Source organism: Halichoeres trimaculatus, unplaced genomic scaffold (assembly GCF_033239565.1).
Source record: "Halichoeres trimaculatus isolate MK-OKI-2021-1 unplaced genomic scaffold, fHalTri1.1 fHalTri1_scaffold_15, whole genome shotgun sequence".
Lineage (NCBI taxonomy): Eukaryota > Metazoa > Chordata > Actinopteri > Labriformes > Labridae > Halichoeres > Halichoeres trimaculatus.
The window spans coordinates 35,079,588-35,210,529 of record NW_027437193.1 but is presented as its reverse complement, the minus strand read 5'-3'; the positions used below and the strand labels follow the sequence as shown (position 1 = coordinate 35,210,529).

Genomic DNA, 130,942 nt, shown 5'->3' with positions numbered 1-130,942 from the left:
CTTTTCTGCATGATCTGTCCATGCTTAATTGGACACGAATCTCCCTTGTTAATGATATTGAACTGGCTTGGAATTTTTTTCATGATGAATTCTTGAATCTAATCAACAAACATGCCCCCATTCGTAGGTTTAGGATAAAGGGGAGAAATAATCCCTGGTTCTCCACTGAAATTGGAAATCTCCTCAAAGAAAGAGATCATGCTTAGGCCAGAGCACGAAAAACAAAAGTGGAGGCTGATTTGATTTTTTTTCGTCAACTCCGCAACAAATGTACCTCCTTAATTAAAAAGGCTAAATCTGAGTTTTATTTATCTGAAACTACAAAAAATCTAAGTGATCCCAAGAAATTTTGGAATGTTGTGAGATCTGCTTCAGGTGCTATGTCCTCAAGTGAGATGCCAAACTTTTTGGTCAAAGATTCAGTGAGCTTGACCAATAAATGTGCCATGCTAAATTATTTTAATGGGCATTTTATCACTGCAGGGTATTTATTTGATTCTTTAACAAATGGTTTTAATTTTGCTTCTTTAAATATGGAACTTGAGGTTAATAACCGCCTCCCTACTGGATGTTCTTTTGATTTTAAACCTGTGTCTGTTTCTGAGGTTTGCAGTGCACTAAAAAAGTTGGATTCCAAAAAATCAGCTGGCCCTGATAGTTTGGATCCCTTTTTTCTAAAGCTAGCTGCTGATTTCATCGCCGAGCCCTTAGCCTGTATTTTTAATCTAAGCCTTAGGGTGAACTCACTTCCCAAAGTTTGGAAATCTGCCTTTGTCCTCCCATTGCTAAAAGGGGGCGACCCCTCTAATGTGAATAACTACAGACCTATTTTTAAGTTATGCATTCTGGCAAAAGTCTTTGAGAAACTGGTCTGTGATCAGCTGAAGGAATTTTTAGAATCAAACAACATTCTAAACCCTCTTCAGTCTGGTTTTAGGAAACAGCATAGCCCAGCTACTGCCGCCCTTAAAGTTCCTAATGACGTGTTTGAGGCCTTGGACTCAAAAAGGTTTTGTGTTGCACTGTTTCTTGACCTATCAAAGGCGTTTGACACTGTTGACCACAATCTACTTCTTAAAATTCTCTTTAAGATTGGAATTTCTAAACAAGCAGTCGCTTGGTTTGCTGACTATTTAATAAATAGGTTACAGTGTGTCCGGATGGCTGGAGTTAGTTCTCTCTTTCTTGGGGTCACAAAAGGCGTCCCACAAGGCTCAGTCTTAGGACCCATTCTGTTCACAATTTATATCAATGATTTGTGTGCAAACTTGCCAAATGCGTCACATCATCTTTATGCTGACAATTCTGTAATTTACTGCTGTTCACAGTCAGTTGCACAGGCATTTGAATTCTTGCAAACTGCTTTTGAAGTAGTGCAGATTCGTCTGAAAAACTTGAAAATGGTTTTAAATGCTGATAAATCTAAAATAATGCTTTTTTCAAAGGCATCTGTTCCCCTGGAGGAAATCCCCTAAATTAGAACTTTCCAAGGTAAAACCCTAGAGCTAGTTACCAGCTTTAAGTACCTCGGATTAACTATTGATAGGGACCTGTCTTTCAAAGTGCATATGGAAAATTTACTTTCTAAACTTAGGGCAAAACTTGGTTTCTTCTATAGTAACAGGTCGTGTTTTTCTCTCAGAGTTAGGAAGCTTTTGGTGTTGGCTTCTTTTTTGCCGGTTCTTGATTATGGTGATGTTGTATATATGTCTGCTTCAACCACCTGCCTTCAGTCCTTGACTCCTGTTTACCACTGTGCTCTGAGGTTTATCACAGGTTGTAGTCGCCTCACCCACCACTGTGAACTGTATGCTAAAGCTGGCATGCCCTCTTTGGATAAACGGCGATATACGCACTGGATGACTCTGGTTTATAAAGCTCGTCTTGGCCTGGGTCCATGCTATTTAAGCACTTTTCTTAGAAGAAATGAAAGCCATTATGCTTTACGGTCAAATGACATCTTGTATCTTTCTGTTCCACGTGTACGAACTGAAACAGGAAAAAAAGCTTTTCGTTACTCTGCTCCTTCTACTTGGAATGCCCTCCAATCTGAACTGAAACTGAGAGTGCGGTCACACTGGCCATCCAAAATGTACCGTGCCTGAGCACGATTCCCCCCCTGCAGCGCTGTTCCCCAGCTGTAGAGTACGGCCAGCGGTCACACTACCCCTACATGAACCAGACTTTAGCGGGTATCACACACGTGCACGGCCCGCCTACGTCATCGTGAAGCGTCTGTTTACATGAAGCGCGATCTCATCAGAGTCAGCACAATGAGACACAGAGAGCACTGCTACAACTTTAGAGACTTTTGGACTTATATTAAGTCGTTTTCGCCCGACACAGCCCTCTAACAACCCCGCTTTGTTTAAAATGATTGTCGAGAGATGCGCTCGCGGTGATTATACATAATGGATAGCACGCGCTGTCCGCGTGCTTGTGCTCGTGCATGAAGTAAACCGTGCCGAAGCCCACCTCTTCGAAGCGTGCCGAAGCACGGAAGGGAATGGTGCTCAAGCACGGTACAGTTGAGGTCACACTGGCCATTCCAAACGTGCTTTACAGATGAAGCGTGCTTAGGCACGGCATGATTGGCCAGTGTGACTGCGTCCTGACTGAACTTGCTTCATTGGAAGTTTTCCGCTCTACCCTGAGAAACCGACAACGTGAATTCACTCAACAGTGCCTGTGTTCTTAAATTGTTTCTTATGATAACTCCTGCATTTTATTGTTTGTATTCCAATCTCTGTTGCTGTACTCTGTTTTGTCTACTGTGACATGTGTTGCTGCCTCTCTTGGCCAGGTCGCCCTTGTAAAAGAGGTCTTGACCTCAGTGGGTCTTTTACCTGGTTAGATATATTCATGTCTCTTTCTGTTGCGCAGATAGTTTGTCGTAATCTTTTTATTTATTGGTTTGTGTGTGTGTTTAAACTGTTTAAACATACCCCGTATAGTTAAAGGATTCAACCGATCCAGTTGTTGCAGTCTAATGAAGTGAACTGTACTGGCTGATTGTTTTGTTTTAATTTTTTTCTGTTGTTGGACTTATTGGCCAGTTTTTGATGATGTGTTTCTCAGTCTTACTACAGCCACAAGTCATCTCTTCTAACCGAGCAGTTGCAAACAGCGGAAAGCAGCTGAAAGCAGCTGAGAGGAGCAGTGCGAGCCTCAGGTTACCCTTTGAGCCTTTAGCCCTGATTTATGCCTCTGTCTCTGGTAAGGTGACTGACCCAGACAACATTGTGTTAGTTTAAACATGTCTTTTTTTGATGATGATAATGATTAAACTCATCACTCAGATTTGACAGTGCAGCGGTCAAAATTAATCTTAAGAGGTATGTATGCCCTGCTCAAATCATGTGTTTCTTGATGTTCTATGCAATTTTATAAATAAATGAGTGCCCTTTATGCTTTCAGTGATGGGTTCTAACTGCAGGTGACAGAAGTACAACGGAGGTATTCTCCTGAAAACACTTGAACCTGTTTTTATCCAGGATTATGAGGCCACCTTTTCCAAGCTTGTGTGGTTTATCCTTTAGAACAGTCGCAGTTTTCGGCAGTCTCTTCATAGTCCTTATACTTATTACTACGGTATGTCTGTGGGCTAAAAGAGAAAGTATTTCTTTGTTATGAAAGCCGAGTCCGAAGTATAATTTCACTAATTCATCTAACTGACCAGACGGCATTTTGTAGAAGCAGTTCGCTGGTTGTTAGTCTCAAAAGGTCTTTATTCTCGACATTTCAACTTTGTTCTCGACATCCAATTTCGACTTTATTCTCGCTATTATATTCTGACTTTATTCTCGACATTTTGATTTTATTCTCGACATTCTATTTCTACTTAATTCTCGACATTCTATTTCTACTTAATTCTCGACATTATACCCCGACTTTATTCTCGACATATCGACTTTTTCTCAACATTTAAACTTTTTTCCTCGACATTTTGCCTTTTCTTTTTTCTCACGGGTGGCCCTAATACTCTTCCATAGTCTTATACTCCCACAGGAGTTGAAACTGGAGTGGACAACTGCGATCTTACTGTGAGACCCATGAGGATGTAAGGCCCACGAGGTGTGTAAGACCACATGTCACAGGCCTGCAAGGCTGTGTGAGGCCTGTGTGGGAGAAGTTGTTTAATTCTGCTCATATGAGAATGTCCTGACAAGTAAGAGGTAAATTTAAAGAGACTGGGACGGTGAAATTTTCATTTATGAATGAACAAGATCTCGCACTTCACATTGCTCCCTCAGTTTTTCACATTTTTCACTGTTGTAAAGAGTGTCTTGAGCTGACTGTGTCTTGAGCTGACTGCTGGGGTTGAGTATTTGAGCCAACTGCTGGAGCTGAATGAGTCTCTAGTTGAGTCACAGTGGTGTGACACTGGCTCAAGGAGAGAAAGTGGTGGGTGAAAGAGGTCTTTTGTCACTTGTGGAGAGGTTGTTTCATATATTTTGCTCATAAAAGAATATTATACCATGATAGAGGACACATTTGCTTTTCTCTTCTGCTCTTTTCAGTCAGTAGGCAGACAGGCTGAGAGCGGGTAAGTTACTGATCTAATAGCCTGTGTGAAGGCAAGGTAGCTTTCTATTATCATGTTTGCAGGCAAGTTAGCTTTCTTTTAGCCTATTTACAGGAAAATTAGCTTTCTATCAGGCTAGCTGCAGGTAAATTAGCCATTTACTAGGCTAGCTGCAGGTAAATTAGTCAGCTATTGGGCTAGCTGCAGGCAAGCTAGCCTTGAGAGCCTGTTTGAAGGCAATTTAGCTTTCTATTAGCCTGTTTGCAGACATTTTAAAGTATTCAGCCACAAGTGTTCTCCTCAAGTATTCAAGTTATCATTGTTTTATATCGAAAGAATATCAAATATACAATAGCAATGTATCTGGAACCTGAAGTTCCCACGGGTGGGGGCATCCCCAGCTCCCACGAGTGGGGGCACCCAAGTTTCCACAGATAGGGGCACCCAAAATTCCCATGGGTGGGGGCACCCCAAGTTCCCACAGGTGGGGGCACCCCAAGTTCCCACAGATGGGGTGGGGTGGGGGTGGGGTTCGCTAAGCTTCATCAAAATAAAGAATTTTTATTTTTCTTACAGAGGGTACTGATGATTAAATACACTGACACTAAATAAAATCCTGAGTTAACATTTAGCTGAACAAGTCTTCTTCCTATCTTTCAATAAAGCCTGCCACAGTTCTACTTCACCTCCTACAACATCAACAGCCCACCAACTTTCCATGCACCTGTGGCTAACCTCAAGTTTTACAGCCCTGGGAAGATAACTACATCTACAAAAAGACTAATCTGGAAGAAAAGACTGATTTTAGTTCTGGATGGATTCATTTACCTGCCGAAGTGCCAGCTTAATACATGCTTGATATGTGGCAAAACATTAGCAAACAACAAAAGTGTTGAGTTTGGCGATATTGTCAATCAAATTCAAGTAAAGTGTCAAAACTTCGACATTTTTACAAATGTATACATTTCAAATTTTTGCAATATTTTCAAATTTAAAAATTGTTTGGAATTTTTGGTAATTTTAAAATTGTTTCAACTCTTTGTAATTTTTCAAATTTCAAAATTGTTTAGAATTATTTGCAAATTCTTAGAATTGCCATTTTTCGATTGTTCTAAATATTTCAAATTTGAATTCCTTTCTATTTCTTTAATTATTTGCAATTTAGAAAAAATGCTGATAAATGGGACCCAGTAGGACTAACCTGATTAAATAAAGCTCTACTAAACAACAAATAAAACAACACAACCTGGAAAAAAACATACATTTGTCAAACACAGAACACTAACAGTAACTGTAACTGTCACAGTAACTGTCACAGTAACTGTCACAGTAACTGTCACAGTAACTGTAACTGTGTGCATGTGTCCAATTGCTGTGGGAGCTGAGATAGAGTTAGTGTAGGAAGTCCAGCTGCAGTGTGTAAAATTTGAACACAGACCCTTTAACTCAGTCTTCTAATCTTATTGCACTGATTGCACTGGGAGCTGAGCTGGTATCAACAAGCTGTGCTCTGACCATGGCCGTAACCAGCTATGAGGTCACCGAGATCCGGACCTCGGTAAAAATTTCCGAGAAAAAAAAAGTAAAACGAGCCCTAATCGGCGCATCAAACATTAAAACACAGGGGAGCTTTTATTTTGAAACCGCGGCATGCAGGAAGTTATCTGACGAAGCCTGTAATCGCAGTGACTTTGAACCAAGGGGCAACATCCTGTTCGTAGAAATGAAGCCTATGCGGAAGTGCTAAAAGTCGCTGTTCGTCGAGCAGCCGCTTGAGGCTGGCTGCAGAAAGACCGGAAGTCACATAGACCCCCAGCCAAAAAAACGGACTTTTGCGGCATTAAAAAGCACATTTACAGCCTGGTTCAAAAAACGGCTTGGGTCTTAAAAGTTGACATAACCATCGGCACACACTGTGAGGGGGGTGAATTTTTTTCTATTATTTTCCTTCTGATTATATCCACATTTATCCACTTTTACCATATTTGGATAGATGAGGGCGTGGTTGACTTGACTGACAAGTGAGCGCGTATTAGCTTTTTTGCTCGGAGGCTAGGTTATAGATAGTGTAGCTGACCTTGAACTGTTTTCATATTTTCTGCTTTTAACATTACTCAAGATCATTAAAGAACCCAAAAATGTCTTGCTGTGCCTTGGAATGTACTAACAGACCGTCCAAGAAGTCGGTGCTGCAGTTTTTCCGGTGAGCAATTCGTTTTCCATATTTTTTGTGTTACGTTATTAGCAGGTGTTAGCACGTATACCCGAGCCGAACCGGGCGGCTAGCAGCTCTACGCCTATGCCGCGGACTGCTCACGGCTCACGGCTTATTACTGGAGCTTGACAGCCGGCTAACCCTGTGGCTTGAGATCGCGTTCAATTGCCGACCTAGTCACACATGCAGGCAGTGCTAATGGAAACCTATGATAAAAAGCATACTGGCATGTGTTCGGATTTAAATATAGAATAATTAATTTTTCGAAGTTGTTAAAATGTGGAGCGCAAAGCTACCGAGTGAGATAATAAAAAGTCCACCACATGGTCATTAATCCGATATTGTGAACGTCGGATTTGTCTAATAGAAAATAACTTATCAACGGGGAAAAGGGACGGACTGATCGATCTGTATATTTTAATCCCTGAAAAGTATAATGCTATAATTCAATAACATTTATTATGAGAATCTGAGGATATATTGGTACGTGTTTTACAGTCGATGGGGCTACGTTATGGTTTAATTACACTTCAGTAGTCCTTGAAATATTTTGCGCAACATTTTTTAAAATTGGGGAGAGACCATAAGAGAGGCTTTTAAAAACAGACTAAACAGTATGTACAGATAGTGTGTGCTGTGCTCTTCGGCTATTATCTGTGCCTGTAGGTAAATCATACGATTCGTTATGGAATCGTTTTCTAGTTTTATGTGTACGCAGTAGCAACCCACTCAGTCATCCTTCTGCATTGATATATTGGGGAGCGTCTTTTTTCCTCCCTAACGATGTTTTCATAATTAGCTGGAGTTTGCCTCTGCCTCTGCCCCCTTTAAATGTCTCTGCAGTGTTGCATGCAGTGTTGCACACGATAGGCAGATTATTACACACTATTACCACATTTTAAATATTAATTATTTTATACAGTGTATAGCTACATTACGTTCGCCTGTTCTAGCTGTTTTGCATACCTTAGTCGGTAAAGATACACGATTATATGCGAGGCTCTTTACTGTCACAAAGCAGATTATCAAATGCAAGTCGAGGAAACGTTTCCCTTAGGTGCACTAAAATAGACTTAGATATTAAGATACATGGATAGAGAGACAGAGAGCAAAATAGACCGCATTGAACTCCCAGTGGGATACATTGTGAAAGCAGGACATCTTACTAAAATGAAGGGGACAATATCTATTCTCTGAGTACAGATTGACCCGCAGATGTGCGAAATATGAAAGCCGGTGCCCAGACTTTTTTTTTCATTATTTTTTGTTTTCCTTAGGGCTTGGAAAAATGTGCTTTCATTGTTTTTTTTTTCAAATATTTGTTCCTTTCGATAGTAACTGACATTTCTACGCCAGTGACGTTTATGTGCGTTTATGTGAGTATTGAGCATAAAACAGTATGAACTGAATATTTAAATGTTTTGTTAAATTCATGAATAATTATTTATTTCTATTATGCCATTCAACTATTTTAACATATATTCACACATTTTTTTAGCTTTGTGCAATTTACATTTCATAAAAATGAAATCCATGCCCTAAGAAGAATGGCATGATATAGACAGACTTCCACCATAGAAACCATTTCATTTTGAGGAAATTTAAATTGCTGCCGTCCGCAATGACTATTGTGCGCCAGTAGAAAGGTGCAACTGCATTACAAGATTCAGGTCTAACACTGCATGTTGGAATCTCATCTCTCAACTCTCATGTGGTTACAGTAAAATATACAACACTATTTTCATTGCAGGAGCAATATCTTAAAATAAAATGAAGTCATTGTAAAAGATTCAAAATACAAAATCCCAGCTGTAATTGTTGATAGACATGTGATTAAAGTCAGCTAACCTGTATTTTGATGCACTTGTCAGTTTTCCTCTAGGTGATCCAGACAGGCTGAACCAGTGGGTGTTCAACATGAGAAGAGCCAACTGGACTCCCAACCAGGCCTCTCGCTTGTGCAGTGAACACTTCGAGAGTTGTCACTTCATCACTGACTCCAGGGTACAGAGACCTTATTGGTGATAACTGATTATGTGATACCCAAAACTAAATTCTAACTTATACACACGACATTAAAACTATTACGAAGGCATGAATAAAGATAAGCATGTTTTATAGAGTATTGTCACTGTACAAATACTTATCAAACAAGTTGTTTTTGGGGATTTTTTTTGTCATAGAGCGGTCAGAAGCGTAATTGCTTCTATACATAACGTCTCTGACAGTTATTTCAGAAAAATCTTTTTTTCAAACGAGAGTGATGAATGAAGCATGGTTTATTGCTAGAACTAAGCCTCTAAGAGACTTAAATGCTCTGTTAATAGTTGCAGCATTTTCAGTGTAGATGATTTTAGTGACTGGACCTTTTTCGGCTTGTCAGGAAACTATTGAATTGTCATAAACTTGCCTGAATAATAGTTGACATCAGAACTCTATGTTTTTGTTGTTTTTAGGGGAGGACATGCCTGAAAGTCACCGCAGTGCCTACCATCTTCTTTTTTTCTGGGGGAAAAGAAAGAGAGCCTGGAGGAGACGCACAGGTAAGTACCAACGAGGTAAGTGAAAAACCTTTTTGTGTTTTGGGTAGCCATGAGGAGGTTGCAAATGATGAAAATGACGGGGATGATGTTAATGCAATCAATGAGATAATGGCAGACACACCCCAGCAGGCCATAGTTACTCAAAATGTCATTCATGATGATGTTGCACTGACAGTTGTTGCAGTGGATGATGCTGGTGGATATGACACTGAACTAGAACACAGTGTGGCACAGACAGACTTACAATTTGATCACACCTACAGTCAGCCCACACAGCTGCAGAGCTTTTCCCTAAGTGACCATCAGTATTCAGTTTCCGAGTCTCCAAGAGCTCTTAAGAGGAAGGCTTCTTCTCTAGAGGAAAAGCTATGTGCAGCTCGTAAAAAGCTCAAGATAGGACATCAGAAGACAAGAAGGTTGAAGGCAAAAGTTTCTTCTCTGAAAGATGTGGTAAAGGTGATTCAGAGGAAACTCCTTATTTCAACTGAATGTGCCTCCCTGCTTGCTGGTCTTGATGATGTTCCTCGAGAGGTCTTTCAGAGAATACTGAGGAAGAGAAGGTCAGTGTTTTCTGAAAACATGAAGCAATTTGCCACAACACTGCACTTTTACTCTCCAAGGGCATATGACTATGTTAGGGAGAAGTTTGTCTTGGCTTTGCCTCATCCCCAGACTATCAGAAACTGGTACAGTAGCATCTCTGCAGATCCTGGTTTCACCGTTGCTTCTTTCACAGCTTTAAAAAGTCATGTTGCTGAACAGAAAGAAGCAGGGAAACAGACGGTTTGCTCATTGATGATGGATGAAATGTACATTCACAAGCAGACTGAGTTTGGAGGGGACCAGATCCACGGCTATGTTGACATCGGAGCAGGTGAGATCGAGAATGTTGTGGCAACACAAGCATTGGTCCTCATGGTGGTTGCTATCAATGAGTCTTGGAAGATACCGATCGCTTACTTTCTCATCAACAGCATGACAGGAGAAGAAAGAGCAAACGTGATTAGAGAAAGCTTGATTCGGCTTCATGCTATCGGTGTTAGAGTTGTCTCCTTGACATGTGATGGACCCTCCCAGAACTTTGCGATGATGAAGGAACTTGGCGTCAGCTTAAACCTCACAGACATGAGATCTTTCTTTTTCCATCCTCAAGATCCAACTCAAAGAGTCCATGTCCTCTTGGACCCATGTCATATGCTCAAGCTTCTTCGAAACATCTTTTCATCAGTTCAAGTTCTGGTGAGAGAAGATGGCCAGCTTATAAAATGGCAGTACATCGAGGAGCTCCACAAGCTCCAGGAGAAGGAAGGCTTGCGTCTCGGAAACAAACTGAAAATGGCTCATATTCAGTGGCGTAATCAAAAAATGAAGGTCCATCTTGCAGCCCAGCTCTTCAGCCGCAGCGTTGCTGATGCACTTGAGTTTTGTGAGAAAGAGCTGAAGTATCCTCAGTTCTTTGGCTGTGCAGCCACAGTTCATTTCCTGCGCACAATTGATGGGGCCTTTGATGTTCTTAACAGCCGCAACCCATTTGGAAAAGGGTACAAAGCTCCCATCAAGCCATCCACCAGAGACTGCGTGAAGGCCATTTTAGAAGAAACTGAGTCACTTCTCCGTGGGCTCAAAATTAATGGAAAAGGCAACACTCTTGTACATATTCACTCAACACAGAAGAAAACACCCATCTATGGTTTCATTGCTTGTGCCAGAAGTGTGATGGCCATTTATGAAGATCTGGTAGAGCAGCCTGCTGCTCCTTGCCGCTACCTTCTGACCTACAAGCTCAGCCAGGACCACTTGGAGCTGTTCTTCTCTGCAATCAGAGCACGTGGGGGTTACAACAACAACCCCAATGTGAGGCAGTTTAGAGGGGCATACAAACGCCTCCTTGTAAGGCATCAGGTGAAGAGAGGCACAGGTAACTGTCTCCTTCGTGACAACACAGCTGTCCTTGAATCAACACCTGCAACTGTGAACATGGCACGCAGGCTGGATGTGCAGTCGGTTGAAATTCTTATGTCAGAGGAAGACAATCTGTCTGACCTTCCAGATGTTGACAGTCTGTCTGAGTACAAGGAAGCAGCCATTTCTTACATCACAGGCTTCATTGTCAAGAAGATGAAACAGACGATTACCTGCATGCCCTGCTCACAAGCACTGACCTCAGATGACTCAGTTCATAATTTCTTGGCTCTGAAGAACAGAGGTGGCCTTCAGAAACCATCCCCGGGCATCACTGCAGTTTGCAGAGCAACAGAGAGATGCTTTCAGCGTCTTCTCAATAAGAATCAGGGTAAGGCTCCACAGGGAAGAGGACTAACAGCAGCACTTGTCAGCCAGGTCCTGTCTTACTGTTCAGACAAGAATCTCTTCCCACAGCTGCACAGCCACATGTTTGACATGTGTGTTGAAGCTAACCACATCCATGTTCTTGTAAGGATGGCTTCTGCGTGGTACTGCAAAATTCGCTTAAATCATCTAGCAAAAAGACAGACTGAAAAAATTAAAGAAGGTACAGTGGTCCGCAGAAAGCTCACAAAATTAATACATTTCTTCGGGGATTGAAAAGGTGTTTGACCGTTTCTGTTTGTGTGTGTTTTTATCTATGTGTTTCTTCCAGTTTTGTGGATGTTGTTTCATTATTTATTGTGTGGTGTGTGTGTGTGTGTGTGTGTGTGTGTGTATGTGTGTGTGTGCATGTTTGTAACTATGTGCTTATTTTTGCTTTGTGGATGTCTACTTCTATATATTCTTGTCTGTAAAATTGTATGTGCCATATGTGTTTGTACATTGTGTGTGTACATATTTATATATTTATCTATATATATTTGTATATATGTGTATATATTTGTATGTGTCTATTCTTGCACAGTATGTTCTTATAAATGTTTCAGAATGTGGTCAACACACACCTTAAAAGTAGAACATGGAAAATGGTGAGCGTCCAGCCATACTCTTTTCAGATGACATTGATATGTTTTCTTGGAGCCTGCATGAACGGGGCCCAAGTTACTTCAATGTGTGCTCATGCAAATGCTTGTGTTTTGTTGTCTTTAGCCCAAAATATCCATTGGTCATTACTAACATCTTATGACAAAGTAAACTTGTAGCCTGCATGTACGGGGCACAAGTTTTTATGGAAGACACTTGTTCAGGGAGAACTACATCGGTTTCATATATTAGTTGGAGTCTGCATGAATGGGACCCAAATGTTAAAGGAATAGTTTAAATTCATTCAGAAAATGCTGGGATGCTACTCCAAAACAAACTAGTCAAGTGCGCCTGCCATTGCATTAAACATGAAAAAAAACTGGTTGATATCGCTTAGAGTCTGCATGAACGGGACCTAAGATGATGTTGATCTGTTTAGCATGCATATTTCATTTTATTGTTTGCAACCCCTCTGGTAAGTGTTCAAGTACAGAACCAGGTATAACCTGCTTGGTCTGTGCTTATGTGCAAAGTTTTTTATGAATCAGTTTCCCTGTTAAAGTACAGTTCTGAATATCTATAAGATTATAAGTCAGAGAAACAAAAAAAAATCCATTTAAAACAAAAAAATGTACAAAAATATTTTTTTCTGTTAATATCAGGTAAGTTTTCAGGACCTGGACAGCATGTGTGTACATAGTTTTGTGGATTTGTTTCCTTTTTGAGATAAGTTTAAAACATATTCAGAAAAAACACGCAAAAAAATGTTCTCATTAAGTGTAAAACATTGTTTTTTGTCACTCTAAGGTAAGTTTCCAGTACTTGGATAAATTTAATTTATGTTACTATTGCAATGTGTTCAAGGTCAGTTTTCTAACTTAGCCCGGGCAACATGTTCATTGTCTCATTTAATTGTTATTTTGTTATTATTTGATAAATGATGCTGTTTAATAGTTACTAGAGTTCCAAGTTATTTTTAAGGTTTTCATTATATAAAATTATATAAACAATTGTATCTGCTGTGTTTATGTAGTTGCCTTATATGTTTATAAGTTGATTTGTTCTTCTTTAAAGTTACTCTAGTTTATTCTTGTTGTTTACTATAGTCTAATTTTTGATTTTTCTGTCCTTTTTTGTCTGCGTGCATATTAGTTTCATATATGTTTGTCCCGTGCTATATGTTCCCACTCTTGGCCTGCACCTTGTCGTGGTGAGTGGGCTTTAAACCAAGACGGGCCACAGTAATTTCTTAAAAGCTTATGTAACCTTTCTTCTCCCTTTTAGGGGACCTCAGTGACAATGAAACACCCTGGCAAGTATAACTTCCTGCCTGGTTATGCCACAGTTTTCTCTACCCTTTGTCCCCTCCCTGCTGCTGTCGCTGGCTCACTGCATACCTGTGACTCATCGGCTCATCAAGCAGTGCTTATATACTCTGTCTGAGGAAGAGATCAGCACCAGTGAATTCCCGTACATCCTGCAGTACTATGGCAAAACTTTAAGTATTGTTGAGATTTTTGAAGTCAATTTCCGTCATTTTACCTGTGACTTACCCTGCATGTCTTTGTTTAACCTCCAGAGCTCCTGCCCTGCCTCCCTGCCTTATCCACACTGCTCTCTCTGTTACATCCTCTGTGCATCTGGATCTCTGGACTTTGGATCAACATACATCTTGTGCAATAAAACCTTTAAACTGCTCTCCTTGATCCAATTGAAAGTGTTTAAGAAGGTAGTATTAGTATTTCCTTTTTGCTTGTTAAACTAAACATACTTTTTGGATAAACTTAACTAAAGACTCTTTCAAACCCAATGGACCTCCTTCATTTTTCTTAAAATCATCTCATGCATTGCTGTCACTGTATGAGAAATGTATAGTTATTGTTGTAATGTGACAGTAAGAAGTGTTGTTTGTACCCAAGTCCAGCACCAAAAAAGGCCAAAAATGTCTTTGGATTAAAGAAACCTAAACAATTAAAATTTCAAAACAAGGTGACAGTAGGGAAAGTTTGTCAGGAAGGCAGAAGGATCAAAAACAGGAATCAGTCCAAAAAAGCAATTAGTCCCCAACAGGCCATGGCTGAGGACAGGCAGAGGATCAGAACAGGAAACCAAAACAGAATTAAATGCTGGAAAGTACTGTGGGGATGCTGAGTACATTCTGGTTTGAAAACAGGTCTGACAGCAGATGAGCTGCAACTGGGTGCTCAGGTGGGCTGCGTTCCCTAATGTACAGGTGAGCATGTACAAAACGGTGGGAGAGAGGTGAGTGGGAAAAATACTGCGGCCAAGTGGCAGAACTGTTAAAGTGTCCACAAAAACAAGTCAGGTTGATAGAATTGCCTACAGCTGTATCCAATATTTGATTTTTACTAAATTCCCGTTATCACAGCCAGACAGTGCCTGTGAGTGGGTGGAAGGACATTGTTATTGAAGCTAAAAACTATGTGCAGCAGGCAGGTATCTTATTCTTGATCTGAGACAGTTTATCCAGCACCTGACCCGCTGTTTTACTTGTGCTGTATGTGCACATATTTTTCTAATGCATTATTCCTTTTGAATCTTGACTTTAATCAGAATGTTGTAAAAAAAAGAAGGCCTGTCTTTAAACCTAACTTACTATTTGGGGGTAGTGGTCATTAATTATCCTGTATCAAAAAGTACTTTACTCCAAACAGAAATATAATGCTTTCCTATTAATGTTCTGTCACAGCAAAGCTTTGTGTTGATAAATCTCTTTCAATGAGTGAATGAGTTGATAGTTCATGCTTTTGAGGGTATCTAAAGCCCAAAACTTGCTGTTAGTAGTAAACACAATGTGATTCAAACATAACAATAATTTATTTAGTGGGGTAAAACATATTTTTAAACAGTTGTAACAAAACTATAAAGACAAATAAAAATATTAAAAAAAACACTTGAACACACTGGATTTGTAAAACAAAAAAAAAGTGTAACTTCTTTAGTTACAGTGTCTTAAGTCCAGTGTCAGCAGTCCATGTCGGGAACAGATGGGTGATGTTGTAAGCTATGCCCGTCATGGGCTGGAAGAGCTGCAGAGTCAGGGAAGCAGTCTTGGGAAAGAGGCACACGGACATGAAAATAATTTTGGAAAGATGAAAAAGGACAGAAAAAAAAACAGTGCCATGGCTTCTGATTCTTTTGAAAATTAACCTGAAACTCAACATTTGAAATGACAGTGATGGACTATCAAATAAAAAGATCCCAAAGACCAGCTCCAAAGGCAGAGACAGTTCACTGCGTTTGCAGGTGGTCTTTAAGACACTGTGCTAATGTATTTAAAAAAATATCATTTCCCCTAGGTGTGAAATGAACTCCATCCCTCAAAAATAGCCCAGGACTGTCATGTCTAATGTGAGGGTGCTCAATCAGCACACCATCTAAACTATTTATAAATGTAGCCATGACACTGTTTATAAACTTTCTGCTCTTTTCCATCTTTGCTGGAATTTTAACTTTCCACTGGCATCTCTGGGTGATGCCAGACAAAATTATTTTCATGTCCGGGTGCTGGACACGGAGCTGCTGGAGGTCATCCTTCATCCCATTCACCAACCTGACGCCACTGACCTCCCCCAGATCATTGCCCCCACAGTGTATCAGGAGGACATCTGGTGCTGTCCTCCCTCTCAAAGAGAGGGCAAAGAAAGGAAGGAGGCCTCTCCACCGCAGTCCACCCCAGCCAAACCAACAAATCTGTGTCCTTGGTATCCCAAGGCTGCTTCCAGTCGTCTCTGCAGCTCTCTGGGCACCACGACGGACATAGCTGTCCCCAATAATCCACACGGTGTCTATGGAAGGAAAAAAGAGGGGGCAATTAATGTCTAAGGTGATTTAAAAAATTTTTTTTTTTATAAAACCCATTGTTTAAAATATGTTATATTCATCTTTAAGGAGAATGTGGAAGAAAATTTGCAAACCAAATGGATGCATTTATATATATTTTTTTTTTTCTTTGGAAAGTTTATAACACAGATACTTACAGCGTTTCACAGGTGCCACAGGCACTACAGGCGCCACAGGTGCCGTAGGTGCCACTGGTGTTGCAGGGGCCAAAGGCAGAGGCGTGGCAGTAGCTAAAAGCTTTACAGCTTTGCCAAGTTGTTCATCCACCTCAGGGGCTGCTTTTGGGTGGCAGGTGGCCATAGCTTGTTCCTTAGGTGTATAAGGGAAAGTAAAAATATATATGTTAAGAGATTTTTTTAACTGTCATGTCCAAGTAAATGCCATACTTTTTGCTATATTTTGCTTTTTGCTACCACAGTTTTACACAGTCCTTGGACTCCTTTGTGAGAAAACCACAATTGCAAACTCTGACAATGTTCAAAGCCCGGCTGAAAACAGTTCTGTTCAGCATAGCATACAACAACTGAAAGTATTTTATCTGCACTCTCCTCTTCTAATTTAATTAATCATTTTTAATGTTTTATGATGTGTGATGTGATTTTATTTTGCCTATTGTGATTTTATTTTATGTAAGCTGTAAAGCACTTTGAATTGCCTTGTGTATGAATTGTGCTCTACAAATAAACTTGCCTTGCCTTGCCTTGCCTTGCCTTGCATTATATTTAAAGCGTTAGGTTCTTTCTTATTTAGTCTTATTACTTTCATCTTATTATTAACTTTAAAAAAAGAGCATCAAAAGCACTGCATCATTTCAAATACTTCTCTTACAAAACCTGTATCTTAAACTTTATGTAATTATCCTCCAGTGGCACCCAAATCAAACGCATATTAATGTGATTATGAAATTTTGAATTTCTTTCATATTAACCATTTGGTAAGTAATGTAGACACTAAAGCATATTTTAAAATAGTAATTTAGTAATTTTCCAAGCTAGGACTACGGTGCATGGCCAGTATAACATCTAGTAATTGTCATCAATTTTTTTTTTTACTATACTTGTACATTAAGAAATAACTTGCAGGTTTAAATATTAACCAGAGACTGTATAAAAGTGATATTGACATCAATGATAAAAGTGTCTTACAACTTTTTCTAAAGTTTTGGATCAACTTACCTCAAAAAGTGCGATTGAAGAGTGCGGAGGACCGGGAGGACGAAAGGGCTTGTTAATCAGTAGCCGGTTAGCTTACGTTAGCCCCGCGAAGTAGCATTTAGCGTAGCTTAGCCGTAGCACCGAGCCAAATGGGCGCGGCTTCATCGCCCAATCACAATTCAGCCCGCCCGCACTCCGCCCAGACTCCGCCTCTGAACCGGAGCCTGGCTCCACCGGAAGGCTGCATTTCCATGATGGCCGCAGCCATGGATTGGCTTCAAAATCGTGTCTCAGAACGCACGGGTGACGTCAGCGACGCTTCGTCCATTTTTTTTTACAGTCTATGCTTTGAACGCGCTTGACAGGAAGCAGAGAACGACACCGTGAGGTGAGTGACAGATTCTTTATTATTTTACGAACAAGCAGCCCGCTGTAAACGAAGCCAGACCTTCGGGTGTTTTTGACCAACACAATCTGACAGTGTCTTGTTAATCTTCATGCAGACAGGTTCGTTATTTTCGATCTGTGCATATACAGCAGTATATCACTCTTTAGAAAGAGGAGGAGGAGGCCGGGGGTTTGATCCGAGGTCCAAACCCGCAGAATATTTCAGCAGGATTTCATTCATTTAATTTTATCCCATGGTCTGTGTGAATACTGATTCAGACTGGGTTTAAACCTACTTTAAACGGGTAAAAGACGTTCCGGTTAAATTGCCTGGTGACAGTCCCCCCCATGCCAGTTTAAAGTGCTGGACTGGCATAACGTTTGGTAACCATGGCAACATACTCAAAGCATACAGTTCAAAAAGTTAAAGTTCACTGGTTAAAACACAGTTATTTTTTTTGTTGATACGTTGACAATACTGATTTAGTTTGCATTACCATTTTTTCTATCAAATGTGGAATTTTCTGTGCTGCTTTTGTGACAAGAACTGACTGTCTCAGTTTTTTTAAAACAGATTGTTTTATTTACAAAACGTGTCAAAAAGGTGAGAGAATCTGGTAAGAGTTTCTGGCTTTTGAACAACCAATAATGCTCTTAATAAAAGAATCAGTGGATGTCATTGACTGGTCTGTACCAATATAACACCAAATTTTACATTTGATTTTTTTTCTAATAAATGTATAGTTTATTTATATATTTACTTTCGTGGGTTAAATTTGCATCAATTACATTTACAGATTATATCACAGCAAAGTAATGTGGGCCTTTACAATTTTTTTAAGTATGTATATGTATCTATGCAGATAGATAGATAGATAGATAGATAGATAGATAGATAGATAGATAGATAGATAGATTATTATAAAAATATTTACCTATTGTACTAAGAATGAGCATTATAACTTATGTTTGTGTGTTCTATGTCATTTTAAAGGGCCAACGCAGAGAGGAGCACACAAGGAAGCACGGTTTACTGACTGAACGGAGAAGCAGAGGGAAGCACATTGTTGGCTGCCTGTCTGCCTGACTATTACTAAAACAAAGCCAAGACTTAGACTAAGCCGAATAAAACATTATTTTTCTAATACGTCCCTCTATGTGTTTTTTAATGTGTGTAGTGCAATCCACTTGGCAGTGTATCTGTTATTTTAGGTGACATTTTGGTGTGAATTGTGCAAAAACTGATAAAAAGGGATTTTTACCCCTCTCATCTCAATGTCTCAATGAGAATAGGTTTCTAAAGTCTTAACAACAGAAAATCTCTCTCTTCCTCATTTGCTCAAATGTCCATTACTGTTACGCTAACAACCCAAAGTAAACTTCCATCATTTCACAATGTATGATTGTATGCAGTCTAATATAAAGGAACTTTTAGCTACTACTGGTCAAAACTGATTTTATAACACGAGTTTGTGTGTGTGGGTGTGGGTGTGAGTTGGGAGTCAAGGTCTGGACCTCACCAATTTTGAAACCCTGGTTACGGCCCTGGCGCTGACTGAACGCTCATATCCAGTTTCAGGGTAAACTGAGTGAAATGTTCTGCTGCGGCATGTGGCTCAGACACAGAGAAGAAGCGGGTACAATGCTTTCTGGGAAGAGTCAGGATGTTATGAAAATCTAAGCTCATCTAAACATGACACTCTCCAACTTCAACACTTCACATCTGCTCCTCTCCACCAGAAAAACATGGTGTGTTTTTGTTTGTGTGGCTGGAAAATATGTGTGAGCAGGGCAGCAGTGTGTCCGGACAGGCCCTCAGATTGGCTTACACTGGTATTTTCATGCTGAGCTGATATCAAGATGATATTTAAACTTTCACAAAGGAGCTTTGTAAATTCCATCCATCCATTCAAATATCCATCCAAATATCCATCTATCCATCCGAATATCCATCCATCAAAATATCCAAATAACCATCCATCCATCCATCCATCCATCCATCCATCCATCCATCCATCCATCCATCTTTGGCTATTTAATGTATTTATGCTGCCCTAATACAGAACTTTCAGACTCTTTACAGAGACCCAGCTTTGAGACGGGATCAGAGCTCCTGAAGTCTTCCAGAGCTGCTCCTGGATGGAACTCTGCTCACAAGTGAAACAGGGTGTAATCTAGATGCTGCCCTGTTGTGGCAGCTCTCCCTTTCTTTTCTGTTTCTTGTGAGTTTTTTTTTCTCTTTTTCATCATCTTTGTATTCGGAGTAGGTCATTACTTTGCATGGCTCGTTTGTTGGTCATGGACACCAAACTGGTTTTGTCTTCAGTGATATTTTTACTATCTTTTCTCCTGTGTTTGTCTGGAGATCCTACATGTAACCATGGCTGCATTGTTTACATGTGAAACCAGCTGTTAACAGCCTGTAGCATGTCAATGCTAGCTGGTGTAAGGCCTGATTTTTCCCCACAAGGTGAGGACAATGTGCTGGTACTGAGGTGTGAGCTAAGTGACGACATCGACCTGTCCTTCCATCCATCGTTATTGGGAATGTAAGATCTATCTCCAATAAGATGGATGAGCTAGTCATGCTAACCCAGCAACAGAGGGAATACCAGAGGGCATCATGCTATTCACAGACATGGCTAACGAAGCTAACACCAGACACCAACACCACATTGGAAGAGCTTCACCTGCTGTGAGCAGACAGGATCCAGGAGACAGAGACTGAACAGACTGCTGAAGCTCAGTCCTGGACCCTGTGGAGGTGGAGGCTGGCTGACTGGACAATGATGGACAAGCTGTCAGCATCTCAGGATAACTGAGATGAAATTCTCAGTTACCATTCTTGCTGATTGGATCTCTGCTGTCACGTGAGTGTGTGGTATCATTTCCGGTTTTCGTTTACTCTGTGTACAGCACGGTCATGTCGTTAGCTCTCAACTATCTTGTTGTTTTCCCTGTAACAGACTTTCCCTCTTTTCAAACTTACCATCCTTTCGATCTGTAGTAGTTTTCACCAAGCACTCTGCCGAAATCAGTAAAAACTCGAAATCTGGCTGATTTTATTAGTTTACCCATTTGACAACTCAGAGTGGAGACCAGGCAGCAGAGCAGCAGTCCTACACGCTCCTCTGCGTTTCCCTTAGTGCAGGTTCCCTCAGTGCAGTTTCCCAGCCACTCCTTTTGTAATATAGAGACTGTGTCGGTTCCCTGACCGAGACCCTTTTTCTATAACAATAAAAATAACAACAACAACAACAACAATAATAATAATAATAATAATATTAATAATAACAAATATAAAGAAGTGAATTATGATAATCTCATAAAAATTAAAACTTCAGGTGCGGATGAACCATATGACGTTAAAGTCAAATGTGGTTTGTTAAATATTAGATCTTTATCATCTAAAGCTGTGCTAGTTAATGAACTTATATCCGATTATCATATTGATTTACTAGCTCTGACTGAAACCTGGCTGTGTGAGGGTGAATATGTTAGTTTAAACGAGTCCACTCCTCCCAGTCACCTTAATACTCATAACCCTCGAGACACAGGCCGTGGGGGGGCAGCTATCTTTAACTCTAGCTTTAATATTAGCACTAGACCTAAACTAGGCTTTAGCTCTTTTGAAAGTCTTTTTCTTAGTTTCTTGCATCCAGCTGTAAAAACTGCGCAACCGTTTTTTTTTTTTTTTATCGTCTACCGGCCTCCTGGTACGAACTCTCAATTTCTGTTTGATTTTTCAGAGTTTCTTTCCAACATCGTTCTTCTTTCAGGTAAAATCATCATTGTTGGTGACTTTAATATTCATGTGGACATCGTTGATGATAGTCTTTGTGTTGCCTTCATGTCGTTACTGGATTCTTTCGGTTTCACACAGTCTGCGAACCATCCCACTCATCGCTTTAACCACACCTTGGATCTTGTTCTTGCTTATGGAACCTGTCAATGTAGCAGTCTTACCACAGAATCCTCTTCTGTCGGATCATTTCTTCATTACTTTCGAATTCTTGCTGTCGGGTTTCTCACCTGTGAACAAAATAATCTTGTCCAGGAACTTGTCTGACAGAGCCATAGACATTTTCAAGGAAGCTGTTCCTGCTGCCTTGAATTCTTGCTCTACTTTTGCAGAGAGCTCTTGTGCTCCCTCTCAGCTTGATCAACTTGTTGCGGATACCACGGGTTCTCTTCAAGCCGTCCTCGACAATGACATAGTTCAGCTCCGTGGTACTATGCTCAAACTCGTGAGCTCAAACAAAAACCAAGGAAATTAGAAAGAATATGGCGTTTGACTAAAACAAGCAAATCCTGCTTGCGGTGGAAAAATAGTCTAAATGAATATAGGAAGGCTTTGGGACTTGCGCATTCAACTTACTACTCGACTCTTATAGAAGAGAATAAAAACAATCCTAGATTCCTTTTCAGCACTGTAGCCAGGCTGACAAACAGTCATAGCTCTACTGAGCCATGCGTTCCTCTATCGCTTAGCAGTGAGGGCTTTATGAGCTTTTTTAATGATAAGATATTAAAGATTAGAGATAAAATTAGTAACGTGTTACATGCAACCGTGGTAGAACCTTCGACCGTTGGCGAAATTGCGTAAACGTCGCTTCGAGCTAATATACTCTTGGACTGCTTCTCGCCTATGGACCTGTCAGAGCTGGATTCAACTGTCTCTTCAGCCAAACCATCAACTTGTCTTCTGGATCCCATCCCAGCTTGGCTGTTAAAGGAAGTCTTTCCCTTGGTCGGATCTTCTTTACTAAGGATGATTACTGCGTATTTACTGATGGGCTATGTGCCCCAACTTTTTAAAGTAGCTGTTGTTAAGCCTCTTCTTAAAAAGCTTACACTTGATTCAGGCTCTTTGGTCAACTACAGACCGATATCTAACCTCTCTTTCATTTCTGAGATCTTGGAGAAAGTTGTTGCGAATCAGCTCTGTGAGTTTCTTCATAGCAACAGTCTCTTTGAGGTCTTTCAGTCTGGGTTCAGAGCCCACCACAGCACTGAGACTGCGCTGCTGAAAGTAACCAACGATCTAATTTTGGCTTCGGACAGTGGTCTTCTTTCTGTGCTTGTCTTGCTTGATCTTAGTGCCGCTTTCCGAGTCTTCCCGGTATCTCAGGAACCGCTTTAGCCTGGCTTCGATCGTATCTTTCGGAACGACATCAGTTTGTTCATGTGAACGTCTCTTCTTCGCACACCAGGGTGCAATATGGAGTTCCTCAAGGTTCAGTGCTTGGACCGATTCTTTTCATCTTGTATATGCTTCCTCTCTGCACTATATTAAGGAAACTCTCCATAAACTTTCACTGCTATGCAGATGACACCCAGCTTTACTTGTCAATGAAGCCTGAAGAAACCAACCGCTTATCTAAACTTGAAGCATGCCTCAAAGACGTAAGGTCCTGGATGAGCAGAAACTTCTTACTGCTGAACTCAGAGAAGACTGAAGTCATTGTTCTTGGACCCAAACATCTCAGAGAAGCTTTCTTGAACAACATCGCCGCCTCTGACAACATCAGCTTGGCTTCCAGCACCACTGTCAGGAACCTGGGAGTTCTTTTTGGTCAGGACCTGTCCTTTAACTTTCACATCCAACAGGTCTCAAGGATGGCATTTTTTCATCTTTGTAATATCAAGAGAATTAGACACATCTTGTCTCGGAGCGATGCTGAGAAATTAGTCCATGCTTTTGTTTCTTCCAGGCTGGACTACTGTAACTCTCTTTTATCCGGCTGTCCTAATAAGTCTATTAGGACTCTTCAGCTGGTTCAGAACGCTGCCGCTTGGGTACTGACTTGGACTGGGAGGAGAGAGCACATCTCTCCAGTGTTAGTGTCTCTACACTGGTTATCTATAAAATCTAGGATAGAGTTTAAAATTCTTCTTCTGACTTACAAAGCGCTTAATGGCATCGGGCCATCGTATCTTAAAGACTTAATTGTTCCGTATAATCCGTCTAGGTCTTTGCATTCTCAACATGCAGGTCTGCTCGTTGTACTTAGGGTCTCTAAAAGTAGTATGGGAGGTCGAGCCTTTAGTTATCAGGCTCCTCCTCTTTGGAATAACTTACCGGTTGAGGTCCGGGGAGCAGACACGGTCTCAACCTTTAAAAATTGACTTAAAACTTTCCCCTTTTGATAAAGCTTACAGTTAGAGCTGGATCAGGTCTGAACCAGCTCTTAGTCATGCTGCTATAGGTTTAGACTGCTGGGGGGACCTGACACACAGTGCTCCTGTTTCCCTCTCTATCTGTCAGTCTAACTTCTAGTCTTAATGTCCTGTTATAGTTACCGACCATACACCTTTCTGGGAGCCTCTGAGTTTGTCTTGTAGGTTCCCGGGGATCGGTGAAGCGGACGGCTTGCTGCCGTGCTCCTGTCAGACTCCAGCTGCTACGGCTTTGGATTTTTCTCTCTCTCTCTCCCTTTCTCTCTCTCTCTCTGTGTGTGTGTGTGTGTGTGTGTGTGTGTGTGTGTGTGTGTGTGTGTGTGTGTGTGTGTGTGTGTGTGAATGTGTGCGCGTGCGCGCATGTGTGTATCCCTCTCTATCTGTCAATACTGAATTGAAACCTGTCAGCTGTTACCATCTGATCAGACACATTGTGGTACATGACGCTGAGCTGACGATTAGTGAGAAGATACGGTATCTGTGATTTGCTGCCCTCTAGTGGACACTGCTTGCAGAGCCCATAAAGTGCTGAGTTTTGCAGTTCCATTACTAAACAAGCATGGATCCTTTGAAGGACCCTTTACAGTACACTGGGGGTTTGGAACGCGTATTTTGGACCTGCTGTGTTTAGTATGGTGACATGCACATCTGATCTAAACGTAGTCAGTGATCGCAAGGATGCTCTCCCTCTTTCTCTGTAGCCTGCTTTTTTCACCGTTGCTAGGTAACAGTGTGGGGGGTTTGCTCACATGACAGCACAGATCTTCAGAAACTCTGTGTGTGTGTGTGTGTGTGTGTGTGTGTGTGTGTGTGTGTGTGTGTGTGTGTGTGTGTGTGTCATACCAGGGAAACAGCGCAGTCTTTGAGTGAAGCACACACTCTGACTCCGGACCCGTTCTCCTCTGTCTCTGTCCTCCTGAGCATGCTCAGTGAGGACATGCAGTTTTTCATTCCAGACCATGTTGACCTGAGGAACCAGTTCCATGAGCAGACACAGTACGGCAGTTAAACCCTTAGGGGGATCAGGGACAGTTTTCTCCTTTCAGCTCATTTGTTGCTCCATTTTAGTCCCAAAGTATGGTTCTTTAACTCCACATGGAATGTATTTTTTTATTTTATTTTTTATTTTTTCCAGAAAAATCTCAAAATTTAAATTTCTGTTTTTTTCAGGTGGCTGACACACTGAGGGCATATTTAAGAGCCTTTGAGGACATTAGAGGACAAAAGTGTCCTCTACCAAAGACTGCTAAAAAAACAGAACAGATTATTATTATTTTTTTTTTACTGTATTTGCTCAAATCTTTCAATCAGTTTTTTTCTAATCCTAACTAATCCTATCAAATATACCAGATATTTACCTATTTTATTATTTTTATTATTTCTTCCAGTGCTACAAGTAGCCTGTTGCTATGACACATCTGTAGGCTAAAATGACAACAAGCTAACTGTCAATTCATACAGTATTTAGTGTCCGTACATAGCACTACTCACAGTCTGGTGCTCTGAGACGTGTAACGTTAGTGAACCCTGGTTCTGTCCTGACAGTCACCCTTTAGCTCATGTTTTAACTTTTAGCCTGTGTTTTAGCCTTTAGCCTTGTTTAAGCCATTATCCTTTGTTTTAGCATTTAGCTTATGCTTACTCTCCTGTATATCTTTTTTTCTGCTCTTCTGTCCTTTGTGTGCGACAGCTGGGCTCCAGTGTCCACTATCACTACAAAATTAATCACAGAAAATAGATGAATCAATCCAGTCCTGCTCGACTTAATCGGAAATGTAAGAAGTAGACAAACACCAAACAAGTTATTTCCCAGATGATAAATGTTGGAGAGCTGGGGATATTTTAAAATTCCAGGATTTAATAGAATTGATTTTGATGCATTTTGTTTGTTTGTTTTGCAGCATCAGATTCTTAATTTACCACTCTCAGATAAACAAGACACATTACAACCACAATTTTTGAAAGCACAGTCATTATGTGCCTTATCTGCATTCTCTAATTCTGGGGTTTCATTTTGGAAAAAAAAAAGGAAAAACACAAAACACTCACATTTCCTCAACGTAAAAACCACAAATACTAATGAGAAATTAAGGAGTTCAGAAAATAAAAAATAATGAAATAATTGGAGTTTTTGATGAGGACTGAAGTTGATTGAAAGATCTGGGGGAAAAAAAGTAGAAAAAAATCTGTTTTGTTTTTATTGCAACGAGGACAGTTTGTCCTCTAATGTCCTTAAGGTGCCATAACTTAAAGCGACCCACGAGGGTTAAATAAAGCCATATTTAAGTGACTAAAGCCGTCTCCTATCAGTGGGGATGATCTTCATGCTCTCATGTGACTTATGGTTAGAGCACAGGACCACAGAGGTCCAGCCTGGCATCCAGACGTCATAAAATAACTGACATCCACCACACACACCACAAAGGTCAGGTGACCTGCTGCGCTCACTCCCCTTCCTCATCCTCCTCTTTGCGTTCAAACAGTCATTGATCTCTCCAGTGAAGTCTGTCACAGTTACACTTTGCAGCATCACATCTCTGTCATTAGAGGGAGGAGCACAGCAGGTCTGTGTCTCTGCAGATACAACCTGCTGTGTTAGAAACCTTCAGTCAACATTGACCGCCATGTTGTTTCTGGGCAGAGGAAAGAAGTGATCTCTTCACACTGTGCTGAGGGGGCAGTTCAGCAGCGACAACCCAAAGCTGGAGCGATGAATTACAGAATCATGGCTCACCTGTTTCCACTAACTGCTGTATTTGGAGCAGTGCTCTGAGTCACTGCTCACACCGGGATCATTCCTGCTCTGTGTGTACTGCTTTCACGGACTGATCAACCAGTGACTCTGTTTCACTGCATGGACTCCTGACATCCAGAGTGGGTTTAGTTTGGTGGCCCAGAGCAGGATGAAGAATTTCTGCATTCATGATCAGCTCACAATGCCCAGAATTTGAAGCGTTAAGATTTTAGAGCCGATCTGTCCCTAAACCATCCCATCACTCAGTGACTCTCAGACTTTGCATCATCAAGGGGGATCCTGAAGGTGGCTTCATTTGATTTGAGCATCATGTTGATGGGCTTTGATGCTGCGGGACTTGTCTCATAGCTGGAGAAACAACAGGCAGAAAGTTTCATTCCAGCCACATAACCCTCTAACGGCTGATCCACTGGAAATGATTTCTGTGATTAATTTTGTAGTGATGGTGGACACTGTAGGCTAACTGTCAGACAGAAAAAGGACAGAAGAGCAGAAGAAAGATAAACAGGAGAGAGATAGAGCACAAGCTAAAGACTAAAAGGGCTAAACTGTTTGTGCTAATGTTGACTCCAAGCCATAGTCAGCACTTATTCTGCAGTGGTCTGTTCAAACTTGAGAGACTATCAATAAAATGAAGAGTGAGGTTACGTTAGCTCTGCTTGGTAGATGACTGACAGGACATGACCAGGATTCACTAACATTACACGTTACAGACATATCGCAGAGCACCAGGCTGCCAGTGTTACATATGTACGGCTGCTAAACTACTGTACAAACTGACAAAGTTAGCTTGTTGAAACATAAGCGCATTTTATCCAGTAAAAAGTTGACTTTAAAGAGAAAAATACAGGCAATATAGGTAAAGCACTGATAGAAAATTTTTATTGATTCAACTTCAAATCACTCAAGACGTCTTGCTTGGTCTGACTGAGATAAGTTAATTTAACATGAAGTGTCAAATAATTTGAACCAGAAAAAAAAGGTCAAGAACTACAGAAGATGTTGGTTGAACTTAATTCATCAAGTTTTTACAGCAAAGTAATTTTGGTTGCGATGACGTTCCCTTCACACTCACAATTACAAAACACCATCACAACACAGCAATAACAACAACAACAACAATACATATATATAGAATAGAATAGAATAGAATAGAATAGAATAGAATAGAATAGAATAGAATAGAAAAGAAAATACTTTATCCCTGAAGGGAAATTCAGGAGTCACAGCAGCATTTAAGAAGTAAAAGTAAGAAAGTGTATAAAGTGCAGAAATGTCCACAAGAAAATAGATGACGACAGCCCGTTCACCACTCTCCAGCTCAGCCAGTCTCCACCTCCACAGGGTCCAGGACTGAGCCTCCCCAGCAGTCCGTTCAGTCTCTGTCTCCTGGATCCTGTCTGCCCACAGCAGGCGTAGCTCCTCCAATGTGGCGCCGGCGTCCTATGTCAGCTCCGTCAGCCACATCTGTGAACAGCACAATGCTACTCTCCCCTCCAGCAGCCCCTCTGCTGCTGGGTTAGCACTGATAGCTTGTCCATCTCACCGGAGATAGATCCCATGTTCCCAACAACGATGGATGGAGGGACAGGTCCACGTCGTCACCTCCCAGCTCACACCAGAGAACCAGCACGTCATCCTCACCTCCTTCTCCTCACCTTGAGGGAAATCATCAAGCCTTACACTAGTTAGCACTGACATGCTACAGGCTGCTAACAGCTAATTTCACATGTAAACAATGCAGCCATGGTTACATGTAGGATCTCCAGACAAACACAGGAGAAAAGTAGTAAAAATATCACTGAAACAACAAAAAGTTTGGTGTCCATGACCAACAATGAACCATACAAAGTAATGATCCACTCCAAATACAAAGATGACGTAAAAGAGACGGAAAAAATTACAAAAAACTGACAAAGAGAGAGCTGCTGCAACAGGGTGTGAGCTGGGAGGTGACAACGTGGACCTGTCCTTCCAACCATCGTTGTTGGGAACGTGGGATCTATCTCCGGTGGGATGGATGAGCTAGCCGTGCTAGCCCAGCAACAGAGGGGCTGCCGGAGGGCAGGGTGGCATCGTGCTGTTCATGGACGTGGCTGACGGAGCTGACATCGGACCTCGGTGCCACATTGCAGGAGCGTCGCCTGCTGTGAGCACACAGGATCCAGGAGACAGAGACTGAACGGACTGCTGGGGAGGCTCAGTCCTGGACCCTGTGGAGGTGGAGACTGGCTGGGCTGGAGAGTGGTGGACGGGCTGTTGTCATCTATTATCTTGTGGACCTTTTTGCACTTTTATATACTTTCTTATTTTTGTTTTCTTGAATGCTGCTGTGACTCCTGAATTTGCCCTCAGGGATAAATAAAGTATTTTCTATTTCTATTGCTATTTCTACTTGGGCCAAAAAAAAGAAAGAAAAAAACCTGATATATATATATATATATATATATATATATATATATATATATATATATATATATATACATATATATATATATATATATACACACACACACACACACACACACACACACACACACACACACACATTTTGTGACCTGTCTGGTTTAAATGGAGGTGTTGCTGCTTTGATGAAGCCTCATCTAAAGAATTTTCAAAATAATTTTGAAAATATTTGTTTATGTCTTTTTTTGTTGCATTAGTCAATAATTATGCACATTTACAGATATTTGACATGACATGAGTGATGACATGTTATAAAGGCCATTTGGCTCAAAAGGTGTATCTTGAACTTTTTACTTGTCCTTTGATGTGCCTCAGGCACAAAGAGTTTGGGAACCACTGTGTTAGACCACACCATAAACAATAAACAACCAATAAACAATGCTATGGAAACATTATGCACAGTACTCATTTATTTATTATCTACAGGGAATTTCATCTCCCCCAAACCTTGCCATCAGTGCCTGTAATTATTATCCGTGGTTTTATTTATCAAATTATCTGATTGATTTTACTAGAATGTTTCTATTCCTGCTGGATTTTATTTTCTCAACTGTCTTCATTGTGTAATGTGTGAGTGAGTGTTGCCAGTGTCTGACGCCCTCTGAAACTAATTCCATCGACAGTGTGGACATGATAATAGGGTATTACACCTTGAATGGTGTTTGTGAGTGTAGGGTTAGGGGGTAGTGTGTGTTCAGAGGTGGCTCTGAGTCATGGGTCTGATGAAATGTTACTTGTGGTGATATTTTTGATGAAACACTTTACTGTGGTGTTTACCACGTCATCTCTTCTTCTCATATTTGTTGCCTCCGTCCAGTACACAGCACTTCAGGATGTGGGGGTGTGTACCACCTCTGTTTTTGGATTCCTTTTAAATGCTCCTCAGCTGGATCACGGTAGGATCCAGTACTGGTCTGAGCACTTGCTGTCTCTAAATTACATGAAGGTTCGTCTCCTCTTGTGCCTGGAGACAGAGGCCTTCCCTCTCTAATAATAAGTGGAAACCTTCAACGTGCTCTGGCCAGCTGTCAAAGAAGAGACGCACTGGCCCTTTAATGACTGGACCGCTCCATTAATATTCACAGGGGAGACTGGCTGCTGAAGAAACGGGCTTACTGATATTTATTAGAAACACAGAGAGCCACAGGGCCGTCCACGGAACAGCAAATAGCAGGTCTCAGAGCGTGGAGGCCACCAGATGCTGTGAAATTTGTTAACAGAAGAATAGGTCCAGTGAGCTCTCCCGTTCAGCCTCATCTATGGCTCTCATTGCAGAGACTCAGCCGTTTGGAGTCACGTCAAGGTATTCAGAATGAATACACCAACAAGAGGATGCTAACGTGTAGGCCGTCAGAATAAAAGCCTGAGCACGCTTCACCTGAGACTACTGCTCCTGAATCACAGTTTAACAGAGCCTGGCTAAAAATTGCATTTATTTTTTAAAAACAGTTTCTACCTTTTGAAATATCTATCACACTCAATTTTAACTTTTTCATTTTGCAGTTTTTATTTAGTTTTATTTAAATGCAGGTTTCATACCTGCTTAAAAATTCAGACAAAATTAGTTGCTGTGTTATCAAAGTTTTTTAAACCCTTGCTTAAGTAGGGTTTAGTTTGTTTGATTTTAAATTGTATTTAGTTTTAAAGGATGAACTAATGTCTCAAAAAAGATTTACATTTTACTTTCTTTTTAGATATTATACCTGCGAAGGAACATTTCACCTTTTATGTCAGTGATAATGACCCTAAAATAAATGATGATAGATAGATAGATAGATAGATAGATAGATAGATAGATAGATAGATAGATAGATAGATAGATAGATACTATTTGAGTATAGCAGAGCTCAATATAGATAAATAATGGAGTTCAGATAATTTTCTTTAGACGTGTAATAATAAGTTATGTATGTTAAGCTATTCTAAGTAATTTACATTTTTATTTTCCATCCATCCGTGCTGGTAGTCCTTGTTTTGTCTTGGGACTTTGCCGTTTTTCGAGCCTTATTGTGAAAGCCCTGACCGGATGTCCCCGTATGGTTCCCGGTGCTCTCACCGTCGGTTGCTGGCTGGAAACAGGATGCTGTCAGGCCGAACAGACGCAGCGACCTAACGGAGAGATACCGCAGGAGCATCCTTTGTTTTCTGGAGCTGGAAATGCAGGTAAGGACGATCAGCTGGCTTGGCTGTGGGGCTCACCTGGTTACCCGCCTCACTCACGGGGACCGGAACCTCACTGACGCCCTGACGCCTCTCGGGGTCTGTTTTTCCTCACCTCCAGTCATGTCGGTAATCTGGCCATTGTTCGGCGTGCTGTCATACAGATTCTATCCGGGGATCTAACGCGGATATACTGACAGTTCGTGGTCGTTGAGCTGTGGAGGGAAATGTGGAGGTGACTGTGGACGTGGAAACAGCTGTGTGTGTTTCTGTGCGGCGTCACAGAGCTAAGTTAGCCTCCAGCTCTCTCTCACTCTCACACACACACATGCACACATGCACACACACACATACACACACACACGCACACACGCGCGCGCACACTCACACACACACACACACACACACACACAAACACACACACACACACAAACACAAACACACACATACACACTCAAGCGTGCACGCGGCTGTATCGATTGGGGTTCGGCATTGCGTTGCGCCACCACCAGCGCGCACGCAAGCACGCACAGGAGTGCGAACTGCGTATGTTCATGTTCAGATCCATGTGTAATCTGCGCTCACCAACTGTCTCTGATATCTACCTACCACAGACCTCAGCACCTGCTGGAAGGGGGTTTATGACCCCAGGGGCTGAAGGTGTCACCGCCTTAGGGGCGTGTTGACTTACCTGCCTCAGAGCCTAGGCAAGATCCCGTCTAGGCAGTGGTCTCCTCAGAAAGAGAGCAGAAACCATGGACTAAGACAGCATCAATCTAACAGCATCAAGAGAAAGAACACAGGGTTTCAAAACATGAAGCCATGGAGCTGTTACTGCATGGCCGTGTCAGTCTGACTGTACCCCTCATCCAGATCTCTCTGAAAGATAAGATCAGAATGAGAAATCTAAAGGGAGACCCTCTGGAGTCTTCCACCCTGAGCCCAGGTATTGTTTTATTTCTGGCACTGATACCAGTTTTGCTAATCATGTCTGATTCTTATTGATTCCTGATTCAGACTTCATGATTTTTTGCAGATTAAAAAAGTAATTCTGATAAAATACAGGAAGAAAAGTAAACCTTTCCCTGAAACTTTGCCCACTGAGACGTCAGACAACAGACAGAGCATTCCCTCTGTCTCACGCTGTTCTGAAATGAGAATCATAACCATGGGCTTTCTCTTTTGTCAGTATTGGAATCAAACAATATACAACACAGGCAAAGTCTATGAAGTTTGGAGGGTTTTGGAGTAAATAGCAACCATGCTAACTGGTGACTCTGAGCTGAAGGTGTCAGTGATTAATGGCCGAGAGTCACCAGTTAACACTTAACACTGAAACACCAGCAATGTCTGTGGGTGTGTGATTAAGGCCATGTCTACACGTAGCCAGGTATTTTCATAAACGAGTACCCCTTCCTCATTCGTTTTCAAAATTACTTTCGTCCACAGGCAGCTAGCAAATCCGCCAATAAGTGCCGCTCAAGGCGTGCCAAACCCATATTTGGCAGTGTTTTTCAAACCTGTGCCAGCCAATCAGAATGAGCCCCCGTCATTCAGCTGTGATGTTTCTGCTTACCAGCGTCCACATGAAACCATGAAACTGGAGTTTTCCAGAATCTTTACTTTGGCCAGAGTTTTAAGAAAACATTGTTTTTAGTGACGTAAAACTGCAGTTTAGTGTGGGCAACAGGTTTAAATGTATAAAAATATACGCTTATACCCAGCTGTGGACATGGCCAAAATGTGCCATCTTTATCCAACCTCAGTTTCCAGTATGGAAACCCCTGGCCAAACTATTAGTGGTGATTACTTGTATCTTCTTACCACACAAGAAACAGTGCAGAATGGATGTAATTATTTGATGTGAGTCTGGTTTCACAGAGATGGGTTGGTCAGATTATTATTTATTATTTATTTTTGAAGAGCTTTAATCTGAACATTTACTGGGCTTGAACAAACTAAACTAGTTTATGAACCCTTTCGACCATGGGCACCACTCTGAGTCCTGTATGTTACACACATACCTGTATATATGTTGCACATAGAATTTTAGTGCGTGAATTTCCATCTTTTCTCTTTTTAACCCTAATTTCTTTCTGCTCTTATTTATTTATTTATTTATTTTTTATTTTAAGCCGCTGTCAGCTTTCTGTTAATAAATTATTAGCAACAAGTCAGTCTCCTTTGAAAGCTATTTAGAGCACAGTTTATTTAATAAAATACTGATATTAGCCCCTGCATATGGATACTTGGATCACACAGGTCACAAGATGATTTTCATATGTACAAACATCACTTCACGTTAGATCTGGTGTTTCCTGTTTCACACTGAATAAATACAGCCGTCCACTGTGGTCCACCATGACCACCATGTTTTCTAAAGCAGCTGGGCAGGTTTGTTGTGATGAGTGCGTCCCTATCTTCTTTCTGAGCACTAACGTATAGCAGGGATGTGTTGCAGACACAGTCTGTTTGTGTTGGTCTGACTGAGCGGTCAGCAGAAGGATCAGCTCAGGGTGAAGGAGAGCTGCAAGTGTTTTAATCAGCTGGACTATTGAAACATCATTTCTTTTGTTTGTTTGTGAGCTGGTTAGTTTTCACCTGTTAGCAAGGCTGAAGCTAACTGAATCACACAAACTGGAAGGTCACTAGTGAGGGTTATGTGGATGAAGCTAAAGTCAGCAGAAACAGAGAAGCAGTTTATTTTTATCTCATGATCCAGAAAGACACTGCCTGACAGTTTTTTCAATGACAACATTTACATCTATGTATTTGCATTTTTTTGTATCTCCCAGGTTTCTCTATGTCCCTTTAAGGGCCCTATGATCTTAAAAATATGACCCTCCTAGATATATGCCTGATCGTAATCCACACTTTAAAATGAGATTATCAGCACCAATATAGGCTATTCCTAAATGCTACTTCTTAGCTTCCTGATCAGGTTATCCAGGACTGGATTGATGTACGGTATGTCTAAGTGACAACGCCACACCATGACAACACTATGCCAGCTGGCGGAGTTAAGTAGAGGGAAGAGAGATCTGTGTTTTTATCTGCCGAAAACTATTTCTGTGATTAATTTTTTAGTGATGGTGGACACTGGAGCCTAACTGTCAGACAGAAAAAGGACAGAAGAGCAGGGGAAAGATAAACAGGAGAGATATAGAGCACCAGCTAAAGGCTGGAACACAAGCTAAAGCTTAAACACAAGCCAAAGGCTAAAACACAGGCAAATGGCTAAAACACAGGCTTAGGGCCTTAACAAAGGCTAAAGGCTACAACATGTGCTAAAGTCTAAAACCTGGGACAGTAGGTAAAACACAGGCTAAAGGCTTAGATACAGGTTAAAGGCTGAAACATATGCTGAAGGCTAAAACATGAGCTTCGGGCTGAAACTCAAGCTAGAGGCAAATTCATATATTCGTCAAAACAAACAGGCTTTGGTAGGAGTCAAGTCCTTGGGACTTGGATGCTAGTGCTGATGGGAAACGGAGTCTTTATCCTGAAGAAATACTAGCTTTTTCCCGATAGTCCTCACAGCCCCTTTCAAATGTTGTGGCAGGTTTCTGTTCTATGACCCTCTGAGTGTGGCGGGATCAACATGCAGGGTGGCAGATTCCTGACTAAACCTGTTGCTGCGTATTCCTTCATGGTTGATACAAAGACTTTTTCTGAGGGAGTGAGAGATTCTCATCTAGATCACTGTTAACAACTCCTTTGTTGTGGTCCTCAGTCTCTTCTCTCAGTTGTCCTCAGACGAGCTTCCATTAGAGTCTCCAATCCTTCCGGTTCTCCATACACCCAGCCAGCTCCGAGGAGCTTCCAGCTCCTGCATCCTTCTTCATGACATCCACATATGTTAGCATGGAACGTCCTCGGGATCGATGCCCACGTGTTGGTTTCCACAGGACCAGCCAGCTGGCCAGGAGCTCTGGATGTCTGTGGCCGGGCAGCCTCATCCTCCTAGCTGCTACCTTCTCGCTTAGCTTTCACAGCCATACAGGAGGACAGACTCTACAGTGGCGTGGAATAGATTCAGCTTTATGTCTCAAGGGAGATTTGAGCACCATGCTCTTGACATATCATTCAGGGCCCTCCATGCTAGTGCCTTCCTGATCCTGTTCTATGGAGTTTACCCAGGAACCCAGGTATTTGAAGTCACTGACCTCTCGCAGAGCGTTGCCGTCTGATGTTTTCATAGGCAGATGGTCCACGTGGATGTTATAGGTCATTACCTCAGTCTTCTTTGCATTTAGTCTGAGGCCAACCTTAGGCACATTCCACCTCCACTCTGTTCAGGAGCTCCTGTGCCTGCTCGAGGCGGTTAGATATCAGACAGATGTCGTCTGCGTAGTCTAGATCTGCCAGGGCTACAGCAGGGCTTCTGCTGGACCTCCTAGGTGTAATTGTGAAGCCAAGCTCCTGCTCCCACCCGTTGATGGCTGTCCTGAGCGCGTAGTCCAGAGTTATGATAAAGAGGAAAGGGACAAGAGTGTCTCCCTGCTGTACCCCTGCAAGGATTTCGAACTCCTCGCTGATGCCATTTGGGGTTACCACCTTAGCTCTTGTTCCCTTGTACATGGACTCTATGGCCCGGAGTAGATTCGGTGGGACCCCATAGGCCTTGAGGATTTTCAGTATAATGCGTCTGTCTATTGAATCAAATGCCTTTTTGAAGTCAATGAACCATAGCACTGCTGTCAACTTGTTCTTCTCCACCTCCTCGATGATTCTCCTTGAGGTCAGAATCTGGCCTACGGTTGTCCTTCCCTTTCTGAAGCCATTTTGGTTGTCCCTCAGGTATGGGTCAGTGGCACCCCCGATCCGGTTTAGTATCGTTTAGTTGTCTGACTTAGACAGATCTCCAGATTTGGGAACTGGGATGATGTGAGAGAGGGACCATATGTCAGGCTTGATGTTGTCTATCAGAGCCTGGTTGCAGATCTCAAGCATGATATCGTCAAGATCGCAGTTCTTGGGTACTTCCGGGGGGATAATGTCCAGCCCAGGACTTTTTCCTTGCTTCAGGGTGGACATCACTGTTGCAAACTCTGTAGCTGTAAAGGGGCCATCGTCAATTTCAAGATTTGTGAGCACTGCAGGTATCTCTTCCTCATCTCTGTCCACTGTTGAGTGGGTGCCCAGGAGACCCCGGAAGTGGGTGAACCAGGAGGTCACTCTCTCTTCTGGGCTGCAGCCTGCCAACTGTCCCTCTCTCGCCATTTTGCACCCAGTCATTTCGTTTATGACCTTCCATGACTCCTTGTAGCTGTGTTCGCCATGTTCTGCCTCCACCCTCTTCACCTTCTCCAACATCTCCTCCCCCTTTGATCTTGTCGTAGGTGCTGAACAGCTGTTGTTTGGCACTGTACAGCGCCTCCTGACTCTCTGCGGTCCCCTCCCTCTCAAAGCTTCTGCGTGCCTCTGCCACCTGCGCCCATGCTCAGACAACCTCTGGGTGTTTGGATCTAGGGGAAGCTCTGAGACTCCACTTTGTCGGCACCCCTCTCCTGGTTGCCACTCGATAGTCGAGAGGAACTGCTCGTAGGCTGTTGGCTCTCCCTCCTCAGTCTGCAGATGTAGGCAGACTCTCACCTCGGCTGTGTAGTTGGCCTGGAGTTCAGGGCTTCCCACAAAGGCCTCCCAGTCATGTCGGGGCCTTAGTGCGCTCTTAGGGACCCTCAAACTCAGGCGCAGCCTTACAACAACCACACGAGGATTGGAGCCTACAGAGTCGAATGTACTGTAGGTCTCCACGTTCCAGATGGACTTCCTCCACTTCCTCCTAACCAGTACATAGTCAAGTTGACGCCGCATACCGGTGGCTCGGTTCTGGAACATCCATCTCTTGCCCACCCTCTTACAGAACAGGGTGTTGGCGGCCAGTAGGTTCTGTAAGGAGGGCTGCTAGCTGTTCTACGTTGCGGTTGGTGTTGTCATGGTACGTGTAGTGTCCTCCGGTCCAAGTCTCACATTGAAGTCCCTCAGGATTACGAGCAAGTTGTGAGCAGGCACATGGTGGATCACTGTTCTTTGGTCATTGTAGAACCTTTCCACCTCCTCAATAGGTGCCACGTTGGTGGGAGAGCACACATTCATAACCGTTGTCACTGGGTTTCCCGGCACTAAGGAACTTGATGCTCTGTGGATGCACCCTACGGAGGGCCTTTCATGCTCGGGGGCTCACCACGAGTCCCACGCCACCTGTTGCCGCCTGGGCATCATTACGCCATGCAGATAAGGTGATGAACGTGCAACCCCCACTCTATTCGCGAAAGTTAATTGGCTGGTCTGTGTGCACTCTCCTGTGCTCCTGGACTGCCAGGATCTCCACTTCCCTTTCCACAGTGTGCCAGTTCTTCTAACCTCGCATCTTTCCTCACTGTGTTTGCATTGTAGGTTGCCATAATAAATAGCCGACACTTCTCATTTTCATAATTAGTGTTTGTAACACCACGTCATATGATCTGCTATTCAATACTGTCTGTATGTGTTATGTTTCTGTGGATAATGTGATCTAAGGGGGGAAATGAATCAAGTGAACAACCCCAGTTCCATAACAGGTTAGAATGTAAGAATATGGAATATTATTAATCCCATAAATCTATATGTTATTTACAACAGAACACATACAATATGTCAGGTGTTTAAAGTCAGACATTTTAATCTTTCATGCAAAATATTAGCCCATTTTGAATTCGATGGCTGCAACACCGCTTTGAAAAGTTGATCAGTCCTGTGCTTTGTTCTGTTAAATTACTCATACATGTTACTCACCGGCTGATCATTAATCCTCTGCTTCTTCAGGATTCATTTTCCTGCTGTCTCTTTGAGATAGGGGTTGTAGTTTAGCTACCTTTGCCCTCGTTCTTTAAAAATCAACAGAGGAGTTTTCTCCAGCTTTTGTTGATCAAACCTTAGCAAGTTAGCTTTCATACCACACTGTTATGTGCCTTTGTGCAGGGAGGTGCCCAGACTTTCAGACTGGGGTGGCTCAATGAGGGCAGTGACCATAGACTGTTTAAAACATGGACGCAGTCTCGCAGACATCACCCATCTGTTTCTGAAAGGGAAAATGAAGCACATTAGCTGTAGCGGCCATATTGGTAGTGGCAAGGGCTTCGCCTGCAGCCATAGGTCACCTGTCGGTCACGTGACCCTCAGCTGTGCCTTATTGGGGAGCTTGCGATCTTAATATCCTCTGAACGGCCGAGTTAGAAAAAAATTCACCCCCCGTACAGTGGGTGCCGGTAGTAAAATTAGTGACTCGAACAGGAGATGTTTTTTGAACCAGGCTGTAGATAGGTTAATTTCTGCTTTGAAAATGGCGTTTTTTGGCTTGGTGTGTATGTGACTTCCACTCTGTGAAACACCTGAGCATGTTGCGCTACAGTCTGTATGTGACAACATGGTGAATGGCTTTTAGAGGGAGACTTCAGTGAACGTTTGACTGGAGTGGAGCTCACAGTCTGGGCGATCTCTGCATTACTTCACTGAAACAGATTCTTCATCATACCCTGACAGCCTGTTTTCTCCATCTCCTAGAATCTTGTAGATCTCTCATGGGATCTGCAGAGTTTTTGTTTCTGAGGCCTTTCGAGTTATGGAGTCAAGGAATTTGACATTAGGGCCGCAGTGCGAGCCTTGCTGACAGTGCACGGCCTCTGTCTGCAGTCCTGATGAGTAATGCTGGATAATTCTGTCTCTGCAAACAAACTCTGTGCTGGGTTTTCCTGGCTCAGACTGGAGCTTCAGCTTTAGGAGCAGGACTGTCCTGGAACACTGGAGAGGGATGTTACTCTGCCCATAAAGTGTAGATTTGGTTAAACTCATTGGGTAATAAAGCACAACTTCCTTAAAGGTTACTTTGGGGGTTCGTCTCATAAACATTCCTCCAACAGGAATCATTCCAGAGGTCTAAATGGACACAAGTGAAAATATGGTGTTAGCTATGATATGAAGCTAATTACAGAAATAAACCTTAAAATTTATAACAGCCACTGTCTAAATGAGGATTTCCTATAGTGGTCAGTGTTTCCCACAGGATTTTAGGAGACTGTGGTGGCAGAGTCGCTGACCCTCTGCGGTATTAATGTGTGTGTACGTTTTTAAGCGCGATGTATCGCCCTTACAGTAAGTGCAGTTTGGGACCATGGACATGAACGTACGCTGATAAATAAGAACTTACAAAGGCATATCAGAAATATTTTAAATTTGATTCCGAAACAAAACCAAAAACTCACTTACTCACAATATTTTGAAAAATTTACTGAACAACATTTCAACAACAGGTTATTTACACTATTTCCGTGATCTGTGATCCGTTATCAAGCTACTGAGACAGTAGCCTACCGTTATTCTCTCACCTGAGTTAACGAGGTGTGTGTTTGAAGCTGATGAGAGAAAAGAGAGCAAGAGGATGTGAGTAGGTGAAAGGGAAGCAAAGTGGAAACCCTTTATATTTTTTTAACATCTTAAAAACATATTTTTTTTGCGATAAAGGGTCAGATTACGATTCTTCTTCTCTCTGCTCCCTTATCTGGATGTAGGAGTGTTGTGTTTTCATTCTGTTTTTTTTTTCTACAGTGACTGCTGAAAAGTTTCTAAATAAATAAAGATTCCTAAATTTGCTGCGGCCCACTTCATCACAAAATGTAGCCTAAATCAATGCAAGATCATTTTCTGACTGATATTTCCTGATATTGCTGTGTATCTGACTTTGAGAGAAATTCAGCTTCTTCCATGCTCTCTCCGTATGTTGTGTTCACCATCTTACGCTGATGTCACTATAGAATCCTACAGCGCACATGGCTACTTAATATGCACGTACTGATTTGCATTGACCATATATGGTTATGTTGCGTGCTGAAGGCGGGAAACGAGGTGTGTTCAAGTCACCACATTTACGCTGTTCTCGGCGCGGTGTGGTTTATCGCAGGGAATAGCGCCCAGCTGTGTGTACGCAGAGTTTGATAGATCTGAAAAGAGTGTATATATTTTGGTCGTATGCACGAGGCAGACAGCGCAGTGAGCTACTGTGGCCACGGCTGCAGTTAGCATGAGCGCTAATGCCCAAAAAAGACGTTGCATGTACCTCAGAGTCAGACGCCCCGGTCCAGTGTCTCTGGAATCTGGTTTGTGTCAAACTAATCAAGTAAAGAGCGACGTGTATGAGCGTGACCAGTGCGCGCGCACTCTTGTTCTTGCTTGTTTACGTGCGGTAGGAAATTACAGCTGTGCAATGATCTGACCGAGTGACGGATGGTATTTTTTTCTCCATATGAGACTGTGGCGGGGCCAAATGAGACTGTGGCGGGCCGCCACAGTCTTATTAATTAATGGGAAACACTGGTGGTTCTGGTGTATGTGCTCCAGGTGAGGGCTTGAAACAAACACACTGCTTTCTGGATGTAGGATGGATCATACAGGACAGTGTCACTGTTTGTTTCTGCAAGTTTATGTTAAAATAAAAAAAACTTTGAGATTTTTTTTACCACATAAACACATAAAAGTACTGAAATTGGTACCATTGAGTACCGATTCCAATTGCCAGGTACAGGGCATCATTAGCGTACCCATCCATCCCTATACTGGTATAATCTACAGCTCACACTTATCGGAATCTGTGTGTATATGTGTGTGTGTGTGTGTGTGTGTGTGTGTGTGTGTGTGTGTGTGTGTGTGTGTGTGTGTGTGTGTGCGCGCGCGTGCCCTGTGGTGTAGTATCACTGTTAGTGCATTATGTGCTCATGTGTGTGTGTGTTTACAGTGGACATGAATAATGAAGCGTGTGTTGACGGAGCTCTGTCTGGGTGCAGCTTGTATTACTGCATTAAGTGGTGGTGACCTCATGTGGGCGGAAGCTCAGCTGGTTACATCCACACACGCACACTGGGGGCGCTCCAGTTGTTCCTCTGCTATTGCGTCGGGCTTGATCCAAACACACACCTTGGAAATGATGAACTCAAAAAACTTGACACATCATGATCACTGAAACAGTGACTGACCTCGTTTCCAAGCAGGAGGTGTCAGTACTGCAGAGGGTTCACAGGCATGAGCTGCCCATTAGCTGTTGTCATAACAGACCGAGTTTGTAGCAAGATTGACCTCTGGCTGAGCCACGCCCCCTCCACTCACCCGGACACAGTGAACATTTGGTAACAGGTGCTATGGCAGGTGTCACAGTAGGAGACATTTCTCAGGATGATGTTGATGATTGCTGGATACAGAAATATCACAGATCATCTTTCAGTCCCCAAAAGTCTCTAAAGTCCACGTTGGAGGGAGATATGAATTATTTTATTGTTGAGAAGGTTGATAAAAAGCTTCAGTTACAGACTAAATTTAACGATCCCAGAGCAAACCTGATAAACAGCATCTGGTTAGCATCAGCATCTCAGACAACAAGACAGAAGATCAGCATTGGTCAGGACAAAAATATAACCTCCTTTTTATCATCTTTACCAAGAGTGTGTCTCTGTTAGTTTGGAGCTACAGGATTTACACTGAATCATTCAGCACGTTTGACAACCTTTGTTATCTCGGCTAGAAGCTAGCGTTAGCTTAACTGGAGCCCTTTGGACAACAGCCAACAATGATGTATGATCACCAAAGAACAAAAACTAGAACAAGACAGGCCAATGAACTCCCAACAAACAAAGAGACATGATGGACAACACAGCTAGGAGCTAATGTTAGGCTAATTTTAGCTAACGTTAGAGAAAATCCCCAAGTGTCCGTCAGACTGCAGTGATGGTCAGATAGGATGTCAGCTGATCTTAGAGCAGATGGAGACATCCTTCTTCATTTGGTTCACACAGAGCTGATGTTGGTCTGCTGCTCAACTTTATCCAAAGAAGACACTTTGCTCTGTTCAGATGTGTCTTAGAAAAGGGTTAAAAATACATCCCATCACCCAGCCTTTCAGGAAACCTTTTGTCAGAGTTACATGTTCCTCATGAACACTGTTTGACCATTGTTGAACTAAAAATCTCAGAAAAACCACATAAAACTGAACCAAAACTGACTCTCTGCAATATAACTTAACAGACATCTGGGCAGAGGATGTGTATGGGAATGGCTATACGCACTGTGATTTGCTTCTGATGTCTGAAGGCCGGACTTAGCCGAAGATCAATTTATTCAGAATCCTAAAACCTTTAGCACCATGCTGCTGACGTTAAGGCAGAACTTCCCTTTGCTTCATGTTCTCTATTGCAGTCTGGGCTGGTGCAGTGTATTATTTCAGCTATCATTTAGAGCTGATACAAACTTTACCTCAGGGCGGTATGCAGTGTTTGGAGGTCCGTGCTATTGGAAGTGTTTATGTAATGGATTTCTGTTTGTAGTGCTGTGAGAAAGCGAATGAAACAATGGAAAGTACATTTGTACTTTCAGTGTGTGCGTGTTTTGAAAAGCAGTGTATTGGGGTACCTGCCCTCACATGGGCTGTAAATGAACTCTGCTTTGATCAACGTAAACATGATCAGGAAGTTAATCCTGATGTGAGTGGAAACGGGAGCTTCTGAATCATCCACACGCTGTGATTCCTTGTCAGGATCACTGCGATGTATAGGATCATCAGAGCGTGTGCGCAGCATTCATGCACTGAGGTAATAACATTATATAACCCTGTTTTGTTCACCAACATCTGTCTGACTGAGAGGCTGCTGAGGCTGCTGAGAATATGAGCTCTAAGCCTGTCAGAGCCTTCACAGTGTCAAGAGGAAGATTATCACATGTTATTTTGCTGGAGTGAACCATCAGAAAGGCACAATGAGTCATTAAGGCGCAGAGGTCCAACAATAGGAAGAGGTTTTTCTGTTGTAAAGATAGAAACAGAGGCAGAACAAGGTTTACTGCATAACACTAATACAGGAGATGCAATGAGGGGAATATGATCCTGTCAGTGTAATGCTTTCATTCCAGTGTCATTTTGAAGACTTTCAGTTTAATGATGAAACCTGAGCTTAAAATCCGCTTCAAAAGAAGTTCACAAGTTCAATTTTACTGTGAATAAAGCCTCCAATACTAGACTCTATTTAAAAAACAGATTGATGAAATACAACGAATAGAGTCCCAGATTACATTTCTTTTACATTGCTGCAGATTAGCATGTTTCTGTTAAAGGGGCTGTAAGGAGAGATCTTGAAAATGTCCCACTTCTATATGGTGCTAGACTCCTGACAAAACTTCACAAACAAAGAGGATGTGTTTTACAGTTAGTATCTGAAAATGAGTCTCCCTGTCTGATTATAATCCACACTTTAAAATGAGATTATCAGCACCAATATAGGCTATTCCTCAGAGCTACTTTTTAACTTCCTGATCAGGTTATCCAGGACTGGATTGATTTAAAGTATGTCTATGTGACAACACCGCACCATGACAACACCTCGCTGGCTGACAGAGTTTAGTGGAGGGAAGAGAGATCTGTGTTTTTCTCTGCTGAAAACGATTTCTGTGATTTATTTTGTAGTGATGATGGACACTGGAGCCTTACCGACAGACAGAAAAAGGACAGAAGAGCAGAAGAAAGACGAACAGAAAAGAGATAGAGCACCAGCTAAAGGCTAAAACATGAGCTAAAGGCTAAAACCCAGGTAAATGTGCTAATGTTGACCCCAAACCACAGTCAGCAGTTATTCTGCAGTGGTCTGTTCAAACTTGAGAGTCTATCATTAAATTGAAGAGCCAGGTTATGTTAGTTCTGATTGGTGAGGTTGGAGTTGGTAGATGAGTTTTGATAGGACAGACACTATACCTCAGGGTATAGTGTCTGATAAAAAGTTGCCTTGATCAAAGAAAAGTAGGGTTAAAAAGAAGACCTGATCTCCATTTATTTCTAAAACAAACACACGCCTTGTTCAAAGTCACGTCTTCACCACAGTGTATGAGAGACTCTGGGCCAAAAGATGGCGCTGCAGTCTATTTATAATGGATCCTTTTTACAGCATCTTTGATAAAAGAAAAACTATCCTCTTTCTGGCAGCCTCCAGAGAATGTTCCAGCTCAGATCACAGCCACTCTGGCTCTCTATACTCAGGGATGACCCTATCCCACCCCCAAGTATCAGATGGGGACTGGTTTTGGTATTTTTTAATGTATCGGTGATCGGCATTTCTCAAATGATCATTCACATTGAGATAGATCATTGAGCAAAACCTGCTGCTTAATGTTACCGTGTTAGAGCTGTGCACTCTGAGTGCTCCTAACCTCGTAAAGCTGGTTATGATGATGTGGAACAGACGCCACACTAAGCTTTACTACAGAACACACAACCAGACACATTACAGCAATAACATCTACTTTACTGCACCCTACGGTAACTCTCTGGGGACCTAGGGCTCAAAAAGGGGAAAACAAAGGCAGGACAGTCTATTGGCTTAGCATTAGCAGCTCTGTGCCTTAAATGTCAGCGGTGTGGAGCAGCTCTGAGATGAAGTAGGAGTGCAGGTTTATGCCATTTCTGTTATCCCTGGTATGTCCTGCTGGTCAGACACTTTATTTCCCATCATGCTTCACTGGAGCTGTACAGCACACTCTATGATAACATAGGAGGTGATTAAAACTTGATGTGATCAGTTTGACAACAGAAGTTTGTCTTGTGTCTCTGCTCAGCCTGGCAGCACACTTGATTCCTTTACTGTTCTGTATGGGTTTGTTCAGGTCTGTTTAAGTTGTAAACTGATTTGTAGTTAAAAAAACATTTCCATGATAGAGGAAAAACATGAGACAGTCATTGTTTGTCTAATATTTACTTTTGTGGCCTTGCACTATCTCATCAATGTAGCGTTCAGGGCAGCCTGGGATTTTAGCATGCTGTATTTCATGCACACATGTTCAGGGGCCTAATAAAGGAGAGCATGGAAAACAGATCAGATGACAATAACATCAAAACGAGCTGGACTAGGATAAATGGACTTAATGAGCTGAAGTCATACTTTAACTATTATTCTTTAATATTCATTATCATTAAAACACAAAACAAAGTGTGCAGCCTCACTTTCTGACCTCTTCGGCAAAGTTTATCCTGACAAACCCAAGAATCTGAACAGGACTTGGTATCAACCAGGATTGGACGCTAAAAAAAACTGGGGGGAAAACTGTTGATTGGGACTTCCCTGATTAAACTCTGGTTATTTGGTGCTCAATTCATCCTTAGACCACGCAAAAAAATATGGATATATCTGACTCAAACTAATGATTGGAAAACTGGACTTAAATGCATAATGAAAAAGGTTCAGTTATCATTCACAGACAGACACACAGGAACATGAGCGACAGAATCTCCATTGAGCAAAAATTCTTTATAATCGGCTACATTTTGGCCGATGTTGATTAATCGGTGACAGGCATAATGGGTCAGGCTCTAGTTTTTAAGCTTGGTCATTTAACAGCCTGGATTGACATAATCAACAGGCTAAAGTAAAAAGAGGCTGAACTCAAAACTCTTTCATCAATATCTCCTGTTTTAGTGCGTGTGTGTGTGTGTGTGTGTGTGTGAGTGTGAGTGTGTGTGTGTGTGTGTGTGTGTGTGTGTGTGTGTGTGTGTGAGTGTGAGTGTGTGTGTGTGTGTGTGTGTGTGTGTGTGAGTGTGTGTGTGTGTGTGTGTGTGTGTGTGTGTGTGTGTGTTTGTTTCTTTATTGGATTGAGGCCACCAGAGCCCTGGGTTCAGCAGGCCAACAGTCCATCCGTGGCTCTCCCAGCCTGGCCTGGATTAACCTTAGTGTGGGCTCTGATCTGGTTAGCAGTGCTTAGCAGATCCATTGATTTCAGAGCAGAAAACAAGGCAACAGTGCCAGGCCTCATGGCGACAAACGAGGCTGATTTATTAACTTCGGCACAGTTTATTAACTTGCTATGGTTATCCTCCATCCAAAGGCTGCTGATTTTTCATGAAAGGACCAATGGAATGCTGCAACACTACTGATACCAAGCAGCGTGTGCTGGAGATCAAAACATGCTTCACATCAGAGTCTCCAATCGCCAGAAAATTCTCCAGATTTGTCTCTTTTTTTGAAAAAAAAAAAAAAATTATTGCGAAATTTGCGACACTGCCCCTTTTTTTTTTTTTTTTTTTTTTTTTTAAGGTTGCTAGGCGCTGCCCAAGTAGCTGCCTGTTGCAGTAGCTCTCTCTTCTGTCTGTTTCTTGTATTTTTTTTCGTCTCTTTTTCGTCATCTTTGTATTTGGAGTGGATCATTACTTTGTATGGTTCATTGTCGGTCATGGACACCAAACTTTTTGTGGCTTCAGTGATATTTTTACTACTTTTCTCCTGTGTTTGTCTGGAGATCCTACATGTAACCATGGCTGCATTGTTTACATGCGAACTCAGCTGTTAGCAGCCTGTAGCATGCCAGTGCTAACTAGTGTAGGGCTTGATGATTTCCCTCAAGCTGAGGAGGAGGAGGTGAGGACGACGTGCCGGTTCTCGGGTGTGAGCTGGGAGATGACAACGTGGACCTGTCCTTCCATCCATCGTTGTTGGAAACGTGGGATCCAGCCCCGGGGGATGGACGAGCTAGCTGTGCTAACCCAGCGGCATCGTGCTGTTCACGAACGTGGCTGACGGAGCTGACATCGGACGCCGGCGCCACATCGGAGGAGCTTCGCCTGCTGTGAGCAGACAGGATCCAGGAGACAGAGACTGAACAGACTGCTGGGGAGGCTCAGTCCTGGACCCTGTGGAGGTGGAGACTGGCTGGGCTGGAGAGTAGTGGACGAGTGGTGGACGGGAAGTCGTCATCTATTTTCTTGTGGACCTTTTTGCACTTTCTATACTCTTTCTTACTTTTGTTTTCTTAAATGCTGCGGTGACTCCTGAATTTCCCCTCGGGGATAAATAAAGTATTTTCTATTCTATTCTATTCCATCTTCTTACTTTGTGTACATGACCTCAGCGCTTTGTGCCACACTAACGGTAGTCCAAGCCAAATACCGCGCTCTGAACTTTAAAAGGATTCCTCAGGTTTAATATCCCTTCATCATTTTTTTTATAGTGGCACTCAAATAGTCAAGGAATTTTTTCCGCCCTAGTTTTTTTTAGCGCTGCCTGTTTTATGATCCCTTTATGAACAAGGACTGAGGTTCCTTCAGAGGCGCCCTTCTCTTTAGACACACTGATACAGTTGTTAAGGTATGGTAAAAACATGTCCTGCCTACTCCGAAGGTTATAAAGGATTCACTTACATGGTCTCTTCCGTACCCTCTCATTTTTCTCTCTTTTACAGAAAACCAAAGCAGTGCCTTTGAATTCCAAGAGTTAGAAGTTCAATCATACTTGAGCGTTGTCCTGAACTCCTTTGTGTCAGGTCATTCCTAGGTGGTGGGTTTAAGAAATAGCCGGCAGAAAATAACAGGTGCGGCTTTGATCTGTTTTTCCAGTTATCAGGCACTGGTAGAAAAAACACACACACACACACACACACACACACACACACACACACACACACACACACACACACACACACACATCCCCAGCACAAGGTTAGACAGTGTGGTACACACATTGCACTTCTTGCCATTTCCTTTAAATGTGACGTTCTTTAACTTTTTCCAGGACGAACTGTGGGGCAGAAAAATCACAAAGCCTAATGGAAGGCAGAAAAATCATTTTTCCAAAGTGTCAGCTACAGGTGGAGGAGGTTTCTTCTCTCCCTGATAACAAAGCACAGCACCAGAGCAGAATTCAGCATGTTTAGAAGAAAAGATTTTGGTTTGACAGCTGTGATGAAAAAGACAAAGCACTGGCTGAGTCATTCTTTGAGTGAGATCACTGTGTTGGTGTTAACACAGACACGCAATCTGTAAATGCACAGGCACATTTCTGACAGGTTACAGTGTTAGGAGGTAATCTATTGTCCAAACCCTTGTGTTACAGTTACCATCAAGCCCATATGGTACCATTGCAAGAAGTCCCAACAACAGTCTAACAACAATCTGCACTGGACAACAAACCTGCCAATCAAACTGCTACTTACAGTGTTTTTGCACTTTCCGCACCAAACCAGAATATAACAGCTGTTTGTGCAGAAGGCGCTGAAATAACAGCTGAAAGTTACACAATGAAAAAGATCAGCTCAGCTTCTGCTCCACAGAGCAAGAAAAGGGAGGCGGCTCAAAAGAGAATAAAGTTTGGATACAATTTATTTGGGCCAGAAACAAGGGGTTGGACAGTTGTTATAGCTGCAGATGATTGTATGCCAAAACAGGGTAAGCTAGGCCAAGAGCTTTTTGAGATCTATGTTACAGGGTTCCTAAAGTATTCTCCCTTAGACCAGCAAGACAAAATGTGTCATACGGAAAAACACAGACTTTATTTAAAAAAGAACAATATTTAAGAATTCATGTACCACTGATGGAAAGATGTGCACTTGGAGTTTTGGACTCTGGTGGAGTTTTGTTTTTGGGAAGGAGTCTGGTGAATTAAAGGCTGTCCTTGACTAGTGTGGTGATTAGGCCTGGGCTAATCTGTCTGTAAGATTTGATCTGTGCTAAAGCCATTAGCTGAGGCAGGCCTCACCTTTGCTCATGTGCTTCTGCCCTTGACCAGGATTTCTGCAGCGCTTCATGCCGGCTGCTTTCCATCCTGGACTTCTCATGGCTTTTTTGAAACATCCACATTTGCAGCACTGCATGCTGGGATATGAAAGTTGTGCCCATGATGGGTTGTTAACAGTGTTCCAGCTCAAACGCTGTTGTGAGAAATGAAGGATCCACTGTTGCCATGATCAACAATGTGCACTGTGATTTTTTGCTTCCTCATTCGCCAGCTTGTCAAGTGCTTAGTTGCTCTGTGGAACTCCAGGAACTGCTCTAGTGGTAAGTCCACTTTCTTCAGTGTTGAATGGTCAACATGTTGTGCTCTGGATGTCTCTCAGCCCCTGGTTTTCATGTTTACTGATATTCTGTGATTCCGCTGGTTTGGAAATCAGACAGTGGTTAAGGTTGAATGTGCTGCAGCTCTGATGTGGTTTTTAGGGGATGTTATGCATCAGAAAGACCTGTAGTTTCATTTTTCTAGTCAAGTTATTTTTTACAAAGACAAACATCTGTTTGTACGCAGAAACCTTTGACTTTGGTTCAGTTGTCTCCACTCGCTTTAGATAATAATAATAATAGTAATAATAATAATAATAATAATAATAATAATAATAATAAGCACTTTTCAAAAACTCAAAGATGCTTTACATGAAAGGATGTTGTTATCAAATATGTTAGTTTAAGAGATGCTACAGCAGTGTGGTATAGGTGGGTTTTTAGTTGAGTCTTAAAGGTGGTGGGCTCAGCAGTGTCACAGATGTATTGTGGGACTGAGTTCGAAAGGGAGAGTTTGGTGACAGAGAAGGCTCTATCCCCCAGGTTTCTGTGCTTGGTCCCAGGGATGGGAAGGAGCAGAGGGTGGGGTAGGGGTGGAGCATGTCTGTAAGATAAGAGGAGACCTGGTTGTGGAGTGCTTTATGGGTCAGTAGGAGGATTCTGAATTGGATGCTGTAGGACAGGGCTATTCCATTAAAAATTTGATTGGTACAGATTTTTAGACCAAAGATATGAGCTGGGCCAGACATTTTCAGCAGCAAAGTGAAGTTGCTGTGGTCCTCTCCTGAGCTATGCAAGTCTGCTTTATTGACTTGACTGAAAGAGACATGCTAGTTTCACCTGAGTAGGACTGCTAATGATAACTTGTCAAATGCTCAATGACACAATGCATTGTGGGTTAGTTGCTAGGTTATAGTAGGTATTGCAGTCAATGCTCATTATAATGTTGTAATGTTTGTGAGAACTTGTCAGTTTTAGTAAATGATGTTTTTCTTATCTGACCCGAATCCCGGTCACTTCATAGCTGCTTTCGGGCCACTCAAGGGTTGCTTTTGGGCCGTCTGTGGCCCACTGGCCACTAATCGAATAGCGCTGCTATATGGGATAGGGAACCAGTGAAGGTTGTGGAGAAAGGGGGGTGATGCAGCCACGGGAACAGGTATGGGTGAGGGGGCGGGTGGTAGGGTTTGGAATGTACCTAAGTTTATTGAGAAGGTTGGTGGTTGTGCCATAAAGGATGATGTTACAGTAGTCAATGTGTGATGTGATGAAGGCGTGGATGAGGGTGTCAGCTGCAGGGAAGGAGGGGAAAAGGCGGCGATGTTCTTGAGATGGAGGAAAGATGTTTTTGGGACTGCTTTAATGTGATGGGAGAAGGTGAACTTTTGTCAAAGATGACTCCGAGGTTCAGGCAGTGGGAAGAGGGTGAAAAAGTGGAGCCGAGGAAGGAGAGACAAAAGTCTTTGTGCTGCTGAGGTGAGGGAATTTGTCAGATTTGGAACAGTTGAGTTTGAGAAAATCAGTTTGCGACCAGGAGATAGACTTCACAGAGAAGATTACAGGGCTACACATCAGGATACTCTCTGAATGATAGAAACGACTTACTGCAGAGCAGGTTCTACAGTCTGCAGCTACCAGCTACTGTAGCTTGTTAGGCTTGGAGTCTCAAACTTACATGACATGGGGGCCACTGATAGGGTTGTCACGATACTAAAATTTTCAACTCGATACCGATACTCAGGAAAATATTCGATACTATTTTCGATACCACAAGGATAAAAAAAGAGCCCAATATTTAAAAGATAAAGATAAAGACAAAATATACTTTATTGATCCCTGATGGGAAATTCATGATGACGCTGGCATATAGAAGATCAAGTGTTCTATTCACTCTGGTTGGGCAATTAACAAACTGTTTAAATCCAGTGAGATAAGAGGAGAGGCAAACATGATTAAAGTCTCCAGATATTATGAGAGCCTCAGGATGTTGAGTCTGTAGCCTGGCAACAGTTTCTTGGATAACATGGAACTTCAGCAGTTGCTTTGGGTGGAATGTACACAAGGATTGTTATTATATGACTGAATTCTCTGGGAAGGTAATATGGCCTCATACCAACTGCCAACAGTTCAATGTCCGGACAACACATCTTCACTTTGACTGTAGTATGATCAGGATTACACCATCTCTGACTGATGTATAAAACCAGTCCTCCACCTTTTGACTTGCCACTACACTCACAGAAATATTTAACCCTAACTTTTAAGATTTATGTAATTTTATTACATGACAAATTCCCATTCATTTATTTTAGGTAATTGTAAACCAAACTGATCTAATAAACGTTACATGATCAATACTCATTAGTGTAATAGAGTCTATTCATTTTAAATGCATAATCACTGGGTTTATGTATTCAGTATAAATAAAGTTTAATTAATCTAAATGAATAAAAATTAAAGTACATATTTAAAACACATAAAGTATATTGTTTGAGTTGCATAATAATCAGGTAACCTATTCAAGTTGAATAATATATATTTGTTTGAGTTACATGTTATCTATTATGATGCAATACATAAAATCTAATCAAAAGGCATCACATTTATGTAATTTTACATTCACTACAAATAATCTTAATGATGCAACAATCAGACTGCCTTGTTGGTTCAACAGATTTATTGATATTGAACTCTCAATATCAAACTGCAAAAAAAGCGTAATGCTCGTGGAATTTTCATTTGCAAAAAACAAATTTTCACCATGACAGTAGGCAATAACACAGGACCAATGATTCTGGCTCAACACAAATAATTCAGATCAGTGTAGCAAAGTGCAAAACTTTAAGTGCAATCCCTTGATACAACTGTTACAATACAATACAATTGTTTCCCTTTAATATTCCAAAAAACTTTACTTGGTAACAATGACAGGCATTTGACAGGCACTGAACCATCTTCTTAGAACAGATATCTTTGTAACACTTTGCACTAGTTTTCATCGAATCTGGAAACAATTTAACAAAAGTCAGGTCTTAGCCAAACCAGCAGCCAACACTGCCACATAACACACTTAAACTACTGATTAAACCAAACCTACCTCCACAGCAACACTCGAGTGTCACACCAACTTGTAGGAGCTGAGTAAATGCAATCTTACCAACCAAGTCACTTGAGCATCTCGAGTTTCAGTGCTTGTACTTTTGGTAAAAGCTTGGTTGAGTCCAAGTCCATCAGGATTTTCTGGTACACCTTGAATGTATGCTTGAGGTTTTTTGGATAGCTCAGGTTGAGTGCATAGATGAGTCCATAAAGCATCACGCATGCTTGGCTGACACTCTGCAGATTGTGTAGGACTTCTACCCTTCACAAGATGACTCCGACATCAGCAAAGCATCCATCTGTCTGTGGCAATGTCTGCGTCAGCCTTCTTGGATCCAATATCCTGAAATATAAAAAGAAAAGAATGATGGGCTGAGTGTCCCAAACCTTGACCACCAAAATCTATGCAGCTCATCCTTGAGGCCAACTGAGTGTTAATTTGAAGACATTTTCTTAAAACCAAATTTTAAACCTTTTAAAAATCCCATTCTTCATGCATGTGTTTAGTAACACATCTGTCTGTGAGACACACAAGTAAGAATAAGAAACACACAGAAAGAGGAAGAGGGCAGTAAGGACAACTGTGAAAGACCAGAAGGGAGAGAAAGGGGGACTGAGAGGAGGGCTGGGAGAGACAGACAAAGTGTGAGAGTGGGCGAGAGTGAAACAGAGGGAACGTCTGATCAATATTGTATAGCTTGGAGTACCAATCAACAAGCCCATGGATGCTGGTTTGGTGGAGTGGTTAGCTACTAGGCACGTCCCGTTTACATACTTCTGCTTGCCTGAGTTCAAATCCAGCCTGTGGCCAGTTAGCTCCCCCTTTCACAAGCCTATCTACTGTATCTCTTTTAAAATGCCCCAAAATATCATAAAATAAATAAACATGTCCAAGTACCTGCAATAACTTCAAGGAAGACAAGAAGGCTTCCTTCTGGATGATGTTCTCAGGGCGCTGGAGTTTGTAAGCAGACAGTCCACGAAATGCATCCTAGTGTCCACACACACACACACACACAAAAACAAACAGGAAAAGCCACCTGATCAGGATTAAGAATCAAAACTGGCCTAACATTACATTAAGAGCATTTCTAACTAAACATTTCTAAAACATATGTCAATTAACAACAGCAGCTTCCTGAGAACTATGAAGTGTCTGTTTCCTCACCTGGTCGTTTGGGGAGAATTTTCATCACATGCATAGTGGAGGCTTTTAGCCTAAGTTTGATATTATGGTTTAACAGTTTAATAGCCAGTCCCTTTTCAAATTTCATAATGCACAACAATACCCACATATCCACACTTATGCGAGATTAGACATAGGCCTGTTAAGCTATCATTGTTGCAAATTTCATTCATTTTTGCTTTTAACTTGCTTAATTTTGATGTTCAGCTTTATATTGGAAACCATTTTAGTATTGCATAAACTTTAAATTAATATGAACTATAATTTACCTGTACAACATTTTGGAGTTTACATCCAAGTACATTTTACTTACAAAATCTAGGTTGCCCCAACAAGGTGAGAACGCGAGAGAAAGAGAAGAATCACCAACACATTGGGTATCTGAAAATAAAAAGAATGAGTTTGAGGAAAACATCTTTAACGTTCAGTTCTACAATCTGAGGCTGTGATTAAATATTGTGTTCTGTAGAGCAATTACCCAGCAAACCCTAGCTACCCACTGTATCAAAGTGCAGATTCTAAAAACACCGCTTATTAAGGCTCTAGTTATCATTGTGTCTCTTCGTCCTGGCAGACTACCTGCGTTTGTTTATGTCTGGCACGCGGACTGATACACTAAGCGGTGAGCGCCTCGTAGCGAGCTGTGGCTCTGCAGCGGAGGCAGCGCCGTTTTACGACACGACGAAAACTAGAGTCTTATTTAAGGGTGTTTTGTGTGAAAGTAACACGCTGAAAATAATCTAAAAAAAAAGCGTGAATGCAGACCCATATCAGATTTTTTCGGTGGGAGTCCGTTTATTTGTGTTTATGGTCAAGTAAGATATGCACCGTCTGAGTGCATGCAGAGGAGAATCCATGCTTCCACGTTTACTTGCACATGAGAGTAGTAAGACACTTTGACCACAGACATTTGGAAACTCCCGTTTTTTGATTTGCAAACATCGTGTTACTAAAACAGATGGTGTACAACTTTGAAATTTGCACAATACCCCCTCTTAAGGCTGTATAACCAAGCTTGTTGATGGCGGGCAATAGCTAGCTTGCCATAATCCTAGCACACGACGCCGTCAGGATAAAACTGCTTACAGTGAATACGAACTACGTAAATTTGATCATCAGTGAGTTGATGTTGATGCAATATGACATAAAGTGCACTACTCAGACATTTTTGGGTGTAATTAGACATAGGATGACTCGGATTACTTACCAACACATGACACGAGGGCTCTATACACAAGTGCGTCCAGCGGTACTGCAGCAGGATATTATTTCCGGTTCCGGTTCACGTCTCATTACACGTATCAAAACCAATCACATACATTTTAAATAACATAATCTTGTTTGTTTTACTGCTAATATTATTTAAAACATATAAGTATGTTATAAATAATTATATTAAATACATTTTAGAATCAATTTAAATACATGGATTCTAATTAATTTTAATACATACATTTGAAAAATATGAGTATTTAAATAAAATCAACTAAATGTAAATGCATAAAATTGAACTCTGCCATGATTCATTTCTGTGAGTGTAGCTTTGGTGTCTCTGTCCAGACGTATCAGCGTGAAGCCAGGGATATCCACACAGGAACCAGAGATGTTTTGATTCAACCAGGTCTCAGTAAAGCACATGAGACGGCACTCACGGTATACATTCATTGTCTTCACCAGTATCTCTAGTTCATCCTTTTTGTTTGGCAGAGAGTTGACATTCCCTATGATGACTGATGGAAGAAAGGGCTTGTATCTCCATCTCCTGGCCTTTAACTTTGCACCAGCACGACATCCTCGGAAAGGCTTCTTTATCTCAGCAGGAATAGGGTGATATCCTCCAGATTTGCTCCATCGTAATAGAATAGAATAGAATAGAATAGAATAGAATAGAATAGAATAGAATAGAATAGAATAGAAAATACTTTATTTATCCCCGAGGGGAAATTCAGGAGTCACAGCAGCATTTAAGAAAACAAAAGTAAGAAAGAGTATAGAAAGTGCAAAAAAGTCCATAAGAAATTAGATGACGACATCCCGTCCACCACTTGTCCACCACTCTCCAGCCCAGCCAGTCTCCACCTCCACAGGGTCCAGGACTGAGCCTCCCCAGCAGTCTGTTCAGTCTCTGTCTCCTGGATCCTGTCTGCTCACAGCAGGCGAAGCTCCTCCAATGTGGCGCCGGCGTCCGATGTCAGCTCCGTTAGCCACGTCCGTGAACAGCATGATGCCGCTGGGTTAGCACAGCTAGCTCGTCCATCCCCCAGGGCTAGATCCCACGTTCCCGACAACAATGGATGGAAGGACAGGTCCACGTCGTCACCTCCCAGCTCACATCCGAGAACCAGCACGTCGTCCTCACCTCCTCCTCCTCAGCTCGAGGGAAATCATCAAGCCCTACACTAGTTAGCATTGACATGCTACAGGCTGCTAACAGCTAATTTTGCATGTAAACAATGCAGCCATAGTTACATGTAGGATCTCCAGACAAACACAGGAGAAGAGTAGTAAAAATATCGCCGAAGCCACAAAAAGTTTGGTGTCCGTGACCGACAATGAACCATACAAAGTGATGATCCACTCCAAATACAAAGATGACGAAAAAGAGACAAAAAAATTACAAGAAACGGACAAAGACGAGAGAGCTGCTGCAACAGGCAGCTGCTTGGGTAGCGCCTAGCAACGGAAGGATGCAAGAAGCTCCTCTCTTAAATAAACTCTCCTTCCAGCAGACATATCCATGAGTTGTTGTCAAAAAAGTCCAGTATTGAGCAAAAATAAGCAAAAGAAAAAATTAAAGATAAAAAATAAAGCTAAAAAAGCAGAGTAATAACAGAGAGCTGCCAAACTGTGCTGCTACCGCTAGAAGCGCATCATTTGAAGAAAAAAAAAAAAAAAAAAAGACACATTTTTATTAACTAAAAAAATGCAAATATAACCTCTGTTGCAACATGTAACAATTAACAGTACCACACACACAACAAACAGTTGGGTAAAAAGAAAGTTTTAGGCCTGAGCACACACTGAAGAGATTTTTACCACATTTTTGCCTGATTTATGCACTGTCCACCAAAAACAGCCCTGAGACCCACTTATGGGCCTCCAGCCACAGGTTGAGAACCACTGCACTAGTAGATTGTATTTGAAGCTTGATCCTTAAAAGATTGCTCACATCATGAACAATATGTGACCCAGGGAACCTCAGGATGAATTTATCATTTAGAAAACAGTGAGTGAGTGAAAACAGCAGCTCAGATGGACTAATGAACAATGCTGCATTTTGATTCATCAAAAGGTTGACTTGTCTTTTTTAAGTCTCTGTGCTCATTTAAAATGTGCTCATGAGCTATCAAGACACAGTTTGAAATATAAAATCACACATAGTGACTGACGATCTCCCTGTCTGCTGGGATGCGTGTCTATCTGCGCCTTTACACAGCCGGCACAAAGAGGAGCGCGCGTACACGGAAAGTGAAAGTTTAAGTTACACAACTATCCTATGATTATGTTTTATAGTGGTTATATGGTATTTCTTGAGGGTTTCTAGTGGGTATAGGGTGCATACCTGCGTGTCTTGTATATTACACAACACGACCTCTGCGTCCTCTGTGCTCCTGTGCCTCTGACTTGAGCGTGAGAAATCGGAGGTGTGGCATGAGTGCGGGTGAAACCATCCAAATGTATGAGTCTCACGGCGAATGCGTGACAGTTGGCAGCCCTGTTTATAATGATTAACGTTACGTCAGCCTTTAATTGCTCATTGCAGCTAATGGCTAACAATAACACGGCCAACACCACCTTGTAGCAGTGTTTGCGTACTGGCTTATTTGTGTCCTTCGGTTTTCCAAGATCGTTGGCCTCGAAGGCAAAATACCTCCAAACAACACTTTTACCTTTTTCATTTTCGACCAGAACTGCTTGATTTGGCCCGCCTGTAGCAGCACTAGCCATGCTGCTTTGTTATTGAGTGCGTCACGGGGAGGGGGAGGGAGCCTGCTCTTGTGTGTGTGTGTGAGGAGGCAGAGAGAGAGGGACGCAGCGTCAGCAGCTCGGCATCCCGGGGGGGATAGTATCGATACTTTTGAAAGTGAGTATCGTATCCGGATACAGCATTTTAGTATTGATACTTTTTTAAGTATCGATACTTTTGCCAACCCTAGCCACTGAGTATCCAGTCTGGTCTGGGGGCCCCTTCAGGGGTTCCACAGAAAAAAAAAAAAAAACATAACAGCTGTCCTTCTCAACATGGACTATTTCACAGACGTATCTGTCTTGTCTTGCTGAATGCTTGCTGCCAGACACCCGAGAGCATTTCTTCCCAGACTGCTGGGCCACATTTGCTCAGAGGGAGGTGGTAGTTTGAAACCCCCAGGCTGGCTTACATCTGGGCCTTTCTGTTTATTTACCAGAGTTCCTGGTGGAGAATGTTTTTTCACAGAGATATGTATTCCCTAAACAGCACACGGTGTTCTTGAAGTACCTGGACAGCTCTGGAAAGGATGGGGGTCATTCCCCCAGAAACTGTCCAAGCATTCACCTTTCTGAACCTGGCTTTGTGCTGCAAACTGCACTGCAGGCCAATGAGCTCCATTTGTAGCAGACTGAGGACAGCAATCATTTGGAAAGCAGCACTGTGTGTCCTGAAGTCCGCGTACTGATGGTCACATTCCTGCTGTGGCTCCTCACTGGCAGCGACACTTTTTTTCACAATGAATGCTTTGCCCTGTACCACAAGAGACCTGCACACTGGGAAGTTGAAGAGTTTCATCATGAAAGCTTTCACATTTAAAAAGCTGCAGTGACAGACTGGCCAGGGCTCTCCAACTTCAGGGTGAAGTGTGTTCAGCTCTCTGTAATGTCCTGGGTCCATCAGCCACTCAGGATCATCAAGCACAGGAAGGTCTAGCCCACCCTCCTCCATGAACAACTTAACTTCTGTTCTCAGCTCAAAAACCTCTTCAGGACACTTCTCTGCTGAGCCATGGTACATAGAGTAGCACGTCTCCATATTAGGTATCAATTTTTCTCCAAGGCCTAAACCTGATGAAACTGATGCATTTCACTACTTTAGACACTGCATCGTGAAAGATGATGCACCAGCTGCACAGTGTCTGCTGATGGATGATGCAGGGCAGAGTCTACCAGTCTGTTTCTGCTCCCAATCGCTGATGATGAGCAGTACATTGTTATTCTTACCAGCACCTTCCAGGAGAGGCCAGCCTGCACAGCTGTGTCCCACATCAGCTGGAGTACGGCCTTGGCTGTGGTGCGGCCTTGCATTGGTTTCACACTGAGCAGTTCTTCTGTACCTTGGAACTGGTCATTGATACCGCAGACATAAATTAAAAGTTGAGTTATGCCATTAATGTCAGTGCTCTCATCCAGAGCTACAGAGCATGCTCTCAAACGTAGCTGTTGTCAATGTCACCATGCAGCATGCAGTCTCTTAGAAACTGACTTTCAGTGCACAGCTTCCCCTCTTTGGTGATCATATGTTGCTTTAGGTGCTCTCTGGAATCCATTTTGTTGTGTTGAATGCTTTCCGGGTCACTCAGGTTTTAGACGGGAGCTAGCCCTTAGAAGAGTCCTGGTGGTTCTAAACTTCCTCCATTTACAGATGATGGAGGCCACTGTGCACGCCATGTGTGTCTTGAGTCTAGTTCATCATGCTATAGTGCAGCACTGTTCAAATGGCCAGTGTGACCACACCCTTAGACAAGTTTAGAGTGAGGGCCTGTTTAGTTTGATAGATGATTCTACAGGAGGGGAGCTTGATAACATAAGCACTGCCTGGATGAAGTGTAATCGAGGAGGGAAGGATCTTTATCGTTGGATCTCGTCATCACGAGTCCACCTGAACCGAGTCCAGCATCTTTAAAAGAGAAAGCTTTGGCAGCCTTCTAACAGGTGATCCAAGTCATCTAGAGAAGTTGTACAGAGTGTGCAGAGGAGCTTTTTAGCGTCTTTCAAGGACAGGAGGTTTCAAACTTTGTCAAGCCCAACACTCTGAAAAGCAAATGGAATGTGCCCAATGTGGAAGGGCGAGTTAGGATGGTTTAAGGAAGGGCAGGAAATGGTCAACTGACCGGGTCATGGGGGACTTGAGTTGTGTTTCGAGTTTGGTTAATTTATGGGTAAACTGGTTTAATCTGGCTTACTGTCAGGTGACTTAATTCCAACAAAGCATTCAAGTCTCTTTTATAGGATGTGACGGTCAATTGTGTCCAATCCAGTCTTAAGATTAGGAACAAAATCAAAGGAAGGTGCTCTGTCCTTAGGGGGCGCAGGTCTTTGTTTTGTTCCTGTTGATCATTTCATTCCTGATGTGTCTCTTTAGTGGATACAGACTGTCCCTAAGGACTCACAACTGCAGGAGGATACCCACCCCTAACTAAATATTTATGGTCACGTGACATCAAAACTTTGGATGAAGCGATACTGATCCTGTTATCATGTATGAATCAGTGCCCTTAAAAGCTGGATCGCTATCGGTGGTAAGGGGCTGATACATGGTGCTGATCCAGGGAAACAGCTTGATGCTTTTTTTTAACCAACACTCTTTGCTCCTTGATTTGAAATCTTGCCTCTGATGCACTCTCTTTGTTTTTTGTTGCATCACCAGTCAACATGGTATAACAGTTTACATTTGAAAAGGGTCTTGTGTACATTCTAAAGATTTGTTTTGCTGGGAAACATTTAAACATCTAGTAGTTTAAATAAGTTTTAACTTCAGTAATTCCATTTTTTGCCTTTCACCGAAAACAATACCAGTCTTATCCAACAGTGGGGCGTGCAGGTTATTATTTAACACTGATATAAGTGAGATCAGTGTTGGTTGATAACAAAGCCCACATATCGGTATCAGTACCAGTGGATCGGTGCATCCCTAATCAAAGCAATGAGTAAAGACATAAAATGCCTAAGTAACTGTTAATGATCACCACAAAAAGAAGCAGGAAGTCAGAGCTTGTTAAGTTATGTTAACATGTTACTGTTAAGATGAGTTATTTTGTGTTTGAGAATTAAAAGGTTCAGCCAATGTATCACCTGCAACGGGCAAGGCATGGTAGTGTGTGTGTGTGTGTGTGTGTGTGTGTGTGTGTGTGTGTGTGTGTGTGTGTGTGCGTGCATGTGTGCGTGTGTGTGTGCGTGTGTGTGTGTCTGTGTATGTGTATGCATGCGTTTGTGTGTGCGTGTGTGCGTGTGTGTGTGTCTGTGTATGTGTATGCATGTGTGTGTGTGTGTGTGTGTGTGTGTGTGTGTGTTGGTCTTTGGAGAATAACCACTGTAAAAGCAGGAACAAATGTCGTGCTTTGGCAGACAGCCTGCTGACTGAATGCTGAGCAGAAGCTGTGACTCCAGGAATTTGGTGACACCTTTAATCCACGTGGTGGATCAATGAGGGATGTTGGAAAACTTGAAATTAAACCATGAATTTACTTATGTTAACAGCATGAGCTTGACTTTAAGTCTGTGTTGATTAAACATGCTCATTTTTGTGATTCCTTTTGTCTCCAGTAGAACCTGATCAACATGGGCTAATTGGGGCTGATGCTTATGTTGATTTTGGGGAGCTAAAAACACATAGAGATAGATATGGGCTCATATCTGATATATAGCCTGATAATCCATATTTCAGCCAATATATGAAATAAGAACATTCAGAGTTTCTGCCAGCCACTGCTCAGAATTGCTTGATCACTGCTCAATGATTCAATTTTTCTGTACTGCAAAGTTTTGCAGTTAATAAAAACATAAACCATGGATTCAACGTGCAAGGTGTGTTTGCATGTTTTTTTTCTTTTATTAAAGATCCAAAAAACAGACTCAGTGTGCAAAAGCCTTATAACCCACTGATGAACTAGAAAAGGCAAACTGTAAACACAGTGGTGGACGTGCATCAACAGTTGCATATATCATTGTTTATCTCTCCGCTTCAAAACGCTGTATAATGACTTATCATGGATCATGGTGGACATGGGAATGAAGCCTTTCATAAATCTGTTTGTAATGTTTTTTTGTCTTATTGACTGAAGCAGGCCATCTAGTGTTTTAAAGTGGTTATAGCATTGATTTAAGTCGTATGGAGCCTTGAGCTTGCCGTAGTTATATCAAAGTCAAACTTCAGGCAAACTACAAACCCTGAATTGGAATTTTCTTGAGAAACTCTTGTATCTGATGATGGACATTTGAATTAACAGTTGCATATATCTTAGTGTATTTTACAAAAAAAGCTGTAACACACTCTAAAACTTGTGTGAAAAAACTTGAATGCACTAATTCTGTTTTTGTGAGGATGTCATGGGGCACTAAAGTGAAGTGGTAAATTGTTTTACAAAGTCACAGCCCACTGTGGAGCGCAGAAATGCCGTTTCTCTTCAGTACTCCTCTGCTGCAGATGAGTGAGTGTGAGTGGGGGTGGGAGGGTGCTGCTGCACTTCTCTGTGGGTCTGTGTGTGAGTGACAGAATCTCCTGGAGGCCAAATAAGGTGATACACCAGTTTCATATCAATCCATGCTCTTTAACAGGTGATGCACTACAGTATCTGGTTGCTTTGGTAATAAATGGTTCTATTCATGACCTTCACTTGGACCACTGTCTGGATTAATGTGAACCTTAAAGTCTGAAGTGACAGAACCAGAATCATGGGCTCTGATATATGACTGCAGTCTGTGTAAACCAGCATGACTGTCAGGTTTCTGTGAAATGGCTCTGACTAGATTTCAGGAGCTTGGAGGATGCGCTCCATCAGAGGAATCTAGAAAACAATCCGCAGTATTAGTTCCACAGGCTGAACCCAGTTGGTGGGGTCCTTGCTGTGAACTCCTGCCCTTCAGCAGTCTGTCCACCTCACTGCCTGCTGAGAATGTGTGGGAGGGACGCGGATCAGAGGAGGAACTCTGTGAGGGTGCAGAAAGAGGTGGAGAGCAGGGTCCGATTAGATGGAGGAGAGGGATCAGTGGCTATGCTTAATGCTAGCATATCAATGCAATTTCCTGTATACTTAAGCATCAAGCTACTGCTAAGTTTTCTCTATTGTTTTTGGTACATCAGGAGATATTTAACATGTTGGATGTTACAGTACAGGTAAAACTTCAAGCAGAAATCCTGAATCTGAGGTTTTTTTGGGAAACTGCTAAGCTAAGCTAGCTGGGGGAGAATAGATGACATAAGGTCCAGCTTCTCCCAAGTCTTCAACACTCCTCTGCTGCAGATAAGATAAGATAAGATAAGATATACTTTATTGATCCCCGGAGGGAAATTCATGTTGTTTGGGCTCTCTTCCAAGCAAAGAATTGTACACTCTGATGGCTGCAGGGAGGAACGATCTTCGGTACCTCTCGGTCCTGCAGCGCACAGAGGTAAGACGTCCCCTGCTGCTGATTCTCTGGACTATGATGGTGTGAAGTGGGTGATCAGAGTGACGGATGATGGCCTCCACTTTCTTCTGTGTATACCTTTCCACCACAGCCTCCAGTGAGTCCAAACTGGATCCAACCACGGAGCTAGCTCTCTTCACCAGCTTTTCCAGTCGCCTCTTGTCCTTCTGCTTTAAACTATTTCCCCAGCAGACTGCACCATAAAACAAAGCACTGGCTACCACAGACTGATAAAACATCTGCAGCAGCTTTCCACAGACATCAATTGATCTGAGCTTCCTTAAGAAAAAGAGACGGCTCTGCCCCTTCTTAAAGAGTGCATCTGTATTAAGGGACCAGTCCAACTTGTTGTCCAGATGTACACCAAGATATTTGTAGGTTGGCACCACCTCCACGTCCACCCCATGGATGTTAACTGGCTGATGGCAGAGCCCAGACTTTCGGAAATCCACAATCATTTCCTTTGTTTTTGAGGTGTTCAGTAGGAGACAATTTCTATGACTCCAGTCACAGAAAGCTTTTATCAGATCCTTGTATTCAGATTCCTGTCCATTTTGGATACATGCCACAATAGCAGTGTCATCGGAGTATTTTTGGATGTGGCAGGACTCAGAGTTGTATTTGAAGTCTGCAGTATAAAGTGTGAATAGGAATGGAGCCAGAACAGTTCCTTGCGGAGCCCCCGTGCTGCTCATGACCGTCCCAGAGACGCAGTTTCCCAACCTGACAAACTGAGGTCTATCTGTGAGATAGTCTGTGATCCAGGAGACAAAGGATGGGTTCACTCCTATGTCTTTGAGCTTATCTCTCAATATCATGGGCTGGATGGTATTAAATGCACTTGAAAAATCAAAGAACATAATTCTTACATAGGTGCCAGGTTCTTCTAGATAGCACAGGGCACGGTGGAGCATGTATGTAACTGCATCATCCACTCCAATATGATTTCTATATGCAAACTGCAGAGGTTCTAGTGTGTCTTTGACCTCAAGTCTCAACAGACGTAAAAGCAGCCTCTCAAAGGTTTTCATAACATGTGAGGTGAGGGCAACTGGTCTGTAGTCGTTAAGTTCAGCTGGGCATTTGAGTTTTGGTACCGGCACAATACAAGATGTTTTCCACAGAGCCGGGACCTGACCCAACTGTAGACTCAGGTTGAAGATCCTCTGAAGGGGTTCACACAATTGGGCAGCACAGTCCTTAAGCAGTCTTGGACACACACCATCTGGACCAGCAGCCTTCCCTGAGCACAGTCTTCCTAACTCTAACCTCACTCCTAAAGCTGTGACAGACGGTGACGGTGGAAGAGGCACAGGTGTAAGAGGGGATGTAGCAGGAGTGGTGGAGAGACACAGATGTGTAGAAGGAGCAGCAGTAGAAGAGGAAGTGGTTGCTGTGTCAAACTTGTTGAAGAACTGGTTGAATTCATTAGCACGTTCAACATCACCCAACCCAAGTAGCTGCCTGTTGCAGCAGCTCTCTCGTCTTTGTCCGTTTCTTGTAATTTTTTCGTCTCTTTTTCGTCATCTTTGTATTTGGAGTGGATCATCACTTTGTATGGTTCATTGTTGGTCACGGACACCAAACTTTTTGTGGCTTCAGCGATATTTTTTACTACTTTTCTCCTGTGTTTGTCTGGAGATCCTACATGTAACCATGGCTGCATAGTTTACATGCGAAATTAGCTGTTAGCAGCCTGTAGCATATCAATGCTAACTAGTGTAGGGCTTGATGATTTCTCTCGAGCTGAGGAGGAGGTGAGGACGAGCTGGTTCTCGGATGTGAGCTGGGAGGTGACGACGTGGACCTGTCCTTCCATCCATCGTTGTTGGGAACGTGGGATCTCGCTCCGGGGGATGGATGAGCTAGCCGTGCTAATCCAGCGGCATCATGCTGTTCACGGACGTGGCTGACGGAGCTGACATCGGACGCCGGGACACATCGGAGGAGCTTCGCCTGCTGTGAGCAGACAGGATCCAGGAGACAGAGACTGAACAGACTGCTGGGGAGGCTCAGTCCTGGACCCTGTGGAGGTGGAGACTGGCTGGGCGTGGTGGACGAGTGGTGGACGGGATGTCGTCATCTAATTTCTTATGGACATTTTTGCACTTTCTATACTCTTTCTTACTTTTGTTTTCTTTAATGCTGCGGTGACTCCTGAATTTCCCCTCGGGGATAAATAAAGTATTTTCTATTCTATTCTATTCTATCACCCATAATTGGCTGCCTTGTCTTTGTGTTATAGCCAGAGATGTTATTGATTCCTCTCCACACCTCGTGCATGTTATTATTTTGTAGTTTTCTCTCAATGTTCTTTTTATATTTCACCATAGCCCCCCTTAATCTCCTCTTCAGCACTTTTTGCACCAGTTTGAGCCGTTCTTTGTTGCCATCTCTAAAGGCTTCCTTTTTCTGATTGAGGATATCCTTGATGTCACTTGTGATCCAGGGTTTGTTATTGGGGAAACGGAGTACAGTCTTTGATGGTATGATATTTTCTTTACAGAAGTTGATGTATTCAGTAAAACAGTCAACCTGTTTATCAATATCTATACTATTTTCATCTGTTTCTAACAATACATTCCAGTCTGTGCACTCAAAGCAGTCTCTCAGAGCCTCACTGGCTTCAGGTGTCCATTTTCTAATTGTTACAGTAGTTGCATGCTGCCTCAATACGCAGGGTCTGTAACAAGACTGAAGTAAAACCAGATTGTGATCCGACCTGCCCAGTGGTGGTAATGCAGTGGCACTGTATGCATCTTTGACGTTGGCATGTAGAAGATCGAGTGTTCTGTTCACTCTGGTTGGGCAATTAACAAACTGTTTAAATCCAGTGAGATAAGAGGAGAGGCTAACATGGTTAAAGTCTCCAGATATTAGGTGCTACCCAAGTAGCTGCCTATTGCAGCAGCTCTCTCGTCTTTGTCCGTTTCTTGTAATTTTTTTGTCTCTTTTTCGTAATCTTCGTATTTGGAGTGGATCATCACTTTGTATGGTTCATTGTTGGTCATGGACACCAAACTTTTTGTGGCTTTGGCGATATTTTTTACTACTTTTCTCCTGTGTTTGTCTGGAGATCCTACATGTAACCATGGCTGCATTGTTTACATGCAAAATTAGCTGTTAGCAGCCTGTAGCATGTCAATGCTAACTAGTGTAAGGCTTGATGATTTCCCTCGAGCTGAGGAGGAGGAGGTGAGGACGATGTGCTGGTTCTCGGATGTGAGCTGCGAGGTGACGACGTGGACCTGTCCTTCCATCCATCGTTGTTGGGAACGTGGGATCTAGCCCCGGGGGATGGACGAGCTAGCTGTGGTAACCCAGTGGCATCGTGCTGTTCACGGACGTGGCTGACGGAGCTGACATCGGACGCCGGCTCCACATTGGAGGAGTTTCGCCTGCTGTGTGCAGACAGGATCCAGGAGACAGAGACTGAACAGACTTCTTGGGGAGGCTCAGTCCTGGACCCTGTGGAGGCGGAGACTGGCTGGGCTGGAGAGCAGTGGACAAGTGGTGGACGGGATGTCGTCATCTAATTTCTTATGGACTTTTTTTGCACTTTCTATACTCTTTCTTACTTTTGTTTTCTTAAATGCTGCGGTGACTCCTGAATTTCCCCTCGGGGATAAATAAAGTATTTTCTATTCCATTCTATTCTATTACTATGAGAGCCTCAGGATGTTGAGTCTATAGCCTGGCAACAGTTTCTTGGATAACATCACATGGAACTTCAGCAGTTGCTTTGGGTGGAATGTACACGAGGATTGTTATTATATGACTGAATTCTCTGGGAAGGTAATATGGCCTCATCCCAACTGCCAACAGTTCAATGTCCGAACAACACATCTTCACCTTGACTGTAGTATGATCAGGATTACACCATCTCTAATTGATGTATAAAACCAGTCCTCCACCTTTTGACTTGCCACTAGCTTTGGTGTCTCTGTCCAGACGTATCAGCTTGAAGCCAGGGATATCCACACAGGAATCAGAGATGTTTTGATTCAACCAGGTCTCAGTAAAGCACATGAGGCTGCACTCACGGTATACATTCAGTGTCTTCACCAGTATCTCTAGTTCATCCTTTTTGTTGGGCAGAGAGTTGACATTCCCCATGATGACTGAAGGAAGAAAGGGCTTGTATCTCCATCTCCTGGCCTTTAACTTTGCACCAGCACGACATCCTCGGAAAGGCTTCTTTATCTCAGCAGGAATAGGGTGATAACCTCCAGATTTGCTCCATCGTAATGCAAGAAGCTCCTCTCTTGAATAAACTCTCCTTCCAGCAGACATATCCATGAGTTGTTGTCAAAAAAGTCCAGTATTGAGCAAAAATAAGCAAAAGAAACAATTAAAGATAAAAATATAGCTAAAAAAGCAGAGTAATAACAGAGAGCTGCCAAACTTTGCTGCTACCGCCAGAAGCGCATCATTCGAAAAAAAAAAAAAAAAATGAGTGAGTGAGATGAGTGAGTGTGAGTGGGGGGTGGGGGGGTGTGAGTGACAGAATCTCCTGGAGGCCAAATAAGGTGATACACCAGTTACATATCAACCCATGCTCTTTAACAGGTGATGCGCTACAGTATCTGGTGGGAGGCCAGCAGCAGCAGGCTTGCATGTTGTAAAGATGCTTTACCATTGGCTGAAAGAGAAGGCAGCAATGGTGCTGAATTGAGAGTGAATTTGTTTGTAATGCAGCCCATGAAATAGTGTTGAAGAATAGTCTGTGTCCGTGTTGGATGGATAAATGGCAGGGGGCTCGACATGATAACCGGCCCACTTGTCCAAATGCATGATTGGCAGACTCTGGGCCAGCTGATCGCTATCCATCCATCCATTGTTTGTAATGGATGGATGGAAAGAACAGTAGATAATCAGCATCTGTTTGACTTATTTACACAATCAGGTATGTCTTTCAGATGGTTTTAGAGTGATTATAATAAGGGGAATATTTCAGGTATACAAAAAAGTGAAAAAGTGTATTTAGCTTCATATTCTTTTGTTTTGCAATACCTGGAATGTACTAAATTCATTATTTATCTAGCTTTAGCTCTAATGAATTCTTAAATATTTAAGTAATAAAACAAATTTGGTGCATTTTTTTTGTCAACTGTGTTATAAATAAAGTTTTGACTATTTTTTTTAACATAAACCCATATTATACTGAATTTAGAGATATTCAACATTTATTTGTCAGTCTACACTCCCTAGACATGTCCCTTATCATTTGTATTACAGTTTATCCACAATTTAAACAACAAAAATCCCAGTAACCCAGCTGACAGGACGAGAAGAGAGAAACCTGTCCCTGCCATACTACATTTAAGCCGCGTTTCCACCAACCAGACCTGTCAGGTTAGTCTTGGTACGGCGCGCATTTTGCGGTGTTTCCACTGACTTATCCCAGGACAGATCCCTAAAAAACGGGAAGAGCCGACCTACTCTTTTGGGACCCTTTCATATGGGTGCCAGACTGAACCGATCCGCTCTGGGAAGGTGGAGCAACACACTGCAGACCGTTTATTGGTCCAAAGAATCGTCACTTACTCTAACAGCGGCTGCACTTCTCCTGGCTGCACACAGTCTTCTCTGAAACAAAGCTTGATTGCACTTTGTAACGAGAGCTACATGCCAATCACAGAGAGGACGGAATGCTGCATGTCTTCATCTATGCTCTTTGTTTACTGTGTTGGGTTTGTTTAACAGCTGTGGCTTTCGGCATCCAGCTTACAAGTCGCCCACCACAAGAGGGCACCAACGGGATCAGGCTTAACTGCACCAAACCGTCCCAAACCGTACTGAACCGACCCGGACTCCTACAATTATAGAATCACTCTTAACTCAACAATAAATTTGAATCAGTCCTTTGCCCTTGCTGTCAGTTTGCTCTCAGTGCATCAGATTCTGTGTAACAGCAGAAAAGAAAGAGAGGGGAAACATCTTCAAACAGAACTGATATGTGAGGAGAGTCAGCCACCGGACATACACAGCTCCTCTGTAGGGCCCTCTGCAACTCACATGGTGCTGCGCGTTCAGTTCTGCTGAGTCACGCTGAAGGAGCTGGAAAAACACACACACACACACACACACACACACACACACACACACACACACACACAAACAAGCTTTATTTTTTTCTCAAATATCATCTAATTTCAGGGTGACCGTGCGTCCTCTTTATTGGTCGAGACATAATGTCTAGGGGTATCTTATAAAGTTCCCTAAAGTGTCTGGGTTTTGCTCAGTTTGTTCTACAGACCATTAATATTTATATCAAAGCACTGCGCTAGGGCGCAGTTATTCTGATGTACCTACCTGTTGAGCATGCATCATGACTCAGAGCCCCTTCTCCTCTACTCCTCCCAGACCAAAACAGAAAACACGCCCTGACTGCAGCGTTTCCTCCAGGTTTTTTGGAAACTGTGAGGAAGAAAACAGAAAAAAGTTGCCCCTTTTATGTCGTGATCGTGACCCATGAGAAGCACTGTGCTCTCTCTGCAAAGTCGGCACCCATGTGTCAGTTAGAAACAAAGCTTTTTTCAGAACATTTGCAGTGTTTACGGTGGCTGGTAGGGGTCAGAAAGCCATAACCTGAATGCAAACAGAACAACTCATTGTAAGTTAAAGGAGGTCAGTTATCCCAGTGGACACAGAAAAGTTGTGAAGTAAATCATTGTTTTCTTTTTTAATTTCATCCAAGACCTCCAGCCACAGCAGGAACATCTCAAACAGTTTGTACACACTTTTTTGATCCTAAATGGATGTGAAAAGAGCTCCCAGGTCCCTTTAACACAAAAATGACGAGAGCAGCATGGCTATGCTCGCTTTTCTTCTCATCATTGGTCAGAAAAACCTGCCCTTGTAATGAAAACACTTTGGAGCAGAGTGATGTCAGAAGGTAAAGACTGCACTCTGTTAGCATCACATAATGCCTTATAGAGGTTATTCACCATGAGCTGCTGAAGGGACAGTAGCAGAACGTCTGCTGTGCAGCCACGGCACGGCTAACGGGTCAGCTGGTGCTGCTCCAGCTCCCATAGAGGAACCATCTGCTCCTTTGAGCTCTTCTGAGCTCCTGCTCCTCCTACACACACAGACGCTACAGGTGGTCACTCACATCAAACCGGACCCTGCAGGGTGCAGAGAGGGCTGGAGGAGAGACTGAGGGAGACAAGGATGTGAAGGGATGAAGGATGTGAATGGCAGAAGGATGTGAAGGGATGAAGGAAGTGAATGGCAGAAGGATGTGAAGGGATGAAGGAAGTGAAAGGTTTGATGAAATGAATGAATGAAAAGTATAAAGGGCTGAAAGATATGAAGGAATGGAGGTTGTGATAGGATAAAAGGTGTAAAAGGGTGAAAGATATGAAGGGATAAAGGATGTGAAAGAATGAAGGACGTGAAGAAATAAAGGGATGAAGGATGTAAATGGATGAGGGATGTGAGATGAAGAATGTGAATAGAAGAAGGATTTGAAGGGATGAAGGATGTAAAAGAATGAATGTTATGAAGAGATGGGAGGTGTAAATGGATGAAGGATGTGAAGGGATGAAGGATGTAAATAGAAGGATGTAAATAGATTAAGGGTGTGAGTTTGTTTGTGTGAGGGTGTGAGTTTGTGAGTAGAAGGATTTGAAGGGATGATGGATGTGAATTGTTGAAGGATGTGAGAGGATTAGGGCTGTGAAAGGATGAGGGCTGTGCAGACTGAGGGAAACAGACACATCTTGGCTCTGAGCTGACGTGCTGATTGGATCTTCCTCCGTCAGCTTGTAGACCTCTGTGGAGGCCCAGATGCAGGGGCTCTGATAAAGGGGGGTGAAAGTTCCTCAGAGTGAGACCAAACCCAGTGCTTTAATGTGACAGTGGAGCAGCTGTTGACAGCCGAACCATGAATGCTCTGAAACATCTGATCTAAGTGTGGTGGAAATGACACATTCCTTCATCTGAGAACAGCATAGTCTGACTGATGCTTTGACCTTCTCTCAGTGTCTCCTCTTTGTCTCTCTGTTCCCGACAGCTGTGAAAACTGCTGATAACCTGCAGCCCCTGGAGGAGAAAGGGGACGTGTCCATTTCAAGCAGCAAACGCCTGGAGCATAGAGGCCACCAATGAGCTCCAGTTTAAGCCTGAAGAGACAGCCAGCAGGACAGCTCTAGACCAGTAATCCCTCCTCCTCTCTCTTTCTTCCCAGTCTGCCCAGTCACACAGTCAAAACCTTTGCTCCTCCTAACCTCTGTCCCTTCAACTGGACAGGCAGTGTCTCATGTTCAGTGGAGGCGTGAATACAAAGATGGTGTTACATAGTCCAACTGCTCCACAGTGATTGAGACCACAGTGTGGGACCCACAATCCACTGCAGATGAACAAGAGACAGCTCAGCTGTTATCTGATCAAGAGCTTCTCATTTGGAGCATTCACTGAAACACTGAGATCTTACTGGTCTTTATGATTTAACTATGGTCTTTACAATCAAAGGCAAGTGTTCAGAACAAGCCATAAAATGGACACTAATGATATATGACCAATATTAATATTAATATTAATATTAATATTAAACAAATCCTTTCCTGTTTGATCTGGCTGTTAACTGCAGTTATGTCTGCAATTTCTGGTCAGGTCTGGAGCAGCAACATTCTGTCTTACAGCTGGTTTAGAGAGTCGGTAAGGCTATGACAGTAGTCTTACCTGCTGGAGAAGAACACATGGATTAGTCTTTCTGAGTCCGGTGTAGACTTTACTCCTTTGATTCTGGCTCTGATGTTTTTTAACTGCTGGGGTCATTGATTTAATGTGGCCGTCAAATTTCAGATCTGAGTCCAGTATGACCCCGAGATCTCCAACCTGGTTGTTGATATTTAGAAAGAGTCTGAAGGGGACTGGTAACACTTTCTTAGATCATGATTTTAGTTGTGTTAAGTTTAGCTGATCTGATCTGTTCGCTGCAGTGACAGAGTGAATCTATACACCCATGTTTTCCTGTCATCATGAATTTCATGAATTTCATAAATTTCCCTTCGGGGATGAATAAAGTATATTTTATCTTTATCTTTATCAATAAGACGTAGATCTGAGTGCCATCTGCATAGCTGTGGTAGGACTAGGGATGGGTATCAAAAATTAGTTCCTGTTGAGAATTGATAAGAAATGTTTCAGTCGTTTATATGGTTAGTCTTTGTGCTTAACGGTTCCCTTATTGATTGAGCTGCCAGACCTCACATGTACTAGTTTGCTGCAGCTAGCTTAGCATAGCAGATAATGAAAGTTTCCCAAGAAAAACTCTGAATCAACATTTTCAGCTTGACGTTTTACTGAAGAACTGAACACACAAAAGAAAAACATTACTTTCTAACAAGAGATTCCTATTCAATACATTCAACATAGTATAGATCTCCTTATTTACCAAAAATGTATATAAACAAAATTAAACAAAAATCTAAAAATGAATTTAAACAAATATAAACAAAACAGAAACATATCACAGTTACTCTTCGTAAATGAGAGCTCCAAATCAATCAATCAATCAATCAATCTTTATTTATATAGCGCCAAATCATAACAAATGTTATTTCAAGACACTTTACAAAAACATTTACAGGTCTAGACCCGTAAATGTTAATAAAATTTTATTAGCAGAAACCCAACATCAAGACAAGATAAGGAGTCTTATCTTATCTTAATCCACCATGAGTACAGGACTTTGCAGCATTTAGCAAGTTACAATGGCAAGGAAAAACTTCCCTTTAACGGGCAGAAACCTCGGACAGAACCAGACTCATGTTAGACAGACATCTGTCTCGACTGTGTTGGGGTTAGAGAGAGACAGATAGAGGAGAGAGAGTGGGAGAGAGAAGGGGGGGGGGGGGAGTAAAAAAGGGGGGGGGGGGGATAGGGATACACAGACACACACACAGACACAGACACAGACACACACACACACACACACACAGAAAGGGAGGGAGAGAGAAACAGACGCAGTCTGAAGTTTGGCGCTGTGGCGACAGTTAAGGTGAAACCAGCAGGCCAAATCCAAAGCTGTAGCAGCTGGTGTCGGACAGGAGCACAGCAGCAGGCCGTCTTCTTCACCGATCCCCAGGAACCTACAAGACAAACTCAGACCCTCCCAGAGAGGTGTATGGTCAGTAACTATAACAGGACAGTAAGACTAGAAGTTAGACTGACAGAAAAAGAGGGAAACAGGAGCCCTGTGTGTCAGTTCCCCCCAGCAGTCTAAACCTATAGCAGCATGACTAAGAGCTGGTTCAGATCTGATCCAGCTCTAACTGTAAGCTTTATCAAAAAGGAAAGTTTTAAGTCTACTCTTAAAGGTTGAGACCGTGTCTGCTCCCCGGACCCCAACCGGTAAGTTATTCCAAAGAAGAGGAGCCTGATAACTAAAGGCTCGACCTCCCATACTACTTTTAGAGACCCTAGGTACAACGAGCAGACCTGCATGTTGAGAACGCAAAGACCTAGACGGATTATACGGAACAATTAAGTCTTTAAGATACGATGGCCCGATGCCATTAAGCGCTTTGTAAGTCAGAAGAAGAATTTTAAACTCTATCCTAGATTTTATAGGTAACCAGTGTAGAGACGCTAACACTGGAGAGATGTGCTCTCTCCTCCCAGTCCAAGTCAGTACCCGAGCGGCAGCATTCTGAACCAGCTGAAGAGTCCTAATAGACTTATTAGGACAGCCGGATAAAAGAGAGTTACAGTAGTCCAGCCTAGAAGAAACGAAAGCATGGACCAGTTTCTCAGCGTCGCTCCGAGACAAGATGTGTCTAATTCTCTTGATATTGCGAAGATGAAAAAAGGCCGTCCTCGAGACCTGTTGGATGTGAGAGTTAAAGGACAGGTCCTGATCCAAAAGAACTCCCAGATTCCTGACAGTGGTGCTGGAAGCCAAGCTGATGTCGTCAGAGGAGGCGATGTTGTTCAAGAAAGCTTCTCTGAGATGTTTAGGTCCAAGAACAATGACTTCAGTCTTCTCTGAGTTCAGCAGTAAGAAGTTTCTGCTCATCCAGGACCTTACGTCTTTGAGGCATGCTTCAAGTTTAGATAAGCGGTTGGTTTCTTCAGGCTTCATTGACAAGTAAAGCTGAGTGTCATCTGCATAGCAGTGAAAGTTTATGGAGTGTTTCCTCAATATAGTGCCGAGAGGAAGCATATACAAGATGAAAAGAATCGGTCCGAGCACTGAACCTTGAGGAACTCCATATTGCACCCTGGTGTGAGAAGAAGAGACGTTGTTCACATGAACAAACTGATGTCGATCCGAAAGATACGATCGAAGCCAGGCTAAAGCGGTTCCTGAGATACTAAGAAAAATCTCTCATCTCCGCAGAAGAATGCAATGATCAATAGTGTCGAAAGTGGCACTAAGATCAAGCAAGACAAGCACAGAAAGAAGACCACTGTCCGAAGCCAAAAGTAGATCGTTGGTTACTTTCAGCAGCGCAGTCTCAGTGCTGTGGTGAGCTCTGAACCCAGACTGAAAGACCTCAAAAAGACTGTTGCTATGAAGAAAATCACAGAGCTGACTCGCAACAACTTTCTCCAAGATCTTAGAAACGAAAGAGAGGTTAGATATCGGTCTGTAGTTGACAAAAGAGCCTGAATCAAGTGTAGGCTTTTTAAGAAGAGGCTTAATAACAGCAACTTTAAAAAGTTGGGGCACGTAGCCCGTCAGTAAAGACGCATTAATCATCCTTAGTAAAGAAGATCCGACCAAGGGAAAGACTTCCTTTAACAGCCAAGCTGGGATGGGATCCAAAAGACAAGTTGATGGTTTGGCTGATGAGACAGTTGAATCCAGCTCTGACAGGTCCACAGGCGAGAAACAGTCCAGGAGTATATTAGCTCTAAGCGACGTTTCCGCAAATTCGCCATCGATCGAAGGTTCTATCACGGTTGCATGTAACACGCTACTAATTTTATCTCTAATTTTTAATATCTTATTGTTAAAAAAGCTCATAAAGCCCTCACTGCTAAGCGATAGAGGAACGCATGGCTCAGTAGAGCTATGACTGTTTGTCAGCCTGGCTACAGTGCTGAAAAGGAATCTAGGATTGTTTTTATTCTCTTCTATAAGAGTCGAGTAGTAAGTTGCACGCGCCAGTCGCAAAGCCTTTCTATATTCATTTAGACTATTTTTCCAACGCGAGCAGGATTCGGTTGTTTTAGTCGAACGCCATATTCTTTCTAATTTCCTCGATTGTTGTTTGAGCTCACGAGTTTGAGCGTTGTACCACGGAGCGGAACGATGTCGTCTGAGAGTCCTCTGTCTGAGCGGAGCAATTGAATCGAGGACGGCTTGAAGAGAACCCGTGGTATCCGCAACAAGTTGATCAAGCTGAGAGGGAGCACAAGAGCTCTCTGCAAAAGTAGAGCAAGAATTCAAGGCAGCAGGAATAGCTTCCTTGAAAATGTCTACAGCTCTGTCAGACAAGTTCCTGGACAAGATGGTTTTGTTCGCAGGTGAGAAATCCGACAGCAAGAATTCAAAAGTAATGAAGAAATGATCCGACAGAAGAGGATTCTGCGGCAAGACAGCCAAGTTGACAGGTTCCACGCCATAAGCAAGAACAAGATCCAAGGTGTGGTTAAAGCGATGAGTAGGATGGTTCACAGACTGTGTGAAACCAAAAGAATCCAGTAAAGACATGAAGGCAATACAAAGACTATTGTCAACGACGTCCACATGAATATTAAAGTCACCGACAATGATAATTTTATCAGACAGAAGAACGATATTAGAAAGAAACTCTGAAAAGTCGGAGAGAAATTGAGAGTACGCGCCAGGAGGCCGGTAGACAATAATAAACAAAAACGGTTGCGCGGTTTTTACAGCTGGATGCAAGAAACTGAGAAAAAGACTTTCAAAAGAGCTAAAGCCTAGTTTAGGTCTAGTGCTAATTTTAAAGCTAGAGTTAAAGATAGCTGCCACTCCCCCCCCACGGCCTGTGTCTCGAGGGTTATGAGTATTAAGGTGACTGGGAGGAGTGGACTCGTTTAAACTACCATATTCACCCTCACACAGCCAGGTTTCAGTCAGAGCTAGTAAATCAATGTGATAATCTGATATAAGTTCATTAACTAGCACAGCTTTAGATGATAAAGATCTAATATTTAACAAACCACATTTGACTTTAACGTCATGTGGTTCATCCGCACCGGAAGTTTTAATTTTTATAAGATTATCATAATTCACTCCTTTATTATTATTATTATTATTATTATTATTATTATTATTAAAGTAGTTGTTGTTGTTGTTAGAATAATTATTGTTGTTATTGTTATTTTTATTGTTATAGAAAAAGGGTCTCGGTCGGGGAACCGACACAGTCTCTATGTTACAACAGGAGTGGCTGGGAAACTGCACTAAGGGAAACGCAGAGGAGCGTGTAGGACTGCTGCTCTGCTGCCTGGTCTCCACTCTGAGTTGTCAGATGGGTAAACAAATAAAATCAGCCAGATTTCTAGTTGAACGAGCTGCGCCATCCAGAGTGGGATGAACGCCATCTCGGCTAATTAGACCAGGCTTGCCCCAGAAGGATCGCCAGTTGTCAATAAAACCCACGCCATTATCTGGACACCAGTTCGACAGCCAGCGGTTGAATGAGGAGATGCGGCTAAACATCTCATCATTTGCCCTATTTGGCAGGGGGCCAGAGAAAATTACGGAGTCCGACATAGTTTTGGCCAAAGCACACACCGACTCCACATTAATCTTTGTGACTTCCGACTGGCGACGTCGGGAGTCATTAACGCCGACATGTATAACTATCTTACGAAATCTATGTTTATCCTTTGCCAGCAGTTTTAAGTTGCCTTCAATGTCGCCCGCTCTGGCTCCCGGGAGGCACTGAACTATGGTGTCTGGCGTCGCTAATTTCACATTCCGTACTACCGAGTCACCAATCACCAGAGTGTTGAGTTTCTTAGCAGGTGTGTTGCTAAGAGGGGCATATTTATTGGAAATGTGAACGTTACGGCTGCCCGGCGTGCAATTTTTATGCTTGCGGCTATGTTTCCCTCTCACGGTCACCCAGCCACTACATCCCGGCTGCTCGGGATCTGCCGGGGGGGGAGGCTAAGCTAAGACGGCCCGCACCGGCTACAGGGGGCTGGCTAGCATTAGCTAAATGTGGCCTAGCTTCGGTGCGGGGCCGCGTCTCCAATTCAGAAACCCTCGCCTCCAGAGCTACAAATAAGCTACATTTAATACAAATATCATTATCCGTAAAGGAGGAAGAGGAATAACTAAACATCTGACACATCGGGCAGAAACGAGCCGCAGAAGGAGAGTCAGAGTGAGAGCTGGAGCTGGAGTGGAGAGACATCGCTAGTGCTGGGGAGCTAAAAGGCTAACAGGAAAACCAGTCGTCAGAAACACCGAAAAAGTATACACCCTTGTGGGAAAAAAGGCAGAGTGCTTGGTGTAAACTACTATAGATCGATAAGATGGCAAGATTGAAAAGAGTGAAAGTCCGTAACAGGTAAAACAACAGATAGATTGAGAGCGAACGACACGACCGTGCTGTACACAGAGTAAAGGAAAAACCGGAAATGATACCACACACTCACGTGACCGTAGAGATCCAAATGTGAAAATACTATCAGGCAAATGAAAGAAAAGTCATGGCTAGGTTCCAAACAATCAGAGTATTGCTGTTACCACTTTGAGACCCTAGATGGCCTACTTCAGTAAATAACATATTACAAAACAGTACACCAACATCATATGACATGTGATTTCTACTTATTTCTATTTACATCCAGAGATATCCAGATTCAGCGACCTCTTTCATATTTATTCACTTACTTAAACTCAAAACCTGTAAAGCTACTTTTTGTACACACAAACATTCACAGGAGGAACTGATAAGAGAATTGATAAGGAATCAGATAAGAGGGATTGGAATTGATAAAAATCTTACCCATCCCTAGGTAGGACACATTATAGCTGCGTATTGGCTGGCCAAATTGAAGCTAGTACAAATTATACAATAGGTGTCCCAGGATTGACCCCCGGGAACCCCACAGGTCATAGCCATTTGGTCTGAGACACAGTTACCAATTTCATCAAAGTATGTCCTGTCCCCGAGATGGGACTTGAACCATTCTGAAGCAGTACAAGAGATTCCCACCCAGTTTTCCAACCTTTGTAATAAGAAAACAGATTAGGTCAGCAAACAGATCAGCTTTGATTCGGAACTAACCTGACCCACAGCTCTTTGCACACGGGTTAACTTTCTCATTGGTTGGAAAGGAAATGAATCATGCCAATTTTGCAGCAGGGTGAGAGGGGGTCAGGTGGTGTTCGGAGCTCTGTGTGTGCAGGCGTGGTCTTTAAGTGCTTGGAGTTTGGCAGGACAGTGCAGGAGGATGGGTTGGTAATCCTCCTGATAAGCTGGAAGTTGACTTCATTGTAGTAGTTTAGTTTTTTCATCTTCATGTGAAAAGCCTAAAAACAGGTACTGTGTCCACGCACTGGGCAGTTGGACCCAGATGTGAAATCTCTAGCTGTGCACTATGCACTCTGCTCTAGTTGTAAATGTTATACAGAACCTTTCTATTCTTTGTGGCCACTCAAAGCACTGTAAACTGCTTGTTACGTTAACTCCTTCATGCCACATTCACACACTGCGGTGCTTCAGTAAGAGACCATCAGTGTTAGTTAATCTCATTAATGCACGTCCACGCACCGCTGACCAACAAGAGGAGCAATTTGAGGTTCAGCATCTTGCTCAAGCATGTGGCAGTGCTCAGCTACAGCCAGCTCTGATACTGACCACAGTGGGGTTAGTTAGCTGAATGGCTGAGGGCAGAGGAGAGAACACAGACATCATGTTAATGCAACCTGGTGGTAAAGTGAATGCTCCATAGGGGGAGTATGTGTGTCTGTGTGGATGAGTATACAGTCAGAAACAGAGCACTGTTAGCACACAGCAGGAGGTTTTCAAAACCACTGTGAAAGCCACAGAGGAGGTCATTTAAACAGTTTCAGCCTAAAGACTATAGAGAGAAAGCCGCCCAAACAGTGCCCTCGGATCTTGATTCGTCCTCATGAGGAATCAGGTCCCCAAGACTGCTCAGTATCCCACAATAAATTCTGTATCAACAAGCAGCAGAGGCACAGCTCCCTGCATTCTAATATTGTCACAAATGTGGTCTCATTCAGCAGACAGAGAGAATATGGGCAGACAGACAGAGCATCAGCAAATGGACCATGAACAGACAGACCATAAGCAGACAGTCCATGATTAGACAGACAACTGGAAGACAGACAGATCATTAGCAGACATACAGACCATGAGCACACTAACAATGAGTAGACAGACAACTGGAAGACGGACAGATCATTAGCAGATAGGCAGACCATGAGCAGACAGACCATTAGCAGAAAGACTATGACCAGACAGAGACACCAAAGGTATACAGTCAATGGGCAGACAGATGATGTGCAGACAGACCACAAGCAGGAAGACAGACCATGAGCAAACAGACCATGAGCATCAAACCATGAGCAGACAGAAGATGTGCAGAAAGACCATTAGAAGACAGATGATGTGCAGACAGACCACAAGCAGGAAGACAGACCATGAGCAGACAGAAGATGTGCAGACAGACCATGAGCAAACAGAAGATGTGCAGACAGACCATGAGCAGACAGAAGATGTGCAGACAGACCATGAGCAAACAGAAGATGTGCAGACAGACCATGAGCAAACAGAAGATGTACAGACAGACCATGAGCAGACAGAAGATGTGCAGACAGACCATTAGCAGACGGACCGTGAGCAGACAGACCATAAGCGGACAAATAGACCATAAGCAGACAAATAGACCATAAGCAGACAGACAGACCATTAGCAGACAGACAGACAGATTGACCATTAGCAGACAGATAGACAGATTGACCATTAGCAGACAGACAGACCACGATAAGACCAACCATGAGTAGACAGACAGAGCAAAAAAACAGCCCATGTGCAGACTGACCAAACAGACAGACCATGAGCAGAAAGACTATGGGCAGACAGATAAACCATAGGCAGACAGTCTTTGAGCAGACACACTTTGAGCAGACACTCAGACCATAGGCAGACACACTATGAGCAGACAGAGTGTGTGCAGACACAGTGTGTGCAGACAGAGCGAACAGACAGACTACCATGCGCAGACATAGACAGACCGAGTTTGAGCATTAAGGGAAAGAGAGAAGGCGTTCCATGACCCCAGGTTAACTCCACTGACTGTTTAAGAGATGGACAACTAACAACTCAGGTCAGAGAGACTGGGTGAAGGGTCAGAGGATCCCATGATTATGCAGCAGCTCAACTCTGAAATTATTTTTGATGCCTCAGACCAGGACAGACCAGTGCTGTCTTTGCTGTTTTTGTATCTGTGTCAATGTCTGTGATGTTTCCATGCTCTGTCTGTGCAGACAGATCATGAGCAGACTTGGTCAGACTGCTGTGCTGTGCTGTGTCTGTACTGTTTGTGTCTGTGTTGTTTGTGTCTGAGCTGTCTGCGTTGTGCTCTCTGTGCTGTGTTTGTGCTGTGCCAGTGGCAGTGATATTTTGTCTTCTTAGTTCACGCTGACAGATGGAGGACATGGATATGTAACCCAAGGTCTCTCTGAGCGGTCCATCAGCTTCCTCTGATCATGTGACCACAACCAAAAGGACATCACAGAATAACAACAGTCATGTTTTCTCACAGACACTCAGACTGGAGGCACCCAGGGCTGAAACCACTCACTCATGAGTCTCTGTGTCCACCTTCACCTGCTCCCCTCTCCTTCCTCTCTGTGGTTCTGTGTCCTAGAGGAGTAAACTGGACACATGTTCCTAATCCAAATGAAATCAGTCATTCTGTGTGTGTAACTGTGTGTGTGCATGTGTGTAAACTAGAAACATATGGCCTGGTTCAGTGATCATGCCTTACCCTCACAGGGTCCCGAGGAGCTTTCAGACTTTCACAACAAATAGCTCTAGCTTGAAGAAGTGAATCAAACGTGGCTTCAGTGTGGGGCTGATGAAAACATGATTTTTGTTGTTCTGACCAAGACATCAAAACTGAACTGGGGGGGGAGTATGTAACATGATGTCAACTGTATTGTTACTCCTCCCCTGCCGGTGACACTGGGCTGGGAACACCAGACACCAGGATCTCTGCAGTGAAGAGCTTTGTGTTGATGTTGTGTCCTCCTAAGGAGAAACAGCTGTTACAGACTGTGAGTTTCCCAAAAAAACTCTGATTCAGGATTTTTTTTACTGAAGAACTGAACACAAAGACATATGCATTGATCTCTCACAAGAAATTCCTGTTCAATACTTTAAACATGTTGTAAATCTCCTTATTTACTAAGAACAATGTAAACAAAATAGCAATTGCTTGATGCTAATATATATGGAAAATCGCTTTAATATGCTAGCAGTTAGCATACACCGGTAAAACTCTGGCTTCAGAATAGAATTTCAGCTTTCATCACGGAATCATATCACACTTGGTCTTTGTAAAAAAATGTCAAATACTAACAGGTAAAAGAACGACAAGTTATGTGCAGGCTCATGGCTGGCTTAATAACTAAGGCAAGGTTCCAAACAACTGAAACATGTGCTATAACCACTTTGAGACACTAGATAGCCTACTTTAGTCATAACATAACAAAATTGTTAACTAACTAATTAACTTCACATGATGTGCGATTTTCATTATTTTTATTTATTTAAGTCCAGAGATATCCAAATCCAGAGACCAATTTGACATTTATTCACATATGAACTCAATTAAATGTTGTTGACCCAAAAAACCTGTAAAGCTACTTTAACTCCCTACAGATAAAATTCTCTGGAGGAAATGATAAGGACACTGGTATCAATAAATTATTATCAATACCCATCTCTAGCTGTGATGTTTGAATCCAAAAACTCTGTTTCCTTGTGTATACATGAACCCAGGGTTTTCCAAAATTTTCATTTAGTTTGGCCTTTAGTGACGTAAAACTTGTGGTTTTTGTGGATGACTGGCCTGAACGTATTCAAGTATTCACATGTAGCCAGGTACCTGGCTATGTGTGGACATGGCCTTATGCTGCATTCCATTTGTACTCAGAAGTCGGAAAGCCAAGATGGAACGCCACCCGAGGTCGGAATTTCCGACTTTTAAGCCAGAGCACCCACACCACCCGGAGTTCCCAGGAAATTTAGAGTTTGGTGATTAACATAATTAAACTTCTATTAGGTTCTCTTTATTTTAGAATTTCTGACTAGTGTTTGTCACAATAAATTGGCTGTATAGTATTGCTCCATACTTTTATACAGAAATACTGCTGTAAAGGCAAGTTTTCCAACTTGGCAATTGGACGCTGAACTCGGAGATGAAGTCACTCCCACCACCAACTTCCCTGTTCCGGGTACAAATGGAAGACCGCATTAATTTAGGGTTTTGTGAACCATTTTCATGGTTCAAATACTCCCAAACATCAAACTAGTGTCTTAAGCATCTTAGAAATGCATTGATAGTGAATATTGCACATTATCGGACTCTTGGAGGAAAGAAAAGCTGTTAAAGGACAGGAAGCAGGTGAGGAAGGAGGGAACGGATCCTGGGAGTGAAAGAAGTGAAAGTTAATATCAGATCTAGCATAAACACCCACTGCCTCCCCTGCCTCAGGTTGACCTCTGGAAACACTTGATACTCCTCCAGACCTTCTCTACCTGTTGGTGTGTGTGTGTGTGTGTGTGTGTGTGTGTGTGTGTGTGTGTGTGTGTGTGTGTGTGTGTGTGTGTGTGTGTGTGTGTGTGTGTGTGTGTGTGTGTTTGTGTGTGTTTGTGTGTGTGTGTGTGAGAGAGAGAGAGAGCGTGTGTGTGTGTGTGTGTGTGTGTGTGTGTGTGTGTGTGTGTGTGTGTGTGTGTGTGTGTGTGTGTGTGTGTGTGTGTGTGTGTGTGTCTGTCTGTCCGTGTGTCTGTCTGTCTGTGTGTCTGTCTGTCTGTGTGTATGTTTCTCAGTCCTTGCTACTCCTGCTATTGTTGCTAGGTGCGTGATGTCATATCCTCGCTCTAACCCTATTGGTCCTGTCCTGTCTTTGCTTTGTGTTCAGAGTGTGCGGCCGACTGAGCGGAGAGCTGGAGCCAGGGTGGGGAGGCAGCCTGGATTTTCTTTCCCAGCATCCTCTGTGTTTCCACCAGCCCTGTGAACGCACTTGTCCACACCACTGCACTGAAGCACACCCAAAACTCTCTGTGTCCCTCTCTATTTCTTCATCATGGCTGATGAACAGCCCAGTTGGACCACAGACCAGCAGACCCCTTCTCAGTGAGGACTTCAAGAGTGCCTGGTAGAAGTTGTCCCCCCTCAGGAAATGCACTAGTTCACCTGAAAACAGGACTTGACTGGCTGCCAGGTCCAGAATCCAGCTCTGACCCACAGGGTCCAACAGGGTCACACAGGCCATGAGGGCCAGGGGGTTCATCTCTTTCTAGACTCTCTCTTCTCTAACTTGTGTCTTCATGTTTTGGGGGTCTCCTGCTGCCCCCACCCCGTGTCAGCCCCCCAGCACCCTCTGCCACCACGGCCGACCACCCCAGTCGCCTCGTTGCCATGCCGACAGAGACACTGGCTCCAGCCCTGCCAGATAGCAAGGCTGCTGGCCCAGCAACACCCTTCAGTTCTGCTGTCCCCCTTCGCATCCTAAATAAAGGCCCGGACTACTTCAGGAGACAGGTATCATCACAATCGTGGACTCATCTGCATTTTATTTTGAAAGGGTTCCACTTCCTGCACAGTCCTTCCAAGTGTAGTGTCTGGGTACACTGCCCCACAACCCCAGGTCCACGGAGACAGGACGGTGTGTAAGGTGTAACTAAAACCAGAATACAACAATCAAACATGTTTGATTCACAACAGAGCAAAGACAACAGAGCGGACATTTAGCCTCAGGCCAGGCAGCAACACCTTTAAACAAAGTTGAGACAGGCACAGCAGAAGCTGAAAAACTAAGGGTTTCTAACAGCTGGAGGAGCACTTTCAAACAAATAACACACAAAGTGTTTAAGATTTGGCGTATTTCTAGACTATAACACCTCAAATACACTAGATACGTTTGCAGTCCGACTCAGTTCCGTTGTGTGCTGACTCCATTCGTCAACTCACCCCGGCTGTGTGTTCAGCCCAACAAGCTGTGCGACTGACAGACAGCTGGAGTCTCAGACTGAGGAGTTCCCAAGCCACTCCCCTTCAATTGATCCGTCCCTCTTCATTCATACTTGGCTGTAAAACCTCAAACCTGTTGACTCCTGGTCTGGCTCCACTCATTATGTCAGTTTATCATCGTTGTCAAGGTAAATACAATCAGACTTTGGAACAGTTTGTTTTATTTTGAAAGTCACTGGATTTTTTTAGATAGTATTCAGTCACAACTTCCTGTCCCGCTTGATCTGCGCTGACTTTATGCATTTCAGCTCGGCATCTGTCAAAAATAGAATGGCTGCGTATTGCCTGGAACATGATGGAGCAGCCACACCAGTGTAAGTTGACACGTTGACTTGAATGGAAACCTATCTGATCTGTTGCAGTGACGGAACGGATATGGACTGCAAACATATTTGGTGTATTTCAGCCACAACTCGCACCAGTAAGAAGGAAAAAAACATGTTTTAGTCAGACTGGACTATAATTACAAATTATTTAGAATGATTTAGTGTGTTTACAGTATTCCCAGAGATAACTGTTTACAAATAACTTTGACGAGTTAGTATTTGTATTTTGGGAGGTTTAAATATTTGTCTTACAGCGCCCCATATCTGTTTAGTTTCACGTTCTCTTCCGTTGGCTCCTCCCACTCTCTCTCCATCAACCCCCTTGCTCTGCTATGAATGTTGGTCAGACCCAGGCAGTGTGAGCTTCAATGAGCTCCACCAGATAAACATCCTCACTTTTAAAAACTTGCTTGAGTTTTGGATGCAGAGAGAAACCCAGATATCTCGTCTAGGGTATTTTCTTTACATATTTGTATGATTTGGCTGGTCCTGTGTCTTTTACATCATATTGAACATATTTATGGATAGATCGCTAAATTCATACGAGAGATATTAATGAGGAAATATCTCCACGAGCCAGCAGCACTGACGGAGGCTCTGCATCTCCAACTTGGACATCCTAACAGTTTCAGGTGTTTAGCGTCTAATAACTTGATTTAGAGAAATAAAAGTTCACTGACATCTTCTTCGCTCTCTGCTGTAAACAGTTTTTTGGTTGTTGAGTCACAAACTAGAGTCAAAACTCCCTGTGTGAGCTACTTTGATAAATGGCGGCCCCTGTGGACAAAGTGGTCTGATAGTTTTGTCCTGTACATAAGTTAGTGGTGTTTCAGTGTACAGCTGCCTCACACCTTTCCTGATCTTTGTCCAGGTGGAGCCTAACCCGAAGCGCCTCAGTGCTGTGGAGAGACTGGAAGCTGACAAGGCCAAGTATGTCAAGAGTCAGGAAGTCATCAATGCCAAGCAGGAGCCAATCAAACCACCCGTGCTGGCCAAGCCTCCTGTCAATCATCCCCTTCTCAAGAGAGGCTCTGGGATTGTTGGAGGAGGACATGGAGGCGGGATTCCTTTCAAAGCATCCAACAACAACGCCAAGTCAGAAACATGTGCAACGAGCAGCTGCAGCAAACGGGAGAATCTAAACCTGGAGATTCTTAAAAATCTACTCAACTCATCATCCTCCTCTGGAGCGGGGTCTGAGGGACTGGGAGGCGGAGCTAAAAGTGCAGTGCTGATGAGGTCATCAGGGGGAACGGCCAGGAGTTGGACACCATCAGGGTAAGAGCTTTTTGTGTCTTTATCACACATGTCCCTCAGGGTAATGATGACAGTGGTGATGGTGTGTGCATGTTACTCATGAAACTGCTTAAAAAGGAGTTCAGAGTGGAGTCAAACTCTCTGAAAGCTGGATCACAGGTGTTAGCTTGAGTAAGACTGAGAGTTTACTGAGGACACCTTAGATTTTTGTTCAGGTTTGACAAGGTCCCTCAGCACAGGCCTTTGGGGACTCAGCGATCCCCAGTGAGCTGAACAACTGTTCAAGTCTCGGTCATCTAGGGGTCGGTCACACTGGCCATCTGAACTGTGCTGTACTCAAGCACTGGTGTGAAACTGAGGGTCAACATGTTAGAGGTAGCAAAAGCCCTGTTTCCACCAAGCGGTTCAGCTTGGTTCATCTCAGCACAGCACGCATTTTATCACGTTTTCACAGACTAATCCCAGGACAGATCCCCAAATAATCCAGACAAGCTGCCCCACTTTTTGGGGCCCTTCAGTAGAGGTGCCAGACTAAACCGATCTGATCCCTCATGATGGAGCTACAACACTGCAGTGCTGATTGGTGTAAAGAATCACCACTTCCTGTGCAACAGCGGCTGCTGTATTTCTCCTGGCGGCTCACAGCCTTCTCTGAAACAAAGTTTGATTGTTATTTGTAACAAAGAGACACATGCCTTCTATCATTGCTCTTTGTTCAATGTGTTAATTTTGTATTCTTCGCTGGATTTATTGGCGGGGTAGGCTACACTGTGTTGTGCTGCTATGGTGTCACGCTGTTTTGTAAGTGATGGGGCCACCGGCATCCAGCTTACACACTGCCTACCTTGAGGGGGCTCGGTTGGCTGTGGAAACACGAACAGGACCAGACTTAACTGAGCCATCCTGTACCAAACCGTGCTGATCTAAACCAGACTGTTTGGTAGAACTGGGGCTAAAGTCTCTGAACCAAAGGACACCAGAGACACAGCAGCTAGGGCAGGGCAGCGCTCCGTCACTCAGTGGTGTAACATAATCCTGGAACAGGTAGCACATGTGTTCAAAGCCTCCTGAGGATGTGACCTGAGCCACCAGACCTTGGTGATACCCCCCCTTTTTGGGCGTGACGACATTGATCTGATCTGATTCAAGTGTCTTTATGCTCTTATCTTCTCTTGCTCATGTATTTTCTGTTCTCCTCTCACAGGATGCCGTTGACATACCGGTCTACGATGACGCTAAATGAACATCCCCCGGACTCCGCGCCTAGTCCAAGCACCTCACACTCCCTCCGCTCCTTCTCCCACTCTCTGAAGGTCCCTCCCATCAACAGCACAGGCCGCCGTAGCCCACAGCAGGGGGGTAACCTCAACCTCAGCAGACGAGTCTTGGATGAGAGAGGAGGTGAAGGAGCGGGTGATCGATCTCGGTCTCCTCTGCCACCCCTGCTCACCTCTCACTCCTCCTCGGACCTGCTGCGCCTGTGCAACGGCAAGCCACTCCGCACGGCCCGATCCAGCAGCTCCTCAGCGCCCCCTCTCCCTCCCAAACCAAACCCCGCCTCCCTCCCTCCTCCTGCACTTTCTTTGTCTCTGCCTCCCCCACGCCCTACTCCATCCCCCTCGCTCTGCGACAACACCACCCCTCAGTCGCTGCCTTGTGATTTTGCAGACTCTTCCAACGCGTCAGTGGAACCCAACCTGGAGCTGGAGCTTGGTGGTACCGCTGCCCGTCGCTCATCACTACACAGGTCCAAATCAGACTTGTCAGACCGCTATGCCAGAGCTGGAGCTGATGTGGAACGCTTTTTTAACTACTGCGGCCTTGACCCTGAAGAACTGGAGGCTGTAGGCCCAGAGAACTTTGCGCGGGCCAACTCGGACATCGTCAGTCTTAACTTCCGATCGGCCTCTATGATCTCCTCTGACTGCGACCAATCGAGGCGATCCTCCAACGAAGGACTTTCAGACGGAGATGAAGATGGAGAGGAGGAGGCTGGGGAGAGGGTTCCCTATGGCATCTCAGCTGTGGAGCGAAACGCAAGAGTCATTAAGTGGCTGTACAGCATCAAACAAGCTCGAGAGACTCAGAAGGTGTCCCATGTTTAGGAGCAAAGTCTCCGTGGACTGATGGAGACCAAAAGACCCTCTTTAAGAGGCTGGCAAGGAAGAGACAAAAGAAAAAAGTGAAAGGACAACAGACAACTTTTAATTTTTGGTAAATGACAGCATGAGGAAAATGTCCCTTCTCCATCCAGGTGTGGACCTTCACCAACATTAAACGCAGACAGTTGTAAGAACAAAGTGTTGAGGAAAAAACAAAAGAAACAAAACAGCGGGGAACAGCTGATAAAAACAGCTGATTAATCAAAACAAAAACAGACAATAAATGTTTCTCTGAGTCCGCTGTACAGACCTGACAGCCCAAGTCTGGAGCAACAAGAGCAAGATGCACTACCTTGGCGGACTGACAGCTGAAGTCATCACTTCGCTGAAAGGCTCCTCATATGGCTGTGTTGTTAAGTCCTGGATAGCAAACCCAGAGATGGTGCCTGCTTAGTCTAGATAGTGTTGCTGTTCTGGTCCACATAAGAAACCCCAGTACATCACAGATCAGAGCAGTCCACATTGAGTAAACAGTCCTGCTCTTAGGGGAGAAGCTTTAGAGCCACAGAGAGAGGTGTGTCTGGCTGTGCCACAGGGACCCATCCAGGTCTTGACAATGAACCCATGAGAGTCCTGGACTGTTATCAGAAGACTGAGGCCTGAGGAGCACCTCTCTGACTCATGGCTCACATTGCTGACGTGTTGGTACTGATTGTTTGGTGAAGAAGGTAACCCTCCATGGCCACTCCTGGACTAAAGGAGAAACCAGGTCTGACTGACAGACTTTCTCTACTAGCTCCAGGTTTTGGTCACTGGTTGGCCTATGAAGCCCATCACAGTGAAAGAGTGTCCCCATTAACGCCTCTGCTCATTAAAGTTCTGTTTCTGCACTGACATGTCCACATGTCCTCTCTGGTGAGGGCCTGTGTCACAGTGATGGTGGCATTAGACACCATGAAATGGTCCTGACAGGTCCACAAACCAGATTCTGAACTCCATCTGTCAGAGGACATGGTTTCACTGAGTGACTGAGGAAGTCCATCAGTGAAGCTCATTTTCACCACCAACCTAATGAGTCAACACAAATATGATCCCAGAAGAGAAACTCATGATGTACAAGCTAACCCTCACTGAGTATAGCTAATGCTAAGCTACTTAAATATGAGTGATGAGTGACAGAGGAACCAGGACCTGATGGAGGAGCGATTCAGTCAGATACACACTATGAACACACAGGCTACAAGCTTTCACATACCTGCTGGACTCCAGTTCTGCTGTCGATTTATCATCATGCTGTTTGTGTCAGGCAACTACAAGTTTCACAAGGGTCCTGGTGTCCTGTGACTGGAGGTTCTGGTTCAAAGACTGAAGGGAGGCCATGAAAAGTTTACAAGCTGTCTCTGAACTTTAAGGCAAACTGTGAAATTAGCTCCAGTTGATGGTGAGAGCTTCACCTGGCTCAGAGTGCCGATGAGGATTACATGAGTCTCACGATGACTACTCTTTTTCAAGCTTATTCTTGGGTGCTGGGCTGGCTGGCTGGACATCCCCGGGGGGGCAGTTGGTTCCCAGAGTGCTCATCTTCCTCAGAATAGACACATGACACTGCAGTAATGTGAGTCTTTAAAAGACTCATCTCATTGGACGTGCAGGCGCAACATCCTGGGAAAACGAATCTAATGTATTTTATATGGTTGGAGATTAATGACCCTCCACTTTAAACCAGAGTCTGCACTGAACATCGGAGATGTTTGGCAATCACAGATCATCAGGCAGAGCATCAACCAGTCAAACTGCAGGACACCAAACCTCTTGTTAAACTGCATAGTGAGTCAAATCTGTCAGGATCTCTGAACCTTCTCTTAAAGCAATAATATTGGAGCTGTCTGTTTCTGTCTAAGCTGGGCAAAGCAGGGCAGTTTGTCACTGTGGAGGGAGATTTAAAGCATTAAAAGTAATTTAAAGGCTGGAAAACGTTTATGATGGTGTTAATTCCTTCATCAGAAGGAACGACAGCAACAACATGTGCTGATGTCTCTAACTGCACTGTCTGCCCTCTCTATCAGCTCTCTGTCTGCTTTTTCTCTTCTCTCTATCAGCTCTCTGTCTGTTCTCTGTCTGCTCTCTGTCTACGCTCTGTCTGGTCTCTGTCTGCTCTCTGTCTACGCTCTGTCTGCTCTCTATCTACGCTCTGGCTGCTCTCTATCTGCTCTCTGTCTGCTCTCTATCTACGCTCTGGCTGCTCTCTATCTGCTCTCTGTCTGCTCTCTGTCTGCTCCCTGTCTGCTCTCTGTCTTTTCTCTGTCTACGCTCTGTCTTTTCTCTGTCTGCTCTCTGTCTGCTCTCTGTCTGCTCTCTGTCTGCTCTCTGTCTGCTCTCTGTCTTTTCTCTGTCTGCTTTCTGCCTTCTCTCTGTCTGCTCTGTGTCTTTTCTCTGTCTGCTCTTTGTCTTCTCTCTGTCTGCTCTCTGTCTTCTATCTGTCTGCTCTCACTCCTTGTCTTCTCTCCATCTTCTCTCTGTCTGCTCTGTCTTCTCTCTGTCTGCTCTGTGTCTTTTCTCTGTCTGCTCTTTGTCTTCTCTCTGTCTGCTCTCTGTCTTCTATCTGTCTGCTCTCACTCCTTGTCTTCTCTCCATCTTCTCTCTGTCTGCTCTCTCTCTCTGTCTGCTGTCTTCTCTCTGTCTGCTCTCTGTCTGCTCTCTGTCTGCTCTCTGTCTGCTCTCTGTCTTTTCTCTGTCTGCTTTCTGCCTTCTCTCTGTCTGCTCTGTGTCTTTTCTCTGTCTGCTCTTTGTCTTCTCTCTGTCTGCTCTCTGTCTTCTATCTGTCTGCTCTCACTCCTTGTCTTCTCTCCATCTTCTCTCTGTCTGCTCTGTCTTCTCTCTGTCTGCTCTGTGTCTTTTCTCTGTCTGCTCTTTGTCTTCTCTCTGTCTGCTCTCTGTCTTCTATCTGTCTGCTCTCACTCCTTGTCTTCTCTCCATCTTCTCTCTGTCTGCTCTCTCTCTCTGTCTGCTGTCTTCTCTCTGTCTGCTCTCTGTCTGCTCTCTGTCTGCTCTCTGTCTTCTCTCTGTCTTCTCTCTGTCTGCCTTCTGTCTTCTCTCTGTCTGCTCTCTCTCTCTCTGTCTGCTCTGTCTTTTCTCTGTCTGCTCTCTGTCTGCTCTCTGTCTGCTCTCTGTCTGCTCTCTGTCTTTTCTCTGTCTGCTCTCTGTCTGCTCTCTGTCTGCTCTCTGTCTTTTCTCTGTCTGCTTTCTGCCCTCTCTCTGTCTGCTCTGTGTCTTTTCTCTGTCTGCTCTTTGTCTTCTCTCTGTCTGCTCTCTGTCTTCTATCTGTCTGCTCTCACTCCTTGTCTTCTCTCCATCTTCTCTCTGTCTGCTCTCTCTCTCTCTGTCTGCTCTGTCTTCTCTCTGTCTGCTCTCTGTCTGCTCTCTGTCTTCTCTCTGTCTTCTCTCTGTCTGCTCTCTGTCTTCTCTCTGTCTTCTCTCTGTCTGCTTTCTGTCTTCTCTCTGTCTTTTCTCTGTCTTCTCTCTGTCTGCTCTCTGTCTTCTCTTTGTCTTCTCTCTGTCTGCTTTCTGTCTTCTCTCTGTCTTTTCTCTGTCTTCTCTCTGTCTGCTCTCTGTCTTCTCTTTGTCTACTCTCTGTCTGCTCTCTGCCTGTCTGGTTTCTGCTTACTTTCTTATTTTTTGCTCTTTTTCCTCTTTTGGTTGTGAAACACATTGTGTTTCCCTGTTTTTCTGTTTTACCTGTGGCCGACATGTCTCAAAGCTTAAAGCCATGTAGGCTTGAATGCACTGCCTCAGTTGGTGCCAGTACACTATGGACCCACCCTTAATCAGTGTTTCAGGCTGGCTTCACATCTTGCTGGGTTTACTTCACTTCCACGGCACAGTAAACCACAACCACCAACCAAAGTGTTGTCTCTTATTGTGAAATGTTTGGCGTTTGAGCCGTCACCATGTTGGGTTTCTGAGGCCAGGGGTGACCATGAAGGGGGAGAGGGAATAGGCTGTTACTTACCCTTAAGTGTTTGAAAGGTGAACATTGGGATCTTTTCAAAAGTCTAGAAACTACAGATACTAACAAACAGAAACTCAGTGGGTGTGTGTTTTTATTGTGGCAATGAACTGAGTGAAGGATTTCTTCATTTTTGCAGAAGCATACCTATATTTAATTTCCCTGTTGCTTTCTGTGCTCTGAGTATTTCTCTCATCAGAATAATAACCTGGTGATGTTGAAATCAAACAATATGCCCGTCACCGTGACAGGCCAGACCATAATATGTCATGCTGCCACACTGTGCAGTATTTTAAGACTGGTGGTGGGAGTGAATGAAAGATTAGAGGTCAAGACTTAAATAGACCGCTGAGGTTTACCTAGGCTCCACACGTCTTGTCTGACTCGTCTCTGTCCGTCTCTCAAACTGGAGACAGACAGCACAAACACATCTGTCAGTCTGTAGGTCTTTGGCTCCTGTGCTCCCGAAGGAGGCTTCAGTCCTGAACACAGTTTCCATTTGCTGTGTGAAGTGACAGCGGGAGGACCATCATATGTGTCTGATGACAAATATCAATGCTCAAGGTTTAAATGAATGAGTCCAGAGTGGAAGTGAAGTGTGTCCAGCTGGAAGTGCCCCCCCCGATCTGAGCTCAGGCGGTGCAGGTATGTCCTGGTCAGACACCTTGATCTGTCTTTCCCACGAGAAACCCTGCTGCTTAACTGTCAGCGTTTCGACAGTACGGTTCTGTTCTGGCAGCTTCATCATGCTTCAGTTTCTGCCTACATGATAGCGTCTGTGTGTGTGTTTGTGTTTGTATGTGTGTGTGTGTGTTTGTGTTTGTGTTTGTATGTGTGTGTGTGTGTGTGTGTGTGCGTGTGTGTGTGTGTGTGTGTGTGTGTGTGTGTGTGTGTGTGTGTGTGTGTGTGTGTGTGTGTGTGTGTGTGTGTGTGTGAGAGAGACTGTCGGTTGGTTGAAATCTTTGGATTGACTGAGTTCTTTTATGCTCCTTGCTTAGTTTTTTTCTGCCATGTGTAAATGCTCAGAAGACGTGTATATATTTGATTTTCTAAAAGAAGTGTTGGATTTTAGTTTTTCTCTGTCTGGCTGTTTATGTGTTTCAATCAACCTGAACAAAAAAGCTGCCCTTGGGTCAGGACTGCTGATCGGACCGGGCAGGATTGTGGCAGATTCTTAGTGTTGACTGTTTTTAGACGTGGGAACTGTTACATTTTGCTTGATTGATTAAAAAAAATGTTCATGTTTAGTTTCTTTGTATTATTTCAATAAATGGCTTTTTGCCATCTCTTGCCAAGGTGTATTTCTCGTGTGTGTTCTCCTATATGTGTTCTCCTTGGCATATTGACTTCGAGCTGAACAACCTGTGAGGCTGGGAGTGGAGAGAGGACAGACTATGTTGTAGCGCCTGTCTTTACAGTATTAAATAAAACACCCACACTTCCACCGCAGTTTCAGTAATAGAAACATCTATATTTCAAGTGTTCCTACACCTTTTTAACAAGTTTTTATGGCTTTTTTTTTCTTGACAACTATAACATCTACACAACTCAAGGTTGTGTCTACCTCACCTTATTTTAATGTGGTACAGGTAATCCCTGTCTGAAAGAAAAGAGTTAATTCCTTTATTTTGAACATCTAACATTCTACTGCCAATCAGTTTTGTGTCATAAAGAGGCAGCAGTATTAATTGTGTAGTTTCAGAGCCAGCTATAGCTCCTCTCCGGGGTTTTAAATGTCTTAAAGCTTAGTTAAACCAGGTGCCCCAGGGTCAAATACAAACACATGTTGCTGTTTATTCAAAGGGGCTGTGGGAAGTTTTAAATGATCTAGAAAAAGTCTCCCTTCTATATATGTGCCTGACTGTAATCCACATTTTAGAATAGCATTGTCAGCACCAATATAAGTTATTTCTAAATGGTACTTTGTAGCATCCCATAGGGTCCAGCAGGACCAGGATTGATTTACAGCACATCTGGCTATGACAGCACCATGTCAGCTGACGAAGTTTAGTAGAGAGAAGAGAGCTCTGTGTTTTTCTTTGCTGAAAACGATTTCTGTGATTAGTTTTGTACTGATGGTGGACACTGGAGCATATCTGTCAGACAGAAAAAGGACGAAAAAAAAAAGACGAAAGGCAGACGAAAAAGAAACAGGACAGTGATAGAGCATAAGCTTAAGGCTGACACATGAGCTAATCTGTTGGTGCTAATTAGGGTTGCCACCCATCCTGTAAAATATGAAATCGTCCCGTAGTTCACACTTAAATGTTGTGTCCCGCTTTGAATCAATACAGGACGTAATTTGTCCCTTATTTCAAGTTTGCCTTGAATGTAGCACCACTGCCTTAATTCAACATGTGTTCAGGTCTGCCCACTAGAAACGGCAGTTGGTTGGTTGATTTCAATCATGGATTAAGTGCTCATCCTTAATTGGGTGAGATAAATTCACAGGAAATCACCACTACCCCCATGCCATCCCATCCAGTTTCAACAGGACAATGAGCCCAAACACACCTCCAGGCTGTGTAAGGGCTATTTGACCAAGAAGGAGAGTGATGGAGTGCTGCAGCAGATGACCTGGCCTCCACAGTCACCGGACCTGAACCCGATTGAGATGGTTTGGGATGAGCTGGACCGCAGAGTGAAGGCAAAGGGGCCAACAAGTGCTAAACACCTCTGGAAACTCCTTTAACACTGTTGGAAAACCATTTCAGGTGACTACCTCTTGAAGATCATCTAGAGAATGCCAATAGTGTGCAAAGCAGTAATCAGAGCAAAGTTGGCTATTCTGAAGAAAATAGAATATAGAACATGTTTTCAGTTTTTCAACTTTTATGTTGAGTACATAACTCGACAAGTGTTCAGTCATAGTTTTGATGCCTTCAGTGAGAATCTACAATATACATATACATACATATATATATATATATATATATATATATATATATATATATATATATATATATATATATATATATATATATATATATATATATATATATATATATATCGGTGGCGAACCGTGAGTACTACAGCTGGGCCCTCGCAGCCCTGAAAAGAAATCATCGCAGAAAAAAAGTAGTTAACAAAAAACATTTTCATTGAATAAATAAATAAAAATAAAAAAGAGGCTTTACATAAAACAATGACTAACATTATGAAGTGAGTTTACAAAACTTACTAAAATAACCTAAAATTATGAAGAAACTGTCTTTAGTTTTTATCTTTGACAATCTGTGTCAAACATAAACTCGTTACTTTTACCCATGGAGAGTACTGACAGGCTGCTAACACTCCTGAATATGGAGGAGTCTCCCATTTTTTTCAAAGCCCTTCTCTGGCTGTTCTCCTGGCTTGTGATTTCCCCTGATTGTCCCACCACTTTAAGTATGCTCCTGTGATCGCTAATATTTTTTGAAAGTGAATTAAGTCCCGTACTTGGCCGTTATATCGAAAACTCAAAAACCATCCACCCCCTCTGTCTTAGTTGGTTTGATCCAAAGACGCTGCAGGAGACCTCAGAGACAGAGACAGATAACGGTGCTGCACTTGATGAAGAGTTTATTAGAGCCTTAGCTGTTTCCTATCTTTCTTTTTTGGTGTTGACATGACATGTCGTGAGTTAAACTAACGTAGCTCTGCCCTAACGCAGCATCCTCTTAAATTAGGAGAGTCTAGAGCAGCGGGAATCATATAGTTAGAAGGCTGACTCTAAAATAGTGAAACTTGTGTCCTTGTGAAGTTCTGTCTGTCTTCAGTGTGTGATGCACGTACGAGCTGCACATGTACGCAGCGCTCTTTCTTCAGAACAGGGAGAGTTCAGGTGGAGGAGACTGACTGAGCCAGTGAAAGAGAGGGAGAATTCAAACCAAACCTCCATCTATCACAGTGCCCGTGATAGATGGAGTATTAAGACATAAGCACTCGCACGACCAGATGAAATTTTTACTCGCACACGCTGAAAAAATGCTAACAAGCTAGTCACAACTTCGCTCTCGTCTTCTGTCATTCCTTTCACTGCTCTGACCGCTCTGCCCACTGTTCGGACTTCACGAAGGCCTATGCTCTTCTGTTTTTGTCCCGCCCCCCAAAAAATCAAATCGTGATTGATCAATTTTCCTGTCTCTCTCCAAACCAAAACACAGCCTGGCTTTCGTGAAGTCCTAACCACCTAACGAGCCAGCAAACCGGGCTCCGATAGAGATAACGTGTTTCAAGACAGTAACCCTTTCATTGCTGAAGTGAACTTTGCAGTACACTTAATTTCAAAACTTACATGGTGTATTAAATGTATTTTATTCAACTAAATGAGAAATTATATATATTTGTATAGATATATGATACGTATAATTTTTGGCCCAGATTTTTAAGGCTTTCTCTGAAGGCCTAGAAGTCCCTGAAGGTTCCCCACTGATATATATATATATATATATATATATATATATATATATATATATATATATATATATATATATATATATATATATATATATGTGTGTGTGTGTGTGTGTGTGTGTGTGTGTGTGTGTGTGTGTGTGAGTGTATATACTATATACACGTACACATACTTATATACATAAAAACGTATACTTATATAAACATTTCATTTTAAATAGATCATAAGCAATGTTTTAATGTATCACGCTAGCATTTTCCTAATCTGTACCCCCCCCCCCCCCCCCCCCCACAAAAAAAAAAAAAAAAGAATAAATAAACAAATAAAGAAAGAAATAAAGAAATTAAAGGAACAAAAGAAAAAAATAAAAAAAATGAAACCTTAAAATCCTGTTATAAAATCAGAAAAATAGGGCTACCAATTCCTCCATGTTGCACAATGGATATGGTTTTATACAGTAACAAAATAATTTGATAACAACTGAAAATAAAACAGCCAAATTATTCATGTAACCAACAATACAATGAGATTCAAAGGATGGAGTATCAGTTGTTTTCCATGAAACTCAAAGTTTTATATCTGACCAAAATAACTGGGAGACAGGACACTGAGAAAAAAAAGCTCCAGAGTTTCATCTTATTTATTTGTTGTATAATATTCAGGATTTTGTAATGTGTTTCTTTAACTTTGGGTAAAATAGAGCATTCAACCTGTTAACTTCCCTTCCTTTAAACCCTTTAATTGTCACTTTTTAAATTCAAAGGAAATTAAATCTATTCAATTTTCATTAAATTTAGAATACACTTTGTTTAATGTGATGGAATTCACCGGAGTAGGGCTAATTTGTAACCCTTTGCAATAATAAGGCAATATTCGGATGGAAATAAGGGTCAAGCTACAATCTGGCATTTTTACATATTTTAGCATGTTCATCAATGTGCACTGTCCCATTCAAATAAACAAAATGAAATGAAATATTCAGGATTTTTAAACATAAATAAATCTATCCTAACATTTATTATTATTATCATTATCATTATTATCATTGTTGTTGTTGTTATTATTATTATTATTATTATTATTATTATTATTATTATTATTATTATTATTATTATTATTATAACATCTGTTCACGTTCTTCATTTGCACTTTTGATTCACAAAGCTATGGAAGCCGATCCGTTGATGTAGTTTTTTCTCCCCCTGGTGGATGAAAGGTAAATAACAGCGTGTTCACAGGACGCAGAAGAAACAATCCGAATGGCTCCTGAATTTCTTAAAAGAGAGAGAAAGATGGGGGGTTTGAAGCTTAAACAGATCTGTGGACACTGAGCCTTTTTTTTTTTTTTTATTCAAACTTGTTTTTTTAATTTTCAGGCGAACTGAACTGTAACATAGCCTGTATATAGAGTGGACAGCGTGGCTCCACCATTTATCATTGTATAGTTTTGAAGCCAAAATACCACCGTCTCAGGCGCGGACATTGTAGCAGTTTGGAGCCAGATTCTGCTCAATAGAGACGATAGGGGATTCTGGGAGAATCTTAGTAGAGCTGGGTGACCAAAAAAAAAAAAAAAATGTTTTCTTTCGAGAGTCAAATCACTTCCTGACTCTACCTCCCAACATATTTCACAATCCCCGACAAAAATACACGAGAACGGCATCTGTCAATCATCGTTAAACATTACGTAAAGTCTCGTTTTAAACCTTGTATAACTAATGAAAAAAGAAACTTTTTAGAAAAAAAGAGGACTTGAATACAAGACGGCCAAATAATATCTTCAAATCAACACAACAATCGGACGTGAGAAACATTTCTCCGATGTGTAATAATTTTTTTAAGTTTGACCACAGCCCATCTGAAATGGTTGGAAAGTCGTATTTTTAAACCTATACTGCAGCCAGTCACCAGGGGGAGCAGTTTTTGTAGCGACCTCACCTCGAGCCGAGCAAGACGACGTCCATGAACTGTAACGGTGGCAGTCACGTGATCTGACAACCCGGAAATGAAGCGCTGAGCCCAGTTTCAAAGGATCCTCCGGTTGCAGCCCACCAGCAGTGAGTTACATTATACTGTAATACTATTTCATACTTAAAGTATGAACTTTCACTCTGTGAGGATGAGGTGAGAGCAGCCTATAAACCTTTGGTTTTTGATAGTGGAGTTCAGCAGAGAAATACAGGGCTGTCTTTACCATGAACGTCAAAAGAGAACGTTACTAGGTCAAAATAGTTTCCGAAGAATTAAACTGACGTGAGGTGAAATAATTAAATCCCTGAGCCAGAGCGTAAACCACGAAAAGTAGTACAGGTCACATTAAAATGTACAACATGTATCTGCACATTCAGACCAAACAACCCCACTCATACCGACTTCACACACAGGAACGTGTTTTATAGTTAAGGAGCAGTTCAAGGCACAGCAGACTAACTTCTAGAATAAGCTATATGTTATATGAAAATCAGTATCCTGAAATTCACTAAAATAAGTTACAGTGCTGAAGTTAGCTTATGTTTAGAATACTAAAAGTCAGTCTGGTCCTTTCCCCTTTTTATCATTTAAGTGAAATTTAAGTTAAAAGGTTTCTTTTGAGTGAATTCTTTTGCCCCTTTTTCAGAATATACTCAACTTTTAAAATCTCTTCAAGAATTAATCATTTTTCATGTTCAAGATGATTGAAAATGTGGAAAATAACACAATAATAAGTTAAAAAAATGTTGAAATGTCAGGAAGTTTTCTCTTTACAAACACTGTAGACGCACAAATCCAGACGTTTTGAGATGGCAAAAATTAAATTCAAGTGGCACAAGCAGTTTTGTTTGCCAGGCCTTTTTAATTTCACTGTTATGGCTTGATAAAGTTCAGCAATAAATGGTGTTTGTCTCATGAAGGTTATTCCTGGATCAGTTTCTGTCCAGCTGAAGGCAGGGTCCAGGGTGCTTTTGGGAACTAATCTATATGTGGGCATTTCTAGGAACAAATGTACACAAATATAAGAAAAATGAAGTAATATACAAGAGTAAAGTAAAAAAAATAAGCAATGATACACCATTTTGAGACAAAGTCAAATGAGAAAAAATGCAGCATGTGTTGGAAATAACTAGTTTATTAAATCTGGTAATAAATAATGAAAAAAACTGTTTAATCACTGTGTAGAATGGAAACATGGCCTGTCTCCACCTCAAATCTATCAAGAAGGCTTCTCTCCCTCAAAGATGACTTCTACCTCTTTTATTCCACTGTGTACAGATTTACCAGTGGCGAACCGTGGCCCCAGCCACTGGGCCTTCAGTAGGACCATGGGACCACACATGGCAATAAACAATCAAACAAAGGAATAAAAACAATAGCCAGAATCATGTGACATGGAAGTTTAGTATACTGATAGTTTTTTTGGATTACAAATTTATCATGTGCCTGAACACTGCAACTCCTAACACAACTTCAAACAATAAAAAAAAATTAAGATATAAAATTGAAAATCACAAGGTTAAGGGCAGAAATTACCCCTACAGCAGCGTTTTTGTGCAGCAGAAGCCCAGGGCGCACACACCAAACACCCCCTCCCTGCTCCTCTGCACTCAGACGGGGCCATATTTTCCTTGACCAAAAACGCAAATTAACTGACTCCCACCGAAAAAATCTCATATCGTGCTGCATTAACGCTTTATTTAGAGAATTTTCAGTGCGTTACTTTCACATAAAAACACCGCTAAATAGGGCTCTAGTTCTCATCGTGTCTCTTCGTTCTGGCAGTCTACCTGCGTTTTTTTATATCTGGCACGCCGTGCACGCGGTGAGAGCCTCGTAGCCAGCTGTGGCTCTGCAGCTGAGGTAGCGCCGTTTTACGACACGATGAGAACTAGAGCCTTATTTAGCGGTGTTTTTGTGTGAAAGTAACGCGCCAAAAGTTCTTTAAATAAAGCGTGAATGCAGACCGATATCAGAGTTTATCAGTGGGAGTCCGTTTATTTGTGTTTTTGGTCAAGTAAAATATGCCCCGTCTGAGTGCAGAGAAGCAGGGAGGGGGTGTTTGGTAAGTATTCGCGAATCCCCCGGAAGATGACAGGAATGATCCTGCCCACAACTTAACAAAATATGATTGGCTAAGACAGCTGTCATTGTCAAATTGTGTCCACATTGGCTTGATTTACACAGACATTCGTTGCAGTTACTGAAGGCCCTGCCTGCCAGAATGTGTCGCTGATTTACCCAGATACCATCAAAAGGAAAATTGTGATTGGTCCATTTTCCATTTAGTTATATTAACCCATTGTTTGCCAGGACAAGTTTATGAAAATAATATAAAACTCAGTGCTATGATTTCATTGAGTAAAATAAATAAAAACAAAATAAAGAAATAAGATAATTATTTTGGAGTACAAAAATTCTTTCAATATTTTTTATTAGGCCTTCACTGAATACCTTGAAGGCCCAGAGGGTTCCCCTCTGAGATTTACTAATAATACTTATGAACAACAGCTGCTTAAACATATAAAAGGATGAACTGTGTAAAAACAGGGCAAAAGTGACTAAAGAACAGACAAGCTTTGGCCAGAACTCTGCCAAACAACGCCTGCAGTTGGTCTGTACTTAGGCCCCCTCTTTAAGAGCTGTGTATTATGTGATTCTATAATCAGGGGAACATTTTTCAGGTATACAATAAGTGAAAAAAATCTGTGCTCTTTTGCTTCATATTCTATTTGCTAAAACATAGAATGTGCTAAATATAGTAATTATCTAGCTTAAGCTCTAATGAATTCTTAAATATTTAAGTTAAAAAAAAATTGGTGTATTATTTTGTGAATTGTGTTATGGACAATGTTGTGACTGTTTTTTTAATATAAAGCCATATTATAATGCGCCCCATGTACAGACAATCATTCTGACAAAGTTTTGATGAGGTGGAGCTGAAGCATCATCACAAAGTGAATTATTTTATTGAAATTAATTATTTAAACAGTTTTTTAAACAGCTTTGTCATGTTTTACTGATTATTTAGAATAAATGATTCTTAAATTAATAAATTCAAACATGTTTTCTAGTGTTAATTTTGAAGAGCAAACTTAGCATTTGAAAAATTGGACAGCACAAAAACTGCAAACTCCAACACATGATTTTAATTTTTTACTATAAATGAGGGAACCTGTTAACTTCCTGTATTGAATGAAAGAGAAATATCAGCCAAATGGCCCACTGTAAGATTGGTCATTGCCTGGAATTAATATTTAGTAACACTGAGACTACGTCCATGTTTGATACAGTCTATAAATAAAACATGGTCTGTACAGCGTTTCTTTCACAGGGGAGTATATTCTGACCTGTGAGGTTAGTGGTTACTTTTAAAATCAAGTTTCTGCATTCAGATCATTACCTGATGGCCACCATCTTTTCTCCATGTTTCCTTCTCAGCCATGAGTCTGTGCATGCTGGACGAGCAGAGTTTCTGTCGCTGCTGTCGTCTCCTCCTGCAGCAGTCGGAGCAGCTGAATGACGGGTGGAGCTGGGAGGCTGTGCAGGTAAGGAGGTCTGGACTGGGTCTGGGTGTATCTGTGGTCTCTGTAGGAGGTTAACAGAACATTCTGATGTGGATTCAGGGTTCAGAGGAGGGCTACTTGAAGAAGACAGCTCTGAGGTCAGTTGTCATAGACTCAACCAGAGTGTGGGACCTGGACAGACTGAATTCAGGCCCTGAAGTGCACTCTTCCTGTGGGGGGCAGGAGCAGGAGCAGGTGAGAGGCCTGAGGAAAATAAAGTAGTCCTGTGTTTTTACTAGACATCCAGAATGACTGTGCACACCTGAATGAGTCTTTCCACCCTTGCAGTCATCTCCTGCTTCCACTGATGACGCTGAGGATAGTAATGGTGGCTGCGAAGGTGATGATGATATAGATGATGGGGTATGTGCAGAGTGTGCAGGAAGTCTACAGGTGCTTCAGTGCGAGTATCACATCCTGTTCTCCTGCAGCTACAGTGCTCCTGTCCTTTATTTCAGAGCCTCCACTCTGGGTGAGTGATGTGTCAGATGGTCGTTACACACACACATACACACACACACACACAAAAAACAAAAAAAACAACATCAACTGTAAAGAAAAGCAGAACGGAGACAGAGAGGTCGAAGCCAGACAAGTTTGTGCCACTTACCCCTAAATTCCACCGCACGCGCCGCGCAGCACAGCGCCGTGATCTTGCTCCGATTGTCAAACCCCACTGGAAGCAGTGCGCTGTGCCATGCCACGCCACTCAATCCAGAGGGGGAGGGCTGGTCCTCGGAGAGTCACAGGCTCTCGTGTGAATAGCGATATCACATGATCACCATCCACTCCCATAACTTTTGTCAGTCCACACTAGGGTTGGACAATTAATTGGATTTTAATCGTGATTTCAATTTTGCCATCTGACAAGCATAAAAACAATATAATCGAAGAAAAACAATTAATATCCCACACAGTGTAGATGTATGCAAGTACCTGTGCTTCATAGCTCTTCTCTGTTCCATGTGCAGCCACAGCGAGTGTATGTGTGACTTATGTGTATCAATAATACTGTATGTGCCACTTGCTGGTTCTTTAAAGTTGTGTTTAAATCAGTACTGAAGTTTTTGAATAAATTAATAATTGTGTTTATTAATCGTGATTTCAATATCACTTAGAATAATCAGGATTCTTATTTTTACCATAATCGCCCAGCCCTAGTCCACACCTTGTCTTTTCTGCCTGTATCCTTATAAAAAGGATGTTTGGGTTCATACAGAATGTAAACTTCTCCACTTCCAAGATCAGCTTCTCTTCATCCATGGGGGCATGTTGCGTCTGGGACCCTCCGACCGACTCTTCACCTGATGCACGTGCCTCCAGATGTGACGTATTTATAACATATTGGGGAAATTTACGTTCGAGAGTTTGTGCATTGTGTTTTATTTTGAATCTTCCAGGTACTTCACATGGTGACTTCCTGTCCAGTGCTTTCTTATCGACAGTGAATTTACGAGGTTTGGAGGTGGTCGTGAAGAAAACAGACCTGAAGCATATTTCTCGCGCCTGGGCGCGTGCCGGCTCTCCAGTGGCACATGCAGTGGAATTTAGGGGTTAGGGTGGCTATGGGGGAGTGGTTGTCACTCAAAGGGCATATTGCAGGTTAATTTTTGTGAGCCAACATCGTCTGATAATGGCTGTAGGATAAGCCAATCAGTGATTTTATGTGTTATTTAATCAAAAAGGCACAAATTCAGAGAATGAAGTGTCTGTTTACAGTGCAGCAGTTTAGAACATTCTGTTTTTTTCAACATTGCGTCTCATGACGTAGCAAAGGGGACTCTCATCCCCTCACTCCACCTTTAGCCAATGTTAATAACAGGTTGTCATGAATGAGATCAGGCGTTTCAGGTCCTGTTTATTGTTTCTTCCACAGTGTTTTATTTTGACCGTTCATGTAGATGATTCAGATGATTTTGGATTGTTGGATACTTTTCAGACTCCATGGAGTTAGCTTTGGTGCTGTAATTCATTTTCGTGAATGTGAAGAGACAGGACTTTATTTCTGCATCGGTCACAAGAAACGACCGATGCCCATTTTTCGACAGGAAGATTCTGAGCCTGGTGGTATGATGGAGTCTGTTTTATACAGTCTATGGATGGAGTTCAGGATGGGATACCAGAGCCAGGTCCAGGTGAGACTGACCCGGCTGCTGTCCTGTCAACATAGACAACTGTAGCTTCACCATTAGCAGCAGCTCCAAGCCTGGCTCCCTGTGACAGACATAAACAAGGATTGTCAGAGATTCAGCCTGAGATTCAACCCAACGGAAACGTGAGCTGAGCGCTGTAGCTAGGCCTTGGTTTTCTGACTCTGGATCAGTGGGTAGACCTTTGATAGACCTCTCTGTCTTTCTCTCTATGGGATTTATCATGACGGCTCTAAGCGCGTTGCTTTAAGATCAGCTCTTACACCCACTACTCATTTTTTAAGTCAGTGTATCTGATTTAAACTTAAAACACACTGATGTGAACACAGCATTAGGCTACATATCACTAGCTAACGGCGCTCACTCACCGGGACACCTGCTCCGTTCTCCTCTGGTTCTCCTCAACCACAACTCCTCTGCTCTCTTACAGCTGTAATTCCTCCTGGTCCTGTCCTGTTCCTGCTCTCCATCTTTCCTAACAGGCTCATAATTAAACCCTGAGACTACACTCACATGGAGTTAAACAAACCCTGCTTTTCAGTTCAGAGACAGCTCCTACGTCACATCCCTGAGCTCTGAGAGCATCTGTGTCTCGTCTGAGTCTCCTCTCTGTCACCTCTGTGTCTCCTCTGTGTCTCCTCTGTGCCTCTTTTGCATCTCCTCTGTGTCCCCTCTGTGTCTCCTCTGTGTCTCCTCTGTGCCTCTTTTGTGTCTCCTCTGTGCCTCTTTTGCATCTCCTCTGTGTCTCCTCTCTGTCTCCTCTGTGCCTCTATTGTGTCTCCTCTGTGCCTCTTTTGCATCTCCTCTGTGTCTCCTCTCTGTCTCCTCTATGCCTCTATTGTGTCTCCTCTGTGCCTCTTCTGTGTCTTCTCTGTCACCACTGTGTCTCCTCTGTGTCTCTTCTGTGTCCCCTCTCTGTCTCCTCTCTCTCTCCTCTGTGCCTCTTTTGTGTCTCTTCTGTGTCTCTTCTGTGTCTCTTCTGTGTCTCCTCTGTGTCTCTTATGTGTCCGCTCTCTGTCTCCTCTGTTTCTCCTCTGTGCCTCTTTTGTGTCTCCTCTGTGTCTCCTCTGTGTCTTCTCTGTGACTTTTCTGTGTCTTGTCTGTGTCTCCTCTCTGTTACCCCTGTGTCTCCTCTGTGTCTCCTTGGCACCCCCCCTACTCCTCTGTGTAAATGGTAAATGGTAAATGGACTTAAGCTTATATAGCGCTTTTCTAGTCATGGACCACTCAAAGCTGCTGTACACCACAGGTCACACTTACCCATCCACACCCATTTGCTCTCACATTCACACACTGATGGATCCAATGTTTACTATGACAGCTATCCATCAGTATCTCTAACACAGTCACACCCTTTCATACCCATTCACACACCACTGACGCAGCAGTGGGAGCAACTAGGGGTTAAGTTTCTTGCCCAAGGACACATCGCCATGTGTCGCCCAGAGCTGGGCTTGAACCTGCAACCTTCCGATTACCGACCAAGCGCATTCTCCAACTGCGCCACCGACGCCCCCTGTGTCTCGTCTGTGTCTCCTTTCTGTCTCGTCTGTGTCTTGTCTGTGTCTCCTCTCTGCCTCATTTGTGTTTCCTCTTTGTCTCCTCTGTGTCTCTTCTGTCTCCTCTCTTTTACCCCTGTGTCTCCTCTCTGCCCCTTTTGTGTTTCCTCTGTGTCTCCTCTGTGTCTTTTCTGTCTCCTCGCTGTTACCCCTGTGTCTCCACTGTGTCTCCTCTCTGTCACCTCTGTGTCTCTTCTGTCTCCTCTCTGTCCTTTCTCTGTCTCCTCTGTGCCTCTTTTGTGTCTCCTCTCTGTCTCCTCTGTGTCTCTTCTCTCTCCTCTCTGTCTTCTCTGTGCCTCTTTTGTGTCTTCTCTCTGTCTCCTCTGTGTCTCTTCTGTCTCCGCTCTGTTACCCCTGTGTCTCCTATGTGTCTCCTCTCTGTCACCTCTCTGTCCCCTCTGTGTCCCCTCTGTGTCTCTTCTCTCTCCTCTCTGTTACCCCTGTGTCTCCTCTGTGTCTCCTCTCTGTCACCTCTGTGTCTCCTCTGTGTCTCTTCTCTCTCCTCTCTGTTACCCCTGTGTCTCCTCTGTGTCTCATCTCTGTCACCTCTGTGTCTCCTCTGTGTGTCTTCAATGTCTCCTCTCTGTCACTTTTGTGTCTCGTCTGTGTCTCCTCTCTGCCTCTTCTGTGTTTCCTCTGTTTCTCTTCTGTCCCCTCTGTGTCTCATCTATGTCTCTTTTGTGTTTCCATGGCAGGAGGGCGGAGCTTGTCGTTAGAGGAGGTGTGGAGCTCTGTCCATTCGAACTTCAGACTTCGACTTCAGACTAGTCCTCTTAATACCATCACTCTGCAGGTACTAGCATCAGTCCATCTCCTTCCTGGCCGAATACTGGCTGAGGCCTCATGCTTTTCTGTTTGTGTGTGTGTTTGTGTGTGTGTGTGTCAGGAGCATCCTCTGCTGGGTCAGCCTTTCTTCATGCTTCATCCCTGCAGAACAGAGGAGTTCATGAGGCCCATGCTGCAGGAGGCTCGTCGCCAACAGAGGTAGAGTCACTGCTGGGTTTCCTCATCAGAGACCTGAGAGTGGATCTGTCATAGGGTGCGTCTCAATGTGTTAACTCCGTGCTTCCTCCGTCCTATCTCCTCCACGACATCGGAAGTACTTTCCCAATCGCCATTTTGAAGACCGTCCCAAAGCGATAATTGCGCTCAGAAGAGAGAGGAGAGAGGATGGAGGAGACTGATCGGAGGAGCTAAAATCGAGGAGACACGAGAGCCTGCTTTGCAGAAATCTTTTCACTGACAGACACGCCCCCATATGGAATATCACTCTCTGATTGGACGCTGCAGCAGCTCAGACTTCACATGAAACTTCACAAACACAACAGAGTTTAATGAGAAAAAAGACGAGCTGAGGACAGGCACAGAGGATTGTCCAGAAACTGGTCATAAATCTGGTAATAAAGTGTTTGCTGTGAGTTTAAAGCAGAAAATACTGAATACGACTATCATGAAATCAATATAACAGAGGATTAATACAGAAAACTGACTAATGAATAATATCTTTCTGAGACACAATAAGCTGGGTTATATGAATTAGCTTCACAGAGTTCACAATAGATAAAGGATAAATAATTCATAAATAATCTCACAATTACGCATTTTACGGGTGAAGTGATCCATGAGCTTCTAAACAGGGCACAGAATAAACAGAGAGCAGGTTTTCTTCATGGTAACGTGTTTGTTAAATTGGTTAAAGGAATAGACAAAGCTCTGTTACTGTTTATGTTTGATCAGAGTTATTACAGCGCACATGTGCAGACACACAAACAGCTGTTAGAGCTGACTGACAGATGATCCAGAGGTGATCAACTGATGCTGTCATCACTGAAACACGTCGCTTCATGTGACGCTCCGGAGGAGAGGATGTTCCATTGCTCTAAAAACGAATCTCCTCCATCCTCTCTCCTCTCTTTATTTCCTCGCGTCTCTCCCATGCATCTCTGGTGGGAGGGACTAAGACACAAGTGAACGACACAAGTGGAGGAAGGAAGGATGGAACTTTGGAGCTTTGAGACGCACCCACAGACTCCATACTGCCTCTGAGTGTATGTGTGTCTCCTGGCAGGCCAGTCAACTACGTGCTAACTTGGCTCAGTGTGGTGGGTCCTCTAGTGGGTCTGGAGGTCCCTCTGAAGTACTGCTCCCTCCTCCACCCTGAGGCCTGAGCAGACTGGACCGACCGCTCTTCAAGAGACCGTAAAAGGCTTTCCAGGACCAGAAGTGGACCGGGTGTGTTTTAGGGGTATTTTTGTGTGGCTGTTGATAATATATTTTTCAGGTTTGGTTTTTGGTTTGTTTCCCTCAGGAGCTCCACCCCTCAGACTTGTTTGTCAACAGGCAGCTGCACTTATGAAAACAAAAAATTCACCTAACCCTAAAAAGTTCCAACAAAAGGTTTTCTAAGCTGTTTTTTGTAGTATAAGGTGTGTCCTTAATAACATCCTAAAAGTTTACCAAAGTTTATCCACTAAAGATGTCATTTCAAGATGGTGTCCAGGATGGGCAGGAAGCCTTTCAAGCTGCTTGATGAGGGAGCCCTTTATTTGACCCAGCCAGTCTTGGTGCCTGACCCCATGTTTCCTGGTGTGTGTGTGTGTCCACTAGACATGTCTACATTGCACTGACATAACAACATACATATGGAGGGCACGATTTGTGAGATCTCTGTGAGGTTGCCTCTTTGTTTGGGGTAAACCAGAGATGGAGACAATGCAGCCATGCCATGAGACTCCCACTCAGTGCATGTTCTCTGGACACTTACCCCTAATTCACACATACAGCATGAGCGCGCTGCACAGCACCACGCTTTTTGGGCACACCAGTTCATAGTGAAGCACTGCACTGTTCCCATAACAGCTGGCTACCCAAGATCACAAGATCCTAGGAGAACCACATGTTCCTGCAGGAATCCCACCCATGACAACGTACTTGCATGGTGATTAATTAGCATGTTAAACTCACCTGTGCCTCCCTAAACTTCAGCACCTTCAGTCCATGCCTTCTCTTTTCTGTTGGTGTCCTTAAAGAAAGGATGTGTTGTGTCGTATAGAATTATTAAGGTTTTTACCTCTAAGATTAATTTTTTCCTTGTCCATGGCATCAGATTTCCTCGGGGTCTGACCTGCTGTTGACTTCTGACCATGTGTTAGCAATGTGGTTTTGATAAACAAGGATAAGATTTACGATCGTGAGCCCGAACATGGAGCTTTATTTTGAAATGACCTGATCATTTTTGTGTCTGATTTTCACAATTTTCAGCAATTGAGAAGATTGAGAATGCAATTGAGAATGCTGGAAGAGAAGACTGGCATCTGAACTTGTTTGCCTTGTTCAGGTATGTTTTTCTGCTCCCGTATTGAACAAGGAGTGTCACAGAGGACTGTGGGACCGAGGCCATGGGAGTGTTGTTTTGGGGAAAGAGCACTGATTCACTTTCCTCTTTGAGCCACAACCTTTCTAACCCCGAACCATATGTTACCCCGAACGTCTGCCACCTGTCCATCTGAGTCCTCAGCCAAACACCACTGCCAGAGGGGTTACTTCCAGATCACGGTGTGGGTTGGAAAGGAGGATGACATGAACTCAGTGGGTTGGGGATGGAAACTAGTGGAAAACTGGTTGCTGCCAGTGATGACCAGTGAGACTGCTGCCCCAGAAAGCCTCCTGCAGATGATCCACTGTAATCAAATTTTTACCTACACAACACACGGTGCAGGGGCAAGGTATATGGGCTACCATGTATGCCTGCTATGATCAACCTCCAAAGGAGGAAGAGTAAAATCTAATGACACATCTAGGGAGGGTCACAGGCAGGGTTTGATATGAACTTCTTCTACTCTCCAGCCACTGAGGCTACTGGTTTTTCAGAGTTAGCTACTAGCTACTATGCAGTCTGTGAAGACAAAGTCATAAAAGAGGGAGTTTATAATGCATATAATGAAAGAGGTGAAGAAGAAGATGAAGTGAAAAAATAAAAACTTAATTGAACAAAAAAAAAAAAAAACTAGCAAGAAACACTGTCTGCTTAAATATTTATTTCCAGCAGTCTTTTAGCCTTGGTGGTGTGGCAGGGATTTTAAGAGTATAGTTTTTGGGCCAATCCCAGTTGTCATTCTTACCTCTTCCTCTTCGTGTTACCCCCTCATCTCCTTCCCTTTGGTCCTCTGTTTTAAGGGCCAAGGGAAAGGGGTAAAAGAGAGACGAGACACCACTCTATCCCCGCTACGTCATCACCTCCAGTCTCTCTGTGTCCTGAGTGACAGTTTCTTCTCTTCCAAACTGAACACATTTTTACAAAATGATGATAAACTGATGTCAGATTTTGGCGACACATTCACAGCGAACAAACACCACCCCAATGCCCCACACCTTCTAAGGTGACTTCTAAGACATGAAAAGCTAATGTTAAGCTAATATTAAGCTAATGTTAGAGCGTTCAGATGCTATGACCTGTAGCTTCTGAATACAGTAACTTTAGTTTATCATAGCTTATGTAGCTGATGCAGCCCCTGAATGCAATCAAGTAACAGTTCTATTCACACTCATCATGAAAACTGTAATAATACAAATATCAAAACTTTTGTGTTAGAATATCTTTATTAACATAAGTTCTTTTGATCATTACACACTTTTAACTTTTATTGATGGCCTGTAGGCCTCATTGATCTGAGCTTATACACGTCAAATTCAAGTTCTAAAAACCAGCGTTTTTCTTTTATCCTGACTATCAGAAATAATCAAAATAAACAAGTTTTACTGTTTATCACACATTGCTTTGGGTCAACCTTACCAAGGACATTTGCTTTGAAACGGCTTAATATTCTTAAAGAGTCACATAAAAATCACCTATCTTGTGTTTCCGGTCAAAAGTGACCATAAACATTTTAGCAATGTACAAAGGGAACTATCCCATAAGTAAACTCAAAAAGTGTCATAATATGGTTAAGCAGACATTTTCTCCAGCTGCTCCTTGTTGAGGCGCTGGGCGGCCTCAGTCTGCTCCTCCTTGAACCTGAGCTGGCTTTGAGCTGAGCCATCTCAGGCCAGTCTACCTCACATACTCTGTCCTAAAATGCATGCACTAATCTTTTTCTTCTTTTTTCCCTTAATGCCATCTAGTTCTTAGTTTTCAATGCATTACTGCCACCTACTACAATGCTAAAGTTTGACTTTAGCCTTTAGCATTTTAGGATTTCAATCAATCATGTGTTAGACAAGAAAGATAATTAACAGGACAACATGATGGTTCAACACTGTGGAAGCCCTTTATTATTAAAAGTGTCTTCATCACTGACTTTTTAAAGACTGGTTCTGGTCCCAGTCTGACAGATAGCTGGCTGATGGAGACATGCAGAGTGTAAACAGGACACCAGGTATTAACAGTCTGATCCTCAGCTTTATGATGCACACACAGTGTAAGGTCACATGGGGTTAAAACATGACATCAACATAACGTTTCTTTACATTTACAGGAACTGTACAAAAAGCTTGTTCTGTGAAACTTTAGCAGTGAGTGTTTACCACTTTGGTTCCACCTCGTCTGATATTTTTAGTTCGAATCAAAATCAAAAGACGCTTGGCTTACAGACAGAAGAGTTCGGAGGGCTGTGTCTTGGTCTCTGCTGCTCTGACAGTATTCAAAAAGAGACTTTGTTTATTTTTGATCAATCGTAAAGTTTCCCTGATTATCTGTTGTTGCATAGCTGGAAAGATCCTGAACCTCTGGTTGTCCTTTGTAGTGAAAGGACCTAGCTGCAAAGATGAACTCACTGAGGATTAAAACACTTTATCAAAAAGTCCCTGCATAAAAACTGTAATAGGAAGAAACATGTTTATTGTTCTTGATGCATTACATTAAACTCTGTGGAACAGTTTGGTTTGTGTCGTAACGTCTTTGGATAAACTGCACATCTAACATCAAAACACACACTGTCACCGAGCATCTACAGACACACAAACTTTGTCATAGTGCACCTGACAGAAAAATAAACTCTGTTCAGACATAGTTCATATTCTTTTATGTTAAAGCATGATGACCCATCACAGGAACAGAGTACAAACATCCATCCAAGTGTTTTTAGCAGTACATACACTTACTCTGAAGGCCTTCAGAAGAACAAAAACACAGTGACTGTTCTCCGAGGTACATCAATAAACACTGCTCCCTACGGGACAGACTGTGCAGTACAGCTCAGAGGTATTCCCTGGTACCTCAATGCTGTTCGCTTGGATGGAGGATCTCTCTTTTTTCAAACTCAAGTTGAAACTTCATCACCCACCCAGTCACTTTTTCAATATCTTCAAATCTGTTTAGAGCTGAAGAAGCTAATGTTTCAGCTGAACTGGAACAAAAATGTAGAGACAGCTGAAAGACCCCATGGATCACAATCTGTCGGTGTGTCCATGGAGAACATAGGGACGGACGTCGTTCACCTTTCTGCTCTTGTCCTCTTTGGGGTCACAATCTTTTAGTTGTACAGAAACATATATAACCAGGAACATGTCCAGCAGGATGGATAAGAGTGGCACAGATCCTTTAAACTGAGGCTTTCAAGAAAATCTTCTCCCAGAGTTTCTCCAAGGTTAAAGATGGAAGACTAATGCTGGTATAGTGACTTGCAAAAGTATCCATACTCCTCGAACTTTTCCACATTTTTGTTATGAAAAATAACACAAGCATAAATAGAATTTAATGGGATCTTATGTGAAAGACCAGCACAAAGTGGCACACAGTTTTGAAGAGGGAAGGAAATTATACATGACTATTGTCCGATGATTGCTGAATGACAGAATGTAGATGTAATGACTGAACAGAGTGCACCTTTTTTGGCCTTAATGCAAAACGTTATGTGTAGGCAGAAAACCAACATCCCACTGTCAAACATGGTGGTGGCACCATCATGCTCTGGGGGTGTTTTTCTTCAGCTGGAACATGGATGGTCAGAGTTAATGGGAGGATGGATGGAGCCAAATACAGACTGATCTAGAAGAAAGCTATTGGAGTCTGAAAAAGACCTGGAGGTTCCCCGTCCAGCAGGACAACGACCTTCATGTCAGACTTACCAAGTCAAAGTCCCGACCGAAATGATCCAGGTGAGAATCTGTCGCAAGATCTAGAACTGCTGTTTACAAATGCTCTCCATCTAATCTGACTGAGCTGAGCGGTTTTGTAAAGAGGAATGGGCAAAAAAATCAGTTGCAGATGTGACTGCAGCAAAGGTGATTCCACAAGTACTGATTCAGGAGGGCTGAATACTTGCACACACCAAACTTTTTTGTTTTTTATTTGTTAAAATAGCCTGTACAATTCCTCTCTGCATCACAGCTGTGTGCCACTTTGTGTTGAGCTTTCAAATAAAATTCTGTTAAAATGTGTTCATGTTGGTGCCTGTAATGTGACAAAATGTGAAAAAAGTTCAAGGTGTATGAACACTTTTGCAAACCACAGTAGATAACACTTTGGCCTCCCTCCCACCGAGTGTGAACACACCTGTGTGTTAAACACACAGCCTGTCTCTGACATTCAGCTGCTTCTCGTGACCTTCAACTCTGCGTCACAACAAACCCTGAAGTTTGCTCTGGTCATAACAAAGAAGGTGATAACCAGCTTCCTGTACTTCAGAGTTTGTTCTTGTCTCTTAAGCCTGGGGACTTTTCATTGAGTGCATTAAAGCAGAGTGAACCCCACTTTTGAAATAACTGGTGAATTGCTCCACATTGCATCATGTTGATCTGAACTGTGTCAACCCACAAGGGGTTTGGCTCTTTAGCTCAAGCTTTTTACTCAAGCTTCCACTCACTCTGTCTCAGCCTTTTAGACCCTTACCTAGGTCACACTCATCATTTGGACTGACGTGGACATGAGCGTCTTTTCTTTTCAGAGTATGGCTTCTTTCTTTTCACACACTTGTGTTATTTGTTGTCCTTTGGTTCCTGTTTTTCACAACATACTTACTTCAGGGTGGGGAGCTGTCAGGTTTGTCCTAGCTTGGACTTTGGAATATATATATTTTTTTCTCTAACACCAATAATAAAAGCTAAGAAAGGTAAACATCACATAGTATTGCTGTAGGAACAGTGCAATTTAGCTTTTTCTCTCACTCCTCAGAGTCAAGACCTCTGATGACCCTCCATGATGGATGAAACCTCACGCCAGGTCCTTTGAAGCCAGCGCTGTGCGTTTCCGGCCTCCACCTGGAGAGCTGGTGCTACATCCAGATGCTCGGGCACTCTTCTGTCCGTGGCTTACCAGAGATGGATGGAGAGAGGCGGAAGGAGAAGGAGGAGAAGAGGAAGAGGAGGTAGGGGACAGGGAAGTGGAGGAAGAGGAGGATGAGGATGAAGAGTAGCAGGATGAAGAGTAGAAGCTGTTGTGGGGAGTGGTGGTGGAGGTGGAGGTGAGGCGCTGCTGGCCCTTAATGTTGCTGCTCCGGGGCCGGTGGTGGGCGGGGCCAATGTTAGCGTGGGATGGCAACAACACGTGGCTGGATGAAGGGAGGAGACAAGCTAGAGTCAGAGATGGGATCAAAGACTTATGAGGAGCAGAAAGAGGAGGCGAAGACAGTGAGGGGGAGGCAGAGGAGGAGGAGGAAAAAACCTCCAGGCAGGAGGGAGGAGACAAGTTGGTATTTGGAGCATCAGATGGGAGAGAGTTCTTCCCAGAGGAGGTGGAGGAAGCTGAAGGTGGAGCAGTTGATAAGGAGGAGGCAGAGGAAGAGGAGGAGCAGAGGTTTTGGAGGCTATAATTGGTTTGTGTGCACTTAAGAGAGGAAGAAGAGGCAGGGAGATGTTTCCTAGAGTTATGGCAGAACCCGGGAATCTTAGAGGAACCACAAGCAACAACGGAATGGGAACAATCGCCAGCTGCTCTGCTGCTGCTGCGGTCAGCCTGCAAATACAACCCAACACCGCAAGTCATCACAAAAGCAAGGACTGCTCAACACCTGGGCAGTGACAAGTCTAAGTCAGGGCCATTACAAGGCAACAACAGGGTCAATGTAAGTCAAAAACTACCCCAATAAAAAGTCAACACCACGTAATGACAAATCAACACCCAGAATGTCATCAACGGGGCAACTGTAGGGACATGACTGGACAATAACATGGTCATAACAACACCAGGAGCAAAACAAATCAGCACCAAGTAATAACAAGTCAGTGCCAGGGTCATTACAACTTAACCCGGGTAATGACAAGTCAACACCAAAGTCATGACAATTCAACACCAGGGTCATGACAAGTCAATACCAGGGTCATGACAAGTCAACACCAGGGTCATGACAAGTCAACACCAAAGTCATGACAATTCAACACCAGGGTCATGACAAGTCAATACCAGGGTCATGACAAGTCAACACCAGGGTCATGACAAGTCAATACCAGGGTCATGACAAGTCAACACCAGGGTCATGACGAGTCAACATTAGTCATGACAAGTCAACATCAGTCATGACAAGTCAACACCAGGGTCATGACAAGTCAACAACAGGGTCATGATAAGTTAACACCACAGTTAATTTCTAGTCAACACCAGTCATGATAGGTTGACACCAGTCATGATAAGTCAGCACCAGGGTCATGATAAGTCAGAATTTATTTCGAGAACATGTCTTCTTGTTAAGTCAACCTGAATGTGAGTTAACTACACTTGGGACATTACAGTTCACCACAGGCAACATGACAAGTCAGAAACACCAATTTCACCAACAACATGAAGAGACATCATGCCAACTGGCACACAACAAGTTAACGAAATCAACACTTCAAGTCAACACCTGCTATGTGGCATGCAAGACCATCCATCCATCCATCCATCCATCCATCCATCCATCCATCCATCCATCCATCCATCCATCCATTTTCTTAACCGCTTATCCTGTTCAGGGTCGCAGGTGGCTGGAGAGAGGCGGTACAACCTGGACTGGTCACCAGCCAATTGCAGAGCTGACACAGAGACAGACAACCAATTTACACACACACACTCACACCTAGGGACAATTTAGAGTGCTCAATTAACCTGGCGAGCTTGTGTGTTTTCATGCTCGGGGAGAACATGCAAACTCCACACAGAAAGGCCCTCCAGCCAAGCTGGGAATCAAACCAGTGACCTACTTGCTGTGAGGCTGCAGAGCTTACCGCTGCGCCACCGTGCAGCCCACATGCAAGACCATGAGATACAAGTCAACAGCTGCAACATGGAAAGTCATCAGATCTAAATGTGTTACTCTGAGCTTTCATAGAATCATGAACAGAGATCGAGTTCAACAAACTCTGACTGAAACAGGGGGTAATGGCCTGTATATAACTCTTCCACTCTTCAAGTGGTCGGCTGAATAATCTGTCTAAGGATCCAACTGATCATGGGACCATCCATGAGTTGCGAACTGAGCTGTTCAGTCATGGTTGCGTTATCATGGTTTGTAAGCATTTCAGGGAGTTTCTGACATTGACATATTTTCTCACTTTATTGTTCAACATGGAGAAGATGCCACATGCAGGTTCCATGCAGGTGACATGCAGGTCAAAACTCACTCTCTGATTTGAACTGTAGATACCCTCTACTGAGCATGGTCAATCTGATGCACACCCAAGTAGTAACTTTTGAAACTTGGGGGTGAGGGGAATTTACATTGGTCCAATACAATGCCATCTTTAGGTCTCATAACTTGTTTTTTAGAGGATCACATGTTGGATCTTTAGCACATATGGTTACCACGAGTAAATCAGGCAGTTAATCTTGACATGAGTGTGATGAGAAAGTTAAGAGAACACAGATACAGAGGCTGTTTCCCAAAGCCCAGGTACCTTGCCTTGCCTTGCCTTGGAAGGCGGTGCTTCCGAAGCCACTTCCTTCCAATCCAAGGCAAGTGTCCTGCCTCTGCTCAAAAGGAGATGCTAATGGAGCAGCCTACAAAGGCATATTTTGGGAGGAGCTCAGACGGCTTCAAATATTGTCATAACTTGCCACTTTTCTACACTTTCTGCTTTTTTATTGTCACATCATTGACACTCTGCAGGTGCAGCTTCTCAGTAATTATAGTTACGTGAGTGACACACAAAAGAATTAAGTGGTGGACATGGTATAAGTTGTTATTTTCAGAGGTGTATTTTGTTACTAACATTTAATTTGGAATTTACCACGCGCCTCCGCTGGTGCGTCTTTTCCTTCCATTTTTTTTCCTTTTTTGTAGATTCACGCGTTGCATGTTGGGTATTTATAGCCATAGCAAGGCAGCGAGGGATACAACTGTGTATCCTCGGTCAATTAGCCACATGCTAACCAAACGGAGGACATATGCCTCCGGAGGACATGAACATTGGAACAGCACTTGGGCAGCAACTGATGATGTGGATGCCTGCCCACGCCCACATCAGACCAAGGCAAGGCAAGGTACCTTGGATTTGGGAAACAGCCAGAGACTGAGGTAACTTCTCCGCAGGATAAGAAAGAAAAACAACTTATCCCTGGACACAGGAAACATTATTCACTAATCCAAACCAAAACTCTAATCAACAAAAAGCTAAATCTGATTTTGTTCGGGGCCGTGGCTTTTTAACAGTCTTATCGCTCTGTTATTTTTCATCATGCTGGGTTTACCCTGTGCAGTGTAACACTTGAGTTTTCTATCATGTTCAGATTCATCAGAATTAATTAGAATATGGTGGAAAAGTTTGTTTATTTCAGCAGTACAGTTTAAAAAAGTGAAACTTATAAATTATAGAGATTTAATACACACAGAGTAAACCATTTCAAACGTCTTTTTCTATTAATAGTGATAATTGTAGCTTACAGTTAATGCAAACCCAAAATTCAGGATCTCATGAAATTAGAATATTACCTAAGACTATGAAATAAGATTTTTTATCATAGAAATGTTGGCCTTTATAAACATATTTAAACTGTTTCCATTTATATTTACATAGTAATGGGGCTCTTTTTTTTCTTTTCATAAATTACTGCCTCAATGTGGTGTCATGGAGGAGATCAGAGTAGTATCATGGTTGTCCAACCAGATTTTGGTACTTTTAGCGCTGTGGGCAGGAGCCAACTCCAGATGGAAAATGAAATCATCCTCAAGGGAGGAAGTATGAAGAGCTCTCAGATGTCCTGGTTAACCGCTGGCCATATATCAAAGATACTTTTACAGTGTATTCATCCTATTTCATATTATAAACCTGAATTTGAGAAATAAATAACGAACTAAAGATTTTCCTTAAATTCAGTGGGGTGAGAAGTTTGTCTTCATTAAGTACAAGAGGATTTTTAACATTTGGATATGACTTATGAAGCACTGTGTTTATGACTTTGACAGTTGTTAAAGTTAAAAAGTAAACTAGAGCTAGCTTGTTGAGCTAATATGCCATGTAAGAACTTTGCTGTAAAACAGTCTAATTTAAAGCTGTTTTAATGTGGAGCATTGCACTGTAGGGAATGTGCTGTAACACCTGTTGTCTTGTGGAGTGTGTCTGACTTGGTGTCTGTCTGCCTGGACATGATCAAACTTTAATGGTAAACTCTGTCATGTTACAGATTGTTCTTCTCTGGTATTTTTTTCTTTTGGTCGGGTCAATAAATTTCACACCAGAGGAAAAAATAAATAAATCAGGCCATGACAGGCAGAGCACGCTGATGCTGGCTACCACAATAAAAGCCTCCTACGCAGAGCAGACTTCACCAACTGCACTTGTGTTACAGGATTCAGATAAAAACACACATTAAAAAAAAAAGCAGTCTGCTCCACTTCTTGTCTGATTGACACTGACTAAAAATAGAACATTTCTGAAATTAATGTAAATCTGTCGCAGCAATGGAGAACTTTAATCTCTGTTGCTCAATGAATGAATTTTAACTCTGGTCTCAATAAAGAGGCTGCATCCTTCAAAGGATCCATTTCCAGACCAGCAGCATTCAAAACATGAGCTCATTCCATATGAAATTATTCTCTTGTGAAGATGGTTCAAAGGATGTCTCAGCCGCTACCTGCAGAACATGCCTGATTGACTCTGAGCTGCTAACCAAGGCTTTTTGTTACCTGGCTGGACTGCTTCTGATTGGCTGGCTGGTTCTTCTGTGTCTTCTCTGCCCCTGAGGATGAAGAGTGGCGGGACTTTGAGTGGGGTCGCTGAGCAGAAGAGCTGGAAGTCTGGCAAAGAAAGACAGGGCAGTTAAGAGAAGAAGTGATGCTGGTATCACTGAAGAGTGGCATTAGACATAGTAAGAGCAAGGCATCAGCCTCAAAGTAGAAAAGAGAAAAGGTGTCAGGCTGAGAACAGAGGAGACACAATGTGATTCATGTTATTCAAGCAGAGACACTTTGAGGCACCAGCTCATCGGCCCACAGAGAGAGGAGGACAGAGGGAATGCAGAGCCAGTCCAGGACACAGTTAGGTGTTCTGATGATACATTTTAATATCCAGCAGAAATGAACAATCTCACCGCCGCTCTGGCTGTTGGTCTGATTACACCCTTACCCTGTCCTGACAGTCCTGTGTCACGTAGCCGGCAAACGGTTTGTAGCAACCAGAGAAGAGGAACAACAAAGCCATTAAGAGCTGCGCTCATTGTTAGTTAACCTCAATGATGAAGAATAGTTGGTAAGAAGTAGGACTGAGAAGAGACTTAGGGAGCAGAACCGTGAGTCCAGAGACCTCCACCAGCACCACTTCAGGCAAAAGAACATCAGACCTGTTTCTTGGTGAAGGGTTTGCCTGAGTCAGGTGGAGGCTGAGCTTTGACCCTCTTACTCTGAGGTGGATTTGGGCCTTTGAGGACCTGGGAGGCAGACCTTTTCGATGGGCTCCTCTCCCCCTCTCTCTCTTGTTTGAACTTGTCTTTTGGCTGGGCTCTGGCAGAGGAGTCGCATGGGGACTGTGGGGACTGTGGGGACTGCTGGGACTGTGGGGACTGCTGGGACTGAGGCGGGAGGGACAGAGTGGAGGAGGGGGGGGAGGGGGCAGTGATACTGTCCATACTGATCTCCAACAGTTTGATGGACTCTTCCAGACTGTCGATGGAGTCCAGCGTGCTCTTGCAGAGCTCCTCCACCCGCTTTGGAGACTTTAGTGGTCTGGTTTGGACAGGTGAGAGCTCCTTGGTCTCTTTATCACATTCATCTGGAGGAAACTGTTCACTACTGTTGTTTTCCAACCCTTTGCACTCCCTCGTCTGCTTCTTGGTCTCTGTCCCCCCACGGCTGTCTGCTGTGATCTCCTCCTCTTCCTCGTAGACAACGACCTGAAGAGGCTTCTTCCCTGCCTTCGTCCCTGATCGGATGGCCTGGCTGATGGCTGCCAGCTTGTTTTTGGGGAACTTAAACTTGAATTTCTTCTTGGTTTCTGTTTTCCTGGGGGAGCCTGGTTGAGCCTGGTCCTGGTTTTCAGGACCCAGGCTGTTGTCTGCCGCCACTCTATGAGGCAGGGAGCTCCTACCATTTTCTGCGCTGTGTTTGTGGCTGGTGTTTTTGTCACCGATGGTTATTTTTCTCACCTCTGTTTCCTGCGGCAGCAGCTCTTCTTCATACTCAAGGTTTTCAGGAGCCAAAATCCTGTCCAGATCCTCTTCACTCTCAAAGATGGTGGAAAGGCGCTTACAGGCCGACTGGAAGTCCATGGGCTCATTCAGGATGACGATGAAAGGTTTCTTATCATAGTCATCGCAGCCCTCAGAGCCTTCAAACTGTAGACAGGAAGGTTCACCTGTGTCAGCCTCAGCTGCAGTCTGTGCGTCAGATCCACTGGTTCTGATCAGGTCTTTCTCTTTGGATAGAGATCTGGTTTTGGCCTTGGAGATTCTGAGATGGATTTTACCGGGAGGAGGAGGAGGAGGTCCTTCATCGTTGCAGGCATCAGGACTCAGACTGCCGCCGTCCTCGGTGAACTGTAACCGATACATGGATCCCTGCTCAGAGTCCTCCTGGTCCTGCAGCTCTGTGCTCTCTCTGTAAGTCAGGTCAATCAAAGGGGGGTAACGTTTAAGGACTGGAGGAGATGCTGGACAGTCCTGAAGTGACTTCGTGGACTGGTCCTGTTGGGGCTGTGGTGGAGTCTCCTTTGAAAAGTCCTCTGTGGTCTCTTTCTGTAAGGTGACAACCACCATCAGATTGGACTTCTTCTCAGCTGGGCTCTCCCTCACAGCTTTCTCCTGCGTCAGCTCCAGGCCTGTTTGGTTGGGGTCTTTTTGTAGAGTGACAATAGTGGTTAACTTCACCTTCTTCTCTGCTGTGTTTGGGGGGCCCACCCTCTTGGGTCTACTATCTCTGTCTCTTCGTGGAGCTGAAGGTTCCTCTGTCTTTGCTTCCTGCTGGGTTGGTGTTCTGAGCCCATTTTCTTCCTGGACAGTCTGGGTGTCTGCTTTAGCTACAGATAGGGGTACCTCTGTCTTCTCTGCCATGGTTGGTGAGCACACCTGTCCTACTATCTGCTCAGAATGTAGGACAGGTGTACTGCTCTTCTCTTGGAGTAAAGTTGTAGATGTGTGGTCCTCTCCCACATGTGCTTTCTCTTGGGTTGTGCTCTTTTTCCTCTCTTTGTTCTGGGCCAACTGAACACCAGGTCGACCTGCAGGTGAGTTAACGTCAGTGTTCTTTGCATTGGTGGCTGTTTTGACCTCCTCTTTGTTTTGGATGGACTGAACATACCGTGGACCCACAGGTAGGGGTTTCTCTGCCTCCTCAGGAGTTGAACTGTTTAAAGATGTCACTAGTTGGGTTGTTGTTTTTACATCTTTCCTCAGCTCTGGACTCTCCCTGTCTTTCACTGCTTCACAGCATCCATCTTTGACTTTTGGGGTGAATGAGGAGTGTCCATCCAGCTCAGGAGCTACTTGAGGCTCAGACAGATTATCACTGGTCACCTGTGCTGCTGCAGGAGTCTGAAATGGCCCTGTCCCTTTTTTTCTGCCAGATAGAGTGTTCTCATTGGACAGTTTTGTTGCATCCTATGATTAGAAGAAGAAACAATAAAAAAAAACATGAAATAACTTAATCTGACCCAGACCAGTGCAGAGCATCAAAAACAAATCTTTAAATCTCCATTAATGTATATGAGTTTGAGACTTTCACTGGTGGAGTGCGGCACACGTCTGTTTAATTGCTGATTGTTGGTCACTGACATATATATATATATATATATATATATATATATATATATATATATATATATATATATATATATATATATTTTTTTTTTTTTTTTTTTTGGGGGGGGGGGGGGGGGGGGGGGGCCTCACTTGGATCTCAAATAAACAAAAAGAAAAAAACAACAGTTATTCAACTTCCAATGAATTCAGTTTTATTTAATGTCACCATTATATGTTTCTGACTTCACTGCAGGAGAGCTGCACTGTGGAGGAGAGCCGCAGCAAACAGCTTCAAAATGTATTTGTCTTTAATAACTCAGCTCTAATGGTGCATTCCATTTACGACGTCATCTCTGAGTTAGAAGTTTTCCAGTTGCCAAGTCGGAAAAACTTGGTATAACAGCAATATTTCTATAGATATCATTGAATAATAATAATATAAATATGGCTGATTTATTGCAACAAATACTAGTCAGAAATGCTAAAATGAACAGAATATAACACCTGGGGTAGCCATCTTTGATTGTGAACTGGGGGGGTCTTGTGGATCTGCCAGCTTCCAAGTAGGATTCTGACCTTGGCGTGTTCCTGTTAAAATTTTCCAATCAGAACTTGTAAATCCTGACTTTTGAGTACCAATGGAACATAAGAGCCAGCTCTACTTGGTCAAAAAAATTCTCTGGAGAGCAGTCTGTGAGCATGAAGAGCCAGTTCCTGCTGAGCCAAAAATCTGGATTACTTAAAAGAACCAGAATCATCTCTGCTAGTTTTTCCTGACTCTTAAAATTCTTCAGTTATTACAATCTGGACAGTCATTTTTACAGTGAGCATCAGAGAGAATCAGAACTGGCTGTGACAAAGCTCAGTGGTAGCCTATTAGCATCAGCGGTCCATGAGCTGTTGACAGAACAAAAGGTAACAGACACAGAACAAAACCAGGTTTAAAAAGAGCCACACATTCAAACCCACTCCTGCTTACTCACTGACAGACTTACAACAGATACAGTGAATGCACAATAATCATTACACTCTGAAGCAGGGGTCTGCAACCTTCACTTTCATAGGAGACATTTTTCCTTAGCTCACCTGGATTAAAGTCATTCAGGAGCCACAAAATCTACTTTATCTACACAATAAAGACAATAAATAGTATGAATGGCTTTACATAGTTAAAATCTAGTGAATAACCATCAAAAGTAGACGTTTGTTGTAATTAAAAAATTAAACATGTGATGTCTTAGTTTTTATTTTTGATAAATTTGAACTATTTTTAGAAAATGTCAAAAACTGAAATTTTAAAAAATGTGCAAAATTGCAAAAATTTTGAAATGAAAAAATATGTCTATAGAATAGAATGGAACTTGATTTGTCATTGCACGAATGCAAAGAAATTGCAAATCAATGGTATATGTTTTAAATATAAATATGTTTTTTTTTATTCCAAAAGTTTGGAAAAATAAAAAAAGAGAATAAAATAATTTTTAAAAACTCACAAATTATTTGAAGTAATACTCTAATTTTAAACATTTATTAATAATATTGCTCAACTCGTAATTTTTTGTTGTTGCTAATGTCATGCCCCATATCTAACAGGTATATTTAGCACGTTGTCAGTTAAATGAATCCATCCTCTCAGAATTAAAATCTATATTTTCTTCCAGATTAGTCTTTTTGTAGATTTAGTTATCTTCCCAGGGCTGTAAAACTTGAGGTTAGCAACAGGTGAAGGTGAAGTAGGGCGGTGGCAGGCTTTATTGACAGATGGGATGAAGAGTTCCACTAAATGTTAAGGCAGGATTTGGATTAGTGACAGTGCCTTTAATCAGCAATACCCTCTGTAAGAAAAATAAAAAAATCTTTATTTCAATCATATTTTTTTAAAGCTACAAGGAGCCACTGCAAAAGAGTCAAAGATCCACATGAGGCTCCGCAGGTTACAGACCCTTGCTCTGGTGTAAAGCAAAGTTAAAGTCTGATGTAGTTTCAAACTGCTCAGCCTGTACACCATGGATGGGCCGAATAACCCTCCTCTAGCCTGTCCCATATGAGCTTCTTGTGAGCTTAGATTCAGCAGAAAAAGAACCTGGAGGTTGATGTGAGGAAGAATTAATTTTAAATGGTACTAAGACCCACACTGATCCTGTAAGAACCATCTCCATAGCAACAAAAAGCCCAACCATTTAAGAAACAAGTTTGATTCATTGTTACTTTTTTACCTTTTTTGTTTCAACACAATTCCATCTCATCCTCAACTTCCTGCCTACATCCCCCATAATGCCCCCCTTTTCACTTCTGAGTGAGAGGTCACAGTGTTCTGAGATAGGACAGGTCATCATACCTGCAGCTCCTTTGGGACCTGGGTGTCTCCCTCCTCCTCTTCTTTTTCATCCCTGTGTGAGGAGGCTGCAGCAGGAGATGCTACAGCATGAGCAGACAGGAGGGGTTTGGGTTTGACCTCCGGGGGCTGTCGGGGAGGTTTGGAATGAGGGGGGGCAGATAGCTCCTTGTCTTTTATGTCCTTATCCTGAGACACATAACAATAAAAAACAGATCAGTAATACCTTCATGTCACCACAGCATTCGGTGTGAGAAACATTTCTACCTGGTGTATTAACTTTTTGAAGTTTGACCACAGCTCATCTGGAATAACTGGGGAAACAGAGTTTTGACCTATTCTGCAGCAAGCCACCAGGGGGAGCAGTTTTTGTGGACACCTCACTTGGAGCCAAGTGAGATTGCGTCCATTTTTTTTTTTTTAGTCTATGATATGGCCTGAATGTATATGATTATTCTTCTGTTATGGACACAGCCACAGGCACACTTGCACCTATCCTCTGGTATCACAACGCAATGTGTGATTATTGTTTCTGTTTGCTTCTCTCTGTGTCAGATTGTCACATCAACCAGTGGTCCAGTTACCTGAGCTCCCAGTGGCTCTCTCCTGGTGAGCTCTTCCTCTCCTGACCTTACTGTGCTCACCCCTGAGCCGGCTGAGTGAAACCTGAAGCAGAATCAATAAACAATCATGTTTAACAGGTGAGTCTTCAGTGATTTCATATGGGGGCCAATAGGGCCGTTCAGAAAAACTGACCTTCGTGGAGGAGGAGGTGGAGGAGGTGATCTGCCTGCTCTGTCTGGACTCTGTTTCAGCTCCTTCTCCAGACTGGAGCGACGAGGCTTTTCCACTTGAGGTCGACGGCTGCACTCCAAACTCAGAGGGGCTGACTGAGGAGCTGAGGAGGTAGCTGAAGGGGGCTGTGAGGCTGTCGGAACTAAAAACAAGTTAACATGCAGTCATTATCCCTTTCATATTCAGAATATAAGCAATAGCCTGGTTGTGCACAGCATGTTAAGACCAATAACTCTTTTTAAAACACGGAATATGCTCATATTCTGGTTTTATTGACCTTAACCCCCATTTGGCTGCATGTGCATTTTGATGCACTCACATGTTGACTGAGACAGAGATTTACTTTGAGAGATGAACTCAGAAGTTTGAGAAAGAGACTTGTTCCTGCAGGTAATCTATGGTGTTTTGCTATTTTTACAAACTGTTTTGAGACATGCACTCAGTGTTTCACAAATGGTGAGGATAATTCCAGAAATGTACCAAAGTGACTGAGAAAAACTAAAACAAGTCTGAACAAGAGTCTGAACAAGAGTCTGTGTTGCCCCACTGTCGGTCAGCTGTGACTTCCCGCTGCTGCTCTGAAGCTGCAAAACAGACAGACAGACAGACAGACTTTCAGTGTGTTTTAACATGAAACTATACTGCTGACTGAAGCATACTGCCACTGAGGAAAAGCAGAATCATAGTTGTCTGAGCAGTGATTTCCGATAAAGCATGATGTTAGCTGGTGATAATGAGTTTTTAGTTCGTATCTCCTTCTGTGCGGTCTTAGTGTTGGGATAAGTTTAGTGCTCAGCTCATCAAACCTCTCCAAATGTTTGAGATGTAACAGTTGTAGCCAGGATGTCCATATAGCATTGTGTGCTGATAACAATTTGGGAACACAGCTAAAACTGACACAGAAATCATTTACATCCCACTACAACTGATGTGAAGACATAAACCAGGCCTCAGGTGAACCCGGACTGAAAACAGCACCTGGGGCGCCGGTGGTGCAGTTGGATAGTGCACCAGTGATCAGGAGGTTGCAGGTTCAAGCTCAGCTCTGGGCGACACATGGCAATGTGTCCTTGGGCACTCAACCCCAAGTTGCTCCCATTGCTGCGTCAGTAGTGTGTGACAGGGTATTAATGTGATGGATAACTGACATAGAAACTATGAACCATCAGTGAGTGAATGTGGATACGAATGGCTGTGAGACCTGTGGTGTAAAGCAACTTTGAGAAGTCCAAAACTAGAAAAGTGCTTTATAAGCTTAAGTCCCTTTGCCATTTACCACCTGGATCAGCTCTTTCTGCAAACACGCCTGTGGTCTCTGAACAGTCTCTTGTGGACCTGTAGTCAGGGACAGTCCTGAATCTTCTGCTTTATACATCAAATATTATCCACTGCACCATCACGCTGAGGGTTTGTGAGACAGTTAGACACTCTCCAGCTCACACGCTTGTCTTACTTTCAAACAGTGAACCATGTCCTCTTTTCAAAGGGCTTATCTGGTCCCCCTGTAACAGCCAGGGCCTCACCTGTGTCCTCAGCCCTGTCCACAGCCGTGTCCTGCTCAGACTCTGGTTTCTGTCCAGGGGTCCTCTCCTTGGTGGGATCTTGAAAATCTGAGCTGGTCCGACTTTTGGAACTGGACTGGTTTGTGGTGGTGGTTTCTTTGCTCTGACTTCCCTCTGGGGGCTGTCTGTGTGCAGTCTGAGGAGGAGGAAGAAGTTGTTGAGAGATGGCCCACACATATCTGATCTACAGCCTCATTTACACGACAATGTTTTACCCCAAAACCCCAAAACGCAGTGAAAAAAAATCTGTGTTCACACAGAAACAATGAGGGCCTGAAAACGCTGTAGTAAGCATGCCAGGCCTGTAGGTGGTGATAAAACTTTCTGTTCCAGAAGCAGCTTTTGGTAGATCTCCTCTGAAGTAGAGTTGGGCAGATCATCTGGTGTATTGGTGAATGCTAACAGCAGAAGTGGAGCAACAGATACTCATTTTGTGTCATTTTATGTTTCAGAAAAAATCCACTCTAGATCCGTTTTCAAAATTTTACGTTTTGGGTCGGCTACAATGCTGTTTCCCTGTAAACAAGAGGCTGAAACGCAACAATACTTTTGCGTTTCACCCTAAAACCATTGTCGTGTAAACGGCCCCTTTGTTGGTTGTAAAGGGTGTTCACACCTGTGGCTGGTTTGCTTTGATCTGATCGCGGGGTAAAATGATTCAACTGTTGCAGTTGTTACTTTGTGTGTTTGTGTTCACACAGAAAAGCTCTCTCATGGTCTAAAGCTGAAAACAAACACCACGTGTAATCAGTTTTCAGCGCTTTCAGAGACATTTAGAGAAGATGACCACAGTGGCCCCTGCTGCCCTTTAGGCTGTGAACCTGAGAGAAACACTGGAAAAACCACTAGTTGACTCATCTATTACTCATTTGGGTACCAACACATTTTACTATGTGTGTACCTACTTATCAAAGTCCGATTCATAGAGAATTGTTTGTTTTTTTCATTAACTTTCTTAGTACACACTGTGCTTCGTTTCTCCAGCTGGTTTAATCTAATACACTCTTTCTGTTTTGTACAGCCAGAAGTCAATTTGGAACATTTAGGAAAGGTATAATCTTTACATACAGTCAGAGACGTGATGCATCACACTTGTGTCATATTTGGGACAGGGCATTTCGAGGGGGAAAACGCCCCCCAGCATTGTAGGAGCACTGATTTTAAAGTCTGTTTTTATGCTTATTGCTAACATGACATACATTCTTTTCCCAGGTAAAACATGGATTTATCTCTCTAACACGGCCAAAGACAAAACCTTACAGGTTTCCCCATACATGAAGACCAAAACTCAGCAGTTGACTTTGAAGTTCCTGTGAGGACTTTCAAAGTGATCTTGAAAAAGTTTCCCTCCTGGATATATGCCTGATCCTAATCCACACTTCAAGATAAGATTATCATCACCAATATTACATGTTCTTTTAAATTACTACACCTTGGCTTCCTGATCTGCCTTGAAAAAGGAAATTTGTTCCAAAACAAAAACACGTGGTGTTAGTGACAGTGTGTGTGAGACCCCGGGCCAGAAGGTGGTGATGCAGCCCAAATGAAACAGAACCTCCTCACAGCAGCTTTGAAAGAATGCTGATATGATTCACATTCTTGGAGACAAAGCTCTTACAGCAGCAGCATCACTTTGCAGTGTGACTTTACACAAAAAGTGTGTTCAGACCCTAGCCCCATCATGCATGGCATGTTAAGGTCAGATTGGAGTTTGCCTGTCTGGGATAAAGATCACTTCCTGTGTCTTTGAGTGCTCGCCACTGCTTCACCCTCAGACTTTCAAACAGTTTTTTCAGAGGTTTTTTATCAGTAAGGTCTCTTCTACCTGCAAACTTCACATAAGTGGATCAAACTTTCCTGAGGACGCTTGCATCAGACTGACCTCAGTTTGACTGTGTGTAAGTTCTAAATGGGACTGCTCAGTGCTGCTGTCCAATCCAGGTCCTGGTCCAGATCTCCTCTGCAGGGCAGGACTTCCTTCTCTGCTGCGGGGGCTCACCTGTCAAACACACCTGTCTATCACTGATCATTACGAAGCATGTTTACCCATGTCTGCTGAGGAGCCAATCACAGAGCTCTTACCTTGGCCACAGTGGGGGAGTCTCTTCTGTGGGTGGGGGTAAGGGGGGGGCCAGGGTGGGGTTGGACTTCTGCAGCTGCTGTGCTCTTCATCCTGCGGACCAGGATGGGGGAGGCAGCGCCGTCCAGGCTGACCTCAGAAGGGGGAGGAGCTTGCAGTGGGGGCCTAACAGACGAGCGAGGTTGAGGTTTGGGGGAGATTTTTGGTGGTCCCTGATCCACGTCCCTCAGAGAGACTTCCTCTGGTTTGACGGGGGCGGTTGACTCTGACACACACCTGTAGAAAAGAGTGTGTGATGGGAGGGGCCAGTCTGGTGTGAAACTGTGAAAAAGAGAGGACTGGTGGTAAAGAATGACGTACCTGCGCAGAGAGCTGAGGGCCTCGGTCAGACCCCGGACCCTCCTCAACATGGTGTCCATCTTAAGGGGCTCTTCCTTAAGGAAACGCACGGCTTCCACCTCCAAACGCAGCACGCAGCGGAGCTTCTGCTGCAGCTCTGGAAACTCACCTGGACAGGTGAACAGACACAGTGAAACCTGTGAGTAGGATCCCATCCAACTTGGCTAAAACAAAGCACATGTACGACCATCTTTGACCTTTGAGGACAGCCAGAGCCTCTCCAACCCTTCGCAGGTTGACCGCTGCGTCCTCCACATCCCTCAGAGTGATTGACAGCTGGCCGGGGCTGGAGGCGGAGCTTCTCTGTAGGTGGTCCACATACACCTCCAGCTCACTGAGAGGGGACAGTGTTCAGAGGCAGCAGAGGCAGAAGGATAGGATGAGTGCTGTCTGAGGACACTAGAGGGCAGCAGAGAGCTCACCATCCACTGACACAGTCACACAGAGATCAGGAACACCACAGCTAAATCTCAGTGTCCCCCCAAACCCTGAGCCCTTACGGACTTCATTAAGATCACCAGGAAAGTGTCTGAGTGCAGTCTGCAAGGACTCAAAATTGGTGTAACTGGGATTGGCACAGCACTTTGACACCTCCTACACAACCTGCATGTCATCATGTAGCTCACCTGAGCAGCAGTAAGAACTGTTTATGAAAAGCTGATAGGCTCCTACAGGCCATAACAGGAATAACCCTGTCTGCTCACACATGTAAACAGATTATTCTGAATGTTTCAGAAACCAGAGTATTGACCTTAAACCAAATAAATACATACAATAAATAATAAAAATAAATACAAATTTCATTGTACTTGTTGCCAATGACAAATAAAGTTATATACTATATTGACTGCATGCAAACGTAGCCACAGTTGATACGCCTGCTTTCCTCCATGTGTACTGCACAATCCAAATAGGTCAAAATATCATCCTGGACATCTTCATGTGAACTTGATCTGGTCTGTGAAGGCGTCCACTTCATCAACCTTCTAAACCAATGACTCAGTGCTGCCCCTCTACAGAGGGGTTAGGGCCTTTCTCCCCACCTCCTCCATACAAGTGGTCCACTCCTGTGTGTGTGTATGTGTATGTGCGTGTGTGTGTGTGTGTGTGTGTGTGTGTGTGTGTGTGTGTGTGTGTGTGTGTGTGTGTGTGTGTGTGTGTGTGTGTGTGTGTCTGTGTCTATGTGTCTGTGTCTATGTGTCTGTGTCTGTGTGTGTCTGTGTGTGTGTGCGCAGTGATAATTGGGTCCCTCTCCTGTCACTCTGTGTGATAAAAGTCACCCTTGCATTAGCATCACAAGTGTAGCATGCTAATGCGAGGATGAGCTCTGATGTCACATTTAATCTGCTCTCTCCTCCTCTCCTGGCTCTATTTCTAACAATATGTTTCTTCACATCTCCTCTGCACACACACACACACACACGCACACACACACACACACACACACACACACACACACACACATCACACGCCAATGATAATCTGACTTCAGCCGCTGTGACATCATCAGGGCGTGATGTCAGAGTGAGTGTGTGGATTTTGAAAAGGCTAAATCACCATTTCAGAAACCGTGGCCTATCTGAAGAAAAGTTTAGCTCTAAAGCACAGCTGACATCCTGTCTCTGTGAATGTGAGGCTATTTGAGTTTGAGGAAAAAGTTTCACCGACAGTTTGTGAGGGATTCAGAGTTTTAGCTCATTTTCTTAATCCGCTGACATGTTTAAGAGCCGAGGGAGGAAAAGATGGATTAGGGTCAGCCTACTGAAGTCGAGTCATTTACTCCACATAATGACCTCAGAAATCACACGCTGAGACTGAAATAGCATCAGTAAAGTTGACTAAAAAAAATAAAGGCAGTAGAAATGTTGTCATTTACAGTTCAGTTTCACACAGTTCAGTATTTTACTGTCATTTAACAGCAGAGTCATTTTTGTTGTGATGGCGTTTCGTTACAACAAGACCACCTCACTAGAGCGTCAAAAGTGATATCCAAATTTGAGAGTTTTTTTAAAATGTTGGTGTTTCCATTATTATTTCTTTCTTTTACAGTCAGCTTAAAACCCATTTTATTCCTTAGCTTCTAACCTCAGCAAGACTCAGTTCCTTTATCTCATCTTATTTGCCTTTAGTTGGTTTTAATGTGTTTTTCTCTTATGTATTCATTTATCTGTTTTTATCTTTTTTTTTTAAGTCTACCTATCTGTACAGCAGATATAAGGTTAGTTGTTCCCCCAGTGTCAGTTTCTCTTTTTACTGATGAAGTTCTGATCAGTGGTGATAGGTTTACTCCGTTTTTGTATGCAGATGATATGGCTCTGTTAGTCTGTTAGTCTGTTAGATATAAGTGATTCCCTGGTTGGAGCTGTTTGCTGATCCCACACAGAGATCCCAGAAATGTGGTGGCTCACCAGCTGGCGAGAAATTAATGTTCAAGAAAGAAACGAGTAATTTATTTCCATGAAACACGA

At 43.0% G+C, this 130,942-nt stretch overlaps 4 protein-coding genes across 7 annotated transcripts in view; 2 read left to right on the top strand and 2 right to left on the bottom strand.

Moving 5' to 3' along the window:
* Nucleotides 1-31,064: 31,064 nt before the first annotated feature.
* Nucleotides 31,065-91,300, top strand: fam110b (family with sequence similarity 110 member B). 3 transcript variants are annotated; one of them, XM_074688452.1, is made up of 6 exons: nucleotides 31,091-31,183; nucleotides 43,659-43,782; nucleotides 70,685-70,827; nucleotides 82,781-83,403; nucleotides 85,090-85,496; nucleotides 86,680-91,300. In XM_074688452.1, exons 4-6 carry the CDS (start codon nucleotides 83,281-83,283, stop codon nucleotides 87,578-87,580), a joined length of 1,431 nt encoding a protein of 476 aa, XP_074544553.1. In that variant the 5' UTR covers nucleotides 31,091-31,183; nucleotides 43,659-43,782; nucleotides 70,685-70,827; nucleotides 82,781-83,280; the 3' UTR covers nucleotides 87,581-91,300. The 3 variants fall into 3 exon arrangements, with proteins under 3 accessions (XP_074544552.1, XP_074544554.1, XP_074544553.1); XM_074688451.1 differs by lacking the exon at nucleotides 43,659-43,782 and having other exon boundaries at nucleotides 31,065-31,183; XM_074688453.1 differs by lacking the exons at nucleotides 43,659-43,782; nucleotides 70,685-70,827 and having other exon boundaries at nucleotides 31,071-31,183.
* A 6,641-nt stretch (nucleotides 91,301-97,941) lies between these two features.
* On the top strand, nucleotides 97,942-111,116 carry atg10 (ATG10 autophagy related 10 homolog (S. cerevisiae)). 2 transcript variants are annotated; one of them, XR_012599626.1, is made up of 8 exons: nucleotides 97,942-98,036; nucleotides 101,392-101,498; nucleotides 101,577-101,711; nucleotides 101,805-101,988; nucleotides 105,921-106,018; nucleotides 106,112-106,209; nucleotides 107,294-107,457; nucleotides 108,487-109,902. XR_012599626.1 is itself a non-coding variant. In XM_074688205.1 (7 exons), exons 2-7 carry the CDS (start codon nucleotides 101,394-101,396, stop codon nucleotides 107,391-107,393), a joined length of 720 nt encoding a protein of 239 aa, XP_074544306.1. In that variant the 5' UTR covers nucleotides 97,942-98,036; nucleotides 101,392-101,393; the 3' UTR covers nucleotides 107,394-111,116. The 2 variants fall into 2 exon arrangements, 1 of the variants encoding a protein (XP_074544306.1); XM_074688205.1 differs by having other exon boundaries at nucleotides 107,294-111,116.
* Nucleotides 111,117-113,536: 2,420 nt separating this feature from the next.
* The window catches only part of LOC141804012 (sickle tail protein-like), a 97,325-nt gene continuing 79,919 nt past the window's right edge, over nucleotides 113,537-130,942 (bottom strand). The window contains exons 13-22 of the mRNA XM_074688204.1: nucleotides 128,672-128,808; nucleotides 128,436-128,583; nucleotides 128,078-128,351; nucleotides 127,878-127,994; nucleotides 125,957-126,131; nucleotides 124,395-124,575; nucleotides 124,223-124,304; nucleotides 123,642-123,827; nucleotides 118,260-118,370; nucleotides 113,537-113,711 (exon numbers count right to left, since the gene is read on the bottom strand). Of these exons, the coding sequence (XP_074544305.1) occupies nucleotides 113,685-113,711; nucleotides 118,260-118,370; nucleotides 123,642-123,827; nucleotides 124,223-124,304; nucleotides 124,395-124,575; nucleotides 125,957-126,131; nucleotides 127,878-127,994; nucleotides 128,078-128,351; nucleotides 128,436-128,583; nucleotides 128,672-128,808 (1,438 nt within the window). The 3' untranslated portion in view covers nucleotides 113,537-113,684. The remainder of the gene's footprint in view (nucleotides 113,712-118,259; nucleotides 118,371-123,641; nucleotides 123,828-124,222; nucleotides 124,305-124,394; nucleotides 124,576-125,956; nucleotides 126,132-127,877; nucleotides 127,995-128,077; nucleotides 128,352-128,435; nucleotides 128,584-128,671; nucleotides 128,809-130,942) is intronic.
* Nucleotides 118,434-123,576, bottom strand: LOC141804187 (uncharacterized). Its single transcript, XM_074688511.1, has 2 exons — nucleotides 123,568-123,576; nucleotides 118,434-121,162 (listed from the first exon to the last, which is right to left on the bottom strand). Exons 1-2 carry the CDS (start codon nucleotides 123,574-123,576, stop codon nucleotides 118,907-118,909), a joined length of 2,265 nt encoding a protein of 754 aa, XP_074544612.1. The 3' UTR covers nucleotides 118,434-118,906.

Coding starts and splice junctions, on each gene's coding strand:
- fam110b (XM_074688451.1), top strand. CDS start 83,281: ATGCCGACAGAGACACTGGCTCCAGCCCTGCCAGATAGCAAGGCTGCT. Junction 83,404..85,089: donor CGGACTACTTCAGGAGACAG/GTATCATCACAA, acceptor ATCTTTGTCCAG/GTGGAGCCTAACCCGAAGCG. Junction 85,497..86,679: donor AGGAGTTGGACACCATCAGG/GTAAGAGCTTTT, acceptor CTCCTCTCACAG/GATGCCGTTGACATACCGGT.
- atg10 (XM_074688205.1), top strand. CDS start 101,394: ATGAGTCTGTGCATGCTGGACGAGCAGAGTTTCTGTCGCTGCTGTCGT. Junction 101,712..101,804: donor GGGGGCAGGAGCAGGAGCAG/GTGAGAGGCCTG, acceptor CCACCCTTGCAG/TCATCTCCTGCTTCCACTGA. Junction 106,019..106,111: donor TTAATACCATCACTCTGCAG/GTACTAGCATCA, acceptor TGTGTGTGTCAG/GAGCATCCTCTGCTGGGTCA.